At 35.2% G+C, this 128,971-nt stretch overlaps 1 protein-coding gene across 1 annotated transcript; it reads right to left on the bottom strand.

Annotated features, from left to right (window-relative positions):
* Positions 1-13,271: 13,271 nt before the first annotated feature.
* Positions 13,272-126,323, bottom strand: PHIP (pleckstrin homology domain interacting protein). The gene is made up of 37 exons (XM_010855269.1): positions 126,189-126,323; positions 122,462-122,612; positions 122,265-122,363; positions 101,298-101,458; positions 85,419-85,640; positions 85,047-85,147; positions 82,966-83,036; positions 81,463-81,563; positions 81,325-81,365; positions 80,474-80,572; positions 79,535-79,688; positions 79,016-79,150; positions 66,341-66,469; positions 65,080-65,305; positions 63,795-63,932; positions 62,863-63,046; positions 59,663-59,780; positions 53,897-54,037; positions 51,237-51,313; positions 48,175-48,406; positions 44,489-44,608; positions 43,164-43,271; positions 42,531-42,655; positions 42,320-42,402; positions 37,182-37,293; positions 36,940-37,001; positions 34,678-34,833; positions 32,207-32,327; positions 29,382-29,507; positions 26,366-26,435; positions 25,977-26,030; positions 25,570-25,719; positions 22,269-22,421; positions 21,523-21,686; positions 20,806-21,065; positions 20,021-20,218; positions 13,272-15,903 (listed from the first exon to the last, which is right to left on the bottom strand). Exons 1-37 carry the CDS (start codon positions 126,321-126,323, stop codon positions 15,266-15,268), a joined length of 5,415 nt encoding a protein of 1,804 aa, XP_010853571.1. The 3' UTR covers positions 13,272-15,265.
* Positions 126,324-128,971: the final 2,648 nt, after the last annotated feature.

Below are 128,971 nucleotides of genomic sequence, written 5' to 3'. Positions count from 1 at the left end.
GCACCCCAAGTTGCTAGTGCCATGGGGCAGGAGGCCGAGAAGCACTGCATGTCCACCTCAGGGTGGCAGGGCTTGCTGGGCCTGGACAATAATGCCTAGGAGCCAAAGGAGAGGAAAGGTGGGCCATGGGGGTGGCAGATCAGCCCCAGGGTGGCCAGTAGCAGCAGTGAGGCCAGGGAGCCCTCCACTCCAGGGGGTCCTCCAACCTTGGCTCCAGTCTTCCCCAGACCCCTTTCCTGGGGACTCCAGCAGGGCCTTTGCTCAGGGCCTGGGTGGCACTTTGACAGGTGAAGGTTTACAGGCTCAGTGAGGACCAGCAGTGGAACAACCAAGGCACTGGGCATGTCTCCTATCTATGTGGAAGATAGGGTATGTCCCTGCTGATTAGGGCCTGAAAAACGCGGTCCACTGGAGAAGGAAATGGCAAACCAGTTCAGTATTCTTGCCTTGAGAACCCCACGAACAAAATGAAAAGGCAAAAAGATGTGACACTGGAAGATGAGCCCCCAGGTCAGTAGGTGTTCCAATATGTTACTGAGGAAGAGCAGAGAAACAGCTCCATAAAGAATGATGAGGTGGGGCTAAAGCAGAAAATTCGCTCAGTTGTGGATGTGTCTGGTGGTGAAAGTCTGATGCTGTACAGAACAATATTGTATAGGAACCTGGAATGTTAGGTCTATGAATCAAGGTAAATTGACGGGGTCAGACAAGAGTAAACATTGACATTTTAGGAATCAGTGAACTAAAATAGACCAGAATAGGAGAATTTAATTCAAACGACCATTATATCTACTACTGTGGGCAAGAATCCCTTAGAAGAAATGGAGCAGCCTTCATAGTCAACAAAAGAGTTTGAAATGCAGTACTTGGGTACAGCCTCAAAAACAACAGAATGATCTCGGTTTGTTTCCAAGACAAACCATTCAACATCACAGTAATCCAAGTCTATGCCCCAACTACTAATGACAAAGAAGCTGAGGTTGAACAATTCTATGAAGATCTACAAGACCTTCTAGAACTAACACTAATCAGCATTAAGCTTTGTTTAGCTCACAGGAAACATCCTGACCAGGCCTATCTGTGAATGACTACAGGAAAGAAGAAGTAAATACATCATATCCAGAGGCTGACTAGAAACAGGAAATGTTTGAATTTATGCCCTCCCCTTTTAGTGTAAAAGAAGCATGAATTTTAATTTACACAAGAAGATTCTTAGGGCCATGAGTCCACCATCTTGAGTCTGCTGGCTTTCAGAATAAAGTTGCCATTCCTTGCCCTGACAATTCATCTCTTGATATGGGCCTGTCCTGCAGCAAGCAGTACTGGCCTGAACTTGGTAACAAATGTTGGTGAAGCCAGCCAGAAGCCTTGGTGTTCAGGGCCAGCCGGCCCCGGTTGGGGAATTTTTGAGTAAGGCCCCAGCAACTGCCAGGACCACTTGTCCTATGGATCTTCCCTTCAAAATTCCCCTGTTCCAGCACTTGGCAGTCTGGGAGCTGATGAGTTCCACACAGTAGGGTAAGTTGCTCCCATGAATAAGGCCAAAATTTTGTTTCCTCTCTGTTTGGGTTTTTTCTGTCCAGAATAAGCCACTTATTTCCCCCTGATTTCAGCAAGGTAAACTGTTACAGAGAGGAAATAGTTGCTGGACTTTTACCCAATTTATATACCAGTTTGTTTATTTCTTTGGATGCTAGCATTTGTGTGTGCCATTTTTGTTTTGTTCATCTTATATTTCTGTCTTTAAAAAATGCAGAATGTTTCACAATCCCTGAAGAAAGTCCTCTAGGCCCATTTTGGATAAGTGATCTGATTACAGCTATGAACTCATGAGTGATAAGGGTTTAGGTTGGGTTATCTTGGGAGCCCCTGCACCATATACTGTCAGCCTTGCTGTGTGAATTATGTTTTTTGTGGTCTCCTGCGTCATTGGCATATATAAAACTCCCAAGAAACAACTTGAGGGTTTATTTAGGGTTTTCAGTTTCTCCTTTGGGGATTTTGTTTCATTTTGTTTTGTGCCCTTTCTCCATTTACAGCCAAGTCAATTTGATGATGTTAAAAACTTCTACTGACGTCAAATGGAGGAAAGAAACATGGAAAAAAAAAAAAACAACTGTCCTTGTCTGTTTCTTTTCCCAAGGGAGAAAGGAAAGATCCCCCTTGACTCCTAAAATTACCAAAAGCCCCATCCCAGAATTCAGCCTGGTGGGTTGATTCCAGGGCAAAGAGGCACCCTTTTAATGGTTCAGTGCAGTTCAGTTCAGTTCAGTTGCTCATTCGTGTCCGACTCTCTGTGATCCCATGAATCACAGCACGCCAGGCCTCCCTGTCCATCACCAGCTCCCGGAGTTCACTCAAACTCATGCACGTTGATTCAGTGATGCCATCCAGTCTTCTCATCCTCTGTCGTCCCCATTCTCCTCCTGCCCCTAATCCCTCCCAGCATCAGGGTTTTTTCCAATAAGTCAACACTTCGCATGAGGTGGCCAAAGTATTGGAGTTTCAGCCTCAGCATCAGTCCTTCCAAAGAAATCCCAGGGCTGATCTCCTTTAGGATGGACTGGTTGGATCTCCTTGCAGTCCAAGGGACTCTCAAGAGTCTTCTCCTGCGGGGAGCTGCCTGTGAGAATGGGGTCCTTTGTCCGAAGGACACAGCTCTGGGAGCTGCCTCAGTCCTTGAGGGTTTGCTTGCAACATAGCTCTCTGTCCCGCCACCCCAGAGATTAGGCGCTTATTTACTGCAGGCACCTGGAGTTTTGTGCAAACTTCTCACTCACAGGGAAATGTTATCTGGTTTAAGAAATAATAACAGGGAGCCATTCCCATGCTCTCAAGATTTCTTATGACTGTAAGATGTATAGGCCAACCAAGAAAAAAGTCAACTGTCTTGTCTTTCTCACGCTCTTCTGTATAAATATGAGATGCTGAATAAAGTTGTTGTCAGACTGCGTCCCTTCGTGGAGACGTGTCTGAACCTCTCGACCCCATCTTTGTTGTAGTCTCTTGCTTTAGTTTCTTTCTTAGCCCTGCCGTGCACGTTCTTGGGACCTGATCGACTTTGCCGGCTGGCACCGGCATTCTCCAACATCACAGTTCAAAAGCATCAATTCTTCGGTGCTCAGTTTTCTTCACAGTCCAACTCTCATATCCATACATGACCACTGGAAAAACCATAGCCTTGACTAGACAGACCTTTGTTGGCAAAGTAATGTCTCTGCTTTTCAATAGGCTATCTAGGTTGGTCATAACTTTCCTTCCAAGGAGTAAGCATCTTTTGATTTCATGGCTGCAATCACCACCTGCAGTGATTTTGGAGCCCAAAAAAATAAAGTCTGACACCGTTTCCACTGTTTCCCCATCTACTTCCCATCAAGTGATGGGACCAGATGCCATGATCTTCGTTTTCTGAATGTTGAGCTTTAAGCCAACTTTTTCACTCTCCTCTTTCACTTTCATCAAGAGGCTTTTTAGTTCTTCACTTTCTGCCATAAGGGTGGTGTCATCTGCATATCTGAGGTTATTGGTATTTCTCCCGGCAATCTTGATTCCAGCTTGTGTTTCTTCCAGCCCAGCGTTTCTCATGATGTACTCTGCTTGAGATTGTCAATGGCTACTTACAGTTTTATGGTGGCTTTTGAATGGCTCTGTAGCTATTCTGCAAAGAGGCGGGAAAGAATGATGAAATCCTTTACATACAAGCATTTGTGCTATTACTTCAAGAGAAATAAGACAGTGAGGATACGTTGTTTCAGACCTTAACTCCTCCAGAGATCTGGATGCCTCAGCTTCCCTGGCCGCCATGCCACTATATACACCCCTTCCACCACTTCCCCTTCCTATCCAAGCCCTATTCCTGACACTGGGGCTCAGAACTCCACCTTCTTCTAGGAAGCAAGAAGAAAAGCCTGTTAGTTTCTGGGGCACAGGGACCTGATCTGGCATTGCCATCTGAGACCCAACCCGACAGGGCGCCCAATTTGGGTCAGAGCCACTCCCAAGGTGGACAGTTTCCATTACACTGTTACCTTGTAGGGGTCCTAAATGTAAACAGCCAGTGGGCTGGGTTTCTTAGGCTTTTTAAATTGGAAAAGTTGCAACCTCCTTATAGAGAGGATGCTCTACATCTGAAGCCCACTTGGAAGTACACATAGCTGAACCAAATTGGGGCCCCAAGGAGGGAAGAAGTCCCTTATTAGAGTTCTACTTGTTAGAACATCTTGGCAGAGCTTTGAAAAGGGGAACCAAAGAAAGTGTTTGAAAAAAATCCAAGCAACACAGAAAATTAAAAAAAAAAAAAAAAAATGAAGTCCCCTCTGGATTTATCAGGCCTACAGACATATGAGTGCAGATCCCAAGGCCCCTGAACATACTACAATGGTAAATTTGACCTTTGGCGGGGGGGTAAATTTGATAATCTCAGATTATCAGTAGAAAGTTGCAACAATTAGATGGTGCATTTGGAATGAACACTTTATCAGTTGGTAGATGTTGCTTTTAAGATGTTGCTTTCAAGAGGGAACAGCAACAGAATAAAGATGCTAAACCAAAAGACACTTTTCTGGAAGCATCATTGACTTCTCAGAAGCAAGTAACCCAAAAGACAAGTTAGTCACCATTGGGGAGGGGAGGAAAGTCATCAGAAAAAAGATTGCTCTAGGCTAAAACTTAAGAAGAAACAAAAGGAGAAAGCCAAGAGCCTCTCACAGGGAAGAACGAGAGGAAGACTGATGAATGAACAGGCCCAGGGGCCCCCTTGGATTTGAGGTACCCAATTCGAATTTCCCCATAGGAGCCCTGGGTACAACTGATAGTCGGGAATGAGCTGATTAACTTTCTGATAGACCTCACTCTGAAATATAGTTTCTCATACATGCCAAAATGTCCAATTACTCTTTCTGGCCAAGACCTCTTTTGTATACTAAATGCTAAGTGATAGAATACACAGGTTCTTCTGTACTACAATTCCCCACTGTCAGTGATCCATCCACAGTCCTGTGGAAAAGGGATGAAGACCCCACCTGGCTGCTTCTGCTTCCTTGTCCTTCACTATTGTCTTGTTGCTCGCACGGTTCACTGAACCTGGGGTAGATAAGGCACGACCAGGGAAGCTGGAAGAAGACTCGAAGAGCCCTGGGGACTGCAGACGTGTTTATTCTCTCCAGGCAGCAGCTGCTGGGAGTCCTCAGGTATTACAGATACACTAAGACAGAGCAAAAGTAGCCCATGGCCAAGCGGGCACACAGGCGCAGTGCTATAGCTGTTGCATAACCAAGCAAGGTCAGCAATATTGTTGTTTACTGAACCCAAGGTAAGAGGGGGTGAGGGAGTAGGGAGAGCCTGACTGATGTCACGTTGTCTAGACTTTTTCCCCACAACTATCTCCCGGATTTGCTCAAACTCATGTCCATTGAGTCAGTGATGCTGCCATACAGCCATCTCATTCTCTGTCGCCCCCTTCTCCTCCTGCCCTTTTCAGTCTATGTCCCAGCCACTAATACTGAAGAAGCTGAAGTTGAACAGTTCTATGAAGACCTACAAGAACTTCTAGAATTAACACCAAAAAAGATGGCCTTTTCATCACAGGGGACTGGAATGCAAAAGTCGGAAGTCAAGAGATACCTGGAATAACAGGCAAGTTTGGCTTTGCAGGGCAGAGGTTAACAAAGTTTTGCCAAGAGAACACACTGGTCATAGCAAGCACCTTCTTCCAACAGCGCAAGAGATGAATCTTCACGTGGACATCACCAGACGGTCAACACCGAAATCAGACTGGTTCTTTTCTTTGCAGCTGAAGATGAAGTTCTATACAGTCTGCAAAAACAAGACCCGGAGCTGACTGTGGCTCAGTACGAGCTCCTTATTGCAAAACTCAGGCTTCAATTGAAGAAAGTAGGGAAAACTAGTGGACCATTCAGGTATGACCTAAATCAAATCCCTTATAATTATACTGTGCAGTTGACAATAGATTCAAGGGATTAGATCGGTAGACCGAGTGCCTGAACAACTGTGGATGGAGGTTTGTAGCACTGTACAGGAGGTGGTAACCAAAACCATCCCGAAGAAAAGAAATTCAAGAAGGCAAAGTGGTTGTCTGAGAAGGCCTTACGAATAGTGAGAAAACAAGAGAAGCCAAAGGCAAAGGAAAAAGGGAAGATTTACCCATCTGAATGCAGAGTTCCAGAGAATAGCAAGGAGAGATAAGAAAGCCTTAAGTGAACCATGCAAAGAAACAGAAGAAAACAATAGAATGGGAAAAACTAGAATCTCTTCAAAACAAATTGGAGATACCAAGGGAACATTTTATGCAAAGATGGGCACAATAAAGGACAGAAGTGGCAAGGACCTAATAGAAGTAGAAGAGATTGAAAAAAGGTGGCAAGGACCTAATAGAAAAGAAGAAATTGAAAAAAGGTGGCAAGAATACACAGAAGAATACACAGGCACAAAAAAAGGTCTTGATGACTGGGATAACCATGAAGGTGTAGTCACTCACCTAGAGCCAGACATCCTGGAGTGTGAAGTCAAGTGGGCCTTAGGAAGCATTCCTAGCTAGTGATGATGGAATTCCAGCTGAGTTATTTAAATCCTAAAAGATGATGCTGTTAAAATCCCAAAAGATGATGGTGTGGAAGTGCCGCACTCAATACGCCAGCAAATTTGGAAAACTCAGCAGTGGCCACAGGACTGGAAAAGGTTAGTTTTCATTCCAATCCCAAAGAAAGGCAATGCCAAAGAATGCTCAAACTACCATACAATTTCACTCATTTATAAACTATTTCCCAAATTAACAGAAAATAAAGAGAAACTAAATTTCTATTACTTTTAAGTAAGACATTAAAAACAATCTTACAGAAGCAACAAACACAAGTATTTTAAGAATTTCAATTCATATAATTAAGACAAATCTTGGGCTTCACTGGTGGCTCAGTGGTAAAGAATCCGCCTGCCAATGCAGGAGACACAGGTTCGATCCCTGATCCAGGAAGATCCCACATGTCGTGGAGCTACTAAGCCCATGTGCCGCGATGAGTAGTGAGCCTGTGCTCTAAAGCGTGGGAGCCCCAGCTACGGAAGTCTGGGCATCCGAGAGCCCATGCTCTGCCAGGAGAGAAGCACCACAGTGAGAAGCCTGCACACCGCACCTAAAGAGCAGCCCCTGCTCGGCACGAAGGAAAAGCACACACAGCAATGAAGACCCAGGACAGCCATGAATAAATAAGTAAGAGTTAAAAACAAGGCAAATCTTGGACCAATTAAACTTATATGGAGTATAATGCAAGGGTATTTTTTCTAAGTGAGAACTCAGTCTGCTGTCTCATGAAGAGACATGTTAATCTGAAGCCCCTAAATTTCTTATGCTGGTCTGACTAGGTAAGTTAACATCACTCTTACATAATATTTGGAAGAGCTAGAAACATAAAATATGTGTTCAAGTAAACTGAATCAGAAGGCAATGGCACCCCACTCCAGTACTCTTGCCTGGAAAATCCCATGGATGGAGGAGCCTGGTAGGCTGCAGTCCATGCGGTCGCTTGAGGGTCGGACACGACTGAGTGACTTCACTTTCACTTTTCACTTTCATGCATTGAAGAAGGAACTGGCAACCCACTCCAGTGTTCTTGCTTGGAGAATCCCAGGGACAGAAGAGCCTGGTGGGCTGCCGTCTATGGGATCGCACAGAGTCGGACACGACTGAAGTGACTTTGCGGCAAGCGGAATCATAATTCCGACAGATGTTTTTATAACATCAGTTGTGTCCTGCAGTATGTCAGCTTGAACATAATCTTCAAGATCTTCAGGTAACCTAAAACTTTGGACTAATATTAAACTAAATCAATGGATAATCATTGAGTACCTATTTGCAATGATTTGTAATCACTGAGCACCTAATTGTAAGATTCAATACTGAAATATTGCCATGCATAATTTTAAGTTCATATATATCTGCTTGTATTTATGTACTACGGAGGGGCTATCTTTGGGTCATACATGTAATGGACATGTTTATTTTTCCAATTTTAAGATTTCAAAATTATGTGTATTCGTGAGCTTTGCACTCTAAAAAAAATGCTTACATATGATAGTTTTCAAGTTACTTTCAATCTTCTCTGAAATCAAAGTTATTTTGGTTAAAATTTATAATTAATATTGGTAGCTGACCAAGAAAAAATAGTGACAGAAAAATAAAACTGAGAATCAGGATAATGGAATGAGTTTTTCTAGGACAAAGAGTTTTGTCCTGAAGCGTCTATATGCTCCAAAATGTGAAAAAGAAGTACATTTAAGAAGAGAGAACAAGAACCAGAAAATAAACTAAAGTGTGTTAAAAATTTGACAATTTCCCTAGCTTTGATGTACTTACTCACAAGAAGGGAAGGAAGAGCTTGTAAAACTTCTCAAAACCAAACCAGAATTTGGTTTTCTGTTACAATAATCATGTTCTTAAAGAGCTTGAAAAGAGACTGAGTTGCTCTTTAACTTCTACATAATCTGCTTGGATTTTCCATATCTCATCAGAGTAATTTGCTTTGCTTTGACTTTACAATGTCCTTTTTATTAAAAGGAAGACCAAAAATAAAACAAACGTTTCCATTTGTCAAAGATGTAAGTTTCCTTAAAATAGTTCTGCCTTCTGTATTTAAATATTTTATTTCATTTTTAATTAAATGGGAAACCAACTATTCTCAGACACAAGCAATTAAATTTCCTCAAAATCTTTTGTTTTTGCTTTCCAAAGATTGGATCTTAAATAGACATTTCAGGATGCATTCTACACTGTCTTTGAGATTCCTCAGAGCCCTTTGGAAAATCATAAACTTTTGTACTTATTACTAGTACACAAATATTTGAACTCAATTCACAATTTATGGTGTGTTACAACAGTATCATTGAAACTAAGGGTAAAAAGATCTCATACTTACTACAATCATGTCATGGCCACAAGACATTTGCCTGCAAGTTACACATTAAATCGCATATTCAGGGACCAAATAGAAAAGCCACAATTGAGCTGAGCGCACACCAGACAACATACACGTGAGGAAGAACCGTGAACTCTTTGACTTGAATTGTACCTTGCACATAGTCTAATCAGTGTTTGTTTTTCTTAACTTTACAGATGAGAAGAGTGAAATTCAAGAGGTAAAATGATTCAACTCCAAACCCAGTTCTTCCCATGACAATTGTGTTACCAACAATACTCTATTATCAACATGCCTAATATATTAGGCAAAAAGGTACGGAATTGAAACCTTTCCACTATTTTTCCCACCCAACAAAACCCCAAAAGAGCAATCAATATATGGTAAATATGTTAAAAGCAAAGAGATTACAAATACAAGGTTTTCTATTGCAAAGAACAGAAATTTTGAGCTTTGGCTTTTCATCTTCTTGTTCTGAAATAATGGACAAGCTTAGCCTGGAACATACAGTTGGTACTACTACAAAAGAGAAACTAGTAAAATGTGATTGCTAAAAATAAACTTTTTCTTGGCTGGTTCTCCTAAGTATAAACTAAGTATTAGTATCAGCATGCTTCAGGAAAAGGTACCTGGAAACATTTATCTGCTTTCCTCAACTTAAAAATTTGTTTTATACAAAGTCATTTAAACAAAATTAAGGAGAAACGATCACTAAAAACAAACTATCTCGTGCTTAACTGGAGTTGCATTTATTATAGTCTTGTACTCTTTGTACTAAAATTGGGATTCTCAGGATGTCAATAAAAATGTATACTGATCTGTCTAGAAAAACAGCCAAAGCTTTACAAATCTCATTTTGTATAACTGCTTAACAAATGAAATGTTTTCATCATTCTTCCAGTTAATTTTCCCAGAAATTTCACTTCATATTTTTGAGAAAATACTTAAGTGAACTATTCCTTTGAAATATCTCTCACAGGAAAGTTTTAAAGATTTATACCTTGTATGGTAACTTATTCATAGTAGCAAATCAATGTAGTTGTCACAATGAAAAGCAAATACATTTCTAACCTTTGGGTTTTTGGGGAATTAATTACATTAGGGGACCCATTGGAGAAGGAAATGGCAAGGTCGTGAAGATTCAGACACGAGTGAGCGACTTCACTTTCACTTTTCACTTTCATGCATTGGAGAAGGAAATGGCAACCCACTCCAGTATTCTTGCCTGGAGAATCCCAGGGACGGGGGAGCCTGGTGGGCTGCCGTCTATGGGGTCACACAGAGTCGGACACGACTGAAGTGACTTAGCAGCAGCAGTAGGGGACCCACAATCCTTTACTTAGCTAATATATTTTAACATTTTGCTAAGGAGACAAGGCATTGGGAACACTAATGTAACAGCATTTATGTAATACCTCTTGAAACTATGTACTGAGTGCTTTTCGTGTTACAAAGTAAAAATAAAGAAAGGAGGCTCTACAAAATAGCTTAGAAAAACAAGTTTTCTATTTATTTAAAAATAAGTTTGTAGTTACTACATTGCAGGGACAGGAATTCTTACACATACATTCTAGTTTGTATAAAAGGATTCAAAGAATTATGCTTCAAAACTAACATAGAAAGTGTCCACCTAACAGTAAAGAAAGGTCCAATCAATATGTACAAAAAGAAAGGGCACTGCTATTCTGGTGTGAGACTGCCGTTTATAACATGATACTTCAGGTTTCCAGAAAGAAAAACCAAAAACCTCAATAAAGCTAAATAATTAATTTCTTTTTAAAACTCTGTTACTTATTACATACAACAGATTTGCTTGTGTTTAACATTGTTTTCTGTACAAAATAAGCATTTTAATTTGAAAATGTGTCAGTTTCAACATTAACCCTCTAGGTCAGTTACTTTTCAAAAATTGAGCTACATTCTACACGTCTAAATATCATGTGACAGGATTTAACAGTTGTCTAAAAGATCTTTAAGTAAGACCCCATCTTCTTGCAGTTTTAATATGGTCCAAAAATGTAACTTTGTATTTTGTCTCAATTTATAACATTTCATTGTGATCAATCAACACAGCACAATCTTAAAAGTAACGAGCATGTGTACATCTGCATCATAGGTGTGTGTACTATTTATCATCTCAAACCTATTTTCTTAGCTCCTTAAACGTAGAAACTCAGAGCCACCCACTATTATGTATTTGGTTTGTGCCATATAAGGTTAATTTCCTGATGATTTTATCTGCATTAAAAAAGTATTTAAACACAGAGCTATCAAAACTAAAAATAATATATATATATTTATAGCTCATAATATTTTCTAATTGTTTTATTACAGTGTGTACAAGGTTAATATCTGGAGCGTCAAAAGTGGTACTTACAGTCTTCTGACTCAATGTGACCTCTTCTTGGGTATTGTACATAGTACAAAATGACTTTCCATCTGGAGTGCTTAGCTCAGTATAATTAAGAACAAAAACAGCTTCTCAATAAATGTAATATTTAGTTCAAATCACTTGGAAACTTGGGACCTGAGAGGAACTGCAAGGAGGGAAGTGAGGAAAAGGTGTATTTTTCAATTTTAGTTGGAAAATAAATTGTCACCTAAATTTAACTAAACCACTTCTCAACCTGTTTTAAAACAATCTAAAAAAACTTAATATTGGATAATCCACAGAGCATAAAAGTACTTCCCCTTTTGTGACTTTTACAATCATGTATTTCCCGCATATAAAGAGGACACTTGTAGCCCTTTTAACACTCAAGTATCTTGGTCCTTTCAACCTACTCAAAAATAAGTTTCAGGTGAACAAAAACATTCAGAATAACAGTTTGACTTCATTAGGTAGAAAACAGTCAAAACTGCTTCCAGTTGACATCTGAGAGAGAGGTATATATGCATGTATAAAATGGAATGCTAGAATTAAACACTATAAACTGGAGAAGCTAATTTATATTACAAATCATATATCAAAACATGTAAATAATGCTACTAGCATTATAAACTAAAAATGTTACTTGAATACTTTTGTTAAAATGTCTGATTAACCTACTGCATTGCAGATAAGGAAGAGTTTAAAATGTTAACATACATGCTACAAGGATCTTTTGTTGATCAGTGTATATTACATATTCATGTCCAAGTGATACTAGATTCAGCCAAACTTCGTGTCTCAGATGTGACCTAAGCAAGCTCACAAATACTCTGCACATTTATTCTAAATAAATTTAAAGAGGAAGATCATTTTGTGACAATACTATCAGTCTTCAAATTTGTGATGTGCAATAATAAAAACAATGAAAACAAGGCCAAATCTTTAGTTCATGAATATATGCATAAAATGGTCCAATGCAATAATAGTAGACTGAAAAGAATACACTTTTTTTTTGAAGTATATTTCTACTGCCCAGAGTTATCGGACTGTAATCAGACTGTTTATCTGCTCATCTACAACATTCTCTAATTTTATAACATTTCACTGGAACTTGAGAATGTTGGGGTCAAAGGAGAGAATAGTATTAGGGTTAGGTACTTAAAAATACAATTTTTCTAAGAATGTAACCAAAAGTTGTATTCTGAAACTTTGAATAAACTTAGTATTCTTTTATTGCTCACCTAAGACAACCGCCAACATTTCCTTTGACCTATAAACAGTATATACCTGGTGTTAAATGACTCCAAGAAGAGATTTTTCTAATGGTCAACACAGAACAAGACTATGGTGATAACTTAAACTTCTCAATTCAACTTTGCAGTGTATAGAAGCTAAATTATAAAAATATAAAATCTAGATATATCTGGTTATTACTAATACATTTTAAGTGTTTCAATTACAAAGAAGCTGATCCAAGTCATTTTTGCCTAGGAAACCAGTGTCTAATAATATGCAAATAAGGTCATAAGTATATAGTGCCTTTAGAATGCATTGGAATAATATTTACTTCTTGCAGGTAAGATGGTAAATACTCGTTTCTTTTGCTCAAGTGTTAGAACTAATACACCCTACTAGCAGTGAATTTCACTCCTAAGACTGTGTACGCTCTTCCCTTCTCTGTACACACCTTAAAACTATACACATATTTTTTACAAAAATGGATTTTATAGCCTTATTTTCTAATACAATGCAGATACCATCAGGAAATTACATGTTTCAAATAGATTGCCTTCAAAAGCAACAAATTAATGACTTAAATTTCAAACATACACACTATTATATCCAGTAATGGTGTAACTGAGAGACTCGTTTCACTATACAACCAAGCCATCCATTTCTGCATTATGAAGAGTTTAACTACTGAACTTTAATTATATAGTTAAATATATTTGTTAGAAAAAAATAAATATACAAAAAACCTGAAAAATTTGAAATTATTTTCAACTGCAAAATCACAGCAATCCAGTTAAGATCTGGAAAATGGTTTACTTAATTTCACAGGAGAATTTCTGTACAAATTTAGTTACAAACAATCTAAAAACCCCAAATGTGTGACTTTCCATTCTTTTTCAAGACATAATCAACTGACAGCTAACATTTATCCCTACCAGAAATATTACACAAGTAATTATGTAATGTATTTTGCCAAGATTCAATTAAAGACATTATTCTTCTACACCAGGGCCATGCTGATACATATTTTCCCCATCCTCGCTTTTTAAAAATGTAGTATCTGAAAATTTTGGTTACATTTTTGTACCATACCAGTCCTCAGAAAATACTACATTCTTTAAACTTTTAAAAAAATGGACAATAATCTTTAAACAATAGAAATGGTATTTATGTCGGTTTTTAAGGTATAAAATAACTAACTGTACCATAAACAAATAAATAACTGCTTTCCTTTTCCATAGCAGTACATATAGCAATACATTCTCCTAAGTCATATAGTTATCATTTACAATAGACAACTTAATTTTACTAATGATGCAAAAAATAATAGAATACAAGGCACAATCATTAAATGGAATTTTTCTTGGGTGTATACTGACATACCAGCGTGAAGGATACCGTAAAAAGTGCAGAAAAAACACAATGTGCAATGAGACCACTGTATAAAACATGATTGCATAAAAAGTGATTTGGCCTATTTTTAAACCTTTAATAATTGAAAATAACCAATCTTCCCCTTAAAATTAAACTATAAAGTATGACCTTTTAAAATTATTTTTATTCTACCACTATCTAAAAAATCCTGATAAAAGAATTTATACCTGGGTAATAGCATATAAGTATGTGTTTGTATATATATTCAATTATACCCATTTGTCAATATATACACATACACACACAGACACATTTCTTTGTAAGTCATTTTAGCCTATTAGATATGTCTAAAGTTTAGAAATGACATTAATCCAGATTAACAAGTAAACATCAAATCCCATACCTTTTTCCTGTTATTTTCCTTGAATCCTTTAACCACTTAAACATTTTCTCTAAAACATCTCTGTCAAAGGACCCACCAGTGCATTATTTTCTACTATTAGTACCAAAAAAAGATACATCTCAGCATAACTCTTTAATAACTTGCTCTTTAGAATAATATATAGCCTTTCCAATATTGAAAAAGTGTATGCTGTCCTGACAGTCAAAAACAGGCTTTCCACTGCACTGATTCTCAGTCTTTGGCACAATAAACAGAGATTGAGTGATTGACATAAGAATCAAGGTCTGAAAAATTAGACAGTCAAATGTTTTCCAATGTGGATATGTTTCCTTTTTATCAGTACATTTTTCTCTTAAGTTTGGCAGAAATGGAATACAGCAAAAGCCTCCTCTAGATTCTCTGTAGATGAACATTCTATAATTAAAATTAAACTTTTCAGGGTATCAAATGGTGGGAATTTTAAATTTATCTTTAGAGGAAACACAATTCTTAATTCACTGCTACTCTGGTTAACACCTGTCCTCCTAGGGGCAAGACTTCTGTATAAACAGAAATGTACCTGGCTTGGTCAAAAATAATTCATTTTAACATAAAATGCTCTATCACTAAGGAATATTATACGCTCCTTAAGAGTGTAGCAGAACTGTCTTTTCCAGAAATAAATTGGGAGTTCATTATAGAGCCTCAATTTCTTTTGCTTTGAACAGTAAATGAAATGAATGTTGAAATGCATAACCTATCTAAGGGCAATAAATAGCAAACATTTAAAATATATATGTATATATTTATATATATATATTCATTTAAAGAAGTGAAGCATCTTGTAAGTTTGTTTTTTTGCAAATCAAATCATAACATTCCCATATCCGTCATAGCAGCAAGGAAGCAGAAGCCTTAGTTCTACATACTCCTTAACTGTACCTGCTTTATAGATTTTGAAGTAAAATATTTTGGTGCAAGTTACCACCCAATTAAATTAGCTTTTGCTTTTTCAGTCAACTTTCGGACTCGTCCTCTACTAGAGGTTCCAAAAGTCAAAGAAGTGTCTTCAAACAACAGCTGCCTTTGCTCCTCTTCAGAGTCATCCTCATTATAGAAGGCTGTCCTTCGACCTTGATTTCTAGTTCTCATGTGAGGTTCAGAGCCTTTAAGTTCCTCAAACTCCTCCTCCTCATCCATGGGATCATCTGTCTTTTTTCGGTTACTTCTCCTTAGCATTTTAACACTTGTAGGAACTATGAGATCTGAGTCTAGTTTTTGTGTCTTCATCTTCCTTTTGGGTTTTCTGCCTCCACGACTCTTTTTCTGTAACAAATCCTCCTTTATGATATTAGTTTCAGAAAGAAAACTGCAGGTTGAGGAAGGAACTACTTCATCCCTGATGGGATGCACGCTATTTTGCTCCGAAACTTCAGGCTTTGTGTACTGGAGCTTTTTGGGCTTCCGACCCCTCTTCTTGTGTGTAACTTCACCACTGCTGTTATTAACTTCCACCTTAGGCTTCCTCCCAGGTCCCCTCTTCACAAGCTTAGACGGCTGCCCTCCATGGCCGTTTACTTGAATGCTTCCAGGTACAAGAGCATTGTTTCTACAGTCTGCTGAAAGGCAACAACAGTACACTTAATATATGAAATTGCTCTCTTATCTGACCCTTGAACTAGTCAGTAAGCCTCACTGCTATACTTACACATCATGATATAATCCTAATTTTTTTTTTTACTACTTTGAGAAAAAGAACTGACAAAAAGTTAATAGCTTAAAGATATTATTGATCTTCTATTTAAAACTCACAGAGGAGAAACATCCTTAATGAAGTCACTGACGACTTGACAAGAGAGAAATGAAAATCAGCAAATAAATGACCTAATAGTGCAAATTATGATAAAGCTAGAAATTAGCCAAGTTTCTTACTCCTACTACCTTTACTACACATTCTAATGTATAAGCATTGTTTTCATTATACAAAGTAACCCTGTTTACTCATATGGAACTTCACCATAACACAACATTTTAGGGTTTACTCCATTAACAGGATTTTCCTATATTCCTACTATCAAGTAGTTCAATTATGGAAAATAATCTTAGCATAAAACCTATGGCCTTTAAGCTTTGTAATCTGAATAAATAAGCATTATCATCCCCTCTACTTTCCTCTCATCATTTTTGTTACTACAGATGGAAGTGGAAAAAGGGACTATCAAAACTGGAATGAGTCTAATGCTTATTTAACCCTCTACTGGATGTGATGACCATGACTCTCTGATGTCAGGGAAGAATTTATACTCTAAATATTTCTTTACATTCCTCAGAAGTAAAAAAGGATTTCCTCTTCTACTAACTCCTACGCAAAAGGTTTGAGAATACATCTACTGGAATAATTTATACCCGTTGTTCTCCATAGACACTACTATGGCTCTGATACATCTATCCTTTTTACAAAAGTAGAAATAAATTACTCTTGCTCACAGAATTTTTAAAAGAGGGTTAAGAGAAACAGCTAAATGGCAGTTTTCTTCACAAGCTCTTTTTTTGGGAACAGTCCTATCTCCTATGTTACTGAACGGCAAATGATTGATTTATCATCATAAGCAATACTAGCTGCATGTATCAATCAAATCCACTATGTGTGTTAAAATCCCATTATAACAAACTCTGTAATAAAGGCTATTATGCTTTATTAAAAAAAATCTGAAGATCAAATTCTAGATTTGTAGGAACTGCAAATCATGAACTGCCTTTCTATGGTAAAAAAAAAAAAGAAAATGCTTATTACCCTTTCAGATGAAGAAAAAGATGACAAACATGCACTACTACTTTTTTCTTCCAAAATTCTATACTTTGTGCCATTAAAGAGAATGCTTCTTCATTTTTTGTCCTGAGCTTCAATCATAGAGTGCTTTGTAAATTTCAAGAAGTAACTGTCTCAGAGATGGAGTATCTGAGCCAAGAGCAGGGGAAGAAGGCAAAGCCCTCAAACCCTGACCCCACAGTACTAATAACTTTTCTTCATATTAGTGGTTTTGCATAACAGGGGAGTGGTGAATGTGTGTGTGCATAAAGTAATCAGGTATTTTCCAACAACAACCCTTAGTTGGCCTGAGGACTCTTTAAGATTCTGTGCTATCTTTCCATTTGTTTTACATAAGACTACTGGTAAATAAATATCCAGTGAATATATCCTACACAAGTTCTACAGACTAGCTTCAAGGACTCTAGGAGGTAAGGGGGTGGGATGGGGTGTAGTAGGTAGGTGTGTGTGTATGTTAGTCGCTCATTCGTGTCTGACTCTTTGTAACTCTACAGACTGTAGCCCACCAGGCTCCTCTGTCTGTAAGATTCTCCAGGCAAGAATATTGGAGTGGGTTGCCATTCCCTTCTTCAGGGGATCTTCCCGACCCACAAATCCAACTCAGGTCTCCTGCCTTGCAGGTAGATTCTTTACCATCTGAGCTATCAGGGAAGCCCTTGAATTGGCCCAAATTTTGTGTGGATATGCCTATGTGCATTTTTTGGGGAAAAAAACTACAAGGTCTTCAAACTTGACAAAATACATTACCTAAAAAGGTTAAGAATCAACGCAGTTCTTTAAAAAAGGAATTCAAGAGCTAAATAGCTTTTGAAATCATTCATTTGGACCTGTATTATCCTGTGATAGTATTACCACTAACCATGTGGCGACTGAGCACTTGAAATGTAACTGCAATTGAGCAACTGAATTTTTAATTAAATTTGAATATTGAGGCAGTATACATTTTGAAATACTGATTACACACTGAAATGATATTTTGGATATAATGGAGTAAATAAAATACACTGTTAAAACTGGTAATTTCACCTGTTTGCTGTTGCTATATGTGGTTACAAGAACACATGTGGCTTGTATTGTATTTCAATTGTAAAATCCCATGGGCGGAGGAGCCTGGAAGGCTGCAGTCCATGGGATCACTAAGAGTTGGACATGACTGAGCGACTTCACTTTCACCTTTCACTTTCACGCACTGGAGAAGGAAATGGTGGCCCACTCCAGTGTTTGTGCCTGGAGAATCCTAGAGAAGGGGGAGCCTGGTGGGCTGCCGTCTCTGGGGTCGCACAGAGTTGGACACGACTGAAGCGACTAAGCAGCAGCAGCAGCAGCAGCTCTTGTTTCTAATAGTGTTCAAGTACCAACAGTCATCATTAATGAGTTATGTAATAGCTTATCATATTTCTGTACTGTACTGGCATATGTAATACCCAAAACCTATCAATCAAATTGGCTACTGAACCTCCCCTATCATAATGCTAGAACCAATTCTCTACATACATTTGATTTCTCCAGAATTCAGGACTAACAGAAGCAAGGCCAATATAAAACATTCCAAACTCTGAATTCAGTTCAGAAAGGAAGCTAGTATAAAAATGTAAAACACTCACATATAAAGTCATTTGCTGATTTATTTAAACATTGTCTACTATATACTAAGTACAGGTAATTAAAATATGAGCAAACACGAGTTTGGATTCTACTGGAGATAGACAATGTAAAAAAGAATAACTCTATCAACATTATAAGGGCCACAAAGGCAATGAATAGGAAACAACCAGTAAGGGAAAAAAAAATTCAAAAAAAGGAAGAAATGACAAGAATATTTAGGGACTTTCAAGTGTTTTAGGATGGCTGGGACAGAAAAGGGAGAAAGAAAAGTAAGGACAGCTGCAATGTTAGGCAACGTTGTTATACAAGACTCTTCACTGCTTGACATAAACAACATTACATTCTGATTCCACGTATGATTTGAAGGAAGGGAAGGATCTTAATTCTGCGTGTGTGTGTGTCTTGTGCACATGATGAGAAAGGTCACTGAACGGTGGAAGATGGACTGAGTAAGGAAGAGTTGAGAACTGAGGCAGGGATAGCAGATACAAGAGCATGACAGTTTGTGGAAATGAAAATGGAACAGAGGAAATGGATTCAGGAGATGTTAAGGAGGCAGAAAGAAACAAGCAGATTTGGTTGCTGAAGAGAAGGCTAGGATGACTCACTGATTTTAAGCTTATTTAGGTGGGTAGATCCCAAAATCATTAATCAAAATGGGGTCGTTTCAGTACAAAAATTAAATTGTGAGAGGTTTCTTGGGGGAATACTGAAAAGGAAATGGTCTAGACATACTCTGGAAGTCATGACAAAAAATGCATATCCTTGAGCTGTCTGCTACCAAGAAGACCTAATTGTTTTAACATGTCATATGTTGTATTTTATCAGTTACTTTCTCCATCCTTCAAACATAAAGGCTTTACAATGAAAATGTGTAGACAAAAGAATCTGGAATAATTTAATATTTAAGAATATGGATTATTTAAAGATCAATATGTTGAATTTTGTGATGTAAAAAACTTGAAAAAAAAATTTTTTTTTAATGCTATACTGGGTTAGCTAAATTCAACTTATTTAAACTTATTGGAGATACTTTTTTGGGTTCTGTAATAATTAAGTTTAAAACTATTAAATCTGTATCATTAAAAAGCCTTTGATTTTAGAATATGATTTTATTTTTCATACAGCAAGTTTTTATTGGCTTTTAAAATTTAATAATAATACCGTTTGCTTTTGGTATGAATCAAAAGATGTCTCAGTAAATTTATCAACTGATACAGAATATGTGACTTTTAAATGAGCAACCTAAAAAAATGAATGTGTTATCTCCAATAGAATCATCATTTGTAAGTCTACGGTACCTTGCTCAATGACAGGTGATGACTTTGAGAGAGGGGGTGTCTTTGAGAGCACAGATGATTTCATTTTACGTTTGGCTGGCTTTTCCTTTTCCATATTTTCTTTTGTAGAATTATTCCTAGTGCCATGACTAAAATTGGACTGACCAGGACTTGAAAGAGTATTCAAGGTTTTGGAATGTTTCACAGAATTCTCTAGAACTAAAACACACATACAGGAGATTACAAGCTAAGAGTTAAATTATTTAACCTTCAAACAAGCAAGAAGGTTACGATTACTTTTAATGTGAATTGTGTGAATTAGCCAATAAGACAAAACCTGGAGGATGCTTAAACCTTCTGTAAGAAATCTACTTTCAAAAAGGGAAAAGGCTTACATAATAATTTCAGTCCTTTCAGAAGCTATCCAGTCACCAAAAGATTATCAAGGCAAGTGCTAGCAAACTGCTATCAAGTCTGGCTTCCAGGATTTAAACTCAGGCAGTCTGGATCAGATTTGCCATTTTTCCCACCATTTTAAGCATTATCTTATACTGACACTCCTAAACCTCAGTATCTTTTGTCAATAAAACAAAATTTTTTAAGAAATGCAAAAATGATAAAGAAAAGGAAAACTAACAATAAAGAAGAGTAAAATTCTGGTGTCTGCTGGAATTTACTTAATCTAATATATCCCATTTGGCAAAGTAAGTACTTAAAAAATGCATTTTATATATATATATATATATACACATACACACACACACACACACACACACACCCGTTTAGAAACTGTAGCTGATTCTTACTTGTTTTCCCCGGCACTGCAGATGTGTTAGCTTTTGAAATAAAAGTCTTTGCTGCTGAAGAAGTAGATGGTTGCTCAGTGGTAACTGGATCTACCACCACTCGATTGCTTCTGGTTCGAACCACAGAACTGGATTCCGTTTTACCATTTATCTGAGCAGTGTTGTGCCTTGGTGGTATTGACCGTGTAGGTGCAGAGAATGGAGAGGTAGTAATATCTGACTTCAGCTGGGGTTTTAAGATCCTCTTTTTCCTTTCAGGGCTGTAAATAAAATAGTATCATTAGTCATTCTTATAATTCTATGGGAATGAATAAAATAGTTTTATAATACTGCTGGATTCAATATTTGTACTGTTATGAAATATGTTAAAATATGAGATTTGTAGTGGATTTCATATGGTTGTGAGCCTTTGAAAAGTGAATATTTAGTGAAGGATTGCTGTAAATGCTATAGTTATATGACAGAAAGCATGATGCCATCACTATCCTAAAAATGCTATTTAACTGTACAGATTTAGCAGTTTGAATTTAAGCACTTACACTAGTATAGCTTTAGTTAAAAGATTAAAAATCCTCCACATCATAGGAACTTGCATGTCAAATATATCATTCTGCAATATAGGGAATAGTAAAGGAAGTATTAAAAAACACCAAGTTCTACCACTTAGATGACAAAGTTATATAGATCAGTTGATGATATTTAAAAGAAATCAAATACCTTGATGCGGCACTACTGGAAACAGAGCTGCTTCTATTTCTTTTCCTCCTCCTTTTTGTTATTGTATTTCTTTTATGAAAACGAAGGGCAGATTTATAATCTGATAAAACTGAACTAATGTGTTCTTCAAAAAAAGCAGATAGGCGCAAACTCATGCTGTAAATCTATAAAGAAAAAAAAACCGTTCAAACATTCTGCAAAGAAAATGGCTGTTCAGAAAATACTAACATATAAATTTAAATATTTTTCTAGCAAAACTTTTTTAGAATTTAAAATGTTGCTTTTTCTCAATCTCTTTTGACAAACACTAAAACTGAAGCATTATTAAAATTATTTTTTTATTTAGCATTATGACAAATTATTTCTGTATTTGGCCAAAGAAAGTTTTACTCATTTTTTTTTAAATTATATGAGCATTATACAGAAAAAAATGCTCCTTTCCAGAAAGTAGAACATCGCTGAAAAAGTTAAGCACATGTACCTCTAACATGTATCAGGACAGTATCTATTCAACTACACGATCTTCAAGAAAAGTAACATTCCTAAACATTAAATGACATCAGGAATTTTCACAGAAGAAATAAAACAGAAAGATGTGAATTCTTCTTTCCCCTAGGTTAAGAACCTAATAGAAAGTTTGTCAACTTAGCTCTAAATTTTAATTAAACATAGGATTTAGTTACTTAACATACATTTCTATTAATTTCATTTAATTCAGACAGAAAAAAAGCAATTAAATTATATACCCTTGATCTTTTGCTTGGTGTATATGCTTTGGAATTACTAAAAATAAGTCTGACATCTTTACATAACTCCATTGGTGACTCATAATTCCCAGCCTCTAAAGTCTCTCTAACGGTAGCAAAATCCATTGGAGTGTCAATGATGTCTCTGTAGTCCTAAGAGAAGGAAAACAGGTCATATTATTAATAGTAATGATGATGCATTATTTCTCATAAAAGAGATTCATATACAATTTCTGTGATGACTGCAACTACTAGAACTATTAATAATCATTTCTTATTTCCCTCTTCAAGGTTTCTTTTTTCCCAAGTCATTTTTTATTTTTATTTTTTCATGTCCCTAACTTTCTATTGCAATCAACACAAGATTTCTCTCATTCAAGAACTTATAAATTCTGCTTTTTTTTTGCCTTCAGAAAGAGGTAAAGCATCGAGTTGTGTTGGGAAAAGGAGATTAAAACAATATTGAAAAACTCAGTTCTAAAACTACAAGTTTGATGTAAAAAAAACCCAAAAGTTTATGCTACACATAAACTCTTCAGGCTGCTTATTCACTGAAACATAACTGTATCTTTAAAACTGACATACAAACAATAAAAACAACGGAAATATAACATCACATTAACGTGAAGCGCTTAGTTCTGCTAATTTCAACTTCAGTAATACAATTAGTACAATTGGGAACTTTGCACAAATCAAGAATTATGAATGTAAACATCTGTCACAAAGTCTTTACACTTCATTTTATGGAGGAAAGTACAATCACTCAATCTCCCGTACTCAACTGTGTATAAAATAAAGCAACAAATTAGAAGTAATAGAAACACACAAATGAAATGAGTAAAAAGCAACAAACTAGTATAAAATGATCTGAATATGGTTATCTTTTAAGAGGAATAAATAATACTACACCTTCTCCATAGCCCCAGAATATATAATTGTATTTTTTAAAATATAGTAACTTGACTCTACCCCATTAAGTTTAAATTATGATCAAGTATGTTTGACCATAAAGCAAACAGTAAAACTGCCTTTTACCAACAGGGACAGTTTTCTTTCTTTTTTTACAATCTGCAATGCCTTTTATTTTCATTTCTTGTCTTAACTGCACTGGCTACAATTTGCTGTACTATGTTAAATAGCGGTGGTGAGAATAACAGCGGATATTTTTGCATCACTCACAGTCTTAGGGGGAAAGCATTCAGTTTTTCATGTTTAAGCATGAGGTTAGCTGTAGGTTTTTTAACAGATGTTCTTTATCAAGTTATGGACGTTCCCTTTTATTCCTAGTTTTTTTAAGAGTTTGTTTTTATCATCAATGTTGTTGTTTTCTTACATTATGTAGGTCTAGTTGATATTCATTCATCATAGGGCCAGCTATACTAATTATCTTTCTGTATTCTTGATACTCTTTTGACACTTGGGGGGCCATACAGGCCTAAGGAGAGACTGCCTCTTTCCGAGGGCTAGGCAATTCTTAGAAATAGCAAAGGGTTGTGCTAGGAATATATCTTTCATATGCAAACTGACCATGTCCTTAAGCAATCCTCACACACCAACCAGTATTTCCTCTGCCCTGAATCATCCTGGGTCAGGAATTAGTATTAAGACAACTAGAGACCACCCTCCTTCCCTGAAGTCCACTGGAGTAATTCAAACTAGCCCATCTTAAGCTGGTGACTAGGCCCAGCCTTGCCTCTCATGGAAATCTCTGGCCTAAGGTTTTCCTTTCCTCCTATTTTCTGCAACCTGACTAAAACCTTATGCTCGCCCTGAGCCTTAAGAGGCATCTGGTGAACCCCTCTCTGGGACATGCAAGTATAATAAATTTCTTCCTTCCAAGACTCATTCTCATTTCCTCCCATGGCCACAACGATTACAGTGTACCATACCCAATGTGTACATTCTTAAAACAAATGTGCTCTGAATTTTGTCAAATCCCTTTTCTGCATTGATATGATGTCATTTTTCCCTTAGTAATTAATTACAATGATTGATTTTTAAATACTGAACCAGCCTTATATCCCTGAGAAAAAAAAAACCCACTTAGGGTACAAAACCATTTTTATATACTGGTGAATTCTATTTGCTGATATTTTATTAGGAATTTTTGCATTTTCTTCTTTAGTACTGTTTTTGACACCAGGATAATAACTGGTTTCATAGAATGAGTACAGAAGCATTCCTTATCTTGAGGAAGAGTGCAGAATTTGTGTTAATTCTTTAAACATCTGGCAGAATTTTTCAGTGAGGACACCTGGGCTTAGAAATTATGAAATACATACTTGGGCTTTCAAGAAACAAAGGGAAATCCACAGGTTCCAAAAACAAAGAGAAATGAAAATCAGAGCACTACAGCATTAGCTTATTTCTTCTCAGAGGTTTTCAGATGGTAGGGTTTGAATTAGTCTAATTTATCACACTGTCAGAATTAAAGATTTATCTTCTACATTTAAGATTACATGTTTCTTGATTTTTAAATGATAAGAAAAGAGTCATTTTATGGTATCTATCAATGAAATTTCTCTATTTCACCACTGCAAATTAGAATACATACATAACAAAACTTATTATAAAAGCCACAACAGATACCACAACCAGGTCATGATCTCTTATAAAAAATTTAATTATCATTTGAAACCATGCAATCTTTAATAACTAAAACAAAGAATACAAAAATTATTCAAAATTAAATTTAGATTGCTAAGATTGCAATCAAAAAATAAATACTTATAACATGTTTACTCAAACTTTCTACCATGAATTCCATAAAAATCATAAATTGGCATAACCTACATATACAATAACACCACTTTACATTTATATAGTTTCAATTTAAAATCTATTTTAATGTTTAATAATAAGTAGTAATAGTCTCATTCCATTTCTATAACTCTGTAATAATGATTTAGAGATTTTTATTAATCTTAGAGATTATAATTATTATTAAGTATTATTGTTTCTTAGATAATTTCCATAATAAATCCATAAAATGAGAATGGAAAAGGATATGGTAAAAATATACCAGATATAAAAACTAAGTGACTTGCTCAAAACTGTAGAACTGGTAAGAGGCAGAGCTGGGACAATAACTCAATTCTTTGGAGTCTTAGTCCAGGGCTACTTCTTTTTTACCACATTGTTCAATTTAGATGCTCTACATAATCAGATGGATAATGGGAACATGTTTCAAATAAAAAGTAAATAAACTATAATCATAAAAATAAATAGTAAACTGTCATGTATAAGATACATATATATATACACAAAAATCAAAGTGGCAAGTATTCTCAGAAATACTTACTGGATATTCAAGAAGATCTACTGGCTGGCGGAAAGGCTCAGAATCTTCACATTGAAATATGAGATTTAACAATTCTTGACACTGTTTCTTCCATGCTTGAATATCGTAAGACTGTGCTCTGTTACGTAATCTTCTTCTAGGCTGATGGTCCTAAATTAAATGTTCAAATATATCAATAAAATAACATATAATACAATTTTCATTTTTAATCTTGGATAACTAGGTAATAATAGAGTAATTCAGATAAAAGAAAGCATCACTCATCTAGTTCTGAAAACCATGCATTTTTGTGATGGAAGCTAATTTGGAAGTAATACTTAATCTATCTTTGAAACTACTAAAAGTAAAAAACTGCTCAATACATTTTAATTCATATAAAGTACTTTGCTAAAACAAAAATTTATTACCTTCCTTTTCCGGGTAGAAGTTCCTGGCACATCAGCATCTTCTTTCTCTTCTTCCTTTGAAGCAAGAATTTATCAGATTAATAAAATATTCAAGGTTCCACTATATTCTACAGTCTTTTAATAGCAATTATCTCCTTTATATTCTGGAAAACCCATAGTATATATGATACTGTAACACTTAACTGACTCATTTTAAAAAGTCTCCCTCCACCCACTGTTTAAAACAATTTTAACTGAAACAATTCTGACTCTTTTTTTTTTTAAGTTAACTGAGAGCATTAGGCAAAAAAAAATTTCATAATAGCAGTTGTCTGAAAACTACTATGTGTAAATTTCTTTTTATATATAGGACACAACCAATGTAGTAATCGTAATGAAATATTAAATACCTCAGAGTCAGACAAAACTTTCTTCTTCATTGAATTGTAGAGTGGAATTATGTTATAACAAGTCTGATCCCTAAATAACAAGGAAATGTTAGTATACAAGACTGGAGTCACGAGATTTTTGTCCTTTAAACCTGTTACTAAAACCAGATTTTAAGATAAAACTTTTGAGCTGAAGACTTTCTTCATCAGTTAACTCCAAAACCCTATGCACACACATCTGCCCCTGCCCCTCCCCTCCCCTCCACATGAAGCCTCTACCCTGGCCCATTTCATCACACCAAGCCCAATTCCCATCTCAGGATTTGCTCAGGTCACTGCTGTGCCTAGAATACTTTCCCTCCTTCTTCGGTCTACAAGAGATAGCTAGTTTACCTCCCGTCTTCTGTTCCTTCTTCCTTTTATTCTTAAGCATAGGCATTCCCTAAAATTTTGTCCTTAGCTATCGTCCATACCTTTTGCCCAGGTCATCTTATATATCTGCAGTTTTTCTGTGTTAATGAACTCCAAATTCCTATAACTTGGTTTGACTCTTCAGGTGATTGCTACCATCATCTAAAATTCCCATGTCTACATCCAATTGTCATTTCCCACTCTCCCTTTTCAACTTTTTTTCATTCACACAGTAAGGAATGGTTTTTTGTATCTCTTCCTTTGCCTCCTCCTCATATACCCAATCACCGGTCAAGTTCTGTGATTCCACCTTCAAAATCTCTTGACATCTGCCTGCTTCTCACTTTCATAAATTAAGTTTCCCTCACTTCTTACTTGGTCAGCTATCGAAGTCAATCTGCAGTCAAATTAGTATTTTTTAAAGCAATTTGCATCATGTTATTCTCATGTTAAAATAATTTCAATAGTCCTTCGCTTTCTGTCTCTTCCCCATCAGTTAACACTAGACACTGCATTCAAATTAGTATTTTTCAGGCACAGCATGCCTCATGCTATTCTCATGCACAAATATTTTCAATAGCCTCTTGCTTCCTATGCACCTATTTTAAGTATAATTTGTTAGATCAGCATTTGAGGTCCTCTGTGATATGGTCTAAACTCAAGTTTAGCACTTCTACCACTATTACTTCTGCTCATGTACTCTCTACTTCACCTGATTTCAATGTACTCAATTCCCTTAACAAATCTTTACTTCTCTCCCTCATGCCATTCCCCATCCCTGGAAGTTCTTTGTTCCCATCTAACTTTTGAATCACTATCTACTTTGTCCATACATCTTAACACATATCTCCCTGTGCCTGAAATCCCACTCTCATAGCCAGAAGTGACCCTATCCTTCATCTAAACATTCACACAAACTCTTTTTACCTTTTCCCTGTATTACAATTAGTCACAGATTTATCTACCCTATAAAGCTGTATTAACAGGGTAATTATGCATTTCTATCTCCAAGTATCTATTACAACATTTTGTATGTATCTATTACTTGAAATTCGGCCAAATAACTCAATTAAAAAGTAGTTACCAAAATTTCAAGACATACAAAACATCCTGAAAAGTACTACCAGCCGAAAGTGGTTTTCAACAAATTATATACCATTAAAAAACTGTATATATCTAAAACCACTTTTAGATATATACAACATAATGCACTATTATTTTAATCTATTTTCATAAGGCATTTCAAAATAACTATTTGAAAGAAATACAATTTCAAAGCCTATTCCAAACATAAAAATAGTGGCTTCATCTAAATTAATTTGCTAAAATATCAATGGATCATGTGATTCTACTGATCCCTATTTCTTTGGAAAAGTAGATGTTCATAACATACATGATAAAACACAAAATTAAAAATTTTAGTTAAGATATTATAAATTTTATAACCAAGTTATATAAACAGTTTCCTGAGGATAACTAAGTTTTTATTATCTTGATTATCAATTTTATTGAAAATCAGCAAAAGCCTAGCAACAGCAGCCCTGGAACTACTCACTACTTGAAATGCAAAGCATTTCCTTAGAGAATAAAGTAGAGGAAGGGCATTAAGCTTACTGTACTAATTTTCTTTGGTGGTTTTTCATATAGGAATTACCTACATTCCTTAGCAAAACAAACAAAAACAAACCCACCTAACACCAAGAAAAGGGACCCTATGATTATGCTGAGTAATGAGAATGAAGCTGAATATGTTTAAATAAAAAGCCTCAATAATCCCTTTATATAAAAATGAAAGCTGATAGCAGGAGAGTATTGAAACTTAAATTATAAAATATCCTATTTGATTAATGAGAAAAAAATTATCAAATATAAATAACCTTAATACAAATTCAGAGCTGTATTTTATACAAAACATATGATCCACTCCTCTGGCTTCAGTTTAGAAGACTCAACTCAGTCTACGAATACATAAAATCCATAAGACAAGGAAATAAAAACCCTACTGTCTGAAATATAGCTATCACTCTTGGTACGGGATTAATTAATGGGGAAATAAACTTCACTTTGAAGAAAAAAGCCTTGAATGTTCAAGTTCAGTTTCCTGCTGACCTATTTGAATACTTTTTCATCAACCTGACAGGGATAATACAATATTAAGGTGAAAGGTTCTCAAATAAAATGGCAGACAATCATGTACTGTGAAAATCAAACAAGTTAACCTCTAAAAGATTTAATTTTCTTAACTGTAAATTACAGATAATGACCTCTCCCACCTGTTAGATTTTTATTTGACTTAGAAGAGCTTATTTAGCTAAAACATTGCATGTTCAATAAAAGCTTGCTATTATTATCCAACATTGGATTTAGAGAAACATCCATGTTTTCTTATGTAAATCAGAACACAACTGTAATACAATCTCTATGATTTCATAATTATTATTAGCCAATGAACTTACATATGCTTCCTATTTGGAGAGGACCTGTGGTTGTATCACAGCACATATTTGTGTAGTATGACAAGGCGTCTAATAAAAAATGATTGCATTCTATGTTTTGACATTTTACATTTTAAAATACCACCATTAATTATTACAGTAATATAATTAAGTGTGGAAAAATAACTCACTTTATAAAATGTAGAAGAAGATCAGTCACAAATTTAGCAGATTTCACAATAGGGCTTCCAGGCTCATTAAATGTTCGTGTATTATGCTCTATATATCGAACTTCCCACATTAGGGAAGAAACTCGCCTTTAAACAAACAAAATGCAGAAGTCTTATTAGCCTCTTTAGAATAAACTTAGAAATACATAAACACATTTTAAAACCAAGACATTCTGACTTTTTAATTGCAGTCTTAAATCAATTATAAAACTCACACCTTAAAAAACTGTTAAAAAAAAAAAAACTGAATCTCAGTTGTGTCACAGGGTAAAAAAAGAGTAGCAATATTATATATTGGCATAGAAAATGTCCGGATTAGACACATTAGACTATCAACAGGGCCTTCATTTAGGGAGAGAGACTGAAAGGAGAGCATGAGGAGGAGAGAAACAGTGGAGTTTTAGTTTTTCCTTTATATATCCTTTTCATGTATGGTGTCAATTTTAATAATAAACATATCTAACTTTTTCATAAAAAGGGAAACAACCAATTTCAATCTAATTTTATTGCTAGTAATCAAGTAACATTTAAAAGTGAAAAGCTAACTAATAGCCTGCTTAAGGGACAAAAAGTATACTAAGAAATCTATCTAAATGAAAAAAAATTTTTTTTACACAAAATTAATGATACAGTTGATCCTTGAACAATGCAGCACTGACCCTCCTCCAAGTCTAAAATCTGAGTACAATGTTAGAATTGGCTTTCCCTATCCAAGGTTCTGCATACATGCATTATGTAGTACTACAGGTATTATTGAGAAGGGTGTGGCAACCCACTCCAGTATTCTTGCCTAGAGAATTTCATGGACAGAAGAGCCTGGCAGGCTACAGTCTATGTGGTCACAAAGAGTCAAGACACAACTGAGTGACTAAGCTTAGCACAGTACACATATTATTGGGAAAAAATCCATGTGTAAATGGACCTATGCAATTCAAACCCATGCTGTTCATGAGTCAACTGTACTAAAATTTTGAAGTTTTATTTTATTTCAGTTTTAACTAAAGAAAAATCCAAAAGTTACTTTTAGAATATCAACCAGCTTAAAATGACATGGAAGAAAATACTCAAAAAACTTTACTGATGTGTAAACAGAAAACAATTATATGGAATTTTAAAAACTACATATATATAAAATGTAACTGTGCATATAGAAGCATACAGAAAAGCTTCTGTAAGTTTCCAATAGCATCTCCATGGCTCATTCTAATGAAAGAATCACAGGCCATTTTCAAAGTACCCTATAGAAACTGTGTGTAAAGTAAGGCATGAGGATTTAATATCAGTAGAGCAAACTGATAGTGGTTTAAGACTGAACTAGAAGTGCCAAAGAGGCACTATAAACTGTAGGAAGTCTGAAGCCAATGAACAGAGAAGAAGCAAAAGAGCCTGAAACAGTGAAATAGCTCATGATGGCTTCATTATTATGAAATAAGAACATAACTCAGGTCTATAACCGGAGAAGGCAATGGCACCCCACTCCAGTACTCTCGCCTGGAAAATCCCATGGACGGAGGAGCCTGATAGGCTGCAGTCCTTGGGGTTGCTAAGAGTCGGACACGACTGAGCAACTTCACTTTCACTTTTCACTTTCATGCATTGGAGAAGGAAATGGCAACCCACTCCAGTGTTCTTGCCTGGAGAATCCCAGGGACGGGGGAGCCTACTGGGCTGCCGTCTATGGGGTCGCACAGAGTCGGACACGACTGAAGTGACTTAGCAGCAGCAGCAGGTCTATAACTACATTATCTGGTTAAAAATCAGGTCATTTCTAATTTAAGTAAGGACTCTGTTTCAAAAGTTCTTTTCCTCAATTGATTACTAAGCTAGGTTAGAGCCAAAAAGCCTAATTAAGTTGCAATGTAAAGAGTACACCTTAGCAGTTCTTATGCTGAGCAGAATTTCGATGAGAAAGTACGTTTTTAACAATGGTTGGAGATGGCAGAAATTTATCTTTCTAGATATAGTCCAACTATTAGAGTGTAGAAAACAATTTACATAAAAAATATGAATACAAAATATGATGAAAAATTTCCTTAAGTTAAATAGTAACTTAAGTAAATAGCAGTATAAATAATTGCAGTAACGTAAAACAGGTCACCAAAATTAAGTTTTAATGCAGTATTAGTTAAGTTAAAATGCTATTGGCCTGCTAAGCAAAAGTCATTAAGAAAGATGAAAAGCTAAAAGAATGATTTCATTTATGTCAAAAAAAATTTAAGACATGTTAGCCAATAAACCTACAAAGTCTGCCCAAGATTAGAACTCAATGTTTATCAAAACTGCTAACCAGCAGATGCAAATTAAATGAAATTACATCTTTTAAAAACTCTAGTTATATTTCAAACTAAGCTACAACTGTAATAAAGTAGCCCAAATTTTCCTAATTTCACTTTTAAGAAGTATTCATAAGCTAAATTAATAAGAGAACAATATTTAATATTATTCTATGAAAAATCCGTGAACAAATATCTCAATGTGCTAAGAGAAAATAAAACATGTTGGATAAATTCATAAAATACAGTATGAAGAGAGTGACCATTGTTCATATTTATTTCTAAGTGTGGTCCACAAACCAGCAGCACCAGCATCACTGGGAACTTGTTAGAAAGGCAGTATCTCAGGTTTACTCTAAACCTACTACCAGATTCTGCATTTTTAACAAGATCCCACTGTTAAATGGGATGTGTGTTAAAATTTGAGAAACACTGCTAGGAGGATCAGTAAATGGCTGAAAGAATCATTTAGCTTTCCTTTGGCAGTAGCTACAGCAAGCAAATGATTCTAACCTGTAAAACCTGTTTTCCAGTCTCTGTTTAATCGTACTTAAATCCGTTGGATATGCCACTACAGTGCAATACATAGGATACGCTTGCAGATCCACAGGGGCCACAAATGCTGAAGCAATATCTAAAATAAATGAACAAGTAAGTTTATAAATTCATCTTTTTATTGCTTAAAGTACTTCACAATTCTTCTTGATATAAGCCTTAAGTTCAAATCCACATAAAGTCTACCACTATCTTTTGACAGAAAAAACATACAGTTTAGCTAACACAGACTCACTTTTTATTATGTCTGCATTTGTACTGCAAAATTCTAGGAATGTTATTCAAAGATTCTTTAGAAAAGATGATAGACAATATATAAATCTGACCTATTAAAGAACATCCACATGTATCTCCATAATTAAAACCAGGTCATTCCTGAATCTATGTGTTTGGTAGTAATTGTTTTGACATAATTACTAAAATTACTTAAGATAGTATGTGAGACAGTAATTCATTAAGAGCTGCCATCTTATAAAAGACATCAGATGAAAATATCATCCAATATGTGTCTCCAATGTCTTCAGCTCTTATTCACAGTAATTTCTGCCTTAGATTCTTTGAAGCAGATTCCCTACTCAAATGTATACCTACTCAGTATGTATTTAGTCTACCCAGAGTTCAGATAATTATGTTCTATGGTCACTGTTCTTTCTTCAAACAAAGCAAAGCAGTTCATATACCCTCATCTCTCCCTTTACAATATTCTATTGTGTATATGTATATCAAGTTAAGAGGGAAAATGGTATACCTACCCATCTAACTCAGCTTTCAACCCTCCTCCTCTAATTTCCATCATTCCAGCCTAAGTATGTCAAGGGTTTTAAAATTAGGTTCTGGAGGATTTACATTTTTCACTGGTACCCTTGGCATTTCTGGAGCTCTCACTCTGAAATTCAGTTTGCTGTTGTTCAACTGATAATTTGTGTGTGACTCTTTGTGTCCGAAGGACTGCAGCACACCAGGCTTCCCTGTCCCTCACTATTGATACTATAAATATATCCCATCCTCTGTCACCCCCTTCTCCTCTTGCCCTCAATCTTTCCCAACATCAGGGTCTTTTCCAATGAGTCAGCTGATCCCCAAAGCCAAAGTATTGGAGCTTCAGGATCAGTCCTTCCAATGAACGTTCAGGGTTGATTTCTTTTAGGACTGACTGGCTTGATCTCCTTGCAGTACAAGGGGCTCTCAAGAGTATTCTCCAGTACCATATTTGAAAGAGTCAATTCTTTGGCATCCAGCCTTCTTTAAGGTGCAACTCTCACATCCATAACATGACTACTGGAAAAACCATAGCTTTGACTACAGGGACCTTTGTCAGCAAAGTGATGCCTCTGCTTTTTAATATGCTGTCTAGGTTTGTCATAGCTTTTCTTCCAAGAACCAAGAATCTTTTAATTTCATTGCTGCAGTCACCATCTGTAGTGATTTTGGAGCCTAAGAAAATAAAGTCTGTCACTATTTTCACTTTTTCTCCATCTCTTTGCCATGAAGTGATGGGACTGTAGTCTATGATCTCAAGTTTTTTGAATGTTGAGTTTTAAGCCAGCTTTTTCACTCTCCTCCTTCACCCTCATCAAGAGGCTCTTTAGCTCCTCTTTCTTTGCTTTCTGCCACTACAGTGGAATCATCTGTATATCTGAGGTTGTTATTTCTTCCAGGAATCTTGATTCCAGCTTGTGATTCATCCAGCCCAGCATTTTTCATAATGTACTCTGCATAGAAGTTAAATAAGCAGGGTGACAATATACATCCTTGACATACTCTCTTCCCAATTTGGAACCAGTCTGTTCCATGTCTGGTTCTAACTGTTGCTTTTTGACCTGCATACAGATTTCACAGGAGGCAGGTAAGGTGGTCTAGTATTCTCATCTCTTAAGAAATTTTCCACAGTTTGCTGTGATCCACACAGTCAAAGGCTTTAGCATAGTCAATGAAGCAGAAGCAGACTTTTTTTGGTACTCCCTTGCTTTCTCTATGATCCAATGGATGCTGGCAATTTGATCTCTGGTTCCTCTGCCTTTTCTAAATCTAGCTTACACATCTGGAAGTTCTTGATTCACATACTGGCTGATGCCTCGCTTGAAGGATTTGAGCATATACCTTGCTAGCATGTGAAATGAGTGTAACTGTGCAGTAGTCTAAACAGTCTTGGGCAGGCACTGAAATTCAACTAAAGCATTTATAATTGTTTCAGATATTTGAGTCTTGTGTAAAACTGCATTTAAAAAAATCACTTAAAAATATTTGAAAACACTGACTTATAACAAAAAATAATTTTGCTTGAATAAATTTTTTTTTTCCCTTTGCTTACTGGCAACATTTTCTAGCTATCTTCATGCATATATATGTAAATAGATAGATACACACACACACACACACATAGAGAGAGTATATACATATATATTTTTTCATATGTTGTTATTATTTACCTAGTGTCATCAACTGGTTTATTCCTGTAACAATTCTTTCACATTCTTCATCCCTGGGATTGGAACCCCATTCACCATCAAGAGGCTTATAGATCAATGATCTGGTTTCAACATCGGTTAAAGGAACACTGGTACCTAGTTCTTCAGGAAATACAGCTGAAATAGAAAGAAATGAGATTTAATGAAAATATGTGGTAATATCAGTAATATTTAAGTTACCTTTAGAATCAGAGTTGATATTTTTATAAAATTAAACTATACCTTTGTAAAGATTTGGTAAGTATTAGTCTTTATTTTCATTAAAGGAAAGTTATGTTTCAAGAGTCAATAAAATTTATTCTTTACAACATTAATTTCATGATTAATTTTCTAGATGAGCATGTAATTACTTCTCCAAAATTATACCTCACAACTTGCTTTATTATCAGTTACATGTGAAGGAGAAAGTATTCGTATAAAATCATGAAAATTAAAAAAATTTCTGAGTAATTTCATAATATATAATCTCTAATTTACTCTGATAAAACATGCCATGTGAATTTGAACAAAAGTGGTATTTTTTTTTTTTTTTCAGAAATGTTTTAATCAAAGCCTCACTGTTTTTCTAAAAGTGTAGGGACAGTCAGAATTATGAATAATGACAGATGATGCTTAGGCTTTTTGCTCTTAAATGATGAAGGTATGCTTTCTGCACGTCTGAATCTTTAATAAAATAATTAGGGGGTGGTGGTGACATAAAAACTACAAATCTGCCAAGGCAATTTTTCTTTGAACAAGACTTCAGGAGAGAAACATTTGGAAATATGCTACTATCTGGTCACGAAACTCCTCCTCCTCTAGAAATGTAATTAAACTCTTTAGTGCCTATATATGTATAACGGAATAGAACAGAAACAACAAAAATCACCCCCTCCACACAGCAATATACTGAGGTCAGAAACAACAGTGTATTACTGTTACTCATTCATTTCAAGAAGTACCCCAGGGATTATATCTATTAGCTTCATTTCTCTCACATTCACAATAGTCTGATATGAGTTCAAATTCAAACCTTCACAAAGGAGAGAAATAAAACTGGAAGGTAAGTCATGTAACACATTTACAAGCCGATTAACACATTGTACAGTATTAAACAACTCTAATTTAGCAATGAGATGAAAAAGACATTATTGGTACTGGTCTCTCAAAGTGACAATTTCTAGAAAGAACTAGTCTTAATCAAAATCCGCATGACCATTTTCTCATTTCTAAGATTTACCAGATTGGGTTTACTTTTTTCACATTATCTTTTTTCTGAATTTTTTTAATATAATAATTAGTGAGGAATTCCATTTGTAAATGATCAGTTCTACTATGTTACAAGTCAGGTTGTTTTTCTTTTTTAAAAAATTCTTATCTGATAGTAAAAGTAACATACTATTAAAAAAAACAAACAGTAATGTAAAAGATAATTTGTGGAAGTCCTCATATCCCCATCCTTTAAAACTTTTTAGACATATACAGTTGTATGTGTTTTATTTTCTTAAACTGAAACAAATATGGGCAATGACATAGAAAATGCAATATCCAGGCTTAGACACACTGGTCTTTTCTCAGTTCCAGGAAGATGTCATTCTTACTGCCAACGGCTAACTCCCAAATTCTAAGGCAATGTGTCAGGCCATATGCAAAATGACAGTTATTATAATTACCTACTCATTGAGACCTTACATGTGTCAGGCTCTATAATAAGCACTTTACACATATGATATCATTTAATTCTCATAGCAGCCCTGTAAGAAAAGTATTAGTTTATAGTTCCAAAGACTGAATACTAAGCATCTCGAGTTTCAAGGCGTAAAGGAACTTGTCAAGATGACACAGAGAAAAGATGGCAGAGCTAGGATATGAATCTATACTTCATTCAAAAAAGCCTGACCTCTCAGTATTATGCTGTATTCTATGTATTTTGCTGGAGTTGTAAAAATATCTTTGCTCCCAAGTGCTCATCTTCTACAGTGAATAACAACAAGCAAATCAGTATATTTTGCTGTAATTATCTTCAACCCTCCCTCTTAAAACTACAAATTCCAAGTGGACAAGGATTATGTTTAGTCTAGTCACTATTATGCCTCCCCTACCTCCAGGGTCAATAAAAATGCATGTGGAATGAATATTTTCTACTTGCTCTTCATCAAGAACTCTTTGTACCTACAAGTTATCAAATCAGATTTTTATTTAAGAAATGAATTCCGTAACAGACACAAAAAACTTTACACTTACCATTGTTAGGTATAAGCTCCATATCCCAAGGACTCATCTTTTCTGTATCTCCATTGTCCCAGCTTAAAGAAAGGAAAACCTTTATATTAAAAAATCTAAACACTGCATTGCAATTTCAATAAAATCACACTGAAAAATAAAGTAACTACTTCAGTGTTTAAAAGGAGTATCTTTAGCATTTTAACAGATGGGGAAAACATTCAAAGCAAGTCAGGCTGAACCAAAACACAATACTTCCTTACCAAACATTGTAGCACTGGAACAAACTATCAGGGTACTCAGGCTGAAGTGGTTCCTGGCTCTCAATTGTTCCAAACCACCAGGCATCATCTATGACTGATCTGAAACGGTCACCTGGCCAAGAATAAAAGCCATTTCATTACTCTTAAATGAAACGCTGCTGCTGCTCCTCTTTCCCAAAGTATCCCTTTAAGATGCTAAAAAGCCTGTATTATTATTAAAAGACCTATAAAAAATGACCTACACACTCCAAAATAAATTAGTAAATAAATAAAATCAGCAATACTGAGAGGAAAAGTTATATAACAAGCACACCTGAAGTGTGACTTATCACCTTTCAGACCATTTTTTACCATTTATTATGGTAAGGAGAAATTCACTCTTATTTTAAACATTTTTACCAATCTACCACTTTACAGCCACTTTTCCTTCCTACAGAAAGAAAAAACAAAACAAAAACTAACCTTTGTAAAACAGACAGCACTCTATAATCTTTTCCTTAACCAACTGCATTCAGCTGTCATATTACTGAAAACTGCTTTCCTCAAAGACTCTGATAAGCTATCTCCTCACCTTCCCTCCATGTCATATGAAAACTGTTAACTACTCCCTGCCTTTTTACCATGCTTTCCCCTTTCTAAGCTCTCACAGTACTTAAGTGATTTTTCTCCTGGTTAATTCTGAAAGATTTGAGTTCAAATAACTTATCCATGTCACTTTAAACAAATTAATCTTATCTGAATCAGTTTCATTTTCAAACCCACTTTAAAAAGTGTTTATATTCACATTTTTTTACCAAAAAGGATTTAACAATGTACAAAGACATGTAGTCGTCCTTCAATATCTGTGGCAGATTGACCGGCTGCAGGACACTTCAGATACCAAAATCTGTGGATACTCAACTTCCATATATAAAATCACGTGTACGTGCATGTAACCTACGTATACCTTCCCGCATACTTTAAATCATCTCTAGATTATTTATAATATAGTTAATACAATGTAAGTGCTATCAAAATAGCTGTAAATACTATGTAAATAGTTGGCCAGCATAAGGCAAATTCAAATTCGCTTTCTGGAACTTTCTGGAAATTTTTTTCCTCCAGAATATTTTTGCTGCAAGGTTGGCTGAATCTGTAGCTATGGAGGGCCAACTGTAGGAGCATAAAATGCTTTGAAAAAAATAAATATAATGACAAAAAAGGAAAGTTGGAACCAGGCTGTTAATAGAACACAACTGCATGTTGCTGAGTTATATATATGTATGTATATACATATTCTGGGTGAGCATGCACTGAGATCAAATTTAGGTTCAAATTCAAGCATTCAAACAGCAAATATTAACAGGGAAATATGAGCTATTACTAGAGAGTCTCTAACTGCTCCTGAGATACATATTAGTGACACTATACTTAGTGAGAAGACATTACATAATTTAAGAAGCAGCATTACTGACATCACCAACACCTGAAGAGTAAACACAGTACTGAGTTTCATAAAGCTATTTCTTGTGATCCTACTTAGACTGATGACATTATGCTAAAGAAGAAGAACTGGATAACATGTGCCGTACCACAATGAATGATACTGTACGATAATGACAATAAAATTAGAATAAGGTCTACCAGCGGAGGAGCCTGGTTGGCTGCAGTCCATGGGGTCGCTAAGAGTCAGGCACGACTGAGCGACTTCCCTTTCACTTTTCACTTTCATCCACTGGAGAAGGAAATGACAACCCACTCCAACGTTCTTGCCTGGAGAATCCCAGGGACGGGGGAGCCTGGTGGGCTGCTGTCTATGGGGTCACACAGAGTCGGACACAACTGAAGTGACTTAGCAGCAGCAGAGTCTACCAGAGTAAGCCTTAAGGACTGGCCGAAGTAATTATTACTGATGTAATTTTAAATGGCAGTTGGTAAAAACATCTTCAGAAATAGAAGATTAACTAGTTACCAACTTTAGAAGAAACATTAACAGTAATTTATACATTTAAAATTATAAGATCCAAATGAGAACATTCTGATGTACATCCATTTGGACTATCTCTTCAATATGAACAATGCTTGCCATTATTTCCTTACTTACGTTGTCAGTACATTTCTGGAATATTCCTGGGTTCTAACTGGTAATATTTGTTCTGCCAACTTATTGGCAGATGCATGTCCTTAAAAATCAGAGATGAGAAAACTTCCCTGGTGGATCAGTGGTAAAGAATCCACCTGCCAATGCAGGAGACAGGGGTTTGATTCCTAATCCATATGGCGCAAAGCAACTAAGCCTGCCTGAGAGCCACAGCTATTCAGCATGTGCTCCTGAGCCCGGGAGCGGCAACTACTGAGCCCACGTGACACAGAGCCTGTGCTCTGCAGTGAGAGAAGCTGCTGCAACAAGAAACCTGTGTATCGCAACCAGAGAGTAAGCCGGCTCTCCACAGCTAGAGAAAAGCCCATGTAGCAATAAAGATGCACCACAGCCAAAAATAAATAAAATTTTTAAAAGAGATGAAATTAATCTTATCAACACATGGAAATAATTTTAAAAATCACATGTACCAAAGGCTTATATCCAAAACCAAGAACTTTTAACTCTTTCTTCTTGAATTTACTTACAGTTTTCTACGTGAGTATATAGCTATTCCTTTACTCATCAAGTTCAGACATTAAGTATTGGCCTGTCTCCATATAACTGTATATAAAGGGTATGTGCATTTTGTTTAATCCATTTTCAGTTGTCCTCTGTCAGGCTATACTGTATAAATATTGTTCACTAATGAGTCCAATAGCACACAATTCCTTTCTCACAAAAATCTGTATAATCACTTCATTTTCTCTGAATTTTATGAATAATTTCCCCACATTCTCTAAGAACTCAAACTATAAAACAGTCTTCAATAGATAATTTCCCACAATAATGACAATAAAGTCAAAGTCAAACATGTTAGACAATTTATCAGTTTTACTTTTTCTCCTGAAGATTTCTCTCTAAGAGGACAGTGTCTTCTGGACTGTTTTACAGACTTGCCAGACAGATAGTATTCTGAGACTTCTGCTGACTATTACTTGGGAATTTCTTTTGGCGATTTCCTGTCCTGAATTTCCTGTCTCTTACTGAGATTCCTAGTCTTTATTATTTCCTTATTTGATAGAAAAAACGAACACGGCAATGGACTGGTTCAAAATTGGAAAAGGAGTAGGTCAAGGATGTATATTGTCACCCTGCTTATTTAACTTATAAGCAGAGTACATCATGTGAAATGCCAGGCTAGATGAAGCACAAAGCTGTAATCAAGACTGCCTGGAGAAACATCGATAACCTCAGATATGCAGATGACACCACTCTTAAGACCGAAAGCAAAGAGGAACTAAAGAGCCTCTTGATGAAGGTGAAAAGAGGAAAGTGAAAAAGCTGGCGTAAAACTCAACATTCAAAAAGTAAGGTCATGTCAACAGGTGCTATCACTTCGTGGCAAATAGACACAGAAACAATGGAAACAGTGAGACTTTATTTTCTTGGGATCCAAACAAAATCTCTGCAGATAGTGACTACAGCAATGAAATTTAAAAGATGCCTGCTCCTTGGAAGAAAAGCTATGACAAACCTAGATAGTGTATTAAAAAGCAGAGACATTACTTTACCAACAAAGGTTTGTCTAGTCAAAGATATGGTTCTTCGAGTAGTCATGTATGGATGTGAGAGTTGGACCATAAAGAAGGCTGAGTGCCAAAATATGTATGCTTTTGAACTGTGACGTTGGAGAAGACTCTTGAGAGTCCCTTGGACTGCAAGGAGGTCCAACCAGTCCATCCTAAAGGAAATCAGTCCTGGGTGTTCACTGGAAGGACTGATGTTGAAGCTGAAACTCCAATACTTTGGCCACCTGATGCAAAGAGTTGACCCTGATGCTGGGAAAGACTGAGGGCAGAAGGAGAAGGGGATGACAGAGGATGAGATGGTTGGATAAGGCATCACCGACTCAATGGACATGACTTTAAGCAAGCTTCAGGAGATGGTGGAGGACAGAGAAACCTGGCATGCTGCAGTCCATGGGGTCATAAAGAGTCAGACACAAATGAGCGACTGAATAACAAAATTTGATGGAACACATCTTTCAAAGCTTTCAGAGAAATGGGACATGGGATGTAAATTTTTTTCTACAGCTTGCATGTCCCTATTTTTAATGACTACACTTCCATAATTTTTCTTTTTATAGCACACAGGTATACCCACTCCAATATTCTTGGGCTTCCCTTGTGGCTCAGCTGCTGAAGAATCCAACTGCAATGCAGGAAACCTGGGTCGATCACTGGGTTGGGAAGATCCTCTGGAGAAGGGCAAGGTTACCCACTCCAGTATTCTGGACTGGAGAATTCCAAGGACTGTACAGTCCATAGGGTCGTACAGAGTCAGACACAACTGAGTGACTTTCACTATAGCACACATGTAAATCTCTGTATTTACCAAGACCAAACAACAAACAAATCACCACACTAATCCCTTCCAATGGTACTAGAGGAGGAATGAAATGCTATATCAAGTGAGGTGCTTTCTCAAAGCAAAATATAGCATATAGGCATGATACTCTACTTCAGAGTGGTCCTTTTAGAAATTCTTAAATACTCTAGTAAATAGCATAACCATCTGTATTATAAATTAAAGTACCTTAAATGCCTGGAGACTTTTAAGGTTTTCTAAAGTTTTTTTGAGTCTTGGTTACAATATTAGTTTTAACAGAGGTACCCAATAAAAGAAAAAAGTCAGTTTAGTTTAGGTCCCAGTACAATTAAACATTTTCAATGGAAGACATCTTTTGTTTCAAGTTTGAATTCTGTCATTACTTCTTTTGGATAAAAATTTATTTCAGTACATATACTAACAAAAGGAATAGTTATAAACAATCTTATACATAGTTACGAAATATGAGAAAAAACATTCAGATTTCAACATCATCTAGTTTAAAAGTATTATTATTCTTTAAAACAGACAAGCAAACAAAAAAATACCCCAAATTCCTGATACAATATCTTACTTTCCTATTGACATTGCCACAAATGGCAATATTTATCTGATTATCTAAATAATGAAAAACATAAATCATTTATTAGATAAAACGATCATTACAACTTCCAAATAAATAACGCACCTATATTCCACCGCCTATATTTTGCATCGTCAAATTGTTGTCTCAAGACGAGGAAATCTATAACATCAGGCATATCATGGTACCTATTAAAACAGAAACAAATTGATCAGGTCACATAACTACAGATATCTAAAATACATTCAAATGTACCCAAATCTTGAAAAACAATCTACAACACTAAGAAACTACTGCCTCTTTCAACAGTCCTTACTTCATTGTAAATGATCCACCGGTCAGTTTACCAGTATCAGGATCTAGAAAAGCAAGTTTAAGGCAGCAAAGGGTAGGCAATCCCACTTCATACTTTATGCCAACTATTTTCATCAGTTCTTGTTCCTGAAGAAGATATAGAAAATAAGAAACCATATTCACAAAATAATCTGTTAAACACTAGGTGACTATTTTGTATGTATGTATAAAAACCCACTGAGCTGTGTACTTAAGATTGGTGCACTTTGATGGTATGCAAACTATATATCAATTAAAAAAAAAGAAAACCTTATTGAAATAAGAATTTTCTAATACAGTTCCAGAGACTGAGAAATAATTTTGAACTATTACTGATAAATCTAGAAATACTTTCAAATTTACAAAGATGAAGTTTGCCTTAATATGTTAATGTTGTCCAATTCTCACCATAATTACATTTTAGTCCCAACTTATAAACTATTAGAATATATATAACTCAATCTTAAGTTTCTTTAAAAATCTATGCCTATGAATTATTTCAATTAAAAGAAAAAGCTATCTTCATGAAACAGTTTCTTACAGTGAAAATAATAACATTAAATACAACTTTCTCTATAATCACATCTTTTGGGGCTTTAAATCATAAACACCATACCCGCAGTTCCATTTTATGCCATGGTTGTTTTTTGGGATTTATACTATAAATTTTATTTTTCCGGGCCATCTCAACATATGCTTCATGTCCTTGTCGGAAATAATAAACCTAAAAAGTAAATAGTGTCACAATTTTAAAACTTGCATGTGTTTCCTTTAACCAAAATGCACAGTATCAGCTAAAACTGTAGGAGATTTAATGTCCTGTAAATGAAGAGAAATTCTAATATTTTGATTTTATCCTTCCTCCTTTTCCTTCAGCTGTCCTACTATCACTTAATAATACCCAGTGTTCTAAATAACATTAAAAGGTTAAGGATAAGCAGTAACTTTTTGGCTTTTTGGTCTCACCACTTTATTTTAGGTTGTATAATAAAGTACATTGTAACTTGGGGTCATGTTTAGTTTACTGTTTACCTATTTTGTAGCAAGGAGTTTATACAAAGGCAGGGAACTTTAAAATGAATAATCTATTTTCAAATATATTTTATCCTTATGAAGAGAGCAAGACATGTATTTATTCTCATTTATGGAGGTCAAATTTAAGTGACTCCTGACTACCGCTAGAACTGGTACGTGAATACAGCACTCTGATACCAAGTGTTCTTCCCACAACTAAAACAGCTGAGCTTGTTGAAAAATGCTATCCAAATTTATCCTAACTTTTCACTGTAAACCTACTGAATACCAGATAACCCTGTCTCTTAACATTTACACAAAAAACAAGGAGACATGTACTCCTGAGTGGAAAACTTTGGTCTAGTATATTTTCATTTTAAATTCACAAAAACATAGTCCAAAATGATGACTAATCAGGACTAATCACATTTTCTTAAAAAATTAAATGGTAATTGGAAGATAACATTTTTTTTAAAGATCTAAGAAACATTATAAACATTATAGTTATTTAAACATTGATAAAATACTTTTATGAAATAAAAAAAACCCACATAATTACCCTTCAATTAAAAATAAACAAATGTTAAATTTTGCTTTTCCTTTACCATATATTTTAGGAAAAAGAAAATTGGCCACAACATCCTCTTACTAAAAAATACATACTGGTTTTTTAAACGCTAATAAACCTCTATTCTCTTACAATATTTAATTTTCTATCGCAATTTTTATAGCAGCCATAAAAAAAACATTATTAAAGCTTTCCTCTTAATTTTCCTTTTTTCCATACAGAGCTACAAAACGTAAACTGAGATATGAGATACTTCATAAAACTGCTACAATTCTCTAGAATTCTGTTTCAAGGGCTGTAAAAAGTGTTTAAAGTTATTTGAATGAAACAAAGGATATTTTTTAGAAGTTAAAAAATACCTCATCACCCATCTGTGGCACAAATGGGCATCTTCGGGGTAAAGTGTCTGTAATCCATGTTGAAGGTAACCATTCTTCCAACGTCAAACCGTTTTCCGTTAGTTCTCCCACAGCCAATCTCTAAGAGTGTAAAACAATATCAAATAATATTATCATGAAAGCACTCATCTATCAGTCTGCCCAGGTAGTTAATAACACAAAAGGGGAAAGGGATCTTTGTATAAAAATGTATGTTCTTTAAGTATTAAAAAACCTTATTCTGGGAAGATGGTAGTAGTGGCAAAATAGTTACGTTCAATCTCACCAACTCACTCCATAAAAAAGTACTACATCAACCAAAGCTCCAAAGACAATATTCAAAACAAAAGTAGGTGATGAGATATTCCCATAAACAACAAAACAGAAGCTCTGTGTAGTTGCCTTTCCTCTAAACATTCTCTCAGTTTCACAAACATTGGTTTGTCCATGTAACAAACCAATACATATTTGAGGTTTTTCTTTAAAAAACCCTAGGCATAGCATGTTGCTAAGAAGTAAGAAAGACATTCTTATATGGGCTGAGCAGTGCCAGGATACAGAAGGCTAACTTTTATGGGCTGGACATTATACTTGCATATAGCCCAAGAATATTCCCTAGTCCTGTTAAAGTAGCCATTTCATATGTAAGCTTCTAAAAAAAATTTTTTTTTTCAATCAGAATGCTCTCAAGCCAGGTCTCTTACTTTGTAACTTTCTGAATAGGCCTTTAAGAAAAGTTTAAAATTTCTGGTCACCTACAAGTGGCCATGATAGGCTGGAAACTCTTACCTTAGACTTTGGAAAAACCAATTTTCTAAAAGCTGAAACCTAACATATATAAGTAGAGAAACACCATGTTGCTGATTAGAAATGTTTTGGTTCAGTGTTTGTAAACTAAGACTTCTAAATTTTATTCTCTTGTGTTTGCTTAAGAAAAGGGAAGTTATAAGGCAGTTATCACCGTGAGTTAATGAAAGTTCATAAAAAGAAACACAGTCATAATGGGATATGAGAGAATACTACTTGCAGCAGGTTCCTTTAGCTGTTACTCGGTATTCATCTTCCTACGAACTCTTCTTCCTATTAACCACCTTTATATTTCTGTTAAAATACATTAGAAGAACTCTGTGGAGAAGAACGGAGGGATAAAGGACTCTGGCATTTACTATACATGAGATGAATCCATCCCATGTACTGAGATCCACAGATTGTATCAGTCTTACATATAATGAGGTGCTCAGTTAAAGTATTTGAAAAAGGCTTCGTTTGACCTAGGTAAAACGAAAAAAGGCAGGAAAAGGCTAAAAATTACTAACTCCAGCCTCAATATAAACTACTAGTTACACTACTCAAGTATTTCTTCCCAGAGTGGGACAGCTAACAGCTCTTACATGAAGTCAGGTAAATTGGATATTAAATAGAAGTAATCATATTTATAACTGTAGGACTATGGCATAACCAAGAATCATTATGATAATAAACCTTACTCAGATCCTGGGGATCCTTGAAGTTTTGGTTAGATTTCTGTCAGTACTAATAATCATTTATGGGATAAAACACATCGATAGTTCTCTAAATTTCCAGCCTCATGAACTGAGACTTAATTTTGGAGATAAAGGTAATTAATCTATTTTCTTTCTATCCATGGCAATTCTTCTAGGCCCACCTAAAATCTGACCTCTTCTGGAAGGCTTATCTGAAACTCTACGATGTCTCCCTTTGGTTTGCCAATTAAATGTATCATGTGGTATTTCTCCTGTTTTGGGGAGAGGGGATTCAAACAACTTGTTGGTCACACATTGTTTTTGGAGTAAGTACTTTGTCTTACACTTCTTTTTATTGACTGTATTGCAGGCACTAGATGAAAATTCATTGCTCTGATTTCCAGAGCTCCTAAACAACATAAGGGATACATATCAGATACTATCTGGGATAACTGTACTGCATCTCAGGAGAATTCTAATAAGCATGTGCCGAACAAGGTTTTTTTTTCTTCTATTGATTCAAACAATTAACCATATGGAAGATATTTTACTTTTTCACAGATGCAATAAACATCAACTAATGATGTCTCAAGTTATTTTTCAGCTTTACAACTCTATGCAGAAGAAAGGAAATGTTACTGTGTTTACCTGAGATAAGATGACTAAGGAATAAGAGCAATTCTATCTACTGTCAGATACACTGATAGGCTGAAAAAAAACCATGTAAACAAAATCCAAATTACAGGGAGTAACCTATAATATCCGAACCTTAAACTATTTGAAATATGTACCAAACAAATTAGTGGCAAACAGACCCTGGGATAATACTTTAAGCAAAAAAGTGAAATTAAAACATGCCAAATAGTAACAATGGATCCGAATGTGGCATGTAAGAAGAAGCCTGAGGTATTAGTTTATGGATAATTATCAAATAAAAGGGAACCAGGTGAAGTAAACTGCATTCTTAGGACAAAAGAATTATGGGACTTAACACTGCAAACCTCCAAAGTTTCCAAAACCGTCTTGAGATGGAAAAAAAAAAATGTTTACCTCATTTGCCAGATACATGGCTTAATCAGCTTTATATGTCTATCATGTAAAATAATGGGGTCAGCCTACATTTACCATCACAGGCAAGGAAGAGGAGGAATACTGTGGCTAATGTGTGGCATTCTCTTTGGTAAATATTCTCCAGACAAAGGCAAAGGAGGTGACAAAGGAGGCTGCAGAATCCAAATTAAAGTAATCCATAATTATATAGCTGAAACAAAACAAAAGCTCAATTGACGCAGATAAAATAAACACTTAAGACAGATGCAGTCTTGAAATTTTTCAAAGCTCTCTAAAGATAAACATCCTATAGTCTCCCTAGTATTTAATTCTACAGATAACATCTTCCATTTAATTCTAAAAATGGCATCGGTTTTTAAAAAAACCTTGCGTTTGTTTCACCAAATGTGCTTCGAACTTACAGTCTTTTGGGGAATAGACAATATGTCCCTTGTATTTCATTTCCTTTAGAGCAAAAGTTAAACAGTTCCTGTTTTTAAAAAAAAAAATATTCCGACTCCATAAGAACTAACAGATCTTATTCCCATAACATTTATCCCTTGTCTTTGATCCGTCTCAAATTATCCACAGACTAAAGATGTAGTTATCAAACCAATACTACTGCCCTAAGGACTAGTGATGGCTCACAAGCTCTGTAAATTAATGAAGGCTTGTTACCACAGTAGTATTTTCAGCAGTGATAGTTTGTAAGGATGGTTGAAAGACAAAGGCAATTAAAGGCTAATAAAATATGTTTTGTAGCATTATTTTTTTACATAAATAAACAAATTCTACTGGAGTCTCAAGAAAACTCTGCTCATAAGATCAAATGCTCAATATATAACAATATGATAATTCTACAAGTAAATACTCTCACACATTAAACATTTTAAAAATTGAGGAAAACTAAATAGATCTCTATATGTTTTATTTTACTACTGTGTAACTCCATGTTTTTTCTATTAATACTTAGCTGGTATACCTGAACAATGTTTATGTTTATCCACTGCACTTTTAAAATGTGTAGTCTGTTTTCACAAAAAACATATATATATAATATGTATAATATCTATTTATGTAATTATATATATAGAAAAATATAGATAATATATATATATAAATATATAACTCAACCTTTTGTTTTCTTTCTTTGGGCTTCTTTTTCTTTGGTGATACTGGTCCATCCTTTTCTTCATTTATTTTTTTCCTATCCTTTTTAATCTGTTTTTGCTTCTGTTTTTCAGATTCTTCTTCTTCATCTGAACTGCTTTCTGCTTTCTTGGTTTTATGCTTAGGAATTTTCTTTGGTGGTTGCAGATTAATTCCAGCATCTGCTGTCCAGTCAGAATAATCACTGGAGTAGTCACTAAAAGGAAAGAGGGATTTAAAAAATATACAGAACAAGATACACATTAAGACTTGCTGTATGCACATGTAAAGAAAGATCATAATAAAAAGTAATGGGCATCCCTGGTGGCTCAGACGGTAAAGAATCTGCCTGCAATGCAGGAGGACCCGGGTTCAATCCCTAGGTTGGGAAGATCCCCTGGAGGTGGAAATGGCAACCCACTCCAGTATTCTTGCCTGGAGAATTCCTGGACAGAGAAGCCTGGCGAGCTACAGTCCATGGGGTCACAAAGAGTGGGACACGACTGAGTGACTAACAGACAATGACAGAATAGTACATACTAAATGAACTAAAAATATTTCCTAACTTTCAACTCATCTTCTAGGTTCTTACAAGTCTGCAGGCTTAACTTACTTAAATATCTCCAAAATTTTTTAGGATAAATGAGGCCTAATTAAAGTAGTTCTAATTAAACAATGAATTTAAATACCATTTTTAATTTTAACAAAAATATAGATTTGAGTGTTACATGTGTTCAAAATATTGTGGGGTCACAAAGGTAAGGAGCAGAGAGACGGTCAGTTTCCTCAATTCTAGTAACAGAAAGAGAGCTCTAGATAGCATAGGAGGCATCAACGTTGAGGAAGAAGCCTAAGAATTCCCTTGTTGAGGGTAGGTGGACACTCTTGAACTCCCATGGTAGAGCACTGGTGGCATCACCGTAGCTAGATATCGACCTGCAAGGGTCAGAAGTATTCTATCCAGTGGGAAGACCCTGCCTGTAAACTTACTAAGCATCTACACACACTCGAGGTATAGATTATGCTTCAAAGCATAGTAAGATTCAGAAAAATGCAGGCCTTAGTATCTTATGTATCACTATCAATCATGTTTGCCATTGGTTGTATCTCACTGGAAACTCTAACAGATCTAAGCTTTACTAAACTGATGCTGCAAAATAAAGAATCCAATTAAGTTGTCTTCTATTTTAATTTTAGAACATGAGAATATTTAGTACTTGACTTTTTAGTTTTATAAATATAATTGCCTTAATGGAATCTAAATTGTACTATGTTAAAATCAATTATCAGGTTGCCTAGACTTACTAATGTATATCCTCACTTCTCTAAAAATATCACTGACAAGGCTTAAGTCATATTTTTCTGGAGTTTTATTCTACTACCTCATCCTTCTGGCCCAAGTGTCTTTTTTTATGGGCAATTTACCTGTTATCTCCCTAAGAATAATCATTGCAGATAAAAGTCAAATAATTAAGGTGTTTTCTAGTATGATTTTCATGACTTCATCTTAAAACTTAAAATTTTAAAGTTACATAAAAAACATGTGCAGAAACTATTCTGGATATTTGGGAATATATCTGCAGGGCAAACAGCCATCCAATTGGCTATACTGAACTTACCAGCATTTATTTACACTGACCTCAGCCATGATGGCAATGGCAACCCACTCCAGTACTCTTGCCTGGAAAATCCCATGGACAGAGGAGCCCAGTAGGTTACAGTCCATGGGGTGGCAAAGAGTCGGACACGACTGAGTCACTTCACTTCAGCCATGATCACTGTAAATGGCACTTGCCAAACTGCTCACTGTTGCTATGCTATGGAACACTCAGCTCTTACAGAAAATCTGCTGCTGCCAGCACAGAACTACAAATGCCAGAGGCCTATGTTCTTTACAATAGTTTCTCCAACAGCTGAAGTGAACACTGTTTTTTCAAAACAAGAACTTTTATGCTGTTGCATGGTCTGAGATACAAGCATAACTTGTTTTATTGTGCTTTGCAGATACTGTGGTTTTTCTTCTTTCGTTTCTTCTTTACAAATTCAAGGTTTGTGGCAAGCTGGCATCAAGCAAGTCTATCAGTGCCACTTTCCCTATAGCATTATTTTTAAATTAATGATGTTTTTAAATGTTGAATTTTTTTTAGAGATAACACTACTGCACACCTCACTGTACAGTGAAAATGCAATTTTTATATGCACTAGGAAAATAAAAATTCATGTGACTTGCTTTACTGCAATATACATTTTGGTGGTCTGGAGTAAAACCTGAGGTGTTCCAAAATATAAATATACTCTATTTCCACTGCTAAACCAAAAGAAAGCAGGTTTTTCTTCTGCTGTCTTATTTTAAATATAGGAAACTACCAGGCATAATGATGAACACTTGCATATCATTACTAGGAGCAACTACTGTGGAAACAGGATAGTATGTCCTGTGACAATGTCCGTGATAATAAGAGGTGAAGAATTTTTACACATAGCCTCCTGGTTTCTTTGGAATTTTAAGAACTAATGCTGTCAAGGAATAAGTATCAAGGGCTAAACATAATTAGCATTCCCAAAGGCTCTACTCCTCCTTGTTACTAAGACCTCACAATGTCAGGCAAAGCCATTAAGCTCTGTAACAATATGAATCACCAGTTAATGGGCTGAAGGAATCCTTGCTTAAATGATCAAATGGGGTGGGAAAAACAGGAAAAAGGGAAAGCTTATTCTCATTGCCAGAAGAAAATACTACTAGCATTTAACAAATTCCACTATAAAAGATAGTTAATTCTACAAAATCTCGTTACTTTCATAACTTAATGCATAAGTATTTCTCAAAACCAGTAATGAAACTAGTTTGTGGTTCAGTATTACAAATAATAACAGCATTCAGAAGATAAAATATCGACTGAGGAAAAAAGTTGAAAGCATCATTTTGTAGATCTAGTTACAATTTTAAACCCAAAGGGACTCTGAACTATGTTTCTGGTAGAAAAGAATCTTTACCTTTCTAAAGAATTTATAGTACTTGTGGGGAAAAAAAAAATTCATTAAATTACCTAGAACTGCCATCACTGTGCCAAGCTCTCTCTTCTTCTTCAGACGTTCCACCACTGACAGCAACAACTTCACCTTCCTAAGAGATAGTGAATACATATTTTACTGTGTAGTTTTACAGAATAACATTCTATATGATTATATTAATAGAAAATATCAGTGATATCTAGTAGTATGAATCATATTAGGATATCTTATGAAAATCTGATTTAAATTAGTTGTAAAATACAAGTCTCAAAGATAAATACTTATTAATAATGGATTCAGAGCAATCTCTTGGATGGATTAACTTTTTAAAGCCTCCAAACACAACTTCTAGATTGGGTGATACCGAACTTAAATTTAGGAACTTTTAGGTTTTATTTATTATAATTATTATTAAAATAGCTTTATCATGTAAAAAAGAATATTCCAATTCAGGTATTATTTTATACACATAAGGAAGATTAAAAACCACCCAAACACTCTGTTTCTCTTTAGCAAATATTCATTGGTCAACACACGCTACTACCTGTGAAGCCATTTTCTTTATAAAAATTGTTTTGTGGTCACAAAATCTTGCTTTAATAAAAATAGCAATTTATATTAATTAAGATTTTACTAATAGGTCAGAAACTGTTCTAAGCACTCTGTATATATCATCCCATTTGATCTAGACAAAACAGTGACTGGTGAGAGGAAACAGATCTTTTTTCCCCAGTTATAAGTGATTTCTGAAATATATTTCATTGTTTTATTCTATTTACACTATCCTACCATTTAAAAAATTATCTCATTATTTTAACATATTGAAATCTTTGGTTCTCTATTAACCAGCAAGTATAATACTAATTCTTTTCACTTTCATGCATTGGAGAAGGAAGTGGCAACCCACTCCAGCGTTCTTGCCTGGAGAATCCCAGGGACGGGGAGCCTGGTGGGCTGCCGTCTATGAGGTCACACAGAGTCGGATATGACTGAAGCAACTTAGCAGCGTAATACTAATTCTAGGGAAATAGGTTTTTAAATAAAAGAAACTAAAACTTCAACAGGCTAAGAAATTTATCCAAGGCAGCACAATTAATAAGCAACAAAGCCTATTTTGAACTCAGGTCATTTTACTTCAAAGCTTAATTAAACCCACTCTAACAAGAATGGTTCATGTTTAAATTACTGGGCATATTCAGATTTCATGAGGATAATGAAACATATTCTTCTACTAATCAAATATAACATTTTGGGGAGAAAAATTTTCCCATTATCATGTCTTAAAAATGAAGAATGTAATTCCTCAACTTTCACAGAGCTTTGAAAATCAAGCAAATATGTAAAGATCAAAATCTAAAAGCAAATTATATTTAGCAAACAATCTCTGCTCACGGACTGAAAAGAAACTAAACAAATTATCTAATTTTTCCCACCTTTAGTATATTACTTCTTTAAAGAGGAAGAACAGAAACATACTTCTATATTCTAAATACAAAAAGGTACTATATGGAATTACAAAATATTTGAACCAAGAAATCTAAGACAGTTTCATTTTTAAATGATATATTGTGCCAAAGGTGATATTCTGTTCTCACTGTTCTCCTCTACAAACTTAAGGTAAAAACAAATTAGTTTTGAAGACAAATGAAAGAATTTGTAATTTTCTTATGTAACAGTTGTACCTCGAAATCCAGTTTTACTTGATTCGTATTTTTAAAATTTTATAGAAACTTTTATTTAAGAGGATACTATAAATCTTTCAAAAATAAAACACTTTATAATGCAAACAACTAGCACACACATATTTTATGTTTTGTGGTATATCTAAGTTGTTAAATGTCAAGTTTATATAAAGAGTATGTTTTCTCTTTTTGCCAGATTAAAAATATCATTTTGTTCTGGCTATACTAGGACCTAAAGCCAGCGGAGACTTTTAAATTATGGTTAGAAACTCTCAGTTTGAGCTAATATAACCCTGTCCATAGAGAATATATGTGGAGAATCCCCACGCATGCCTGCCACTGCAAAACATGACTTCAAAAGCATATAGCTGTCAACACTTCAGATCAGTCTTTGACTTAACTGTGAGTGAAGGGTAATAAGGAGAGTGGGGCAGAAGAAAGACAGTTGTACATCTAAGCAAGCTTGATTTATAAAGGCAAATGGACTGTCTTTGCTGAAAGAATATACAATTGTGTGGGGACAATGGTATTTATGAAAATACTTATACATAAGGAGTACTTTAAAATCTACATTGAGAAAGCTATAAATTGGTACAGAGATTATAAAGTAACTAAAACTGCTGACTGTCTATTCATCAGTTGTATTATACAGACTAGAGCTTTATGGTATTAAAAAGCTTGGTTTTGGAGTAAAAGGAACCCGGGTTTAATTCCTTACTCTACCATTTAATAGTTAGGTAAATGTGTAAGCTAAACATCTTTGCACTTCAGAGTCCTCATAATGGGAGTAATTAATTCAGATGCACTTGTTTTGTGGACCTGAGGTTATGAATAACTATGCCATGCCTTGAACACACACTACGGTCTTCAGCTATCACTGTCATTTTAAGACCTAGACATACCATGTTTGAGCTACATCTACAAATATATCAATGGATGCAAAGAATACAGGTTATATTTTAAAAAACAAATCAAAATGAAAACAGAAATTTATGAATGTGCTGAGCTCTCACATCTGAAGAACTTGTGCCATTTTCTATCTCTTCTGAAGGTCTAGGAGTCTCTTCTAATGCAGATCTTGTGCGGTAATTGTGTTGATTTGCCTGCTGCTTTTTGGATTCTCCAAGATCCACGAAATGTTCATGAGCATGATTCTGGAAAAAAGTAAATTCAATTTATTTACAGTATGCTTAAAGAAAATGCTTTTTAAAAGTTACATTTTTTTCTCTTTCATGTTTAAGATTATCACATAAGTAGAATCCCATGGACAGAGGAACCTGGTGGGCTGCTGTCCATAGGGTCGCCCACAGTCGGACACGACTGAAGCGACTTAGCAGCAGCAGCAACAGACTGTAATACCAGCTCAAGTATTTTAACATTAAGCTAAAACACAGGTTAGTGATAGGTTGAAATTCACTTGCTGATTGATAGGTTATAAAAACCTTTTTTGATTGAGGATTCATAAAAACAGACTAAGTCTAACATTGAAATCTCTTATATCCACATCAAAGCTGTAAAACAGATAAAGGAAAGAGGACCTCAGAATGTGAGGCATAAGTGACAGGCAGAAGCAAACTAGGAAACAAAATAGTGATCACAAAGCTAACTGGTCGCTACGAGGCTTGGATACCAAGGTAACTGGCTCTCTCTCTCCTGCTGCAGGCGAATGTGGGAAGCAAATGTGGGGAAAGTCTTCTGCAGCAGAGAAAACAACTAAGAATAATCAAAATAAATGAAAGTCCAACACAGTTACAGACATGAAAAAACTCAACAAACTCAAGAATTTACACCTGAAAAAGAAACCCAACTAAAGAACATAAAAAATAAATGGAAAATACTAAAAATTACCTCCAAAAAAAGATTGACGTCAGACTTATACATACACCATGCAATAAATCATACAATAAAAAAGGAACATTATCTTCAAAGTGCTAACAGAAAATAGTTTTGAACCTCTTATTTATATCCTAACTCCTTTGAACCTATAATTATATCTTCACTTTCCCCCCTCCCCCCCCCCCCCTCATTGTTTTACAAGGATCTCAAAATTCTGTGACAGATTTCTGGTCAAGTTGTTTCCATTAAAAAAGTACTGCTTTAAAAAGCAGTTAATTTAAAATTGCCACACAGAGAAAAACAGATGGTCCACAAAACATTCTCCTTTCCTTCAAGGTTTTGTTATCATTGCTATCATTAATTGTTCTTTGCTAAATGACTGATCAAGACAAAACAGCCCTGAGACAGTTCTTCCACCACTGATGAAGGCTGGAGTGCCAGGTATTGACGATGATCTCAGTTAGCCTTCTGAGCTTTCTGGGCACACACCATGACCTTGCCAGCTCTAGCTGCCTTCTTGTCTACTGCTTTGACGACACCACAGTAAATCTCTGTCTCATTCACAAATACCAAAATGACCCAGAGGATAGTCAGAGGAGTTTTCAACACACAGGTGGCTTGCCCGGAACCCTATCAACAGTGGCAGGCAGCATCAACACCTTTCAAGAATTTGGGGCTATCTTTCACAAGATTCTTCCCAGAACAGTGACCATCGTCATCTTCAGTTCAACAATCCTGCAAGCTATGTTAGTTGTGGACAATCCAGAACAGGTGAACAGCTGACTTGGTTTGGCTGGCTCAGGATAATCACTTCAGCTGTGTAGTTAGTTGCTTCCATCGATGGGTTATTTTTGCTCTCAGGAGCAACAATGCCATGGCAAGCATCTCTGACAGACATGTTCTTGACACTGATGTCTACACTGTCCTCCGAAAAGCTTCACTCAAGGCTTTAACTGCACAACAGACCTTTTTTTTTCACTTTAGTTGTAATGACAACTGGAGCAAAGGTGACCACATGCCAGATTTGAGAACCCCAGTCTGAGACTGGCCCACAGGGACAGGTCCGGTTCTACCTGGAGGGGCAGGCACCAAGGGCTTGTCAGTCAGACAAGTTGGTGGCAGGATGCCATTCAGAGCTTTAAGCTTCACTGTTCCACTGCTATTACCATCATTACAGGTGACTTTCCAACCCTCGAACCAAGACATGTTATTAGCACGTGGCTCCAGCATATTGTCACCATTCCAATAAGAAACTGGCACAAACACTACTATGTTGGGGTTGCAGATAGTTTTCTTAATGTGAATCAATTCCTTAAGGCCTTCTTAACTCTTCTTGCTGTAGGGTGCTCAGTATAACCCACTCTGTTAACACCAAACAAAAACTAACATCAGTCAAGTTCAGGGTTATTTTAAGGTAATTCTCTTATTCTCTCCAGAAATTTCCAGGATATTTCCTTTTAGATGTTTTCAAATCTCACTATAATATGCTCACCTGAGGTTTTATATTTTTATATTTTACATTATTTTTTCTTTATTTTAGTTGGCATACTATGCATTTGCTTGGAGATTATTTCTAGAAAATTTTGGTTCATTATTTTTTTCAACTCTTTGCTCCCTCTGTATGTCTTTCTCTTCTTCGAAGATTCTTACTAAATAAAGCTTTTTTACTACATACCTCTAGTGTGTATGTATGTGTGTATACAACACACACATTTACAAAAACACATATATGTATATGGTTCTCACATTTCCCTCATTCTCTCCATTATTTTATCCCTTGTTGATACATTCTGGAAGAGTTCTTCAACTTCATATTCCAGCTTACTAACTCATTTTTCAGTGTTTGATACTCTTCTATTCAACTCTTCCACTGAATTCTCCATTTCAAGGACAACAGGTTTCATCCTAATTTCTCCAACAAAACACTCCCCAAAACAGCTTGTTGCTATATCATGCTTCCAATATCGTCTCTTTTCTCTCTCAGAATAATATGCTATTTTGAGTATCTGAATATGATTGACTCTGGTTTCACAAGTGTGCTGGATGGCACTTTCGAAGGGAAGGAAAAAGAAAAAATAATCTAGGTCTTGCTCTGTCTTCTAAACAAAGCATCTGTATATATGCATGGGGGGATGGGTGTGTACCTCAAGACTTGTGATACTGCAAACCCAAGTCCAAACATCCCTGCCCCTCCATCCCTTCCACTTTGCAGCTCTCCCCACAACCAGTCTTGTCATGTCTTTCCAGCACTGTAGCTCTACTTGTGTTGGGGCTATTACTTGTAAAAGCCAAGTGAATCTTCTCATGCTAACATTCAAAATTTACTCCACGTATATTCTCTAAAAGAATTACTGAAGGGTTCTGTAGTTCTGTGAAAATATGTAAAAGCTATAAAAAAGGAAATGATGCTCAACTGTATCTCATATGCTTTGAGTATGTTAAAAATGTAATAGATCTTGCTTCTTTCATTTAACATAAATATTATTTACCTACTCAAAACTATTTCATTAAAAATGCTTTTTGTTTCATTTTGTAAAGCTTATCCACAGTTCTTATTTCTTTAGGATAAATTCCAAGTCAAAGAACATGACTTATATCTAACGCAGAAGAAAAAGCCGGCTGTCAACCAACATCTGTTCCCCTCCTCTTGCACAGAAAATGAAATTTTCACTGTCAGACTTTCAAGTGACTAAATTCTGGGCAACAGGCTATCTGGTACAGTGCTGCAGAAAAAGTTCAAAAAACTTTCATCAGGAGAGCACGTGTACCTTCTGCACCTTCCTTAATAAAATTGCCTTCCCTCCTGCAGCCTTATATGAAAATGCTGCTATCTTGAGGCCAGAGGTCAAATTCACACACAAGAAAATCAGAAAAATTTGAAGAGCTTCAGTTCCTAACACAGAGGCCATCAAACCAGACCTTGACCACCTACCAAGGCTTTTATATCAGAGAAATACATTTCCCTAAAGGGAAATAAATATTTAAGAAAAATATTTTTAAGACACTCATTTGGAGACCACGTTCAGTTCAGTCGCTCAGTCTTGTCTGACTCTTTGCAACCCCATGAACCGCAGCACACCAGGCCTCCCTGTCCATCACCAACTTCCAGAATCCACCCAAACTCATGTCCATTGAGTCAGTGATGCTATCCAACCATCTCATCCTCTGTCATCCCCTTCTCCACCTGCCCTCAATCTTTCGCAGAATCAGGGTCTTTTCAAATCAGTCAGCTCTTCGCATCAGGTGGCCAAAGTATTGGAGTTTCAGCTTCAGCATCAGTCCAGGACTGATGAACACCCAGGACTGATATCATTTAGGATGGACTAGTTGGATCTCCTTGCAGTTCAAGGGACTCTCAAGTCTTCTCCAACACCATAGTTCAAAAGAATCAATTTTTTATAGTCCAACTCTCACATCCATACTTATTGTCAAAATCAACTTTCTAACTGCTTTCTAAACAGTTTTTCTGCATTAACTTATACAACTCCCCTACACAGTCAGTACCCTCTATTATTAGAGGGAAAAAATTAATGCAACTCTGAGGTGTAAGGTAGCATCTCACAATTTGTACATCTGTGATTATCAATGTTATTAGTCGCATGGTAAGTGCTTTCAAACCTTTCTCCATTCTCATAAAATGTGAAAAACAAAAATGAGGTCATGTTATAAATATTACTGTTACACTTGCTTTTTTTCACTAAACAAATACATCGTGAGTATTTTTCCACAGCAATGGAGTGAACTCTAACTTCTTAAAAAAAAAAAAAACTGTATAATATTCCATGTATATATGTCATGACATCCTACCTTTCTTCTACCAAGAGACACTAAAGTTGTTTCAGTGTTTGCCACCAGAGACAATAAATATCTGCATGCACACAAACATACATACATTCACATCAATCCTTTCCTTTCTAAAAAAGTCTTTGAAGAAGCACTATTAAAAGATAAGCACATCCTTTTAATTTTATAGATATTACCATATCCTATCCATAAAAGTGGTAGCACTAGCTCACAATCATTATACGAATTCATGTCCCCACATCTTTGGAGTCAGAAGAAAGGAAACTAAAAATAGGTATGCTTTCAGGCCACCATGAAAACAACCACCACTGCAACCAACAAAAAACTTAAAAAAGAAAAAATTATTTCAAACTATACTAACAGAAATTCTAGCAGGGCGGGGTCCTACTGTTGCCAAGGTAGGATACTCTTATAGGATACTCTTACCTACAGGAAAACATAAAGTGGCAAAGGACTACTTGAGTTCTGTGAAGGGTTACAAAACAGAAGAGAGAGTTATAATAAAGGAGACTACTTCAGAACATCTGAGGAGCTCAAATAAGAGGACCAAGTACAAAGCTGGGTCAAGAGACCAGTCATCCTTTGATACTCCAGCAGTTAAGTCCATCTCTCCTCCAGATTAGGGCATAACCGACTGAAATCCACTGGACTGAAAATTTTTTCCACAGTAGGATGACAGAAAAACTAATAGGGCAAACTAAGAGGGACAATTTACCTCTCTTAATGGAGAAAATTAGAACTATTATTTATAGCAGCATAGCTGACTTGATTATCTGCAATAACACATTGGTGCAAAACAGTAAAAAAAAAAAAAGACAAAAAATTAAACCAAAACACTGTTTTAGAGTGTGCCACCAAAGGCAAAACTAAAAAAGGATCTTGCTTAGGATTAAGGTATAAATGTATTGGATTTATCAGGCATATTACAATTGGAATTTGAGACAAATGTACACTAGAAAGTATGACATGTATAAAGATTCAAAGATAATCTAAAGGTAACTGAGAATTAACTATGTTAACTTTATTTCATTAGGTAAATAGCCTGTCTATAATGTTCACATCTTTAATTACAAAACCACCTTTAAATGGTCATTATATTAATGAGGCAAATATTAAACATCCAAGTAATCACTATTTACCTTTGAGACAGTGGGCATTTTATTCTCTTTCGGAACTGTCAAGTGTTTTCTTTTCTCTTCTGATCTGTAAGTCTTTATTTCTTCTTCTCCCTTTGCAGTTCTCCATTCTTCTTGCCTACTGAAAGAGAATTCAAAGCCACATATCCTAATCTATAATTTCTGTAACCGATTTCTCCCCAAAGGAAAAGTCAGGCATCAATGTTTTCTTTTCAGATTAGGCATGTGATAAAGATTTCTGAGCTTCAATTCAGAGACTGTGAGTTCTGGACATTTAGTATTAAATGACTGGATGTCTTTCCAGTAGGAAAGAAAGAATCTGTCCACCTGAACTTGATACTACCATTTTCTGCTATGGTCTTTGGCAAATAAAGTTTTAGGATCTCAGAACACTGTCAAACATTAAAAACAGAATTTAATTATGACAGTGTTGGGCTTATGCTGTGATAATCTTAATGTGTCACAGAGACAGTTGGAATCTTCAAACAAACAAACAAACAGAGGCACAACAGATCTTTGAGGGAGATCTACGATTAACTCCCGAAGCCCTGAAAGAACTGCATTCTCTCTGATGAAAGGAAGGTCAGGCCTCAGTCACTGAAAAAACTTCAACTCTATCCAGATATCAAGCTGAATTTGAGGTACAGAAGTTTTTAGGAACATTAACTGTGAAGTTTAATTTCATAGAACCTGAACTCACAAGGACAAGAGAATTTTTTTAGAATTTTAATTCCTTAAAACTTCAAAGTTTCTGAACTGTAAGGGTATTTATTCTCTGAACTTTAATTTTTCCCTGGAGTTAACACAGTTGGAAAGAAGTTAATATTCAAATTTGGAAGTGCCCTATAATGTTGATATTTTATTACTGGGGTGAATTAATGCTGTCATTTTATACTTAACTGCAGAACCTCTAATGCAGCTAGTTGGAATTCTGAGTGGAAATGAATGAATTTAAATCTTGTGAAAAGAATAGCCTTGGATTTAATTTTGTTTCTTTTTTTTTTAATTAAACTTTTTATTGAGATAATTGTAGATTTACACACAGTTCTAAGAAATAATACAGAGAGGTTCCTTGTATCCTCTACCCAGTGCCCTCCAAAGGTGGTATCTTCTAAAATTATGGTACAACATCATAACTTGGATCTGGATATTGAATACAACCCACTGATATTCAGAATCACCCAGTTTTATGCTACTCATATGTGTGTGTGTGTGTTTAGTTCTATCCAAGTTTATCACACGTGCAGGTTTCTGTATCCATTGCCCCAGTCAAGATACAGAACATTTTCATTACCACAAAGCTCCCTTGAGTGCCCTGCTAATGATCATATCCACCTTTCTCCTCTCCTCAGCCCCTGCTCCCCACAGTGTCTAGCAACCACTAGTCTGTTCTCTATCTCTATACTTTTGACATGTCAAGAGTAGTCCCTAAACGGGGATTCTCAGCATAAAGCCCTCACGACTCAATCAAGATGTGTACCAACAGGCCGTTTCTGTTTAATGACGTCGTATTCTATGGTGTGGATATACTGTAGTTTGTTTGATTATACACTCAGTGAAGGACATCTAGGGTATTCCTAGGTTTTGGCTATTATGAATAAAGCTGCTATACATTTGTGTAGAGGTTTTTGGGTTAAAATAAGTTTAATTTCTTTGGGTTAAGTTCCCAAGAGTGCAATCAATGGATCTTGTGATAGTCTAGGTTTCTATGAAAACGCCAAACTGTTCCAGAGGGGCTGCACCGTTTTGCATGCGTTGCTGGTGGTAGGAAGAGTGAACCAATTTCACTAGGATGTTCCAGAAGGAAAATCCATTTTAGAATGGCCCAGTTCTACGCCTGCCTGTAATGTATACATTCTGCTCTGCATTTTAAAAAGGGAAACCACTGCCTCACATGGAGAGAAATACCGTGGCCCAGTGCTACCTGTACTGAAGTTCAGTATAAGGAAGCAAACGTTCATGCAGATAGTTATGTTCTTCACAGCTATATCAATAACAGAAGTAATATTCTGATTTCCTATTTTATTCTTCTGAGTCATTTTTCAAGTAGTCAGATCTGTTTTTAAAATGATGGGTGTTACTTACTGTACCCTCTTCAAACCTTAACATTGTAATTAACAAGTAGACATCAATATAACTAAAAATACAGAGTTAATTTTTAATAAGAACATCTGAGTGTATTTGTCATCAGATAAAATTATGGTTCAAATTTAAACTTCAGGTGTATAATCCTAAAACTTAAAACAAATTTGAAGTATCATCCAATCAAAAAAGCATAATCAGATTTAAAATATTTTAACTATATAATTACTCTCTTAAGAACTAGATAATCCTAAAATCAAATTTAATCTTTTTTATTATAGTACAGTATTAAAATATACAGTAAGTATTAGTTGGGGTTCAAATGGACCTACTTCATGAGTATTTCATTACTAAAGAATCAAAAGGAATTGGATATAAACTTCTCTCACAGCAATGACCTTGAGAATAGGATTACATTAAATCAAGACTTTTTAGTTTTACAGGTATACTTTTAAATGGGCTTCCCCAGTGGTTCAGCTGGTAAAGAACTCGCTTGCCAATGCAGGAGATGCTGTAGACATGGGTTTGATTCCTGGGTTGGGAAGATCTCCTGGAGGAGGGCATGGCAACTCACTCCAGTATTGTTGCCTTGAAAATATAGACAAGAGGAGCCTGGTGGGCTACGGCCCATGGCGTTGCAAGAGTCAGATATCACTGAAGCCACTGAGCACACACACATATATTTTTCAACAGTAAAAAAAAAATCAGTAATAACCTATCAATAAATAATGTATTTTCACTATGCCTGTGAATGACTTGGTGTGAATGATTAGTAAAATCCATAAAAAATTCAGTTGTAACAAACTTTATGAAATGTGTTTTAAGATACAATTAAGTAAGACAAACTAAAGTTCAAATATGCTACTCGGTAAAATCTCATGTATTTGTTCAAGCCAAATTTGTAATTCCTCCCACTCACCTTAAAAACTCCTACCCCCATAAGTGTCATTTACTTGAATCATCCTAGGAAGGGACATTTACTGAAATTTAACTTTTCTCCAGAGTCATGAATAGTTTAAAACATTAGCTCTTTTCAGATAAATTTAAGACAAATTAGAGCTGGAAAGGTACTCTGAAGACCAACTCAAAATGAATACAAACAAATTCGTAACTCCCCTTACCTGGCTACACCAGATGATAGCTCAGGTACTACCACCCTTCGACTCCAAGCTACAAGATCCCGCTCTGTGGCTATTTCACTTCTTGGTGCATTACTGTGCATCTGCCGTACACCTTCGATTTGACCACTACGCCTTAGTCCTACATTAGGTGGTGAATGAACCTCTGAGGTAGAACTTGTAGAGCCTAAGAGCAAAAATTAATATAGAAAGCTCTATTTAGAGATATTTCTCCATTAGCTTGTAACAGGAAACAAACAAACCAAAAAAAATACCAGGAGAAAAAAAATCCATACTATCTTTCACATGAAACTTCATACTATGGCAAATAATCAAATTACCAAATCAGGAACTAAACCACAAGCAAAGCTTAATGAAAACAAAATAAGGTTATTTAGTTGATCAGGTAAGTTAATGAATCATAACTACTGACTATCTCCAAAGATGTAAAATCACTGTTTTTAAAAAATGCCCACTGTATGTTTTGGGGAAAACCATGTAAGAAGCAAAAACAGACAAACCCAAGGACATTCATAGTTCATAAATCTGCTTTAAAATTTCTCTAAAATTTAGTAATATACAACAATAAGAGTGGTGAGATGTTCAAGAATGTGGTTTTGAATGTATTCCACTATCAAAGAAATGTATTCAAGAACTTTATTTAACTTAAACATTTTTCTAAGTTAAACATGTTCATTACAAGAAATTTGTAAGGATATACCTACTAAAAAACTCATTGTCCATAGTTTGAAACCTTGTATTATAAACACTTTCTTAGGTCATTAAATATTCTTCAAAATCATGATTATGCTTATTTTGGCAGTCAAATAGTTCATATCATGGATTTACTATATTTGTTAAACTGTTTCTCTAGTGTTGTAGGTTTAGACTGTTTTAATTTTTTAAATATTGCACTTAAAATAGTCCCTGCTTACCTCTACTTAAACGGCTGGTATTACTGATAGCTGCTTCACCAGAACGTCTCAGGTCTTGCTCCTGCTGTAGTCTTTGAATCATACTGTCCAGTGGGCTGATATCCTGGTTTGCTTGCTGACTTAAAACTTGATTCAGTCCTATGTAAATCACAAAAATGCTAAGGATACTTCAAACCATTTCATTCATCAACCTCACTTTGAGTCCAGAATTAAACACAAATTTTGCTTGAATAAAAGACCTAAAACGAGCAACTGTAAATGATAGGGGAGAGAGAGGAAAAAAAGAAAAAAAAAAGAAACATACCCCCTTCAAATTTAATTTATTAAAAATAACAATGACAACGTAACTTTAACTAAGTGTTTACCATGATTCAGATACTCAAAATCCTTACAATATCACAGGTCCATAGGTATTATTAATTCCACTTTGTCTATAAAGTAGAACTAATAATACCTATAAAGTGGTAATCTATAAAGTAGAATTAGTGGTATTGTAAGTGAAAACCAAAATAACTGTTCAAAGTCATATATCCAGTTAAGGATTTAAACAAGGATTTAATCTTAGATCTTCTTTTAAAAAAAGGCAAACCTGATTACTCACTTTCTCAAAAACCTTTACTGCTTCATTCAACAAATTTCTTATTGTCAACATGAGGAAAGTGATGAGAAAATCAACTCCCATTCAAATTTTGAACTAATGTTAACTTTCACTCTCCAAAACAGCAACACTTTTCATTCCTATCTTGCTTTTAAACTTTCAAAAGTTGATCACTTCTTAAAACAATCTTCAATGTGAATAGGCTATCTAGTCTTATTTGCTCTCTCACACCACACTATATTATTCACCTTAATAACATTCATCATGATTAACTATATATTTGTTTATTAACTGTTTACAAACCTATCTCACTTCATAAGAACAAGGAATGCATTTAATTCACTACTGAATACCACAGCTTAGCAAGTGTCAGGGACAGAGATTTACAATGTATGTTGCGAAATGAATAAATGAATTGACTCATCCCATACCAAATATAGATTTACCCTATTAGTACCCTATTAGTCCCCAGAAGGTTATAAATAGATACAGCCCCAAATTAATTAAACCTCCAGTGTTGATTAACTGTCTTACAATACTTAAGTATTATTCAAAGAACTTTTAAAAGAATATAAAAAATCATTTTACTCATTTGTTCAAAACAATTAAAAACAAAGTTCTACCCAATTATCCATTTTAAAAGATTTCAAAAGGAAAATTTGCATGTCTATTCAAATGATCATTTACCTGAGGAAGTTACCCCCATTTGAGGGATGAGCTGCTCCTCCCTGCAATTTTCACGACCAGGAACTAATCTCTGGTATCTTGATGGATGAGGATTACCATCAACATCAACCAAAAAAGGGGGTGGCATGAGATGAGGTGCTTGCTGAGTCTGTTCATCTAACACAAAATTGTTGGCATCACGGATAAGGGGCCGATAATCACTATGAAAGAACATCTGATCTGCAATCTATAAAAAGAAAGACCCATAAAAGACTGGACAAAGAAAAATTTATCATTATAGATTTTTAATGGAAGGCAAACATTTAAATATAAATCATGGTATTAAACAATATAAAAGAATAATATTTTCTAGAGTTAATTTTAAATAAATCTTTATCTGTACTTTCTGCGTTAAATTTTACGATTAGAAAAGTAGATACTATGAATTTTCCCTTGAGCAGGAAGAGATTATATTCATAAAAAACATTAAAAGTAACGTAATTTGAAATTAGATAGTAAAATTAAATGCAGGCATAAATCTTTCAACAGTACCTTTACTTTCCCAGAGCTACCATGATTTATCTTGTTTTTTAAAATGACTATGCATGGTCATTTGATTTAGTATTTTACAATGAAAAATCAATTTATTCTTTGAATTAAACTCTTCAATGAAACCAAACTAATACAATTTAAGAAAATCCATAAGTATATAGTAAGCATGGTTTATATAATAATATTAAAAACTAACATCTCTAAAATTTCTGAAATAAAAATTCATACCTAACACATCTAACTTCAAAATTTTATCATTTAATTTAGAACTTCTTAAACCTGAACTTCCATTTTTATTATAACATTTTAAACCACTCTACCACAAATAAACAATTTAAATCTTTTAGTCACTAATCTCAGATAGGATCTTTATTTTTTAAAAATTAGCTACCATCAAAGTAGGCCATACATTTTTTGAGAACCACATAAAAGCCACAAAATTGTACCCAGATAAATGTATTATATCCACGTAAGTAAAACATTTTACATAATTTCAACAAATCCCTCTATGAACATCTCCCATATATATATATATGATATATCTTATATACCCCAACCTAAGAACTGCTATCTAGATTGTTCTAGCTGGCTAAGTAAAAGTTATTTTTTCTGAAATATAAAAATTATAACTTCCCTCCATGAAATATAATCCCTATACATCTATGGATTTAAAAGCAAGCAAACAAACAATTATAAGGAATAGATATATAGAGGCATCATCATACTCTACCTTGTCATATTTGCTACTGGAGCCAAAGCCAAAAATTAAAAGATGTCCATGAGAGTCTGTGCATGCAAAATGCTGACCATCAGGAGAGCATTTGCAGTCAAATACTGCACCATGTCCTTGGCCTTCAATCTGAAATGTATTTAACCAACAATCAGAAAACTGCCATTAAAATATAAAGAAGTGATTGGTGACTATTATTACTAAAATTCTATGGTAAAAGATATTTAAGTATATATCCTATTGAAGTAAAGATAAAACACAGTATAGTACAAAATTTGTGAATATTCATGAAAAGTGCCAGATTAAAAGCCTCGAAAACCAATGTATTAGCTTTATCCATAGACCAGACACAAGTCAGGAAACAGAACACCACCATTCTCCCCCACCCATAGAATTCTGCTTCATGTCTTTAACCCAGATTTAAAACGTAATTGCACCTTACAGTCCATCTTATCTGTATTTAATCAAGCCGTTTCAGCAAAGGCTGACAATGTGGAGTAACTGTAGTGATTTTTCTAACTCTTGAAGTAATAGCCAGAGATCACTGCTCACAAGACACTAAATTTTTATTTTTGGTAATAAATTCCCTTGATGGTCTGACTCATTTTTTAAATGGTGAATTTCAAAGGTTAAAGAAAAGGTTTTTTTTACCTGATAATTGTTTTCTGTTTTCCAGTTCCATTAATCCAGAACGAATGGGTTTCTCCCTGCAACCTGTCAATCAAACAGAGGTGGCCAATCACCACTCTGAATTTTTTGCTCTCAGTGCTTCTTCAGACTATGTTCCAGTTGAAAACTTCTTTAGCAGTGTTCTGAAAGAGTAAAAATTCTACCCTATCTAAAGCACATCTAGGGACTGAATTTCAGAAAACAACTAAAATAGGGAGTTGACTCCCTAACAAATAACAACTAAGGATGATTTTCAACAAATGTGACTGGATTTCTGGATTAGCAGAATCGGAACACACACACATTATCAGGTAAGAAATACCTCCTCTCTGTTCCGGTATCCACTGATCTAGAACAAATTGAGTTTCATTAGTAATATCCCCAAATCCCAGTAAATGCTTGGAAAAGAGAGAAGTGGTAATTTTCTGTAGTGTTAAAAATATGGCATAGGGATGAATGTATAGTTCACCAAGTACAGAGTGAAATTAAATCTCAGAAGAATAGTTGACTTCTCACAGAAGAACAGTTGACTTCTCGAGGCAAGTTTGCATTCTGGTCAAAAGAGAAAATGTTCTAAAAGGAAGGGCTCTGCCTAAGAAGTTTCCACAGTACAACAAACAGGTTTATTTACTTCATAAAGAAAACTGGTTTTTCCTCTGGCTTGTTGAAAAGAAGGAATGAGGACACTGGTGCTTACTAATGCTGTTTTAAATGGTGATAATAATGGAAAAGCAATAACTTTCCTTAAAATTTAATCTCATGAAAGAAACTTGGTGAAACAATCTATGTCTAATACACTAAAAGATATACATGAAAGCAAGAAAATGAATGAGTGAAACAGGATCATTTCCTGGTTGTGAAGAATCCTGGAGGATAAGATAACAGAGGGAAAGAACTGATTCTAACTCTCCTTTAAAACTATTCAAAACTGAGAAAGAGAAGAACTACTTCTCCAAATCAGCCTAAGTGTGTTAGTAGCCAAACAGCTTTGTATTTTCTACAACATGAAAGGCTACAAGTAGAAATGACTGGATTCACATCTCTATTTTTCAGTGCTGTCTAGGGAAATAAAATGTTACAGGAACTGTTATAAATGCATAACTAATCACACGAACAAAGTTTACCTCCAAATAGAATTTTACTAAGAGGATCAAGACCAAAGAATTAAAAATGTCTTCATCATGTGTTGTGATATTTTATTTGCCTCAATTCCTTCAAAATTTCATAGACGACAAAAAGAAAACAAACCAAAAACCCCAACTACTCTATAAATCTTACATAATAAATGCTTCCAATTCTAAGTATGCAGTAGAACAGAGGAAGAAAAAGATCTGCAAGTCTGACTCAGCAATGCTAAAGGATATCTGACAGACACTCCTACGTATAGCATCCTTCATATAACATTTAGGCAATCCTGCTCTACATTTTTCTTTTGGGGTGCTTGGAGGGAAGTTGTCACAAGGATTAATCAACCCTATATCCGTGCTATCTACCAATGTTTACAGTTAGGAGAAGATCTCTAAAAGAATACTTGGGAGAGGTGAACTTTCAAAAAAGGAAAGAAAAAAATAGCAATCCTATTGAAGATCACTGTTTTCTTATACAGTAACACATGCCATTATGAATATGGCACAATGGTACTGATTTTCTTGGGATAAGCCATCTGTATAACTCCAGAGTTATGGAGAATATGAAATTGTATTTCAAAAGTACATTATTTGGAGTAACTATTCATTAAAGAAAATAGATCTGCTCTATTTACAAACCAATTAGAAAAGATGCCCATCACCATCTTATTTAAAATGCCAAATTTATCTTTAGGAAAAGGTCCTCAGATAATAAACAATTCTAACTACAAAATGCCATCTAGGCTTTCTAGTTGAAACAAAGTAGGAAAATATTTTCCTAAATAATTAAATAGGGCTTTCCCAGGTGGTGCAGTGGTTAAGAAATCCACCTAACAACGCAGGAGACAAAAGAGATGTGGGTTTGATCCCTGGGTCTGGAAGAATCTCTGAGGAGGAAATGGCGAACCACTCCAGTATTCTTGCCTGGGAAATTCCACTGATAAAGGGGCCTGGCAGGCTACAGTCCATGGGCTCGCAAAAGAGTTGGACATGATGGAGTGCACACACACACATATATAACTAAATATACTCTAGCTATTTTTATGATTTATGCTATGATTAACTATGCCAACCACAAAAAAGAGTTCAATACTTCTCTCTGAAAAGAAATCTTTTTCAGATTCTTCTTAAACTAGGGTCAGAATATGTATGATTAAGAATACTTAAAAGATTTAATAATAAAGGCAGTGTTGGAATATGCATGTTTAACTAGAAATCAATGAGACCTACATTCAAAAATCAAATGGGAGAAAATAAGTTTCCTTTCTATTCATATTAAAGCTATAAAGTTAAATGAAGCTATATTATGCATCAACTATACTTCAATTAAAAAATATATTTAAGAAATATTAATGCTCAATAGAGTAAGTCAACATAAAATTTAATATTACGTATACTTATTTTAGTACTTATAATCATGCTCTAATAAGTTTAAAAACAGAAAAGAAAAAGAAAACCACCAAATTTTCAAAATAAGTAAAGTTTAGATGAACTATTCCCCTAATAATATCAAGCATGCTTGCTACACACTATGGGACATACGTAAACAAAGACCACACAATAAAACTCATACTAGCTGAGAAAATCAATGCGACAATGTTTACTTATTAAAGCAAAAACTTAAAGAACAGGAGTTGAACTATGCGAAGGATATTTTGTTCTGTTTTTTTTTAAAGTAAAAGATGAAAAGATCAGAAGTTAAAATGACTCCTTTGTAGGAAAATTCTCATACTGACTGAAGAATTCTGGAAATATTTTCAAGAAAGGAGCAGCACAATCTTGTTAGAGGCTTATATTAAACTTGGAAAAAATTAAATCGATATAAAAACTTATAAATTAAGAGCTTTGATGATGACAGAACTGTCATATTTGATGAAGAATGTTGTTGTTTTAGTTGCTAAGTTGTGTCCGACTCTTCTGCAACCCCTGGACGGTAGCCGTCCATGCTCCTCTGTCCATGGGATTTCCCAGGCAAGAATACTGGAATGGGTGGGTTGCCATTTCCTTCTCCAGAGGATCATCCTGTCCCAGGGATCAAACCCAAGTCTCCTGCATGGAAAGGTGGATTCTTACCACTGAGTTAACAGGAAGCCCTTAATGAAGAATACTAATACCCTTTTCAAGGCAGAATACAATCCAGAACTTCTAACATAATTCTTGTGAAGTAGAAAGATGAAATTTAAAGGACACAGAAGAGTGAGGCCCAAGAATGAGAAGACCTCTCCTCTAGTAATGGGTTCATCACTTAGTATCTCTGGGAAATGACAGGGATCATTTAAATGATCACTAGAGTCCTACCCAATTCTAAAATCCTTTACACCTAATTTTCAAGAAGTGGAAGAATTGGATAATCTGGAAATGAGGTACCCTAAAAGCACCAGGATGCAGACTAAAATTACAGGGTCTAGGTTACATCAACTGTGAGGAACACATACAGAGATGTACAAGAAGTATGAATTCCTAAAGGAACTCAATCAGGATGTTTAAAATATGGGCTTTCTTAGGCAGAATCATCTTAATGGAATTACCCCAAGTCTATGACCAGGGTCTATTTTTGGGTGGCTCAGATGGTAAAGAATCCACCTGCAACGCAGGAGACCCAGGTTCGAGGCCCAGGTTCGAGACCCAGGTTCGAGACCCAGGTTCGATCCCCAGGTTGGGAAGATCCCCTGGAGAAGTGACTGGCTACTCACTCTAGTATTTCCCTCATAGCTCAGTTGGAAAAGAATATGCTTGCAATGCAAGAGACCTGGGTTCGATTCCTGGGTCGGGAAGATCCCCTGGAGAAGGAAATGGCAATCCACTCCTGTATTCCTGCCCGGAAAATCCCATGGACAGAGGAGCCTGGCAGGCTCCAATCCACGGGGTCCCAAAGAGTCAGACACAACTGAGCAACTAACATTTTCACTTTAAAATATATCATTTTTAAAAAATATACTATTGATTAGAAGAGAACAAGTATCTCACCTAGAAAATACTCCACAATTTAAAATTATGAATTTTTAAAAATACCCTAATACTTTTATGAGATAGACTCATAGCCCAAGAATCAAACAGCTGAGAAACTAAATTTATGCTAAGAATTACCTGTAGGAATGGAGAAGGAAATGGCAACCCACTCCGGTACTCTTGCCTGGAAAATCCCATGGATGGAGAAGCCTGTAGGCTATAATCTATGGTAGGCTATAGTCTATGGGGTCACAAAGAGTCAGACATGACTGAGCAATTTCACTTTCACTTTCACCTGTAGAAAGCCCTTCCTTATGTTTAAAGAACCTTTAAAGCTTATCAACCCAGAAAAGAATAAACTTAATTAAGAATGTGCATGAGATACTAGAGACAGACGCTGTCATACCTATGATTAAAATATGCTTTGGTCACCTTCTAACTACAACTATAGTTAAGTGTAAATAAATAATATATCTTAAGGGAAACTATCACACTCCAATGATCCAGGTATCAAATTACTTTAAAAGATTACTTCTAAATATTTACTTTAACACTGAAAATTCTTTAATTAATGGCAACATTATTACATATGAATTAAAAATAGCTATTTAGAATAAATGGCTCCAAGATAAATAAGTTAATATAAAAAAGAAAACTGTTGTAACTGGCTTGATAAAACCAGTAAATATATAAAAGAGATTTTGAGGAATTCTAACATTCACCAAAAGAAAAATATATTACCAAAATAAATAACTCATTTTCAAATTTAACACTATTTTGTTTACCCATATTCTGATTTCTCTGAGGAAGTAAAATTCTTAATCAAGTCCTTCTTGAAATTTATTCTCTTCCTCTGGCCTCTCTGACACAATAATAGCATACTGTCTTTACAACACACTTTCTAGAGACTAATGTCTTCCCCATTCTGCTAAACATGTTCAAGGGTTGACCCTTAAACAATGAAGGAGATGAGGGCTGCCAAACCTCTGCACAAAAAATCCACATATAACTTATAGCAGCCCTGCATATATGCAGTTTCTCTATCCCAACAGTCTGCACTGTATGGATTCAACTAACCACAGATTCTAGGGTAGTACACTGTAGTATTTATGAATGAAAAAATCTGCACATAAGTGGACCTGCACAGCTCAAGCCAATGTTGTTCAAGCATCAACTGTACTTCTAAACGTTTAAACCTGCTACACTGTCCTCTCTGTCTCTATGAGTTAGACAGTGTTCTACATGGAAGAGCATAGTTCTTTCTCTCTATAACTAGCCTTTCCAAGTAGTCTATCTCCAGTGCTGGCTGTCCATTAACACAAAGATAGCCCAACACTATGTCACAACATATGAAAATATCAGTTTTCTTCTACATCTTTCCTATTTCCATTAATAGTATTATTGTTGTCAAGATTACATAAGCTCAACACTCTCCACACATTAAGTTTTGTTACTCTCTAGCTCTAACCTTTTTATCATCACAAAACACCAAGTCTTACATAATTTTCTTTCACAAATTTACTACCCATTCCTACAATATTTCATTATGATTTCACTGATGAAAGCAGATTTCCACCTATCCAATTTCATACCTGAAATACTACCACTGGCAACCAACCTATTTTTCTCTTAAGTTTTTGGAATATAAAGTAATTTATAAATTAATTTACCAATTAACTCCCACTAGGTTAAATATTATGTTTACAAGTAATATGAGGGTACCAACAAGCCACTTCACTTTATGTTTTTCATTTTATTACCCATTTTTCAAAATCTATTCCAGAAAAACTTTCTAAATTACTCTATGAACATGTCTTTAACATTTTTTATTTGGTTACTGATGTATTTCTCTTACTTCTTCCTCCTCTGACCATTCACCCTGAAGTGATCCTCATATCCTTAGATGTACCAATTATCTTTCCTCATAAGCTATCTATCATTTCTAACTATTTAGCTACCTTTACCTTTTCAGGTATATTTTCTCTCTCCAAAAACTGCAGCAAGGTGGAGTAAAAAGACAAAAAGAGGGACGAAGTCTACATTTTGTGCTTATGTACAAAATAAGCACTCAAATATCTGCTAATCAAAGTGTTTATACCTGCATATTCACATTCTATGATTTCATATACTTTCCCTTATAACTATCAAATCTCAAATATCCCTGTGATAGCAAATCATGAAACACATCAAAAAATTACTATGTAGAAGTAATTCACCAAATAGAGTATGACAAGCTAGAGACAAGTTCACATTCATGGCGACAAATTTTAAGATATGTTTTTCATACCAAGATATAGATGAGAAAGAGAAAGACAGAATCAAAAAAATCCCAGAAATCTGAAAGAAAATGACAATAACTAAAGTTTATAATCAGAAGATTGAAGGTAATTTCTTATGCAGAGAGGCTGAAACAAAGACTGGAAGCATAAAAAGTTCTTTTAACAAACAGAGTACAAGTATATGATATCTTGTTAGATGACAGGTAGTGAGGTAAGAGCAAAGGACGGAGAAAAAAAGGAAAAAGATGAAGGAAGAGAGAGGAAGAGAAAGGTCTTAAAATCTTGATTCACAAGAGAACACAATATGAGATACACCTATTTCAAGCTTATTTCTCCCTTTCCTAGATATATGTAGCTACAATTATCCAAAACTAAAACAGAAGTCACACTGAGAACATGTTAATGTCAGAAGTATGCATGTGCAAAAATTCTGAGTGGTGGATTGGCAGCCTCTGCTTGTTTGGAACGTTGCAAGGAGAAATATATTGTTCTGGATTAGTGGACACTGGAACATTTTTTTAAAAAATCTCTTAAGTAAAAGAAAGGTTAACAATTATATAAATAAGGAAAATTTGATTACATAAATGAAAACTGTTATTTGGAATTTACCCAGTAAACAACAAAAGCAAAGCAAAACTCAAATTCAGTAAAATTGCTTTCTAGCCAGAGACATTGTACTCTTCAATATCAAAACCAGACAAAGAGCAAAAATTAGAGCTTTGAAAAACATTATAGAAATAGAAAGATATGAAAAGACAGACAGACAAAGCTAGAACAACAGAAATAGAAGAGTGCAGAAAAGATACAGCAGAAGTGCCAGACATACAACGTAAGCTACTAAAATGGGATCTACAAATTCCAAATGTCCTAGTACTAAGAAATTTCAAAGTCTCTTTTCCTATCTTTACATATCAACGTAATATTCATTTAGTTAAAGTTGTACTTAAAACTTAGCTGTACTGTAATAACTTAAAGGGAAAAAGGGGTATAAAAACAACTCTGTTTTTAGGAACATTTATGGTCATATTAAAACTTCTAAACTTGCCTATCTCTTTCAGAGAATGGGGAATATTACAAAAGCCCTCAACTTTAGTTAAGAGTTTGTACACATTTTCAAGTTATTTGGAGGATTAATTTATCTGCCTCTTCACATTTAATAGAACTTTAGAGCCTCTTAACTAGAATTCAGAACAACCCTTATCAAAACAAGATAAAGTTTATCTCCTGCCACTGCCAAAGACAAAATGTGGGCTTGCTCAACTCTGTGCAATTAGTTTGAAATAGTCTTACTATCAACCTTCAATAAAATATCCCACAATACTCAAGCTTTGCCCAGAATACTTAAGTTACATAGGATCTGTTCAGCTGAAATATGAATAACTGACTAAGTTTTTAGATGAACATAAATAAGTAAAGCTTAAGGCCTAGAATTAGTATTTTTTTGTTGTTTTTCTTTGAAAAATAAAGTTATCTCATGTTAATCTTCTCTTCAGCTTCTTTCTCTGGTTCTTTAAAAACAGAAAAGGGCTCAAACTTTCCGCCTTACACAGTATGCTTTTTCAACAAATACTTTTAAAAGTTTATGTTAAGATTATTTTAGTTTTAGTTAAAAGAGGAAACAGAGGGGCAGGAGAGAGCGGAGCATGTATTGTCTATTCCATTTTGTCCTGAGTTAAACCATCTCACTCATCATACACTTCTTAGAAGTAACAAAAACAAACCCAACACACACCCCTTCAAGTGCTTTTATCATGCAGATCCTCTATTAAGAGGAAAGCTAGCAATAAAAGTAAGGAAAATAACCCCATCAGTTTTTCTAGACAATACCACCAGCAAGTTGAGAATCTATTTATAAGATTTTGAAATAAGTTAGGGAATTATGTAAGCAGACAAGGAATTAAAACATTTTTATCTCAATTCTCAATCTTAAATCTTTTAATCTGTTTACAGATTTAGGTGGTCTTAAAAAGATTTTAAAAACTGCTTGATACAGAAAAAAAAAAAAGAATTAGAATATTTATCTGAAGGATAGCATGTGCCATACTAAAATGTTTTCTTATTTTAAAATCTATTACCTTTATTAATAAATTTGTTAAATTATAATTATGTGAAATGTGGATTTTTAAAGATAGTTTGAAGATATAAGATTTTTTACTTAAAAAAATTTTTTTAAATTTTTCTTAACAGGCGAGAAAAGGGCAGTAAAATGCTGATTAATACAAAATAATTATTTGTCACATGATTTCATTACATTTTGTAAAGGTATAAATTTCAAGTACAAAATTCAAAGCAGTAGTCTCAAAATATACTTGATATTTTTAAGAATTTGTATACAGAAATTTTGTTCTTTTAAAGGTACAATTTACATTCCTTATTTTCTGGCTTGATGGAAAATTCTAAGCTTCAATTTTGAAACTCACATGAAACAGTACTTAATGTCAACACTTTGTGTTAACTTTTACCATTTCTAGTCTAAAAATGGGGTATACTCCACTAGAATTATTCATCCTTTAAATCATCCAAGGCCCTATAATGAGTCCCTCTACATGGTGTTCAAAAAGTGTTTAGTAAATTGAACTTATGATCTAATACAATTAAATACATACAATTTAATACCATGGATTGAATTTGTACTTGTCAACTTTTATGTTATTTTAGTAACTCAAAAACTTACTGATTAGCTACACACAGCCAAAGATTATAACTATAGCCAAAACTCAACATTCATGATAGCAGATAGTGAACACAAGCTTCTACTTCTCCCTCAAATGGTTTTTATTTTCTTAATAGCAATGCTGGATGCTTTATCTTCTATCTGCCTATAGATTAAAAAAAAAAAATGAAATAAACAAAGGAGTGAAGAGCAAAAAGTAGGGCACTTAGATACCTTATAAATTAAGAGACAAGAAAAAACCATCAAGCTAAATAATAAGATCTCAAAAGATCTACCTCAAACCTATCATTATGAAAATATTTTCCTTCTGGAAATATTACTAACTGGACATAGCTGGAAGTTAGCTATATATAAACAACCAACCGTAACTAGAGACAGCATAGCATTAAGAACACATTAGCAGGGGACAAAAAACATGGGTTTAAACTCCAAGTGCCCATATGATAGCTTAGTGATCTGGGTAAACGTGGGCAAATCACTTCATCTCTGTACAGTTTCTCCATTCATAAAACCAATAACAATAAAACCTACCCCAATTATATTGCGAGGTTTCATGAGACCCAAATGAGGTATTACGCATTTTGGAAGTAGAAATACTTTAGAAGCTGTAAACATCATGCAAAAAGTTAAAAGGAATATCTGTATTTTAACAAAATGAAGGGTAGCTCAAGTTCCAGTTTTTTAAATGCAAGGTATTTTAACCCTTTTTAAAAAGCCTATTTCTTTTCTCATAGTTTGAAGATTCTATAGATATCATCCAATTCTATTATAAAAATCTGTTTCTTCCATCCTTTATAGGCTTTTTTCTATCTTATTCATAGAAAGAACAGGAAAATAGCTTTATCTAAAACTCTTATTAAATAAATAATACGTTTTAAGGCAGTAATGAAACTAACCCCTTGCCTAATTTCAGAGTATATAACATAATATGGCTGACTTCTACTCCTGGTTATATCACTAACTTTTAATGGTCTAAGAGCAAGTCACTTCAAACTTAAGAAGCTGTAATTCTTGATCTATGGACAAGGTGGAGTATTATTGTGATCAACTTACCTGATGAGGAAAAATTCACCTTCATAACTGAAAGGTGAGAGTAATATTCAAGTATGAGAGAAACCTTTCCCTCCACACTCTACTAATACATCAGAGATCTTTGAAAATATGAAACTAACATGTGTAGCCCACAATTTGTGTTCATTTGAAGATATAAAGGCAAACTGAGACAGGACTTCCTTATTTGACAGAGATGTTCCAAAAAGGAGCAAATCAGAAACAGAAGGACAGAGAAGGAGAGAAGAAAAAATTCTTCACGCGCATAATTAAGGATTTACTTTTTAAAAAATTCTCCTCTATATACATAATCACAAAGGAAATCCATCTATCACTAACATTTGTAATCTAAATAATTAACACTTTTAGGAAAGAATCTGACCAATCTTATATCTTACCTTATGAAGACTAAGGCATATTGACAACAGCTACAATTAATTTCTTCACTGATAAAAATTTCTTTCCTATTCTGCTTATTACACAGAAGTAACTTTACAATGATTATCAATCAAGTAGAGTGTCACTTTTATGAAAAATTTCACAAGCCATTATATTTTACAAATGACTGGTTTTGTCAAATAGTTTTTTTGCAAAATAATTCTGGTTATACACATATTAATGCTATTGCTTTATGATTTATTACTAGAGGGTTTTATGATTGATTTTTTAATTTAATCATATTAAAACAGTAGGCATATGCCTGCCTTTTTGTTTGCTTTGCTCAAAGGCATCCCTAATATATGGTAAGGGACAAGAAAAAAATGTCTAGGTACACAAAGTCAGCATCTGAGGGGCATTTCTGCCTTTATAGAGTAGTTAGAGGTGTGAAATACTGCACATTACGTTTTATATTATTAAACCACTGCAACTTAAATACTCAGCAGAAAACGTCAAATATCCATTTAAGAAACAAAATGTATTAGTATACTGTATTGGTGTTCTTCCTTCTGGCTTACTTCACTCTGTATAATAGGCTCCAGTTTCATCCACCTCATTAGAACTGATTCAAATGTATTCTTTTTAATGATATTTGGCAAAACTAATACAATTATGTAAAGTTTAAAAATAAAATAAAATAAAATAAAAAGAATAACAGGAAAAAAAAAGTTAAAGCTATTTTATAAAATAAAACAAGAAACAATTTAAAAAAAAAGAAAGAAACAAAATGAAGAGGGTAAAAGGGCTTAACCCAAAGAAATATCTGCTGCTGCTGCTGCTGCTGCTGCTAAGTCGCTTCAGTCGTGTCCTACTCTGTGCGACCCCATAGATGGCAGCCCACCAGGCTCCCCCGTCCCTGGGATTCTCTAGGCAAGAACACTGGAGTGGGCTGCCATTTCCTTCTCCAATGCATGAAAGTGAAAAGTGAAAGTGAAGTCGCTCAGTCGTATCCGACCCTTAGCGACATCATGGATTGCAGCCTACCAGGCTCCTCCGTCCATGGGATTTTCCAGGCAAGAGTACTGGAGTGGGGTGCCATTGCCTTCATACCATATTGATACAAGGCAAGAAGACCTGTTTCTTTGGCTTTAATTTAAAATTGATATATCTGAATCAAATTCTGTTGTACTGGAGGACTGCTGATAAAATACAATGACACAGTATTTATTTATAATTTCTTCACATGGTTTTTGAAACATTTTTCTTATCTATATTGTCATTTCATACTTGTTAGTTTTTCCAAGTTTCACTATTAAAACTATTTCAAAAACTAAACTAGTTATATCACAATAAACAGGTATTGTAATATAAGCAATTTTATTTTAAATTTAGCATTTAATAAAAGTATGGAATAAATAACTTTTTTGAAACTTAAGGTGAAAATGTCTGCCCCAATTCTTAAATGGATTTCCTTTGTGATATGCAGGGGACCTGTATTAACAACTCCCAAAATCTTTAACAGCTATCAAATGAAGAGACTGATAATTACCATATTAAAATAAGATCGAATTTTGACTCCTCTTGCCAGATCCCACACTATCACATTTCCATCATGACCAGCAGAAAAGAGAACTCTTGGATCAAATGGGTGTGGCTCAAGAACAAATACCTCATCTTCATGACCCTGAAATATTTTATAAATGTCAAAGAATTATAAATATTAAAAGATAAAAAAAAATTCAAACAAACACCAATATGACATTTCTGTAAATGGTAAAAATCTTCAAATTTATCAAATGTATAATAAAAAAGCTGAGCTAAAATCACTGTCCAGGGATTTGCTATCATCGAGTGAAACCTGAGAATACTATTTACTGATCCAGCCCTGAATATTAAAAAAAATAGCTAGATCTACATTTCCAAGCTAAACGTGTTTACCTGCATTTTAAAATTATTTCCATTCTCCCAAAAAGACCTGTTAGCCAGCAAGTAAGAGATTTAACAAAAGTATTCTATTTTACAACCAGCTTCAGTTTATACCAAATAAAAATTAAGTCTTTTTTCTCACCATCAGGACATGAATTAGTTGACCGGTGTAAGAATTCCAAACTTTCAAAGTCATGTTATTAACTGCAGTTATAACTGTATTGTCATGTCGATCCCATGCTACCATAGTTACTTTCATTTTTGTGATTTTATCTTCTATTCCTTGAAGGTTTTGGCTGAAAGTGATGGAAGCAGTATTTGTTTACAATGATATTATTTATTAAAATATCAGCATGACAAAACCTAAATGTATTTTCTTAGTTTACATTCGTTAATATGGATAACTATTACCTAACACAGTATTTAAGAATAATTTGAACCAACAAAAAACAATGGCAAAAAATCACTGTATGGAGTCAGCAAAATCAGGATTGCAGTGTTGCTATGATACTTAGTAACAGATGAGCTTGACTAAGTATGACTGACTTTAATATCTTTCTGGGTCTAAGACCTCTGTGCCCTGCTGCTCACTCTCCATCTTTTATTGTTGCCGTCATGCCCTGATACTTTGCTCCCCATCCAAGACTACTATTCATAAATACAAATAGAAAAAAAAGGTTAAAATATTAAAACTAAAATGATAATTTCAACATGTAGTATAATTTCTCTTGGCTAGAGATGACCAGTGGATATACTACATCACCCCTGCGTCAGATGGAACACTGTATGTTCTAGTTTTCTTTAAAAAGTAGTAAAAGGTACAGCTATTCTTATAGTACTATCATACTGTCAACAAAACTGAACTGCAGAGTATCATTAATTCATACAGGGCAAAAACTCATTTTATAAAAGTCAACATTTTCATCTCCAAAAGTGCCTTCAATTATCACAGAAAAATAATCAGTTTAACATAGGATTATGATACATGCTTTTATAGAGTCTCACACTAACCTGTAAAACAGCTTTAAAACTTTAAAAGATCTAGATATATCTATGTAATATTTCAAATGTGATCTCTTACCCTGCTGGCCGAGTAGCCATATCCAGCAAAATACTCTTCCATTCTCTTCGTTTAAACTGCCAAATACGTGCTGTCCCATCCCGACTGCCACTTACAAACCTGCAAAGGAACCCACCCCACAAAGAAAGAAAGAAAAAAAAAAAATCACATGTGCTTCACCAAAACGCACTTTCCAATAGTTATATTTTTAAAAACGCTAAAAAAACCTTTCACTTTTCCTTACACAGCCTTCTAATATAATAGATTATTCTACCTGATATTTTCTGCAAATCTAAGAATTTCTGAAATGCCAGAGGCTTTTAAAATGTTATATACATACACACATTCTAATGTATGTAGCTAGGTCTCCTAACGTTCAAAAGTGATTCAAGGCCACTATTTACTACCTTAGAAAGAGAATTGATACTTTCCAAGAGAAAAATGCTGATTTTCCTCTCAACGTTTTACTCAAGATGTAAATATAATTTTAAATTTAAAACAAGAATATGAGAAAACACACACAATATCATCTACATTTATTATCAATAAACACTTCTACTTCAAATATTACATTATAATGTATTTCCAGTCTTTACTAAAGTTTCCTTACACCTTGATATGTAGAAAATATGAGGGTGGATGAAAGTCCCTATTATTTAAAAAAAAAAAAGTGGCCAAATAAATTATTACAGATAAACCATAAATACACATTAACAGGAATGTGATGAAAACTGACCTTTCATCATAACTGGTCAAGATCTTTATTCTAGGTGGCTAATTAATATACAAAGCTAATTATAACCTGACCATAGGAACTGTCTTTATTTCATATTTGAAAACTAGATTCAATTTGACAAAAAAAATTATTTTACCTGTTACTAGTGTTGGAAAACTGGATACTGTCAACTTTGTCCTATATACAAATAAATGAACAGAAAAGAGGATCCTGAATATAAACTGTTAAGACTCATTTACATCATACTCATCTAAGTCATTTCAACAATACTTACAGTATGAAACTCCAATTCTGATATTTTCTCTGGCTGACCTGATCCAAAAAAATAAACCCTAATAATGTGATCTGTGCTTCCTGTGGCCAGAAACATTCCACCTGAGGAATAACAGCAAACATTTATGAGTAAAATACAAGCTCAAAATCTCTGAAAATTAAATAAGAAATGTAAGCAACATTATCATAATAAACATTATCATAATATATACTGAATGACTAATATTTCATTCTACAACTATTCATATTTATCCTAATGAACATAATACATCTAACCTGAAATTAAGAGTCTGCTAACATAAGCTTTGACTGGAATTTTTCAGTATTTATAGAAGCTATCTTCTACAAATGATTTTACTAATAATTACATAATCATGTTAATATTATCAGAAAACATGTCTTAATTCTGCTAAAATCCCTCTCTTGCCCTATTTCCCATCTGCTAAAATCCTACCAAGTATTTAAAGCCCAACTCCTTCACTACAGGCCTTCCAGGTTTGCAATCCAATAAGCCTCCTCTCCTCTGAACTCTCATTATGACTTTGTTGTGGGGCACATACATTTTACTAGGCATTACAGCTATTTGTACATGCAGTTTTACTCTCTCAGACTCAATACCCTCCCACAGTGTTGAAAACAATGCTATATAAAATTGCATCTAGAGTACCCTGAAGCATATGCAGAGCCTATATTTATATTAATACTAGAAGTAAAACTGTCTACATGGCAGTAGCAGTGGAAATCAAGAAGCTAGAAATTAAAGATGTTTAGATATTGGTACAGCAAAAATAAGACTCATGTCATCAGTTTGCAATCACTTGTCTCTGGTACTACTGCTAACCACAATTATGAAGGAAAAGAAAAGGTAAACTGTGGAAAGAACTAGTATCAGGAACATTAATTCATGTTTCATTTTCTCATCAATTCACTTAAAATCTCCAGATCAAATTTGTTTATCAAGATTCTAATATCCATTCAAAATGCTGCTACATAAACTCAAAATGTAACTGGAATTTCATCACTGCTATACAGCTGTTTTTTTAAGAGCAAATAAGAACAATCTGAGCAAAATAAGTAATAAAGATGTACGAACGTCTATCAATCTATTTTACTTTTTTTATCAATCTATTATTTACTTATGGCTATAAGTACCCCCAAAATCATTGAAAATACAAAAGATTTAAAATACTTTTCTTTCAATGAGATAATTATTCAAAGACTTATTCTTTAACAGTAAAATTTGAAACTATTTCCTCCTACAAAAGATTTATTGTCTTCTTAAAGAAAAACTTAATTAGTAAAACACTCAACCAAATGAGTATGTAAGCTAAACTCTAGCATAGTTCAAATATTTATAAACTAATTTATGAGCACCCCCTGGTACGTGCAAGAGAATATGATTTCCATTACAACAGTAGGTATATTCCAAAATTTTATGTGTTCCACTAGAAGCCTTCAAATATACAACTTTTAAGTGGAGAGTCAGGAAGGAAAAAAATCTTACCAGCACTAAAAGATGAACAGATCATTTGAACTCCAGGTCGAGGGCGCTCTGTAAATTTTGCAGGTCTCGGACTGTAATACAAAAAATAACTAATTAAAAATATCCCAAAGAGATCACCACCACCAGAACTCAGCTGCCTCAAAAAATAACTACAGAAGGACAAAATAAGAAGCAACAGATGGCACCCTTTCTAAAAACAAGTTCAAAATCATTGTGTGTCATGATCAGCAGGATCATGTGGAAACTTTACATATAGATTTTTATAGGAGTTCCTGATTATATAACAATCTATACATGAAACAAAGTCACTGTCCTACCTGACACATAGTTGTTACACTCACTTCTAATCAAATGTAACAGGTTCTCAGTTTCATACAGAAGAACAGCAATGCACAAATATATAATGAAATAAAAGTCACAAATATACAAGCAACTATATCGCTCATTTAAAATAGTGATCTATAGACAACAGGCCACAATTAACTATGTTCACATTAATTACATAATTATATTACAGACTATATGTTTATATTAATAGTACTGACATTATATGCCTATGGTTACAATCAACCAGACTGAAGAAAAATTAAATTATGGATTTTACCCATACCAGTTCCAATACATATACAATATATATGTAATATTCCAATACAGTGATTACATTTAAAGCCCTTAACATATATTTCAACCTAGTTTTTCTCAGAACATTAGGAGAGAAAAATATAAAAAATAATTAGAGCCTTCAATCAGAGTGCACTGCATAACTCTCACTATCCACAGCTACTGAACACAGAATGGTTTCAGTCTTGTGATCATTTAGGGGAAAAATGTACAGAATATTTTGTTAACCGACATTTTAACAAGTTTTATTAATATTCATTAGCTCTGATATAGCTAAGCGTAACTGATACAGCTTAGAGAAAGTTACTAAAACATTCTTGAAACCTATTTAGAGAAAAAATTTAACTCTAAGTAAATTTATCTGAAATCACATAGGCAATAAAAAGAACTGCTTTCATTAATATCTTATAGACTGTGGTACATTTTTATTAATTTTTGGCACATGTTAGTTAGAACCCATAACCAGAATATGTAAGCAATTATATAGACTGTCATTTTAAACAAATGCTAGTATTTTTAAAGGGAAAAAAACAGATAAGCAGGTACACATAATTTATTTTTAAATGTACATCTGAGGAAATATTTTAAGATAATGCCTAGGATTCAGACCCTCTGAGCTCAGTTCCCAGTTCTGCCACTTATCAGTGTGACATTATCAGGCAAGTTAACATTTCTGTACCTGAGTCTCCTCATCTGTAAAATGGAGGTGAACATCACCTCTCCATTCACAGATTTGTCCATGGGGTAAATATAGCACTTATCCCACTAGATCCACTTGAGAGGCAGCATGAAATAGCACAAAACCAGAGGGCAAGGAAACGTTACAGTCCTGGCCTTGCCATTTTTAAATACTGTTTTAACTGTGGGAAAGTCATTTAACCTTTCTTTGCCTCAGTGTCCTGAACCCAAACATAGTATTGTCCAGACAACTTATTTTGATAAACCAAAATATCATTATAGGTAAAAGCATAAGTGCAAAATGCTATTATGGGGCAGAAGGAAGGGTGCATCTATCTACCTTGGTATAGTTTAGTGAAAATTTAATGATTCCATTTTCCTAAATTTCCCTAGATCCACAATAAAATCTATTCTGTAGATACGATAACAAAAATAACTGCAATTCTTTTAAAGAACTAGGAACTCTGAAGATTACATTCTAAGTACCAAAAGGAGTTACTGCAGCATACAAAAAGAAGTAGTAATAAAACAGGCATATTCTGAAAAAGCAAGAGCTAGGGAAAACAATCAGAGAAAAAAGAAATAAACATGTTAACATATAACTTTCTTTAAAGCATGAAAACAAAAAGGAAAGGATAAGAGTGAGGTGTCACTGAAGAGCCAAGATTAATGTTACTCAAGGAGAAAAATAAAATTATTCCTATTGTTGATTACTTTATACTTTTGCAATTTCAACCATTAAGTTAAACATATTTATTCTAAGAAATAAAAGAGCAACTGACTTTATTTTAAGGGTTCCAGCATCCCAGAGCCAAAAACAAATAGTGCCATCTGCCCCAGTAGAAGACAGATATCTCTTTGAGCCACTGCACAATGGTGAGAACTGAAAAAGAAAGAAGAAGCAATTTTATAAGAAGAGTAACATAGTCCAAATAATAAACCTATTTTTACATACAAATAGCAAGTAACAATAATGGCTAAATGCTCCAATTTGACATTTTTCTCCATATTTAAAGTCCATGTATTTATAGAGAAAAGAGAAATATTCCTTTCTTTATTTTAGATGGCTTTATACAATGGATTATTAAGGTGACTTCTTAAAATTTACTTTAAACTGTAACCACAGAGGATTTTTCAAGGATTAAAATGATTACCTGTAGTGATGTTATAGATGCACTGTGGCCCTGAAGAACAGCCAAAGGCGCACAGGTTCGAAGACACCAGACTCGGATCATTTTATCACAACTGCCAGCTGCTATCATGGTATTCTCATAGTTGACAGCCATGTCTGATATTTCAGCAGCATGCCCTCTCAAAGTAGCTAATAATCTCCCATCATCTGTTGCCCAGATTTTCACAAGACAGTCATCAGAACCCTTAAAATAAAAATGGATATTTATTGAATTAACTATAAATTTTAGTTCAAATACTTAACAGATTTTTAAAAAATCCTATCTGTTATAGCCACTTCCCAATATTCATAACTTTAAGTACTAAAATGTTTTATATACTTGTGTTAGAAACTTTCCTCTACACAAGGTGCTTTATTTTATAAATTATTCACTTATAAAGAATACTTGTATATGCCCACCATTTAACAGGAAAAGTAGGATGTTAGCAATAACTAACATTTACCTATGGCCCCTATCCACTACCCAAGGTAGCCTCTATATGGAATCTTGTCAAAGAAGCTGAACTTCTAAAATAACAAAATTGTAACTGCAAAACAAACGTAACATGCAATAGTGACTAATCCTATCTACATTACTATAAAAATGAAAGGAAGCTTATTGATGCTTTTTCCTCCTACAAAGCCAAAATCTGTAACACATGAGTTTCCCACCATTTATCTTCAGATAAATACATTACAAAGTCACTCAACATCAGTTATAAGAAAAAAGTTAATTTTAGCTGCATGATGTCATTAAAAATACATATACTACCTGTTTACCCTTTGCAGAAGCATAAGCTCAAAGAGAAATGTAAAGAATACAGTTTCCTATGAATATCTATATTTACAAATAAACATTTCACTTTTACTTAGCCAAAGCAGCAGTAAGAACTTCTAGACTTTTTTCCTTCTCTAATTTTTCTTATTCATCTTATAGGTCAAAGTTTACTCTTTTACCAACCTCCCCCTACTTCCCCCATAGTTTTTACTATTAAAAAGTTTTAAATATACAAAGAGTACAATATATTACCATTAACCTCATATATCCATTCCCCAGATTCGAAATTTATTAGAACATTTCAAAGGCTGTAGGTTAGAACTCTACAAATATTCCAATCTAATTTGTTACAAAATCCACACACACATAATTTTATCTGACATTAGAAAGTACTTAGAGAATCTAAAACAGCAAGGGCACAGAGAAGTATCTGCTTCTAAAAACTAAGGCACCATTTGGCTCTGACCTACATTCCCAACAACAAAAAAAATTTTAGGTACACCAACACAGGTAGAATGCACACGAAGAATAAAATCATGTCATCCCCTTATTTCTTATGTATCTGAATAAGTCTGCTTTATATTCTATCTTCCATGTTAACAAACAGAAAACAAACAAAAAAATGCACACATCTTTTTGACCAAAATGCGAGCCTTTATGAAAAAGACAGGGGGCAACCTGTTATCTGAAAGTCAGTTTCCAGTGACTTTTCACCAAATAAAACTGAACAGAAAGTCCCACTATATTATGAATGTATTAAGTTCACTATTGGAAAAGACTCTGATGCTGGGAGGGACTGGGGGCAGGAGGAGAAGGGAACGACAGAGGATGAGATGGCTGGATGGCATCACTGACTCGATGGACATGAGTCTGAGTGAACTCCGGGAGTTGGTGATGGACAGGGAGGCCTGGCGTGCTGTGATTCACGGGGTCGCAAAGAGTCGGACACGACTGAGTGACTGAACTGAACCTTATTTTATAATTCTGCTTTATTTTGACACATACAAAAAAAAAAAATCCCCCACAATATTGCCCCCCCTCAAAAAAACACTGTACACAATTTGCTTTAGTGTGTACTATCCCAATTAACCTTTCTTTTCTTCCATTAAATTACAGGAGAGAAAGTTTTCATCTTACTTTCAGGGAAATCTCTCTTCACCATCCTCTTCTATGGTATAAAGCAGTACACTGTCCCCAACCCTCATCCCCGATCCCCAGAACTCCTGGCAGAATTTCAAACAAAATCTGAAAGCATCCTCAGGCAATTTCTATCTCATGAATCATTATTTGTGATCATCTATTTTTATGTGAATATGAAACTAAATATGATCTGACAAATTCAACTAAGTTCTTTTAAAATGACTATCAGAAACACAGGGATTGAACCCAGGTCTCCCACGTTGCAGGTGGATTCTTTACCAGCTGAGCCACAAGGGAAGACCATCAGAAACACAAGTACACATAATTGCTTGAAAAGCAGTGTAGACAAGGAGAAAAATCAAATTTACCAGGAAAATATTCTTAAAAGCACCATAAATATGTTTAAGTTGTACGTGAGGACTGATGAAACTATTCCTTATAAAAGACCAAAAAGACCAAACTGTAAAGAAGAACTTGAACAGATGATCATTCTTTACAGAAGCCTATGTCAAATGTTAGTAAAGTCTATAATAAACCAAAGAATAGAACATTACAGTCTTTCAATCAAAACGTTAAAAGAGTTACAGACATGAAAGCAAAAGTAACGTCACTTAAATGGAGAAAGAAAAGAAAGAGTTGGAAAACACAGGCACAGGCGTCGGCCTCGGCAGGAAGGACACATGGACTCTGAGGCCTCATGGAGGAGGAAGAGTTATGGCGGACGTGGCAACTGTAAAGCAAGCAGCAAAGAAATTTGATGATTCTAACCTCAGCACCAAGCCAAACATCTGAGGGTTATTTCCCAAAAGTGGAGAAGAGGGAAACAAAAGAAGGAACCAAAAAAAGTGAGAAAAGTTTTAAAATGTGGTAGAATCTTATAAGCAATAAGGGAAAAATCCTGGAAGCAACAGTGAACTTTCAGCTAAAATTAGACAACATGATTTCATAAAAAAACCTGAACTGACAAGGTTTTTAAACAAAGTTCTAATGCCCAGGGGAAAGAGAAGTATTCACTTATTTTCAGTAATACATAGATACTGCTGCTAGGACTGAGGATTGGCAAGGTAGTGGGAAAAGCTGGGACTATGAAGTATAAGTGGGAAATTAAAAACAAAAATTAAGCTGCAAAGGTTTTATCTGAGGAAGGTCATAGAGTTTTAAATGCCTGTTAAGGAGTATGAATTTAACCTGGCAAGGGAAGTTAATGAAGAATTTTAAGCAGACAAGACATAAAAGTGAGTAAAGTCACTGAGTAGTGTCTGACTCTTTGCGATCCTATGGACTGTAGCCCACCAGGCTCCGTCCATGGAATTTTCCAGGCAAGAGTACTGGAGTGGATTGCCATTTCCTTCTCCAGGGGATCTTCCTGACCTAGGGATCAAACCCGGGTCTCCTGCATTGCAGGCAGACGCTTTACCACCTGAGCCACCAGGGAATCCCAATATTTAATATTAAAATATTAAATATTCCTGTGTGGCAGGGTTTCAGGTGATTTTTCAATTTTCTTCTCTTTGTTCACTGAAAACTTCTATAAGGAGTATGATTTCCATATAGTAATAATGGAAATTTATTTAAAATATTATTATAATAATGATGGTTGGACAAAGAACCTGATGTTAAAAAATTGCTATCATCCCACAAATATAGGATAGGTTTATGAGTACATAGGAAAAAAGCAGATGGAAAGTGATGAATCTATGATGGCAAGTAGAGATTTTAGAATAATGGGTCATAATTGAAAATACCATCCATTCTGTGATTCAAAGATACGTAAAGCAAACCCAAATCATACTACAAAGATTACTATCCACAGCTGAGAATATTCTGAAATGTAAATTCTCACATGTAAAATCTGATCTGTTGGAATTTCATTTCAATGCACTGAATTGTATCAGTTTCTTTAGGTGTAGAAGATACAATAGAAAATCAGCACTTCAAAACCTAACAAATGTAAGTTCAAAATGGAGAGAATGGAATAATAATGATTAAATAAACTCTGGTCCATCCATACAATGGAATACTCCTCCACAATAAAAAAGGTACCAACTAGAAATGCAATACCTTAAATGTATTTAAAGGGTATTATGCTTAATGAAAAAAGCCACTCTTAAAAAGTTACATACTATGTGCTTTCATTTACATAATATTCTCAACATGATAAAACTAGAGAGATGCAGAGCAGATTGGCAGTTGCCGGGCATGCAAATATAAAAAGTAGCACAAGGAAGTTACTTGGTGGGGATGGAACGGTTCTGCATCTTGGTTGTGATGGCAGTTACATGAACCTACACATGGAATAAATTTGAATAGAACTATGCATGCACACACACACGTGTACAAATGTCTGTAGCCTTGTTAACAATGCTGCAACAATGTCTATTTCCTAGTTTGATACTGTACTCCAGCTATGTAATATGTCACCAGTGGGGACAGCTGAAGGAAGGTACATGAAAGGCTACATGGGATTCTGTACTATGTTTGCAACTTTGTGTGAGTCTATAATTATTTCAAGACTAAAAAAAACTTTAAACACGTCTAAATTGGTACATAGACACATTTTATCTTTCTTCTTTAGCAAATGGGAAATTTCTCATATTTAATTTTAAACTAATACCATATAAGGGTGACCACCGTACTAAGTATTATAGCATAGGAAATGCTCCTTTAAGAATTGGTATATGAGAGGGACTTTCCTGGTAGCCAGTGGCTAAGACTCTGCACTCCCATTGCAGGAGAAGAAGGCAATTGCACCCCACTCCAGTACCCTCGCCTGAAAAATAACATGGATGGAGGAGCCTGGTGGGCTGCAGTCCATGGGGTCGTGAAGAGTCGGACACAACTGAGTGACTTCACTTTCACTTTTCCTTTCATGCACTGGAGAAGGAAATGGCAACCCACTCCAGTGTTCTTGCCTGGAGAATCCCAGGGATGGGAGAGCCTGGTGGGCTGCCGTCTATGGGGTCGCACAGAGTCGAACACGACTGAAGTGACTTAGCAGCAGCAGGGAACTAGATCCCACAGACCACAACTAAGAGTTCACATGACACAACTATAAGATCCTGCATGCTACAATTAAGACCTGGCAGAGCCAAATAAATGAAAATATTTTTTTAAAAAACTGATATGTGAGAACAAAGATGGAAAATAGGAACCTGATGCAAAATGTACCCAGTGAAGAAATGGAAAGGCCAAACACAAATAAAACTAAGTTAACTATATTCTTTTTAAAAAAGTTAGGATTGGGCCGAGATTAAGGGAGGGCTTAGCTGCTATTTTGTTCCCTTTCCAGAAACCAGATGTAACTTTAGGTCAGAGCGTATTAAAATGAGCCACTTCTGAACCAGCAGAGTCCAGGCCCCAGGGCCTGCTGTGAAAGCCCCGGCAAAGGTCAGGTCTTGGTCCACGTGACACTCCTTCCCATGCCATTCCTAGGTGCTCTGCCACAGCAAAGGTTATCTGTACTCCTAAAAAAACAGGAATGTTGCACTGGCCTTCAGCCAGCAGAGGCTCAGCGAATAGGATATAATTTCAGAGCAGATTTATGGGAAGTTGCCGGTGTTGGGACTAAAAATCTGGTTTGAGATCAAGCCCTGAGCTTTTGGAGTGGGAGCACTGAATTCCAAGACCCTAGACTACCAGAGAACTAACCATAGGGACTATCAACTAGTTAGAACTCACACAAAGGAAACCACCTGGTTACAACACCTGGAATCACTCAATCGCCAGTAACACCCTGTGCCTGACGACTCGCCTAAACAACAAACAAAACAAAAATACAAACCTAATCATCAGCAGACAGGATAACCACCTCTCTCAGCCTTGCCCATTACAGGAAAAACAAACACACAAGCAAACAAACAAAAAACAAACTCAGCACAAATCTCACCCTCTACAAGCTTACACAAACCACAGGACCAACCTTAGGAGGGCAGAAACCAAAAGGAAGAAACAATTTAAAGCCTGGGAAAAGGAAATCTCAAACACAATAAGTTGAAAAAAATTAATAATGAAAAGGCAGAGAAAGACTACACAAATGAAGGAACAAATTAGAAACACAGAAGTCCAAATAAATGAAGAGGATATAGGAACTACCTAAAAAAGAATTCAGAAAAAAATAAATAAATAAATAAATAAAAAAGAATTCAGAATAATGATAGTAAAAATGATCAAAAACCTTGAAAACATAATGAAGAAAATGCAAGAATCAATTAACAAAGACCTAGGAGAATTAAAGAATAAACATACACACACAAACAACACAATTACTAAAATTAGAAATACTCTAGAAGGAATCAATAGCAGAATATCTGAAGCAGAAGAACAAACCAGTGAGCTGGAAGATAAAATGGTGGAAATATAAACTTCTGAAGAGCAGAATAAAAAAGAATGAAAAGAACTGAGGATAGTCTCAGAGACCTCTGGGACAATATCAAAAGTACCAACATTCAAAAACGACAGAATGATCTCTGTTCATTTCCAAGGCAAACCATTCAATATTGCAGTAATCCAAGTCTATGACCCTACCAGTAATGCTGAAGAAACTGAAGTTGAATGGTTCTATGAAGACCTACAAGACCTTCTAGAACTAACATCCAAAAAAGATGTCCTTTTCTTTATCGAGGACTGGAATGGAAAAGTACGAAGTCAGGAAATACCTGGAGTAACAGGCAAATTTGGCCTTGGAGTACAGAATGAAGCAGGGCAATGGCTAATAGAGTTTTGCCAAGACATGGTTACTCTAATATTTTAACCGCAAGTGTTAAGAAATATATAAGCGGGTGAAAACTGAAGATGCTTTTTTTGGAATTCATTTTTAAATCAAATTATTATGCTAGTGGTTAATGCCAAGCAAATATAAAAGGTAGCACTGGATCATTAGTTTCACTTTTCAATAATGTAAAATTGTCATAATTACCATGATATATAGATATATAGATAAATGACATGTTTATCAATTATCTGTGTACTGAGTATAAAGATATCAAAAAGAACATGTAGCTTTAGCTTACATAAATCCCCAAATAAATGAGCTATATCAAATTTACACTGTTTTCTCTTACATGTCAAGATATCCTGTCAATGAAAAGATAATGCCAAGAAAGCTGAAAAAGTAACTTTTCTCTATCCTGAAAAAACAACAGTGCAGATTATCACTTGTAAAAAGACTTGATAAAGGGTGGAACTTAAACTTATGAATTTAAAGTACCCTATAAATTTTCTTTTTCCATAGCCACAGTAATAAAGCCAAGTGCCTTTAAAAACGATCAACATGCTCTGTAGCTTAGGGCAAAGGAAGGAAACTGAATCAGACATTTACTCTGGAATCACTGTTATTTCTTTAATATTTTTAAGCGGACTATGGAAATGGCACCAATGACCTTTCCTTCTAGAATTTAACTGGATCTCTTACACAGCAGGTAATCACCTACCCGCCCTTTCCTTCTTAGTCTATCCCAAAGAAGTCCCTATTTTGTGAATCCCTTTTAGAAACTACAAAGTTTCATCAAAATAAAAAGTGTGAGAGGCAAATTTCAGATAAGTAAAAATGAACACTGACATTCTCCGCAAATAAAAATGAGCGTTGACATTCTCCATATTTAAAGCCCAGGAATTAAATATGTATATACAAAAGCAATATGTATATACATTTGCTTTTGTATTCTCATCAAGAAAAATTCCACAGATCTGTGACATGGCTTTCTACTTTGTTGAGCACTTGGGTATTAAAATTCATCTTAAAATCTACAAAAAAATGTCCTACCTACTGACATGAAAGCTTTACGAAACAACTCAGATACAGGGTCTTCAATCATCTATATTCTATGTAAAAACTAAAGCAGAATCTGAAGTCAACTTTCAAGTTTCTGGAAGACAAGTTTTAAAGGGCTTAATTAAACTATTTAAGTATATATGTAAACATTTATTTAAACTGAAACCTGTAAGATTAGCTGTTAACTACTATATGAACTATTTAATGATGAAGAAAAGTACTTTACAACATGGAACAGTAAATGACAAAGAATTGTTGACTTCTGCAAGGAGAAAACCACACACACTTGGGCAACAGTACAGAAAAAGGTTAATTGTGGTCATACAACCTTAGAGTTAAAAAGCAGACCTGTAAATTTTTCCCTGCTAAAAGAGAAGCATCAATTGAACATACCAACCAACGATTACTGCTCTGGCATGAAGATAAAAGAAATCAGGTGATTATTAAACTTAGAGTATCTTGGAGAATCTGGGAGTCCTTGGCAGAATCAACAAAGAGAATTCTAATTTCTCTTGCTACTGCTACATGGCTTATGAGTCAGATTTCACCTCCTGATGTCATCAGAACAAACAGAATTAAATGTTAAAAACATCACGTATATGGTTATGCATACTATAATGTCATTTTGTTTTCAAGAGAAAAAGTAGCCTTATTTGTCTGCTTAGTCGCTCAGTTGTATCCAACTCTTTGCAACCCCACACACTGTAGCCCACGAGGTTCCTCCGTTCATAGGGATTCTCCAGGCAAAGACACTGGAATGGGTTGCCATGCCCTCCTTCAGGATATCTTCCCAACCCAGGGATCAAACCCAGATCTCCCACATTGCAGGTGGATTCTTTACCATCTGAACCACCAGGGAAGCCCTTAGTAGTCTTTATTTATCTGAATAACAATTCATTTATTTGGGCAGCTAAAAACTGCTTATACTTTAAATTTAGTTCAATGTATTTTCTAGAAGAGGCCACTGATTTTCTTACCAATCTATCAGACCTATATTTCATTTCCCTTACAAATTACCCTAAACGTTGGAGTCAATCATCTCAACACAGGCTGAATTGTCTTACTCCTTGTCTATCTAAACCACCACTGACTAACCTTTTATCAACATAATCATCATTTGCTCTCATCCTGCTCCCAGATGCCAAGTACCATTATGGAAAAGAAGACAAGCACACTAATTCTGCAGCACTGCAAATTCACAGCTCCTGTTTATTTGGATGGCTAAGGCTAATCAGCAACCCTTTTTGGCCCCTATTCATCACACTTTCCCTATTACCAGGTTTTATCATTCATCTCTAGGGAACTCAGTCCCATTCCCCAACCAACACTCTTCACCATGTAAAATACTTCACTTTGAAAAGCAGAATCTGTTCATTGTAAACCTAATTATCTTTCTAAACCGTCCACATAAACTGCTCTTAATCTATTTATTCACTTATCTATCCTCCAGAAAGACCACTGCACATCAGTTATCTCCTCTTATATCTGCTCTTCTAGTTCCTTACCCCGACCCAGTTTTCAAAAATTTATCTTCTTATAAATTACCATATTCTAGCTCTCCTTTCCATTATTACCAAACTTACTAAATATATAGTATCATCCTTACACTACCTCCCATGTACTTTGAAAAAGCAATTTTGCATTTCAAACTTATGGGAGTTTCAAGATCAGTACCAATGTCTTCTATCACCCAGACACATCAACTATTAACAATTCACTGCATTTGCTCCATCACTGCCTTTCTTTTCTTTCTCTCCATATAATACACCTACAGACTTGATGCCCAATCACTTCTAAATATCCCAGTGTGCATTCCTCTAAAACAAGGACACACATCTCCATACACTGGGGAAATTAATACTGATAAAAATGCCATCCAATCCACAGGCCCCATTCAAATTTTGTCAACTATCCTGACATTGTTCCCTTTTCTTTTTTGGCCTAGGGTCCCATATAGCAGAGAAGGCAATGGCACCCCACTCCAGTACTCTTGCCTGGAAAACCCCAGGGAGCCTGGTGGGCTGCAGTCCATGGGGTTGCTAAGAGTCAGACACGACTGAGCGACTTCACTTTGACTTTTCACTATCATGCATTGAAGAAGGAAATGGCAACCCACTCTAGTGTTCTTGCCTGGAGAATCCCAGGGATGGGGGAGCCTGGTGGGCTGCCGTCTATGGGGTCGCATAGAGTCGGACACAACTGACGTGACTTAGCAGCAGCAGCAGCAGCCCATATAGCAATACGTGTTATATCGTCACTTCAATCTCTTCAATCTGGAGTATTTCCTGAGGCTTTCTCTATGTTTCATGTCCTCAGAAGTTTATTAAAAACACAGACTTTATATTCTGTCAGATCATACTGTCTTGGTAGGAACCCCACAGACAAGATGCTGTGTTTTCCTCCATGTACCACTTCAGAGGATATGCAATGTCAACCCCCATCCCACCACTACTGAAGTTAGTAACTTTGTCATGTGAAATGTTTCCCGTATTTCCCCCCTAGAAAGTTCCAATTTCCCCCTTTCTATTAAATTAGTATCTTGTGGGAACATACGCTAGATTACGCCAAGATCTTCAAACCAGTATCAACCAATCTACCCTCCATCGATGACCACTATGATAGCTGCCAAACCAGCATGCTTTCTGTAACTATCAGTTGGCATTCTACCGTAAATAAGCAGTTTCCCTTTTTCTCACTTAATTATTTACAAATTTACATCAGTATAGACTCAAGGATGCCTACTTTAGTCAGTGGTCATAAATAATTCAGTCAAGGTCCTACCCGTCCTCATGGAACTTCTTTAATAAGAAAATACAATTAAAGCTAATTTTAAAAATTAAGAATTTCATACAGTGATAGATATTATAAGAAAAACACAGTAAGGTAACGTGACAGACAATGATACAGTATGGGGAGGGAAGGTAGACAGCGAAGTCTATGCAGTGTTTGACCAGAGCTGCTAAAAAAAGGAATAAGCCACAACAATATTTCGGAGAAGATGATTCCAGGCAAAGGGAATAGATAGTACAAAGTCTTTAAGCCATAAATGGGCTTTGCAAGTTTGAAACACAGGAAAGACTATTGTAAATGAAGCACCGTAGGAGGAGAGAATTCATCTTATGGACATTTTTATACATGTATCTTCCTTAACAAAAGTTTCTTACAAGAAAGGACATTATTCACTTCTGGATCTCTAACTGCCTGGCTCATTCATTCATCTTTCTTTTTTGTCATATACCTACTGTATACACCAGATACAATGCACTACAGATCTAAAAAGGTTTGAGAAAAAGGATTTGTTGTCAGGAAGTTCACAGCTTAATAGAGACCGACCCCTAAACAAATTCACTGCAACAGAGGACCATACAGTATGTCCAGGGGAGTACCCCACATTCAGAAAACAGCCTGTTACTGTCAAGCTTTTTGAAAGACTACTCTATACTGTCTCTTTAAATTTTCAATTCCCAATCTTTCCTTAATGCACTACAATCCCACTCCTTTCCCTAAAACTTAAAACAAAGATTTTTTCCTTAAGGTCACTAATAGCCTTGCCAAATCCAAAAGATGCCTTTCAGTTCTAATTTTACTTTAGGTTTCTATCTTTAGTAAAATACAAATCCTCTGGCTTTTAAGACACCACATCTTTTTTTCTCCTGTGGCCTCTAAGGCAACTCTTTCTCAGTTTTAATTACTGACTCCTCTTCTTGTTTAGTTTGCTTTAAAGTTGAAGACTCAGACTTCTTACATTACATACATGAGGTAAAATGATCAACTTCCATATTCAATGATTCCCAACTTGAATCTTCTAGCCTAGATCTCTCCTGCACTCCCACTGCCTGCTGAGCATTTCTACTTGGCAATCTATGTGTGGATCTCAAATTCAACACGTCCCAATCTTCACGAACTTCTCCACTTAAATCCCTACCACAGTAAATAACATGGCTTTCTAACCAGCTGCACAAGTTAAAACACATGTCACTTCATATTGCCTCTCAATTCCTCCCCACATGCAAATAAACCTCTTAAATCCTAGTTCTATTTTTAACCTATTAATTCCATCCCTACTCCCACTGTGACTCTCATGGATCACTCCTAAAACCTTTTTACCAATACCTCTGGATATCGACTTAGCTTTAATTCATCCTCTACAAAATGCCAGAGAAGGCAATGGCACCCCACACTACTCTTGCCTGGAAAATCCCATGGACAGAGGAGCCTGGTAGGCTTCAGTCCATGGGGTCACTAAGAGTCAGACACGACTGAGCAACTTCACTTTCACTTTCCACTTTCATGCATTGGAGAAGGAAATGGCAACCCACTCCAGTGTTCTTGCCTGGAAAATCCCAGGGATGGCGGAGCCTGGTGGGCTGCTGTCTATGGGGTCGCACAGAGTCGGACACGACTGAAGCGACTGAGCAGCAGCAGTAGCAGCTACAAAATGCTCAACAGAACATTAAAAAGAGAAATTCTACTCACTCCTCTAAAGCCATCATTTTTGTTCCATGCCTTCAGGGAAGAACCCCCTTCAAATGTCACAAAAGAATCTTGACTTTGTCCTCCAATAATATCTCTAACTCTTGCTTAACAGTGGTCTATATGTATTTTTCGCCATGTCAAGTAATACACAATTGTATGTTATATTCTTCCAATGATTGTAAATGCCTTTCCTTAAACTGTGGAATATCCAGCTTGGCTCAGTTCAAAGTGTCACTTCTCAAGGAAGTTCCCCTTACCATCTCCTACCACCCCCTGAATTAGGTACCTCTCTCCTAGGATACCTCAGCATTTTGTGCTGCCTCTATCAAGCCTCTCATCACATCACATCAACACTGTGTTGTTGATCATCTATGAACTCTCATCAGTAACTGTAGCTGCCATTTCAATATTCTAAGTGTTTAGAAAAGTGTACACCACCTAAAAGACCAAAGTTCATTAAGGGAGTGAATAAACTCATAGTATTTATTACAAATTATTGAGTATGGAAATATTTTATGCTCTTTTGCCTTAATTTGGAGAGATATACTTTATGTTTTTGAGAAACGAAATCTTTTTACGTGGTCCTCAACATACATTTAGGAGTGAATGGCTTACTCTTGAGAGAATTAACTCTGTTTTTCTTTAGTAAATATTATTTGACACAATGATTCTGAAACCAAGTAAACAGATTTAGAAAACTAAGAGAATTAGGGAACAGTCAGACTTGGCGATTACACGGTCTCCCTCCCTGGGCTCTTCTCATTATTCTACTGGGAAACGTCCATTATTAAAATATTCTAGTACAAAATACTGGATAATTTTCCTAACACAGAATTTCACTTATCAATCACAATGATTTCAGTTTCAATCTTGTATAGCATTTATTAAAAAGAAAGATTTTAGGTAAGAAAATAAAACGGATACAATTTATTTAAATCTATCTATAGAATTAAAAGCAGCTTCTCCCTTTGTATCCTGTTCTATACTAATTACATACACCATTTCATGTAATCCCACAAAAAAAACCCTGTGGGACTGATACTACTATTATCTACTTTACTAGTATTATCTATTTCCCTGCCTTTTTTTAAAAGCTGAGAACACTGTAGGTGAAAGGGTGAGGCAGCCTTTGTAAACTGCACTGCTAGTGCATGGCAACACTGCGAGCTGAACCGAGAGTCCCCTGATGCTGAAGCTGATGCTCTGAACCACAGGACTATACCACCTCTAGTTGTGCTTGCCCAAAAGCACTCAAAAGTCCTTTGGAATTAGTCCCTTGGAAAAAGTTTTCAAATACATCTAACACTAGAAGTTAATGACAAGTGTACAAAGTCTAAGATACCAAATACATAAGAAGAAAATACTGAGTCATCCACTACTGAATTGTTCTTCTAGGAAGTAACAAGAGTGTGCGGCCCCTCACAGGCATCTTTCATCGTTCAGTCAAAACCTACGATCCTGAAGTCTTATCCTATTTGCTTTTAAGACTGGATTTCAAAGCATTAGTTAGTGGCTAGTGTGTTTCCAGGGGAATAAAAGAATGTGAACACATATATTCTCTAACTCCACCTGAAGTGATAACAAGATAAAAATACAAAGAAATTTTAAATAACAATGATCTCATATTTTGGCATTTATCACAAGGTAACATTTTGGAATTTGTCACTGCAAATCACCAGTAAAAAATTACAAACGAGTCTGTAAGTTTGGCACAATTTGAAAATTATATCACATACACAAAACATCAGCATTTTTAGATTCTTGATAAGACCACATAAAACAGTACAGTGATAATTTTCTTCCCTTTATTTATGTATCTTCAATTAAAGGAAAACAATCAGAAAACAGTTTCTTCTTAACGTATCATTCTTGTTCCCCCAAAATCAAATGCTCTTAAAACTAGGAATTGTTTTTAGAATAAGGGCTGCAGTTTTTCTCCACCCCCGCCCTGTACAGGGCCAGATAACAATTATCTTAGGCTTTGTAGGCAATACAGTCTGTCATAACTACCCAACTCCACGTTGTGGTACAAAAGCAACCCAGACAATGTGAAAAACTGAGTGCATCTGTGTTTGAATAAAACTTTATTTACAAAACCAGGCAGTGGGCTAGATTTGACTCATGGGTAGTAGTTCACTAAAGCCAGGTTCAGAATACTCTCCCAGCTCTATGCCTACTAATCTACTACTGTAAGATAGCAACAGCATTATTACTCACTGGATTTTTCCCTCAAAAAAGTATAAGAAATTATGTGTCTAATTCAAGTCAATATACACACAATGCTTCATAAAGTATGACAAATTAATGCCTACCATCTCTCTCATTTTCAAAGAATTCCTTTCAAAGACATCAAAAAATTAAGAAGTTATAGATATTTTTTATAATTTCAGTATATGGCATAACTTAATGCCAAAATGAAATATAAACACAACGTAATGCTTCTTTCTCATTCATTCTATTTATTATTATTTTTGAAAGAATCCTTCTAACATTAGAAATGCCTAATTTACTATATGTTTTGAGAGCTAAATTTAAATAATAATATGTTGAACTAACTCTAAAGATAATTTTCCATTACCATTTGAGAGCAAGTTACTGTTGCAAGTATATCAAGGACTTCAGCAAATATAGGGATAACTGTTCCTCACTCTGAAGATAATAACCTGTCAGAAAATTTTGAAAATTTCACTTTTATTCTGCTTCATAAAGAATAGCAGACATAAAAGAGGAAATGAAAGGGAGAATACTAACATATACGAAATGATCTGCAAACGCCTGAAGAGGATTCTAGAACCAGGAAAAAAATAAGTATGGAAATCCTTTCCCACATCCTGCCATTTAGCTGTTTTACAGATGACTGAGTGTATGGGTAAAGGAGAGAAAGTAGATATAAATAAATCTCAGTTTACAAGCATATCTACTTAAAAGAGGAATCTATAATTGTTGTGACTGTATAAAATTCGCAGCTGCTCTCTTCAAAGACAGACATAGGAATTTCCATGTTAACTTCAATTTCCCATAGGAACCCCGTGAATAAGTGCATACCTTCAGCCCAGTATTTCACGTAAGTAATATTTAATTATAAGTACAACCACTGTAGTGTAGTATTACCCTTAGTGGATATAATAGTTAAGGCACCTAAAAAGAAATTGAAATACTTCCAAAAGCAATTTTCTCACTTAAAAGCTGAAAAGCTCTGCTTTTCTCCATTCAACAAGTTAAAAGAAAACAGTAACAAACCCAAAGAGATTCTTTGAACGCCAGATATACTGAAGGATGAGGTTCTAAAGATAAAAGGTAATAAGCTTACATATGCTCAGACTTTTCCCTATCACCACTTTAAGGGCCATTTCTCAGACTCTAATGTGCTTAATACACTTTGGATAAAATGTCCTTAAGTTTAGAATTAAAACTATTGTATGACATTTTACAAAATGTCAACTGCATTATCTGATATAATGCTGGGAAGTACACTCATCCATGAGGACAATAATGTAACTGTGTTACAACATGTCTTTCAAAAACATTCCAAACTTGAAGTCCAATTTTAAGCAACCTTTTGTTACAGACAGTTGTATTATGTGAATTTCTAGTTCTTCAAATTAAAAGGAAAAACAAAGGTTTTGTTTCAAAGTTCAACTATAAGCAACATTTTTGTAATCTCATATATGAATTAACATAATGCTTTAAAAACTTACAGTAAATATCCGTCTGCCAGTTCGATCAAAAGTTACACAGTACACAGACGACAGGTGTCCAAGAATTCTTTTATGCATTTTCATGTGCTGATACACTGCAGTTGGAACCAGTCGCTCAAGTCTGTATTTTCCATTCAGCTTCCTTGAAAACAAAGTATCCGCTACCAAGAAAAGGGGGAAATAAGTATAATTCAGAAATTAATTTTCTTAATTATCCTCTTTTAAGAATTCATGTATTTCAATTTCTCATATATTGGTAAAAATAAAGATGCTTTCTAATGCATATGACTCCTAGTTAAAAGTCTTCAAAATAGTAAAGCCCGTTATTTTACCTGAAATAAGTCAAAAGCACTATTATCTTCACTTTACAAACAAGAAAATCTAGTTAAATAACCTGCCTAAAGTCACAAAGTAAGGCATGATGCTAGAATTAAAACTCAGGCTTCTTTACTCTCTACTCTGTCTGAAGTGAAGTGAAGTGAAGTGAAGTCGCTCAGTCGTGTCTGACTCTTTGCGACCCCGTGGACTGTAGCCCACCAGGCTCCTCCATGGGATTCTCCGGGCAAGAACACTGGAGTGGGTTGCCATTTCCTTCTCCAGAGGATCTTCCCACCCAGGGATCGAACCCAGGTCTCCCGCATTGCAGGCGGACGCTTTAACCTCTGAGCCACCTAAAGAGGCTCTTTAAAACCCAGAATGACTGTATGACATTATTTCTTTAAAAGTCTCCTATGAGATAGATTTTCTCATAAAAGCAGTTGAAACTGGATCCGGTGCTTTTTTCTCTTCCACAAACAGCAATTCTTAAACACTCTAAATATGACACGCTGAATGACACTTCTAAAAACTTTGCAACAAATGAAGACAGAGGAATAACTTGTTGCATTAATAATAATAACAATTAAGGGCTTCCCTGGTTGTCTGGTGGTTAAGAATCCGCCTGCCAATGCAGGGGACACAGATTTGATCCCTGGCCTGGGACGATTCCACATGCGGCAGGGCAACTAAGCCCTCGCGCCACAACTACTGAAGTCAGAGCCTAGAGCCCAGCCAGAGAAGCCACAGCAATGAAAAGCCCACGCACCACCAACAGAGAAACCCCCCGTTCTCTGCAATTGGAGAAAGCCCGAGGGTAGTAATGAAGACCCGGCACAGCCAAAAATAAATAAATTTAATAAATTAAAAAAAAAAAAAGCTGGGAATCCTGCCGAAGACCTGTACAATGATTCCTTTTCTAGAACCTATTAGCCCTCTTTCTTCACCTCGCCCGTTTTAACCCCCATTTAACGCCCATTTCAAGATATGAACGAAATTTACCTCCTGCTCCAAAGCCTGATATGCTGAATTTGGCCGAAGATGTTCCTTTCCATCTTACTTACTACTGTTCTTTGTTTTCTATACCAATAATTACGATGGAATTAGAATTATAAACAAAGAAGGTGCTCAATAAATACATGCTGACTGGTCTGCAGGCACATTTTCACCTGTAGATTATCTTTTAATACAAGGCTTTCTTTTTTCTGACTGTGACTGCCATCTACTTTGGATAATAAGCACTGCAGTTTCTCACATTTAAATTTAGTCCCCCCCCCCCCCCCCCCGCCAACCCCCAATTTAAATATATACAAAGTATTGATATTAACAATATTTAACTCCGGTTTAGAGCCTACGATTATGCCCTAAAGTTTATGAAATATAAATCTCTCAGGTGCATCATAAAGAATCTCAGAATATTATCTTATTCACATACAATAAATGTTTGGCTTACACTACATTTACAAGCAAAAAAGAAAACATTGGGGACTGGCGACAAGGTAGAATACTTTGCAGTTTCTAAAGCAATAAAATATAATTTAAGGAATAATTCCATTGTGCTTACATGATCTTTTCCTACATCAATTATTTTATATTCTGATAAGAGTGCATCTCCTGCTGTTAGAGGACAAGTTCTAGGATACAATCTTTTTGTTGTTGTTGTTCCTTTGACAATTTTTTATGAGTTATTTTAAATTTTTTTCTATCTTTTTTTTTAAATTTTATTTTATTTTTAAACTTTACAATATTGTATTAGTTTTGCCAAATATCGAAATGAATCCACCACAGGTATACATGTGTTCCCCATCCTGAACCCTCCCCCCTCCTCCCTCCCCATACCCTCCCTCTGGGTCGTCCCAGTGCACCAGCCCCAAGCATCCAGTATCGTGCATCGAACTTGGACTGGTGACTCGTTTCACACATGATACTATACATGTTTCAATGCCATTCTCCCAAATCTCCCCATCCTCTCCCTCTCCCACAGAGTCCATAAGACTGATCTACACATCAGTGTCTCTTTTGCTGTCTCGTACACAGGGTTATTGTTACCATCTTTCTAAATTCCATATATATGCATTAGTATACTGTACTGGTGTTTTTCTTTTTGGCTTACTTCACTCTGTATAATAGGTTCCAGTTTCATCCACCTCATTAGAACTGATTCAAATGTATTCTTCTTAACGGCTGAGTAATACTCCATTGTGTATATGTACCACAGCTTTCTTATCCATTCATTTGCTGATGGGCATCTAGGTAAAAATATGGAATGCTTCACGAATTTGCGTGTCATCCTTGCGCAGGGGCCATGCTAATCTTCTCTGTATCGTTCCAATTTTAGTATATGTGCTGCCGAAGCAAGCACTCTAGGATACAATCTATTTCAACATCTCTGCTACCTAAGACAAACTGTTGAAAGTTGTTAATTAGTATATTTAGGCTGAAACTAGTTATACAGTAACAGGGATTTGGTAAGTTTCTAATAAACCCTGATATACTTTGCCTTATGCACAGAAATGGCCTGGTGAAAGACGACCACCTGCACTTTAGCTCCAACTGATTTGGAGTCAAGATCACACAAAACCACAGGCATCATCTGTCCTGCCAAATGAGAACTCAAATGATCTTATCCAAACACTAAGGATCAATAACATCTCACTTATTGTCTGTTTTATAGAAAATTAAGTGATGACATAGAGCACAGATGTTGACCGTACTGTGTTACCAATACAGTTTAATTCTCTCCACCCCAAATTTACAAACTCAAAATGTCAAATTTTCTTAAAATCTCTATCACTGTTCAGGTACAAAAATATGGTCTTTGGAGGTAACTATGATACCAAAACTATTATTTTAATTATGATAAGGCACTTTTATATAGGTCAGAATTTTTTAAGATGAATTTTTAATGAAGACTATACTTCAGAGTTGATAAAGCAAAAACTAATTCCCTTAAGAGAAAATGTTACTACTCTCTTAAACAGTTTTTACTGAATCTCTACCTAAACTGGGATTAAACCTTTATTTTCACTTTAAGAGTCAACTGAGAAAAAGAACATCCCTTTCAAAAAGCTACCTTACAGTCAACATTTCAAGAAAACCTTTTTAGAAACATTAAGTCAAATACTGTACTCCATACCACCCTATGTTATGCTTGGCTGCCAATTAACTACTGAGTATTTTTAATGATACTACATCAGCATCCTAAGGGAAAGGGTACCAAACAGAGTCCTTGCTGTCAACCAATTTACACACTTGTACAACAGAACTAAAAGATATGACATACAGGGAAAACAGGATGTAGAGTTCCTAGGTAATAAGCTGGTGGTTCAAACTTGACACGGGGGGTTAGAGAAAAAATACAGGTATGCTTCAGTAGTTGAAGTTCAACTGAGGAGGTTGGATTTGAAGAAGGTCTGACCAGGTCAATTAGGCAGAGAAGATGTGGTAGGATTCCCGTTGAATGAACTCACATATTCTTTTACTACACAATTTGCGTAACATCTTGTCTCTCCTACCAGATCTTAAGTATCTTAAGGACAGAAATTTTGCCTTATTCGTATTTCCTGCAACTGAGTGTAGTGCCTTTTAAATAAAAAAGTATATAAGTGAATCTTAGTTAATAATAAGAAACACAAGATGGTTCAATTAAATTTACAGTTTTATGGCAGAAAAGCAAATGGCAATCATTCACTTTCTCAAGAAATTGTTAACAGTAATTGGATTTTTGAGGAAAAAGGAAATGTCTCTTGGATTATAGGAACTCCTTAAATTTTATTAAACCAGAACATCAATTTTTAAAATGAGCATGGTTAAGCAGATATAAGAGGTCACAAAGGAATAAGTTCTTTATATGACATTATTATAGTTTTAACCTTATATCAAGTAACATATATGACTTTTGTTTAAAAGTACATTTATGTTCCCAAGTATGGTGATGGGAAATGTTCTTAAATTAAGCCTGCCAAAGCAAATTTCGGTCTTCTTCACTTGGCAAATTCTTTCTTATCCTTCAGGGCCAGTTTAAATGCCACCTCCTCTAGTAAAAAGTGAATTTTACTTTTAAAGTAAAATTTTTTAATTTTAAAAGCAACCTAACCAGTTGCCCTATAGTACCACTCCTGTGTTCAAAACTGCAGTGTTCATTTGATTCACAATAAACACCAAGTTCATCATACATCAGCCTACCAAGACTCTGCACAATCTTGTGTCCATTATCTGACCCCTTGACTGGTCTATTCCAACCATTCTAATCACCCCCATTCTTCCAACACATCAGGTAAAGCTCCTAACTTGGGGTCTTTACACCCGCTATTCCCTCTGGCCAGAACACTCTCCCCCCACGTGGCTAATTCCCAGGCTTCCTTCTTCATATCTTTCCTCAAAAGTCTGTCACCTTCTCAATGAAGCCTAACTTGATCAGCCTAGTGAAAATTACAACCCATCCCCTACCACCACTGCTAACTCCTGATGCCCCTATGGAGCTTAGTATCTGCTCTTTTTCCATCATCACCTTTTATTTGCTATTTATGTTTACTGTTTATTTTCTATCTCCCCCTACTACAATATAATAAACTCCACACAGGCACAATTTTTTTTGTCTGTTTTGTTCTTTGGTTAGTCTAAACGCTGACCGCGGTGGCTGGCACTTAGTAGAGGCTATGCATTTGGTGGACTTAATAAATTAACTACACAACAAAAAACAATTAGGTTTAGGAATAAAACAAAAATGCATTTCCTTATTGGACAGATTACAGATTCAAAGATTCCATACCATTCTTCCTTTCAACTGCCCTGCCAAATTTACTGAATTTGGAAGCAAAGGGATAGGTAAACATATTTATTCAACCATTCTGAGTGAATGGACAAGTAAAGTGAAATAAAATTTCCAGAAATCACTGCTATTCATTTGTATGATCTATGGAGAAAGAAAAGGAGCAAAAAGTGATAAGTGTCATTTGTAGCAGCAAATCATTCATAACAGCCTTTGAAACAAAGTCTTTGTGCACAATTTAGAACTAGTTACTAAACAAAATAAACAAAAGACCCACAATTTCTTAAAGTTATTAACAGGTATAACTCTGTATATATCTAGCCAGTAGGGTCTTAACTATTACTTCTGTGCATACATCCTTGGTAAATAAAATTTCCCCACAAGTCATTTCTTTGTAGTTCACACCAAGGTATCTTTTAAGAATTAATTTATTTCTTTAATCATAATACGAATGCATACTTAACGTAGAAAATAAGAATACTGTCTTTACATAATTCTACCACCTAAAGCAATTACACAAAATTTTGCAGAGATTTCCCTCATAAACAGAATTTTAATAGCTATGCCATCCATATTCCTTAATGAAATAAAAACTAGGCTTTAAGTTTGATGGGCTTGTATTTAAACATGATACTGTGGAGATTTTAAGCAAGGTACTCTCAACTTCAACTTCTCAAGTCATTCATCCAGAAACATTTTCCACAATATACTTGGTTTTCATACCTGGCTATTCTTTGACATCTCATAATTTCACACGTTTACACAGCCAATTTTATCAATATTTTTCTTTTCTTTTGTAACTTGGTATAGTGCTTTAGAATGGTTCTTCTACCAGCCAACAGTATAATAAATATCTACTTAAATTTTCTTCTATGTTTTTGTGGTTTAAATTTCTCACTTAACTCCTTAACATATTCAGAGTTTTGGTAGATGTTACTAGGTGAGTCTCTAAGGATATTGTTTCTCCCCTAAATAATCAACTATTTGTTCCAATCTTTCCACTAACTAACCCTTCTCTATTCTAATAAACTGTGATTTAATTATCGTATATATATTTCTGTACTAACCTACTGAAGGCATGTTTATTTATATACTAGCAATGACAACCCACTCCAGTGCTCTTGCCTGGAAAATCCCATGGATGGGAGAGCCTGGTGGGCTGCCATCTATGGGGCTGCACAGAGTCGGACACGACTGAAGTGACTTAGCAGCAAAACTTTGGGCTTCGTTCATAGCTCTGTTGGTAAAGAATCTGCCTGCAGGTTAGTGCAGGAGACCAGGGTTAGATTCCTGAGTTGGGAAGATCCCCTGGAGAAGGAAATGGCACCCCACTCCAGTACTCTTGCCTGGAGAGTTCCATGGACAGAGGAGCCCGGTGGGCTACAGTCCACGCAGTCGCAAGAGTTGCACATAAGGTAGCGACTAAATCATCAGCAGCAGCAGCAAAACTTTAAATTTACTAGTGACACTTTAGTATGAATGTGGCTATTCTTCATGTCCTTTAAAAAATATCTTACTCCTGATTTATAATTATATAGTTTGAAGATTACTGAGAAGTTTTTTAAAAATTCACCTGTTGGAAATATAAGCTTAATTTCATTTACCTATAAACAGTTGCCATCTGTCTATCCAGGAACATGGTACTTTCATCCCACAAATGGGCCAAGTTTCCAATGCAGATATTTTAGAAAAAGATAGACATAAGCAGATTTACCTCAGTTTTCCTCACTATACAAATCTGTACCATGTGAATCAAGTTCATGGGAAATCTGTAGACAAATCTCTATCACATGAACCAAGTTTATGAGGAAAAAATGGATAGCTGCCAAAAAAGAGCATCTGCAATAACCTTAGTGACTATATTATTGAGAATATTAGAAAAACATATGATAAAATCTCTGCAGATAATAAAGAACTAAGGCAGAAATATCATCACCACCCTCCAAAAGGCCCCCCCTTCTAATAGGTACTTTTTGTCCCAATTTTTTGAAGGTGAAGCGTATTTGTTATACAGTATTATGTAAGTTACAGGTTTACAAAACAGTGATTCACAATTTTTAAAGTCTATACGCCAATTACACTTATTATAAAATATTGGCTATAGTCCTTGTGTTGTCTAATATACCCTATAGCTTACTTTATAACCCTATTCCTCTTAATTCCCTACTCCAACATTGGGCCCCCTCCTTTGCTCTCCCTTGGTAATCACTAGTTTGTTCTCCATATCTATGAGTCTGCTTCTTTTTGTTATATTCACCAGTTTGTTGAATTTTTTAATTCTACATGTAAGTGACATAATCCAGTATCTGTCTTTCTGTCTGACTTATTTCACTTAGCAAAATACCCTACAAGATCAACTGGCTAAGTACTTTAAAAAATGGAGGAATTCCCTGGCAGTCTACCAGTTAGGACTCTGCGCACTCATTGCTGAGGGCCCAGGTTCAGTCCCTAGTGGAGGAATTAAAAGCTCACAAGCCACACAGTGTAGCCAATAAAAAAAAAATGGACAAGGGCACACGGTATAACTGCAATGAATTACCCAAGGTCAAAATAAGTCATGTTAAGAAAGATGAATTGAAGAAAAAAATTAAACTTACTATCAATTAACAAAAATGCAGAAAGAAGCTGGGCTTTTGCTGCTGTTGAAGTTTCAACTCTTATGAAAAACATAAAACAATACAGTATCTAGTCCAATGTGGGTTAGCTACTGCAACTAGAGGGCCAGGACTAGTGTCTACCACTTTTGCCAACATGTGAAAGCACAGCCATGCTGGCAGCATAATGAATGCAAAAGAGAGGCAGGTGGCAGTAGATTCCAAAACCTGGAGAATTAAGGTTTGTGCCAGTAGAAGAATTAAAGGAGGATGCAAAAAGAAGAAAGAACATGTACTTCAGAAGGTGCAACTAGACCCTTTTCTGGTAACAAAAAAAAGGTACTCAGATAAGAAACATCAGAATATTTTACCAGAAGACTTTAATTTTTTATCAGCTTTATTTCTGTACTATATTTTGACCAACTTTATTCTGTGATTCTGGTTTTAAAAAAACACTTAGAAAGCTTCCAGAGTTTCTATACATAAAATGCAGAATTAGTTATAACTTGTAATTAATAACCATATAAACAGTTCCTAAATTAAAGTACAAAAGAGTAGATTCTGCAGAATCAGTATCTAGATTTCATTTTAATCTCCACAATCTCTGTTAAATAAAGGCTCTGTCAGAGTTTGGAAACCTACAGAATTAAACTTGAGTAAATTACAAACATACCTCATTTTACTATGCTTTGCTTTAGTGCACTTTGCAGATACTGGAGTGCTTTATTTGCTTTTACAAACTGAAGGTTTGTAACAACTCTGCATTGAGCAAGTCTACTGGCACGGTTTTCCAACGGTATTATTTTCGAAGGCATCTACAGTTCCTTTTAGACATAATGCTATTGCACAATTAATAAACTACAGTACAGTGTGAATAACCTTTACATGCACTGGGAAACCAAAAAATTGGTGTGACTCGCTTTACTATGATATCAACTTCATTGCAGTGGTCTAGAACCCCATCATACCTCTGAAGTCTGCCTGTACAAAAATAATGATAATCATGTAAGCAAAACTACGTGAAAATCAACTGTAAAATGATCTACCTCTTTAGACAATAATTAGCTTGCCCAACAAAATAATGCTACATCCACGATCAGAGGCCAATTTCTATAGCAATAATCTTCCAAATTCACAACAAGTCCAAAAAGTTTTCTCTACACGGCATTGGTGATTTCCACTAAATAAAGTATTGTGTGGTAATAAAGTATTTGCTACTGCATAAAATTACATAAAAAAATTTTTTTAAAGGATCACAAAAATGTTTGAATGGAAAGATGATGCAATTGTGCAGGTCACAAAAAACAGCTATCTAATTCCCTAAAAGAAAACTTACGCTAAAACCAAGAATCAAGTATCTTGAGAAAGTACCTATTAAGGAAGATGAAAGTCAACAGTGATTGAAGCTAGAGAGAGGTTCTTATGGGGGCGGCTTCAAGAATCTAGTACAAAAAAGTCTTATCTGCTATTCTTGTGGAGGGGAAAAAAGCAACAGAAAACTATTATGATGTGTAGCAGATTTGGAAAATAATAGCTAATATTTACTGAGTGCTTTTACTATGTACCTGACACTGTTCAAGGAACTTCATATACATTCTGATTTAATCCTCATGGATCTTTAAAATGGGTATGACAATTATCCGCGTACTGCGGACACTCCTTACCAATAACAGAACTGAAAGGCAGAATGTAATTTTCCCATTCAATCCCAGAGATGAAGCCCAGGTTTGAATTCAAGCTTATTCCAAAGAGTGCACTCTTACCATACTGCTTAAGTAGACAAACATTAGGAAAAAAGACTGAGAGGAAACATGCTGACGTGTTAGTAACAGATAACCAGTGAGACTGGTTAATTTTTCAGCTGCTCTGTTTTCCAAGTTTTCTGCATTGAGCATATGTACATCCTGATTAATATTTTATTAAATAAAGTATAGCTCAGCCTACCTTGAGGAGCTCAAGAGTAATATGAAAGATATGAACTGTCTAAAGAGATTAAGCTTAAATTCAAAGACTGATAAAAACAGATCCAGGGATAAAGATTCAAGGAATTTAAATTTATTTAATCATTAAAAAAAAAAGAAACCCTAAAGACTAAGCATATTAAAGTACATGAATGTATACACTACAGAGAATAACCATTGCCTATTTGACAATGGATATACTACAAAGTATTCACGTCTAGTTTGATTCAGAAGCCATAAAATACAATGGGTCATCAACTTTGTTTATGTTTGTTTCTAAATCTTTCCCATTAAATTTTTAAAGTAAAAGATGGTAAAGATAGTTTAGATTCAATTTTATTTGTTAAGGACGTATATACGAAGGAACCTGTAACATTTAATTCTCTATAGAGCCACGGGTGAAAAGCTCACCACAGTAATTCTAACAGATATTAGATACAAATAGCTATTAGTAGAAAATTACAACCAAATATTCGTAATCTGAGGGCCAGAGATAATCTAGGAAATAATTCAACACAGGTTGGTTTATTTCCACAGCATCATCTGGTCTCTATCACAATACACAAGTAACTGGTAACGACTCGACATAAGAACAAGACAAATAAAATTCTGTAACAATAATCATAATGAACAAAAATGCCAACTTTAAAGTGCAAAGGGTTGCAACATTTGAAGAATAATCCTGTAATTAGCTTATCTGTCCACAAAAAAAAAAAGAATGGGGAGTGAGGCAAGAGAAAACAGAAAAGCAAAGCGAAATAATTACATGGGTGACACAAAACCCAAGAGATCCTCCCTCCCTCTTTTATAACGTATCTAAAATAATTAGTATGAACAGCAGCTGCCCTCCAAATCTCTACCTATTTAATTTCAAGTTTAGTTGTAATTCCCATTTGAAAGACACCATGTTTTTAAGATTTAGCAGATGTCACAAATATGAATAATGCCTGAAAAGAACTCAAATACTAACGGAAATAAAACACAGAAGATGAAAAAATGATTTCAAGAGTTAAGCAAAAAAAAAAAAATTCACCAACCAAATACAAAAATAAGCACTAAAAAACCAAACCAAACAAAAAACCAGACATTACAAGTTGTAATTTATTAAAGCTGTACAATCCCTGATTTGTATGATTCTTCCTTCTCATTTCTTTCCTGGAAACTCATGTGATGATACAGAAAATACAATGGTATAATATTTTCAGTTTTAAATATTTTAATAGCTATTTCAATAAAAATTCATTTTTTAAAAAGTTAGGGTTTTTTTTTCCCCCCAAACATTTTAACCATTCAATTTTGAGTCAACAAACATTTATAGAGCACCTATATGGGCCAAGTATGAACTAAAGGATATAACAAAGAAAAACAAAAGACAGAACTTACCATCATGGAGACTGCAGTTTAGCAGGGAAGAAAGACATGAACAAGGACTTACAACAATGTTAAGTTCCATCAAATAGAAGGTACAGAGAAATCTTGAAATATACACCAAAGGATCCTAAACATATAGGGCAGGAGGATATCAGGGAGTCAGAGTACACTTCCCTAAAAACTGATATTTAAATACCTGGAAAATGAACAGCCAGGGAAGGCAGGGAGGTGATAATCTATCTAGGTGGAGGGAAGGGCGTGTGCAATGGTCGGAGGCTGGAAGGAGCGCAACATTTAAGCAACAGAAGGAAGTCAGGTGTGACCAGCCCTTGGAGCACAAACGAGGCAGCATCAGAGAAAACGACTAAGGAGGAAGAGGCTGACTGCAGAGTGCTTTCTAGGCTATGCCAGGCATTTTGGGCTATTTTCCAAAGACAATAAATTGAAGCTTTCTAGGGAGAAAAAAGTGGGAATAATATGGTAAAAGATTTGCTTTGGGATAACTGCAGTTTTATCTCTTGAGAACAATGAGAACAGACCTGAAGGTATGTAACTAAAAGCAAAAGGTGATTTTACAAAAGAAATCAGAGGGTTCAAAACACAAAATTTCATTTTAGAAAAACTTAATCAGTGGGCCAACAAGATTATGAAGGCCTTCTCAAGGAACTGAATATTTTCTCTCAAATTTAAGTATTTATCAGGCAAGATACAAACTTGAGAGAACACACCATGTTTTACTGTTTCTAGAATTCATATACTGGGGCATGATTCAAAAAGTTCCTATACCCAAATCAATAAAATGGACACGGGTAGTACAAGACTAATGAATATAGAATTTCACAGGAAAAGTAAAAAGGTGCTATATAAATATGATCAAAGCTAAATGCATAAGATGAGAAATAAAATATCCAAAGATATAACTGAGTTACTCACCACCTCTCTTAAGTTTCAGTTTTCTCATTAATAAAGGTAGGGGTAGTTTGCAGTTATTATAAAAAGCAAATAAAAACCTTTTATAAACTTGACAGCATTATGTACTAACATCTATACTGACAGTCCTTAAACAGTCAAATCTTCATATTATAAAAGTGGATCTTACTTTTTTCCTTTACTTTTTTTTAAGAGACTTTTATGTGAGATCATTTTCCCCTTGCATCTCCCTAAAGATGCTTGAACAAATTGCTGCTGTTTATGTAAATATCTACTCAGCTTAATCATGGACTTCCCAGTTTTTAAGATGTCTAGTTAGATGTTCAATCCTGAACTTCAAAGTTTCCCTGAAGAAATTTGAAATAAAAAGTCAGAGACTTTATGAAGAAAATATGATAATTTGCTTCACTTAGAGAGCTATGAGATTTAACATCAAACCCAATAATCAATCTGGAAAAAGATATGATGCAAACTAAAAAAGGAAATGGCTAGTGCTTCCTAATTAGTTCTGAAATTATATGTCAGACACATCATATGGTGGGCAGGGGGGCACCTCTTATCACATCCATAACCTAAAAACAAATTTTACTGTACGATTTACAAAAGAAAATAAACACAGCCACAAGAGCAACCATTTAAACTCACCCAAGGAAACTGTCATTCTTCAAAGTGCCTCCCCTTTTTTGGTCAATCACAATTTGAAAAGAAATTTAAACAAAAGAAAAATATGAATGTCTATTTTATATATGTGGTGCTTTGGCATACTGAACATTAGTTTTATTTCCCTTAAAAAACAAAAATGCAATACATTTTAGTAGTCTCTCATTAACTACCTGTTTTTAGGAAGGAAAGAAGGAAGAGGTGAGCAGGGGAGGGGTGAAGGAGAAGGGAGATAAAAAAACAAAAATCTGTGACAAGTGAAAATATGAATATTATTCTGAACTTTTCCTATTCTACCCCAGTTCATCAATTACTGCAATTATATATTATCTCTTCATTTAATACTTACTGATGCTGAGGGGCTGGATCTATAAGGAATAATACAATAATAACCTCTATCCTCAAGCCCTAAAAGCAGTAAATATCATCCAGGGGACAGATTAAAAAACAAAACCAAGGACTGCCCCCCAAATATGTAAATGGTTAAAGAACAACACAAATTATAAAACCATATAACTATTTCCTAGCTAGAAGATTAAAATGGCAAAAGAAAATAAATTCTGGAAGGAAAAATGGTTACTGAGAAAACAGCAGATCAAAATAAATGTATGCAAATAAGTGATGAGTAGACACCTAACTAAGGATTAAAATATGGATTGTATAAAAGGCAGGAAAAGGTACAAGACTGAGTAGAGTATTAGGGAAAGAATGAATAGAATCTTAAAATTTACTGAATTATATGCCAATTGTTAAATTAGACATTATATGCTAAAGCTCCAAGATTTATAATAATATAAAAGCTTTTTCTAAGAACTATTAAAGAAATATAGTCATAAAAGAAAAAAATTTAACCCTACAATTGCAGACCCTAGCCCAGTGCCAGATATGCTAAGAGCCATTTCAGAATAAGTCAAATACAGTATTGAAAATATGGCAAAATATAACAGTGAAAATGAGAAGGGAAAAGAATCTCCTAGAATCTCCTCTTTAAAAATGTACTCTAGATGTTTTTGCAAAATAATTAACTGAATGTTACAAAGTTAGAATATAACATCTTCTGTCACCTACTTTGTGCCTCACTTTACTACTCATTTCAGTTCAGTTCAGTCGCTCAGTTGTGTCCGACTCTTTGCGACCCCATGAATCGCAGTATGCCAGGCCCCCTTGTCCATCACCAACTCCCGGAGTTCACTCAGACTCACGTCCATCGAGTCAGTGATGCCATCCAGCCATCTCATCCTCTGTCGTCCCCTTCTCCTCCTGCCCTCAATCCCTCCCAGCATCAGACTCTTTTCCAATGAGTCAACTCTTCGCATGAGGTGGCCAAAGTCCTGGAGTTTCAGCTTTAGCATCAGTCCTTCCAAAGAAATCCCAGGGCTGATCTCCTTCAGCTGATCTCCTTCAGCTGATCTCCTTCAGAATGGACTGGTTGGATTTCCTTGCAGTCCAAGGGACTCTCAAGAGTCTTCTCCAACACCACAGTTCAAAAGCATCAATTCTTCGGTGCTCAGCCTTCTTCACAGTCCAACTCTCACATCCATACATGACCACTGGAAAAACCATAGCCTTGACTAGACGGACCTTTGTTGGCAAAGTAATGTCTCTGCTTTTGAATATGCTATCTAGGTTGGTCATAACTTTCCTTCCAAGGAGTAAGCGTCTTTTAATTTCATGGTGCCTCCAAATAACTAGATATGGTAGATATTATCTCCACTTTACAGATGAGGAAATTGAGAGGTTGAAAAAATAAACAACTTGCCTAAGGCCACACATCTTGAGCAGTCAAGATTCATAACTAATTTTAAGTGAATATTTGGTGCCTTTGTTCAAACTATTTCCTCTGAGAAAACTAGAAATGTGGACAAGATTTAAGACTCCTTTTAACATACAGTAGTCCCTCCCTAATTCACGGTTTCTCTTTCCGCAGTTGTAGTTACCTGTGGTCAATCAGTCTGAAAATATTAAATGGAAAATTCCTGCAATGAACAACTCCTCTGAGTTTTAAACTGCACACCATTCTGAGTAGTGTGATCGATGATCCATGCTACCCAGGATCCTTTAGTCCAGCATGTTGTGTTAGTCACTCAGTTGTGTCTGACTCTGTGCAACCCCATGGACTGTATCCAGCTGGGCTCCTCTGTTCATGGGATTCTCCAGCCAAGAATACTGGATTGGGTTGCCATTGCCTTCTCCATAGTCCAGCATATCCGGTTCATTCATTTAGCAGTCATTTGAGTTATCAGACCATGTCGGTCATCAGATTGACTGTCCCTGGTATTGCAGTGCTTGTGTTCAAGTAACCTTTATTTACTTAATAATGGCTTAAAGTGTAAGAGTAGTGATGTGGGCAATTCAAATAAGCCAAAGAGAAGCTGTAAAATGTATCCTTTCAGTGAAAAGGTGAAAGTTTTCAGCTAAGTAAACAAAGGGAAAAAAAAATTCCTAGGAATTCCCTGGCAGCCCAATGATTAGGACTTGGTGCTCTCACTACCAGGGCCTGAAGTTCAATCGCTGGTCAGGGAACTAAGATTCTACAAACCGCAAGGTGAGGCCAAAAAATAAATAAATAAAAGAATGAATATTTTATCTGTGAAACTGTGATGAAGGAAAAAGAATGTGTGCTAGTTTTGCTGTTGCACTTCAAATCACAAAAACTACAGCAACACTCTGTGATAAGTGCGTAGTTGAGGCTAAAAAAAAAGGCATTAAATTTGTACAATGGGGTATTTTGAGAGAGAAAATGAGAGATCACATTCACAAAACTTTCATTACAGTATAGCTGACCACTGAACAACATGGATTCACTTATATTAGGATTTTTTCAATAAATACTACAGTACTACATAATTGCAAGGGACAGAGAAATCAGTGCCCCTAATCCCTGGACTGTTCAACAGTCAACTGTATATAGTTATAACTGTTCTATTTATTAGTTATTGTTAATCTCTTACTGTGCCTAATTTATAAATTAAACTTTATCAGATACTTCTTTAAAAGCAATATATATAGGGTTTGGTACAATCTGCTGTTTCAAATATCCACAGGAGAGCTTAGAACATATCCACCATCAAAAGAGAGGAACTACTGTATAGGCTTTTTAACCTTAACTGGATATTTGTGGAGTAAAGCTGCTTTTAAAGGCAAAGCTGATTCCTTACACACAAACATTTTGAAGAATCAGGTTCTCCAATACTCCTTATTTCCACTCACCAAGACTGCAACTTTGCTGCAGAAGCAACAAGTAAAATAACAAAGAGATGGTAGCATCTGGCAAACAAAAGAGATGAAAACTTGGGAAACCTAGAGATTAGGAGTTTACTTTGCTGACATGTTAAATCTAAGAAAAAGGCAAACAAGGCAATTAGCAAATGACTGCTTTAATTTAATACAATCTTTTTCACAAGATAAACATGCTTCACAGTCTCCAAATTTAACTTTAAAAACAGCCTTAATGTATTTATCTCCTCTCCTACTTTCTTCCCCAACCATGTCACTTACTATTGAAGTAGGGTTGTTTATCATAGGTAAATACAGAATAAACTGTATTCAAAAAGAGGCATAACATGGGTAAGGAGGTGAGAAAGGACAAATATCAGAGATTTGTTAGCACCTCTGAAAGTAAACGTTTCCATGACAAGTACACATTCACAACTCTTCCACAGAAAATTGTCAGAAGTTAGTGATAACAGATTAATGGTATTTTTTTATTTTTCTGCCTCTCGAAAACATTTATTACAGGAGGTCGTAAAGGGCTGGAAAGGAGCCAACTCACATTGGTTATTCTGCCCTGAGACTGAAATTCAAGCAGTTTTCACAATTTGTATCAAATAATAGGAGGTACAAAGTAGTCAAGATTTAAAAGCAGATAATACAATAAAATAGGGTAAGAAAGCACTGAGATAAACTCCAGAGTTGGTTTCGAAATTATACAGGTATGAGTTTTAATATTCCAGGTACAATGAACCAATAACCCAGTTCACTAATAAACTTTATTTCCTAAAAGTCAGTTTTGGGGTTTTTGTTTACCTCACAGCTATCCTTGAAGACTGAGTCTCTCTCTTCTTCCAACCATCTGCTCTGTTTTTTACCCCCAACCCATTTCTGAACTTTTCCTGTTCTACTGGAGGTCACCAATTATATCAATTACCTACTGCCTCTTTATTAAATATATACTAATGCTGAGGAGTTGGGTGTATACAGAGCACAAACACATACTTTCCAACTTCCAGAACCTAACAGTACAGCAGAAAAAACAAAGGTAAATAAATAGCCATGATTATGTGACAAAAGCTATAGCAGAGTAAGTATAAGTACTTAATTCTGCTTGGTTACATTTAGGTTTTAAAGCATGAATAGATAAATGTTCATAGAATGAGGGACACTGCAGAGAGAAAGGGATGAAAAGACTTTGGCTGATTTTAAGAACTGCCAAATAGTTGTACAAAGCTGCAGCACAAGGTACAAGTGAGGAAAAGGCGGGAGAAGGTCCATTTTGTGAGCCACATTACAGGGCTGAGACTATTCAAAGTCACTGGGGAAAAGGAGGCATGACGTGATCACATCTGCATTTTAGAAAGTTCAGAGCCGCAGTTCTCAACAGGAGGCAATTTTACCCCAGGGGCATCTGGGAATGTTCTGGAGACATTTCCGTAGTTACCACTGGAGTTGCTACAGACAAGGATGCTGATAAACACCCTACAATGCATAGGACAGTCAATTATGAAAAGGAATTATGTGGCTCAAAATGAGAACAGTGCTGAAGTTAAGAAACCCTGGTTTAGAGCTAAGTTCTAGGGTAGAGGAATAAGACTGGAGGCAGGAGATCATCTAATCTGTAATTCTAGGAGAGCAGAGGCCATGCTCCTCATTATCCTACTCTCCAGCTCTAAGCCAGTGTGGGACATGATGCAGGGATGCAGTCTTTACTCACGCTTCCCTGGTGGCTCAGATGGTGAAGAATCTGCCTGAAATGCAGGAGACCTGGGTTCAATTCCTGGGTCGGGAAGATCCCCTGGAGAAGGGAATGACCACCCACTCCAGCATTCCGACCCAGAGAACTCCATGGACAGAGGAGCCTGGCGGGCCACAGTCCAAGGGGTTTCAAAGAGTCAGACACGACTGAGTGACTAACACTAATATTTACCTGGGAAGTGAATGAATGATGCAGAGCTCCAGGCAAAGAGCACAAGGCCCACATGTGGCTGTGGCAATGGAAAACAGATGCAAAGGACTGAACAGAATATACAGGCCTTACTGAAAAAAAAATCTAAGAAAGGAAAATCCAATTTACCATCACCCCAATCTTAAATGATTTTCTGAGTTATAGTAAAAAGTTTAATTAAAAAAACTGTGCAAGCCTTAAATGCAGTATTGTATTCTGTACCAGATCTTGAAACAAGAAAAAGTAATTAAGTTGGAAAATGTGGTGAGATATGAATATGGTCTGGTGTTTAGTTAATAATAACATTGGCGGAGCAGTTTTAAGGAATTCTAGATAATATAGGACTGTAACATGAGGAAAAACTGCGCAACGGGTTATAATAGCTTTTTGTGCAACTTTCCAGTAAGTAATTTATTTCAAAAATTTTTTTAAAAAGCCTATTTCCCAAATGTATCAAACCTTAAATATTTGAATCTACACTAAACATTCCCATTTGTATTTTAAGAAAAGCTATAATGCTAAGATCTTTTTATTACATGGGTCTTTGGTAATACTACATTGATCCAGGAAAAGAGCAAGGAAAATTTTTAGAGGCAGCCAGACAGAAATGGCAGAGGAATCAACAAAATAAGATACTAACACTCATATTTAAAAATAAAAATCTTCTGACTCATAGTCTGTGATAACCTGAAATGAATATTGTATCACTATGCAGGCAAATTATTCTGCCAAAAAACCTAATGACTTTTTCTTCCCATTACCACCCAATCACACTTTCATAATAATGACAAGACATTTAAGACTGTCACCAAGGTGAACTGAAGAGACACGGCACTAAACTACGACTATTAGTAAGTAGAGTCATTTTGATTAGTCCAGCTTCTCTTTAGAGATGTCAAAAATTATATGCGAATACAAAAACATCAGGTAAAATCAGCGTTCCAGTACAGGCGTTTTTTTGTTTTTTAAATATGAAGAGCAACTTCCTGAAAATCTGAATGGAAAAATGTTATCATAAACCTTAAAAATGAAATAAAACTCTTTCAGAAAGGTACAACAATTACCTGCATGGTAATTAATTCTATTACCTGAATATACCAGCGGCATTTCTCTTGATGTGACACAAAGCTCAAGTTATTTTTGCCATATTTAAATCCCCTATAACCACGTCAGCAATATTTACTGATCTGATGATTAATGACATGGCCTAAAATACTTTATCTGACTTTATAAATATAATCTGGTATCCTTTTCCAAAATATGACTAATACCAACTTTCTTGAGTAGCCAAGTGTTAACCAACTGTTAACTATTAGTTTATTAAGAATAAGGAACAGCATAATGGGAGTCACTGTACTTTCACGACTCACTAAACATGTAACCCTGGTCGAGTCACCAAACCTTTTCATGCCTCAATTTCCTTCTCTGTAAAGTAAAAAGTATTTCCTACCTAAAGATCATTTAATGTTTTAAAAGATAAAAATAAATGGAAAATGGTTAGAATAGTGCCTGAACAGAGTAATTACTCACATAGCAAATGTTAAGAGGAAAGTTACTATCAATCATTTTTGCACTTTCACTGCCTTCCACAGTGTTGCCTGACAATGCGTTGAAAGAACAACATATTCCCCTTATTAAATGGATCTGCATTTTTTCAAAAAAAGGATAGACTTTTCCCTAGAGGGGACACTTCTAATAAATTTACCTTCCCCTTCTTTTAAGAAAACTGTTCTACTTCCTAGTATAATTTTCTAGGTGAAAATATACTCGTGTCTCAAATCCTTTGTTGTTTTATAGTTGTTCATTATACTGAGAACACATAGGAATCATTATTTAACCAGGACAATCATATTAAAAAAAAAAAGGATCACCCATGATTACCCACCATGGGTAAACCACAAGATAACTTTGGAAAACAGCTCAGAGAAAACTAAAAAAGATGTAAATCATACAAGAGAGGGGAAGAGAGAAGACAGTGAGAAAGCCTAGCATCTGTTTAACTGGAGTCCCAGGAGAGGAGAGAGAATGGAGCAGACATGATATTTTAAAAGATAATGGCTGACAACTTTCCAATGCCAATAAAAGACATTACAGATTCAAGAAGCCTAATAAATCTCAAGCTTGATAAACAGAAAAAAATGACACCAAGGAATATCACAGTCAGACTTCATGAAACCAATGAGAAAAATCTAAAGTAAAAGAGATCATCTTTCCAGTACTAACAGTTAGATTTATACCCAAATACATCAAAATTGTCTATGAAATACAAAATGCCCCAGATAAAACACAAAACCTTAGAAAGTACTTCTGTAAGTAAAACAATAGAAAAGCATATTTTATATAAACATTAAACAAGTTATACAAAACCATAATACTGACAAATTATAATATGGTAATACTGACTGTAATTACCCAGAAAAGGAAGAGAAATAAGTATAATCTGGACAGGTAGAAGAAAGAGGGAGAAGACACTTCTAACTAAGCAGGAGGGTAGGGACAGAAGAGGCTATGATTAAAATACGAAGCTCTATGAGAGTCAGAAGTAAGACTTGGTGGTAGAGGAACTGCAACTCCATTAAAATACCATAAGCTACCTCTCATACTACCTTGACCAGAAGAGAGACATAGCAGAAGTAGAATTAAATAAGAGTAATATTACAGGGTTACATATAGTATAACCTGAAAGGGAGAGAGGGAGAAGATCCCGGAAGCAAGACTATGTGAAGGAGGCTATAGTAATTCAGGTAAGATAAGCACCCTGTAGTAGTGGAGTTAAAAAGGATGAATTTAGAGGGCATTTCAAGAAGATCTATCTACATCAGTTTTCCTTCTTGAAATTTTAAAGGCCAAAAAGTACACAATTATTCATAAAAATAACCACACTATTACAACTAATCTGTATTATGATACAATTGCCTACTGAATCAACAGAATGACATATATCTTTAAAAAACAATATTCTATAAAAATACCAATGAGCTCATTAGATAGGTACAATATTTATAATCCATAATTACACATTCTTATGACTTTTTCATTATAGATTACTAACATAAGAAAAAAATTTGAGGGCTTTTTCCTCTTTGAAGGCTAATACACAAAAAATGAAAATTCTCTGACTTCACAGCAAGTAAAAAACATTTTTATTTTCAAAAGCTCTTTACTAAGAGGCTATCAACTTGGTAATGAACTCAAACAACTCACCAATGCTGGGTGGGCTACCATAGTTAATTGGTGACTCTGGTGGTCTTCCACAATGCAATGCAGCCAGAGCAGATCCTTTCCACACAACATGCTTGCAGCCTATTAAACACAAACATTTTTTATTGGATATAAAGATAGGACACAAAGACAAAAAGTGAGAAAAAGACCATCTAAATGCTGTTAGAAATTTTTCATACTTTTGTTTGTGCGTAGCAAGGACTGTCTTCCAGCTCCTAACAAAGTTTGTACTCCAGGAACACTTTGTGGAATCTCTTGCTCAAGAAGAGGTCCCAGTCGATGACAGATCTGCAGCAAGTGATCAGGTGCTAAATGTCTGTAATACTTCACCTATTATGTGAAAGACACAGATAAAATGTTTGCTAAATACAGTGGGGATACAGGATACAATTATTTACAGTAAATAAAATGTACTTTTAAAAACATAGTAATTTGTTCTTGCTAGTCACATTTCATTTTACTTGGGGGGAAAAATTCACATTCATTCAGTGAAATCCCTTGATTCACAGTATAAAACAACTACCCAACCATGATTTAATCCACTGAAAAGGAAAAATGCTAAAAGAATTGATGGAACCTAAATACAGCAAGTTATAAACTAACAGATGCTAGTCAATGCAAATACTGAACAATGAAAAAATATATATTATAACCTAAAATGGTATGTTCCAGTCTAATATTTTAATTTTCAAAATAAAAATCATCTAACTATAAACACTTTTTATCACCAATGATATTTTAAAAAATCTCCAGAATAGTTCAGGATTAAAGAAAACTACACAATTATGTTCTCATTACAAAATCTAAAGACATCTATATAATTTCTATGCTGAAATTTATAATTTACCAAAAACTTCACAGAGAGAAAGGCCGAATTCCAACTGTTAAATGAAACAAGTTTGACTATAAAATAAATCTACCAACTACAAAGTTCGGGCTGTTTTTGGAACAACTTCAAAATATTGCTTAATTTAGATTAGCATTCAAAACCAAGATGTAAAATGCTTTATGTTTATTATCCATCCTGAAAAGTCTTTTATTAAATAGATAATATTTGCATAATAATGTAAAGATATTAAATTAGGGGGAAAAAGTACACTATGTTTTCACTTTATGTTTAGATTACCAAGTTACAAAAAAATTCTCACTGCAGTACCTAAATATTCTAGTTTAGCTGTTTTCAAAGTGTGTTCTGGGGACTCCTAGGGATTTCTCAAGTAAAAATTGTGAGTCTTCATGCTTCCACTGCAGGGGACACAGGTTCAATCCCTTGTCAGGGGAACTAAGATCCTGCATGCTGCACAGCACAGCCAAAAATTTTTTTTTTAAATGAATAATATGAAGATGTTATTTGCCTAAGTTTTCCAGCAATGTCCCAACAGACTGCATGTCTAAGGGGATATAAGAAATCTGCCTTCTATTAAGCCAGAGATTAAACATCCTCAAAAGGATAAAACAATACCACTCACTTCATAAATTTGTTTTGGGAAATAATCATGTTATAAAAATTTTTTTACTTATATTAACATGAAATGAGTTTATTATATTTAAATGAATAAAAATATTTTAAAACTTGTTTTAATTTTTAAGTGGTAAATATGAATAGATAATACACACAAAGGAACTGCAATAATTTTCATTAATGTAAAGAGGTGCCGATGTAAAGTTTGAGAACTGCCACTCAAGTTCATTTAGACTAAAAAAAAAATAGTAACTGGAAGCTTGCACCCTTTGACTCTTTACCCATTTCGCACCCAAGTAGGAAGAGTCAAAAGGTTTAAGATTTACAGTTATAAAATATACAAGCCATAAGGGTATGATGAAGAGCATGGTGACTATAGTTAATAATACTGTACTGTACAACTGAAAGCTTTAACAGATCTTAAACTTTCTCATGACAAGAAAAAAAAAATGCTTTAAGTATGTATAGTGACAGGACTTCTTTTGATCTTTCACAATATATACAAATTTTGAATCATTATGTTTGCACCTGAAACTAAAATAATGCTGTATGTTATTTCACCTCAATTTAAAAAAAAAAAACAAAAAACAGGAAAAGTAAAGTCTGAGAAAACGTCAAAGAGCCTAAAAAGACAAGACCACATTTTTTAAAAGGTCCACTTATTAATGGCAATTTTAGTATGAATTCTTATAAAATAGATTTTGAGGAAGTGAGGGATTAAGTGATCTCAATATATCTTGTAGTATCTGTTATACTCTAACTGCAAAAGAACGTAAATGCTATTTTTTTAAATTAGCTGATATTCATTCTCTAGATTGAAGCCAATTAAGGGGAACCTATCTTACTTTTTATCTTAATATACTGTCATAGAGACAATATGGAGCCATATTGTCTCACTTTGATTAGACAATTTAAAAGAATACAGAGTCTAGTTAATCATTACTGGTAGAACGAACACTTCTGGAAAAGAAGTTCTAAATCAAATAATACATACTACCTCTCAGCTTTCGAGATTCACAAAAGCACGATGATGTTAAAGCCTCTGAAAAATCCTGATAAATCTATTTATTTTATTTAATGCACAAATACACAAACCCTAGTTACAGAATCCTTTTTTCCCTTAATATTATCTTGACTCAAAACATACTTTTCCAAGCACTAGTACGATATAAACAGAAAAAGCATTCAGAAGAAAGTACACCAAAATACAAAAATTTTAAGTGGTATTTATACTCTAATCCTTCCTAAAATAATTTACTTAAAAATTGAAAGCAAAGTCTACAATATTTATAGGGTCCCTTCGAGTTTAAAACTTGTACATGATAATTATTCTAATGTGACTTTTTAAAATTGATCAAAATTCTTTTTACAATTCTTAGTTTGACAAGGAAGTTAATTGCTTGTTAACTTTAGTTTTGTGATGATCCTGTTTTAGGGTCTTTTTACAAAATACATTTCAAGTAGTAAACTTGCAAATCTTGACTGAAGAACTGTATCTTTTTAATAAAATATGAATCCACTTTTACCAATGACATCACTCCTTGATTATTTAATATATTTCAATTTTTCAAAGCCAAATTTCATTTTTAAGTTAGAAGAGATACTTTCAAGTCTTCAACTCCTCATGCTTTCTGGCTTCGAGATCTTATGCAAGCTGACCCCTCTGAAAGAAATCTTTACCCATGCACCTCCACACCTGAATCCTCCTCCGTGTCAGTCTGGGCTTCACTGCCTTCCATGACCTGCCTCTGCCCCTTCTTTTGTGGACATTCTGTGTTTCCACAGCACACTTATTAAACTCCTTCCCAGTCCTTTACCCCACTCTTCAGAACTCTGCAGTACTTACCACACCATACTAATTGTTCTTAAGATGTAGGAATCTAGTGATAGCTATGATCCTCTTCCCCCCAAAAATACATATATAGTCCCTACCACTATCTTGCCCTTTTCAGAGGTTCGTAAGACTCTACGCTATACTAAAACTGCCAATTTACTTGGTCCATGTCCTACCTAAGAACAGACGGGATTAGATCTTGTTCACTTGTCTGCCCAGAACCTAACAGAGTACTTAAGCTAAGTGTTTAACTATTAAGATAAACAAATACATGAAAATACACAGGGGAAAAAAACTGACTTCGCTGGCCATTAAATGGAGAGGTTCCTTAAGGTCTGATATCCCACAGCTCAGTTCCAGACACTCTCATACCCTTTCTCTATACTCCCTGGACAATCTTTATGCCAAAGCTTTCCAAATTTGTATCTACAGCCTAGCCTTGCTCACTGAACTTTCTTAAGAGTCCTCTCCTTAGAGTCCCAAGGCCTCCTCAACTCAACACATCCAAAACTACACTCATGATGCTCATGCCAACAGCCCCCTTCAAGTTCTCTACCTTGGTGACTGGCAACATTATCACCGTCTCTCCAATCTAAAATCAAGAAGTCACCTTTTTCACACTGCCCATTTCCCTCTCTCGCCTCATTCCAAATATCCCACCACATCCAAACGAATGTTTCCTTCCTAGCCTCAAACCCATATACCTGTCTCTATCTCCATAACAATCCAATTTCAAATCATCCATCTTTCCCACATCCACTTTTGCCTTCCACCCACCTGCCTGCTCAGTTGCTTCAGTCGTGTGCAACTCTTTGGGACCCTATCTATGAACCCTTTTCACCTCATTCAAATCTATTCTCCATATTGCAATTAGAATGCTCTTTCCAAAACACAGATCTGGTGGTCACCTCTACCTAAAGCACTTCAGAGGCTTGTCATGCTCTTTGGAGATCCAAATCCTTCACGTGGTCTACTAGCCCTGAATTACATGTGGAGTCCATTACTGTTTCTCTGCCTTCTCTGGCACACTCCTAGTCCTACACTCTCCAGCCCCCCCTTTCCACATTTAGACACACGGGCTTTCTTTCAGGTTCTTTACCCGCACTGTCTCCTGTCAGGCTTTTCCCATGTGGTGTGCTTTGCATTTCTCCACCTCCCCTTGCCCAGACAACTCTATTTGCTTCAGATCTTCCCTTTGTAACTTTGTTTTCCTTCACTTTATTTAGTCTAGGTATTATCATCTTGATTGAACACTCTTGGTGACTTGTTCTTAACTCATGTACCAGTTCACGACTGTACCTTCAACAATGTCATGGGTTTAATGTTTCTATTCTTAACTTCACCATAAACTATATGAGAACAGGGACCATCTCCTCGCATTCCCAAATGCATCATATATACACACACACCCCTAATACATATTTTTTAAAAATAAATAAAACTTATTTTTGCTACTGTCTTTTTCTCATTATTCTTTAAGAACATTAATTCATGTAATTATGGTCAATATTTAAAATGTAAAAATAATTAAAATAGCTCATTTATGGCTCCATATACATGACTTTTAATTTTCAAATTATTAAAACCCCTGTATCTTTAATTTTAACTTAAATATTAACCTGTATCTTTAATATTCTTAAGCTTTTTCATCTGAATGAACTTTCATTTACTAGTAAATAATTAAAAGGTTAAGCTGAAATGATACTGTAATAAAATCCCTAATCTAAAATGTCTATATCTGGATTTAGACATCCAATTACTGGATTCTCGGTAATTGTTCTAATACTGTTATTCAGGAAAAACAGAACTTGACGTTCTCAATTTTAATATGCCCATACTTTTCACAACCAAAACTGCTTTCAAGCTCCCAAAGATATTCAACACATAAAAAGTATGACCAAATGGTAAAGTGTGACAAATATTAAAAATACTAACATAGGTAGGTTTAGTTGCTCAGTCATCTCCAACTCTTTGCGACCCCACGGACTGTAACCCACCGGGCTCCTCTGTCCATGGAACTCTCCAGGCAAGAACACTGGAGTGGGCTGCCATGCCCTCCTCCAGAGCATCTTCCCAACCCAGGGATCAAACCTGGGTCTCCGGCAATGCAGGCAGACTCTTGACCCACTGAGCCACCTGGGAAGCTACTGGACACATATCGGCTGCACACTAAGTGCTAGGCCCTTATGGTAATTGCTGTTTTCCATGAAAAAGCCAAGTCAATGATTTTGATAACCATAAGATGTATGTTCTATTATTATTCCCATTAATAAAGAAATGATGGTACAAAAGGTAAGAACAACCCTCCCAAGGTCATACACACTTAGTGCACGGTGGAGATGAGACAAACCAAGGCAGTCTGAGTCCAGAGCCACAATCATACTGCCCACCACCTACACCCCACAAAGTACTTATTTCCTCAAATATATGTGCAAACTATAAACTAGACATCCTGAATAGTTTTCAACACACACATTAAAGTGAGCCGGAAATAAATGTTTTAGAAGTTGACTTTCACTCTAAGCAAACTTGCACAAAGGCATAAATTCCTATAGATTAAGGGGAACACTTAAAACTTGAAGGATACAAGATAAATGATATAATGACAACCCTAAATACTCTCTCCTAAAATGGTTTAAGGAAATCAAAGTGACCAACCCTACCTTTCTCAATACTTCTAAGATTAAAATTTTTAAATCTTAAAGTTAGAAATAAGGTATAAACAGATTAAACAATTAAAAAGGTTACCATAAAATTTATGACCACTATTTTAAAATTTTTAAAGTGAACACTTATCAGCACTGCTTCTCTTTTTAAAATCTATGCTCCTCCCTTCAACAGACATTTCTCTTTCCCCACGAAAATGTATGAGCCCGCTATATGGATGTAAACCCTTATGCCACCCACTGAAATTCAGGGGGCAAGACAGAGCTTTTTCAAATTTCTCCTATCTTCATCCCGCCACCTCCAATCCCAATTAGAAAAATCAACAATCTTTGGTTAATTGTCCATAATTAATAGTTAAAACATGCATTAAATAAATGCATCCTCTCTGTAAACATGTTGCATTATCTAGAGCACAGGTGAGCAAACATTTCCTGTGAAGGGTCAGACAGCAAGTATTTTAGGCTTTGAAGTCTACTATCTCATATATATATACACATAAACAACTCTTTAAAAATTTAATTACTCCAGCTCAGGGGCCTTGCAAAAACAGGTCTTCTGCACAACTGACCTCCACCAGCCCGAATTTACCCATTCCTAATCTAAAGAACGATCCCTGGCATCCGCCACATAAGGGGAACAGAATTTTGTGACACAAAGGCAAGTCTGCTCTTCCCTTGCCCATCTTGGCCCAAATCATAAACTCGGGTCACTCGTTTCTTAGATTAG

This window comes from Bison bison, unplaced genomic scaffold, assembly GCF_000754665.1.
Source record: "Bison bison bison isolate TAMUID 2011002044 unplaced genomic scaffold, Bison_UMD1.0 scf7180017864362, whole genome shotgun sequence".
Lineage (NCBI taxonomy): Eukaryota > Metazoa > Chordata > Mammalia > Artiodactyla > Bovidae > Bison > Bison bison.
Note: the sequence above shows the minus strand (reverse complement) of the source record. Positions and strands in the feature narration are given on the sequence as shown.

Bases quoted from the DNA above. Each gene is read 5' to 3' on its own strand.
- PHIP (XM_010855269.1), bottom strand. From the start codon at position 126,323: ATGGATGATTTGAAATTGGATTGTTATGGAGATAGAGACAGGTATATG. The intron at 37,294-42,319 runs GTGCGTTATTTA...ATTCTTGGCCAG, and splicing joins ATATAGGCGGTGGAATATAG to GTGACCGTTTCAGATCAGTC. The intron at 29,508-32,206 runs GTTAGAATCATT...GTTTGTTTAAAG, and splicing joins CTGGAAAACAGGTTTTACAG to GCGAGTTTCTTCCCTAATGT.